We start from the raw sequence: 144,179 nt of genomic DNA on the forward strand, positions 1-144,179 counted from the left end.
TGTTTGCAAGGAGTCAGGACTTGCTGACTGAATAAATACAATGCCAGTGCTTTAATGGGTTTGGCCTATATTGAAATTAGAGTGCAATTATGGTGCCTAGCTCACTTAACCCTAGGAACACTGAGGTCTGAAAAGAGGCCCAGAAACATCTTAAATTCAGCTGAGACTAACGTTTCAAGTATTTCATCACTGAGTGATTAACAGTTTCATGGCTATAAGAGAATATTTCACAGCCTGACAGTACCAGGATTTGGTATTACAGCATTACGGAAAACTTTTATTTGCTGACCAGCACTGTGGCACAAAATTTCTCATGTTAGTGTAATCACAACAGAGAATAAGTCCTGGGAAAGTGGTTTGTTTGATTGTTGTTCCAGGCTGTATTGTTTGTTCTGTCTAATAATCTATGACTCTATTCAGTAATGATTTGTTTCAATTTGGTGGAATCCCTGTAAACAAATTTCAGCTTAATTTCATAACTGGAATTTAGTAAGCAACAAAGAAAAGCCTTTTATGTTTTTTTCCTAGTGATACTCTGAACCGTACCATTTGGTGTTCTGAGTACAGTAGCAAAATCCAGAAAACAGGATCCAGTCACCATAATATCTTGCCAGCAGCCAGATCTGTGTTTTGCTGATGAACTCGAGGCAAGCTGCTTCACTGGAGACTGTTTCCTAAGGGCTTCAGCTGATTAGTTTTAGATAATTCTTAGCTTGAACAAATACTTTCTACACGTGAATTGTAACAGCTGGAAGTTCATCCAAACTCCCAAGTACCTTCTTCATCCCATGCTGGGGCAAGTCTAGTGACCTGCAGCTCCTTCTGAGCTTTTTCTGATCTCAAACTCTGTCTTGGGGGAAAATGAAACACTAGCTGCTATTTATGCTAGGTAATTAGCAAGTAGGTAATAACCAGCTGGAAATTCACCATCTGTTTCACTGTTGGTGATGGAAAACGGCGTGTGTTACTTCAGCAGAAGATTTTCATTTTTTTCCTGGAGAACTGTAGAACGTCCCTAACATCCAAGTATTTAGTGTCTTCCATTTTTTCCCAGTTCACAAACAGACAATTATCACAGATTCTTGGATCCAGATGAAAGGAAACTCCGCCTTTAATTTCCTCCACTGCAGCTGTCTTGTGCTGAAGGCATCTGCCGTACCTAATGGATGAGTTCTTGCTCTGGGAGCACTATCAGTTTAGTGCAAACCCCACTGAAGTTTCTGCCAAACATTGCAGAGATCACACTTACTGATCCTTAAAGTTTGACAGCCTGCCCCTTTCTGCTCCACTTCATCTCTCCTTAGCCTTTTGTGTGAAACCCAGGAGATTCACAGACTTTGTGGAACTAGGGTGGAGTTCACCATGGCTGCTGACAGCTGCACTTTGAGATGCAGATACTGGTGTATTAAAAGAAAGCATTCCCGTTCTGCACACTGGTATCCTACCAAGGAGGATAGTGGCTACAGATAAACATCCCAGTGGCTACAGATAAATCAGAATAGAACCCCATTTTATACAGGCCACCAAGAGCCAGCTGTTCTTCGACTGAGCTGAGAGGTGGTTTTTCTCCCCCATCGAGTACTGGCTGAGTGCAGTACTAGTTCCTCCACTAAACTGGATAGACACTCAGTTTTCCGACGTGCAAAGCAGTGGTAGAAAGCAGCAGAAAAGTTTTCTCAGCAGTGAGTTGCAGGCTGTCCACTTGTACAGGGTGGGCCAAGGTGGCTCAGGATCCCATGTGGCACTTCTGTGTGCCTGGATTTATTGTCCCTTGGCCCTGAAGCCATTACAACAAGAGCTAGTGTTATGACAGCGCATTCATGTTTCAGAACATCATCCTGAAAGTAGCATCGTCTAAATGTGTATTACAGTATCACGGAATTTTTCAGAGTTGGAAGGGACCTCTAGAGATCATCTAGTCCAACTCCCCTGCTAAAGCAGGGTTGCCTAGAGCACATTACTCAGGACTGCATCCAGGCGGGTCTTGAAAATCTCCAGAGAAGTGGACTTCACAACCTGCTTGGGCAGCCTGTTCCTGGAGATCTGACTGATGTATTTGCTGTGACGGTTACCCTATGCTTCATTATAGACTGCCACTAGAAAACAATGGTCACAATTGCTTATTTTTTTTCTAAAATCTAGGCAAGAAGTTGTGAATATATGGCAAATGCGCTGTAAGGTAACTCAAGAAATGCAAGTAAAAATAAAAAATCCAGTGGTTCAAAATGTAAGTGTAGGGAAAACTGTAATAAATCAGACATTACCTGTGAAACCGTGGTGGGAATTATTTTCCTGCAGATCCCATTCTCTAATCCCAGGAAAAGGGCAGGGAAGATACCAGGATTTCCCCCATGAAAAAGAAAAAAAATAAAGCAAAAAATGCAAACAGTTAACTGAGATCAACGGATTTCTGAAATGAATATTCATTTTTAATAGTCTTGAACCACCACCATGCTACACAGACCACGTCTAAAGAAAGACATCAGGCTTCCTCGGAGGATCAGGCACACTATTAGCTCTACAATGGGGGAAAGTTGCACAGACTCCTCAAAGACTGTCTTTTGGCACCCACTCTGGGGTTTTAAATGCATAAAACCAGCAGGGCTAATAATGAAACTAATGAGGCTTAAGGCTCATACTGTTCACAATGCAAAAATGCCCAAAGCATAGTCAGTAATGGAAAGCTGAAACAAACTCACCATAGGGCCAAATTGCACATTTTTCATAGGGAGAGTAACGTAATTAAACTCACTCACATGCAGGACATTATTCACATGCCATTTTTACACTCAGGCTAGAGGTCCGCATATTCTACCACCAATAGAAATGGTGATATGCAAGACCAATGCTCATGTTTGGCTTGTGTTATGAAAACAGATTAGACGATCCCTGCTTAGATTCATTTTTACAGACAGAAGACTATGATCTGTATTTATCAGACTATAGAATTTCAGAAAAGGTGATATTCCAGGAACATGGATAAAGGGAATTATATTGGTGTAAAAGAAGATGGAATTCAGCTTGCCATTTCTGGACATTTTGCAAAGCTTAGCACCACAGGAATATACTCTCATACTGTATCTCTTAATGTAAGTACTTCATGTATGGATGGATATATATATGTATGTATGTATATATATACACATATATATGTACACATACATGTATGTATGTAAGTGTGTGCGCTTAAGGTAAGGCTGAGAGATGTTTCCTGAGCCAAAGAAAAGTTGTAAAAATTGTGTTACGTAAACCGATGGCAAAAGCATTCACTACGTGAGTCATATTTTGTACAGTTGGTACTTAGAAAGCCAGCACTGTTTTGGCTTCTTTTCTTGTTCTGGGGCTGGATCAGATTTCTACTTGACATAGCAATACACTTCCAGTGACTGACTTTGACAGGGATACGGCATGAGCAATTCAGTTGCTATCTGATGGAAGAGGGCTTGGAGCTGCGTAGGCCCTATTTTTAATGCTTTTGGGGCTAGGCTGGAGTAAAGAAGGACGCTCATCCACACACTGCCTTAATGACTCATCGTTATAAACAAGGTTTGAAAGATATTGAAAGTCTCATGAAGCATCTGTAGGAAGCTGACAGTGTAAGGAGAGAGTTTCACCCATGTAACTGTTAGATCTAAGCCAACCTCGTGCTCAGAGCAGGACTAAATCTGACGTTAGACTATGTTGTTCAGGGCTGTGCCCAGTCATGACTTGAAAAATCTCCAAGAGTGGAGGGTCCACAGCCTCTTTGAACAACCTATTCCAGTGCTTCACAACGCTCATAGGGATTTCCTTTTTCTTTATAGTCAACCAGTATTTCTCGTGCTGTAGCCTGAGACCATTGCCTCCCCTCCTTTCCCTGTGCGCCTCTTCTCTGACTCCCCATTAGTCACTGAAGACAACTAGATCTCCCCTTAGCCTCCCCTTCTCCATATTGAACAAATCCAGGTCTCTTAACTTCTCCTTGTATGCATTTGTGCCAGACCCTAATCTTAGTGGATCTGGGCTAACTCTCTGCAGTTTGTCCATCTCTCTCTTGTACTGGGAGCCCAAAACTTTACACAGTTTTCCCAGTTTAACCTCGCTAGTGCTGAAACACTAAAATTTAATCAACCACCCAGATGATATAAAGGCAGAGTCAATTGCCATGTGAATCCAATATCGGGTTGAAGGTGTAAGAGCGCTCTCAGTTTCCAGTAGTGAGGCAGCATGATAAGTTTCTGAAAATCTAGTTAAGTAAGAAGTCTGAGTTCGCACAAGAGAGGTCAACATCCAAATAATATAAAAGACAAATTTTTGTGACAGAAACTCTTGTTTCTCTATTGACAGCATGTGCTAAGCTATTTTTTGTTCCTTGCAAGACAACTATTTCATACCGTCGTGATTTTGAACAAAATGCTATTTAAAATTTAGATGTCAGCTTGACTGGAAAAAAATGACCCAGAAGTCACTAAAAGGAAAAAGCTGTGATGGATTATTTTTTTTCAGTCTTGGCTACAATTATGATTCTCTTTTTAAAGTCTGTATAACTTGCAAAAGGCACACAGGGGGCATGTAGGTGATTTCAAGAGAGGAACTCAAATTTTATGCAGCAACCTCTATTTTTCAGTGTAACTCCCTAGATGATTATTAAGGTATGAGCAATCGCATGTTGTAAACCTCCCTGACGTACTTCTAGTCTTTCAGTCCCTGGCATAATAGGTACTATTATGACATGGAAATATGCCAGTGCGCTCACCCTTGATAAGCACACGGTCAGTTGACCTAAAATAAAGTGGCTATGCAAAGTGAAGATTTACCTTTTCAAGTAGTGATCCTTTCTCAAATATAGGCACAAATGTTGATAAAATCTTTACAAAAATAACTGTCTTCCATAACTTTAAAAGGACAAGTCAACCATTTAATTGGGAAAAAACCAAAAGTTATTCCAACACCTACTCAGCGTTCCACTCTTATCCAGTTCTCGCTAAGGTAATGCTGACATTGATTTTGATTTGACTGTTCAATAGGACACTGTTGCCACTAAGCCTGCCTTAAAACATACGCATGTTCTGCAGTGCTGCTTTGGAATATTTCGCAGTGCCGTATCAACACAAAACTGAGCTCCTCACTTATGAACACAGCTGCAATCTCCATGCTCTCCAGAGAGAATAAGTCAACCCAAGGGAGAAAGATATGTGATAGGACTGCAGCACCTCTTTGAGGTTTGTTTTTTCCTGCCCTGTTCCAGAAGATTATTGTCACAGGAAATGGAGCAGTCTCTGCAGTCAGAAAGATACGGAGACACCATTATGACTGGCTGGTAAAGGGAAGAACTCTTGATATACAGAGGTCAGCCATAGCCAAACCCTTCTAACCTCCTTATTTTTGTAATAGTCCTAAATAGAAGGGCATTTCAGTCAGCGATACTGTCGCCTCTCTATCACAATAAAAAATGAAGTAAACATGAGAAAGAAATAATCCTTGGCATGTTTGCAATATATTTTGGAAGGTCCTATAAGGTTAAGAACATTATCTGGAAAGCCAGCTGCCCTCCTTACTCCTCCCTGTTCTCGGTAAGTCCCTTAGTCAAATGGAAGACTGGTTGAACCTTGTTTCACTGACGTTTTGAATTTTATCTGCTGGTTCTTATCTCTACTGCCACGCAAAATATGTACATGAGAACCCTAATTTCTGCACGTTAGCAGCAAAAAGATTAAAAGAAGAAACACGTCTTTCATTCAGCTGTTCTCTACAAGCAGAAGAACTAAATGCTAATGAATGGGTACAGTCCAGAATATTGGAAAAGAATATCCATACAGCACGTGCACCTTCCTTCAACAGACTTAAAGACCTTGTTGCTGCTGCATCTTTCCCAGCGTACAGGGTGCAGGATATCTTCTCTATCAGTTAATATTACATGTCCAGTAACAGGTTGCCGCTCTTATTACTGCTGCTGTGTCTTACAACCCAACTAATACGTGCAGTTGTACCATGGTGGGCACTTCATACAGACAGGGAATTGTCTGCCTCAGAGAACTTCCACTCTGTACCAACCAAACCGGTTAACGAAGGCCAGAGGGTAAACAATACAGAAGGAATTGAAGACCCCTGTGAAAGGCTGGATGAAGCTGGCTCTCCTTGCAGGATCATGACTCCGCTGGAAAGTTCTCCTCCTCTCCCCTGCTTCAACATACATTTTACGACCAAATGGTGAATTCAGGCAGGGGCTCCTGAATGCCAAAGGGCATCTGGAGCTCACAGTGAGGAAGAGCTCAGATCTCTCGGTTCAGCAGGCACGCTGCCATGGCCTCTTCCCTCACAGCCACAGGCTGTCAGCAGGCCCATGCACTCACCAGTGGTGGGGTGATTCCGATTGTTTGTGGAGCTCAGCTTTGGCCACAAGAGCAAACAGAAGCTGGCGTGTTTGTGTATACCCCTCCCACTTGTACCTGATGTGTCTGACTTTTCTTTCTTATCAGCTGAATAATAAAATTAATAGGATAATTGATTTTTCCTTTAATAATGAATGCAAGTAATATAAGCATATGGTCATGTTTTTACTTAATGTTAATTGTTAAGCATTTAGGATCATCATCCCCTTTGCTTACTTGACACAGCAGCACAGTTTGATACTCTTACAGGCGTGAAATAATCTAGATTCATGGAAAAATAGAAATGTTATTCAGAACACATACACTGGGATCAGTGAAACTTGCAGCTGAACAGGAAATGTAATATCTAATTTCTGGTGTGTAACATGAGGCATAACATTATGTTAAGGACTGTAACAGTCCATTACAGTCAGTGCATGACAGGACTTCTAATGTTATGCTTTAAGCAAGAAAGCCATAATTTCCAAAGCTTTTCAAATGATCCAGAGCTTAAAACTACCTTAGATCCCAGAAATGCAGGATTTTATGAAGCATCTGTGGAAGAAGGCATTTTATGTTTCGCAACGGCATTGATAAAGCCACTAGCCTGACAGATATAAGCATTACCACTATTCTTAACAATACCATACCTAACATCATACAGACTACAAAATACTCAACCACACGTTAAAAACAAAAGCCTCTTTATGCTGACAAACCTACAGTTGAAACAGTCAAGTGGGATAAGTTCAGTATTTCACTACTGAGAGAAATGATGGTGCATATAGCGTTATTGACAACTGCACTGTTTTGGGAAAGGATTTGGCATTCCAAAACTTTTAAAGACCATATTGTATTTAGTGGAAGTGCTTCTTCTGTGCTGGCAGATATTGTGTTTCTTGTAGAGACAGGCAAATATTTGGAGACTGTCTATTATTTGGAGGGAGGATATCCTCTTAACCAGATATCCTAGTATTTATAAGCAAAAATATTACAAAAATGTAATTTCTGTGGGAAATGTTGCTGCTCCGATGTCATTATTAAAATCTTCACTGTTAAAAGGGCAGTCAGACACAGGGTTTTGGTTGCAGCTTGTTGTAAAGGTTTGGTTGCATAAATCGCATGCAGCTTTTGTTACTGATATCACTGCCATTAAAATCTGATGCAGTCCCACCTCCTTAAAAATGTGCATTTTAAAAATTCTTATGAATTTTACCAACATGGAAGAATTAATATTTTACCCTGTTATGTTTGCAGTCACCTCTCAGTTACAGTATCAGATTTTCTCCTGGTAGTTAAGAAATTTTGTTGGCAAGTTTAGAGGCACAGTGGAAGTGATGGGAATCGTCATGTTAATGAAACTCAGGTTTAATAATTAAATCCTGGTAACCAGAGGGGAAGGTATAATTTTTAAAAATTCCTTCAAGGCCTGTAGTTATGTATTTGCTGTGCAGTTTAAACCCATTACAAATCCTCTGAAGTTAATTTTTCAAAGTTTTTACCCTACATTGCATAACAACTTGCGCACCATGAAGTACAGGTCTATGTACTACCCTCACATTTATGGTAGCATGGAACATACTGACGTTCAACGGGGCTTCTACATGTTTCTCACTCACACTGCAACAAGTTACTGCTGTCTTATGCTGAAACCTTTGGCATGCTTCACTTAATGGCAAATTGCCTGGCAGCTGTGAGATGCTATTTCTTTACATTTTAAGTCAAGTAGCACTTATCCGTGCACAAAGGGCAGTGCTGGTAGTATTGAACAGAGGAAAGAAGAGAGAAGGAGTCATTTGTTAATTCTACAAGCTTTTTCTGCAACTAAATAAATTATTCTCTGTGAACGAGTTCATAGCTCTGAGCACATGAGGTCCTACATTATATAACGGCATATTATCCATTCTGCTGGATCAATAACACTGGACAGTGGGTGGTCTATTATGTGATTTTTTCCTTCTTTTGGTCAGGTCAGTTAGTTTGGCAACCATTTGAATTATATTTAATTAAAGCCAATTTAACAATGACCATTTTTCCTAACACCTTTTACCATTAGCAGAAATATTCCATTTGCTAGAAAAGTTTCTTAGGTGGGAAAAAGCCATTATTCTTTAACTTTCTTTCTGCCCTGAGTAGATCCCTTACATAGAAACTCCAGCCATGTTGCCCAGTAGGCTCGAGTTCGTGACTTCTTGAATGTTGTGTAATTACAGAGGATCATTAATACCTACAACTGCATTGTTGTAGTTGCTCGTATGTTAGGCAGTTTTCATTTGCAGACCCTGGTGTAGAGGATTGGAGCTTAAGAACAGGGTTGTAACAAAGCATATGTTACATATAACATATAAATGTAAATGTCTCCTTCCTCCTCCACTCAGCTCTACGTGCGAATCCAGTGCAAAATAACAGTAGCTCACTCTTACTTGGATGCAAGCTCAGGGAAAAATATATAAAAAGTGTTCTAAATTTGCAAGTCTTGCTCATGTCAGTGGGAGAATTAAGTAAGAAAGCAAATGTTTTTGAAAATGCCAGGAGAAAGTTAAATTACAGAGGGATTTAAGGTATTGGACTTAATAGTTCTGTTAGAAGGAATGACCTGCTTTGAACCTCAGGATGGAATGTGTGCACGTGTGTGCATATGCTACATCTAGTGTGGGCTAGCGAGATATAAAGCATATTTAACATCTTATGTCACTATATTTACATTTTTTGCAAGACTGCTGCTCATCTGTTCCTTCTGACGGGTTAGGTTACCTCCGTGCCACTGCACATGTATGATAACGCAGTCTACTGGGGCTAGTCTGTATAATTTTATCACACTGAGGCCAAAAAACCTATCCTGCCCTAACACACAAACATTTTATTTATAGGCCAGCAGGAGAGAAGCCTTCCCATTCCTTATCTTTTATAACACTCCACATAATGTGATATCAGACAGTGGACAAAATGAACTTAATTTCAGCTCCATGGATAACCTGGGGTATGACCGCTTAAATATAAAAGCAGAGCAGACACAAACAGTGGGACATTGTAAGAGGGGAACAAACTGTCCTGCTAACGTCTCTAAAACAGCTGTTTCTCTCTTGAGACAGAATAAGTTACCACTTTGGTTACTGCTATTTCATCAGGCAGGAGCGTGCAGTACAAATGACCTGAAACATGCAGGGGGTCACACATCCTTACAAAAATATGCGGTGTCCTTATAGTGAGGGAAAGGAAAAGTATCAGGCTCATAATTTCCACATTTCTATATCTGCTTCATCTAAGCAGCAAACGTAGATGAGCCAAATAGCCAGAAATTCATTTTAATTTTACACTTTAGTTATGCTACCAAAATGTGTAGACTCATTTCCACTGCCATGGAGCACTGAGAGCTGCAGACAGCTGGTACCAAACAGAGGGCTTTTTGGCCTGTAGTGCTCCTCACCCCTGTCTCGCAGAGAAAACCCAGAATTGCCACCATATTGCCCCAAAACTGGGCATCTGCTGAGAAGAGGAGGTCAAGATGCTACTCTAATACCTGCTCTAATCCTTGTTGAAGCAAAATAAAAAGCCCTATTGACTTCACTTGATTTTTGACTCAGACCCTCCTGCAGACAGCCTGTAGTAAAAGTCTTGAGACTGTTTAGTTGTTTTTGCTGGATGAACCACTCTGGTGTTTCCTGTGTCGCACCTGTAGGCCTGTCTGCATGAAAAGGGGTGGTCTGAGCCTCCAAGATGTACCACTTTATAATTCCTATCTTTGTCCCAGAGGCAACACCTTAATCTTGGGGTAGTGGAGACCTCACACAGGTTGTGCTCTCCTATACTAGACATGGGACTATATCCTAAAAATAATATTAAAAGAAAAACCCAAAACAAAACCAAAATCAACTCAGAAGCAAGTAAAAATATAATTAAGAACTGGCACATTCTTGCTGTGTTTCAACATGAAATAGCATAGGTTTTGGTTTAGATAAAACATCCATGTCAGTGTGTTAGCTAAATCATGTCCTTGGCTGCTTAAATGAAAGAAAAAAAAAATCCTTTTTTAAAGGCTTTTGGCTTTGTTTTTTTGGAAGGTGGTATAATGTTGCCTAAATCAATGTTCTGTCTCCATGCATAGCCGTTGCACACACTTTACAGAGATTCAGCATTAATATTTCTAGAAGCTTTAAAAGACTGTCTCAGGAGTTTAGAAATGACAGATAAAAGGAAAGTTTTCAAGGCTGTTTACTGTTTTGCAGGACTCAATTCTTTTACGCCATGCATTTTTTACTTATCAAAAACATACTTGACATCGCCACAGAAAAAGTGATGACTGAAAACTATATTTTGCCATTCAGGTTTAGTGGATATTCATAGTTTGTAAGTCATCACTGTGAGTTCAGATGCATATTTGCTCTCTCACCACCTTGCATCACTGGTATTTTATTGGGGATCTTTGTGAAAGTCCTCACGCTCAGAGACAGCATCCCATTCCTGGAGAAGGACTGTAAGGTCACCTTGGGCTATAGGGTCACACAGTGGTTGTGCAGATCACAGCATTCAGCAGCAGCAGCTGCTCCTGTAGCGTAAAATACGTATTCTAGCAAACAAAAAATGCCAGTCACTGGTATATGTGATGAGCACCAATTCACGTGCAAACGGATGTAGCAGATAAAGGACCTAGAGGAGATGCCCGAAGAAGAACCACCAAGCAGACAAGCATGCATAGGAAAGTGCGAAATTGTCTTTCATATACCCGTCAATAATGGTATGTACTCCATGGAATAAAATATCCTGGGAAGTGATAAAACACACAGTTTAATGTTGTTGCTAAAGCAAACAAGTTGCTCTGAGAAATGTGTGTTTCTCATTCATACTTTAAAAGTTTCTCTTTTAAATGGATAATGAACAAAGACTAATTTGCTGAGCTCTTACATAACACTGCAATATTTTAATTTGCACGTTTTCTGCCTTTACAGTATCAAAAGTGCTACCCATTTTTGCATGTATTTTTTCTTGAGTAGTTTATTACTCAACACTACAAATGAGTCATTTCTTTTCAGACTACATTACAGAAGACAGTGAGGAACAAAAGATAAAATTGCCACGAGAAGGTGTTCTGCCCAGCAAAGGAGCTGCTGTTTCTTCACCTAAAATCTCATCGTAGGCATTAAAATGTCACCGTAAAGGGTCTCTTAGCCCTTCACTAGCAGAACGGAGCAGTGTGCCCAAAAAATCTGTGAACTGCTCCCTGTCTGGAACAGGCAGAGAAGAGGTATACCTAGAAAGTGAGATGTCTCTGGCAATACATTACTAGACTGAGATCACTTTCCTGCAGGAAGCTGAACCGTACCGATATGTTCTTCTGCCACGCACTTCAAACCCGGTCCTACAGCATCTTGCGTTTGTGAGGTGTTAAGAACCGCAGTGTATAGTCCAAAAAATCACAGTGTTAAATATAAACGCAGGTATAACTGCTCTGAGGTCGGCATAGCTCAAGGCAAACCTTAAAAACAAGCCTAGACAGCATGGGCCTGCTGGGTCGTCAAGCCTAGCACAGGAGCACAGTCTTCAGGACGAAAACCCTTGCAGAAAGCCCAATGCGCTGGTGGCCCAGGCACTTATGGCTCTCTGTGAGCTTAAAGCCAGCCTGGACAACTGCAGTTTGCATTCCCTGGATATGCCAAGACAAAGTTCAATGCAATGATCCCATCCCTGGAAGTTTTTAAGGCCAGGCTGGACGGGGCTCTGAGCAACCTGATCTAGTGGGAGGTGTCCCTGCCCACGGCAGGGGGATTGGAACTAGATGACCTTTAAGGTCCCTTCCAACCCTAACAATTCTGATAAACTAGGCCTGCTGTCCCAGAAATTCAACAGCATGGCACACACAACAAAAAACACCAAACACCACAACTTCATAATCATGTATAACAAGTTACAGTATTTGATGTCTTAACAGATTAGCAGCTCCTACTGCTTGTTCTCTGCTTACTGTTGGAGTCTCGTCTGATCTAATTGGCATTTGCAATAGCAACAACAGAGTCAGAGTCTGAACTCCAGGGATCTGTGTTAATAAAACAGGATTAGGATCTTTATGGACCTCAGTCAAAAGCTGGGGATTACAACTTCGTATATAAACAGCATGCACAGATGAACTGTTCAAAAGCAAAATTTCTGTTGGTAATTTCTTTTAGCAATGGGAAAAAAAAGAGAAGAAAATTGCATGACATACATGTCAAGCTGTCTGCAAGCAGAATGTTTCGCTCAGGCACTACCATCCAAGTTGTGCAGATGCTTCATTAAAAATGTAGAAAAAGAAATATAAATATTTTGTACAGGTTTTAACTGCCAGAGTTTATCAGCTAGACTTTCTCCTCAGGGGTGGGCGCTCCCAGGGGATGAGCCCCAGCCCCCTGCTCAACACACAGGCTCTAAGGTTGAGCGAGCAGGACATGAGTCACCCCTTTCCCCGCACCATGCTACCAACGATAAGCTCTTTGAGGTCACTTAGCTAGATCATGTATCCTCTTGCATACAGGAAAAGAAAGGGAACTGATGCCCAGTTCAGAAACATCAAATCCAGCTGAAAGCAGTGGGAGTTCAGGGCTGGGCTCGGAGGGGAGTTTTGAAGAGTCTCCTTTGAGGTGAAAAGGGTTTTTAGCCAGAATTGTATGCCTGTGGGCTGAAAAAGGGTTCAGAAAGATCCTCTACAGCTCTCAACATGCCTAAACTCAGCAGCGTTAATCTTTTGGCCTGCATGTTCCTCGCTGACTTCTGCAAGGGCAAATAACGTGCTTTCTGCTGACCCCCGGCAACACCCGACCCGTGCTGGGGTTTAGGGTTTCTCTCTGGATCTTGTTCTGTGTAATTTGTCTTTGGTAATGCAGATAAAGCCGGAAACAGTATCCAGAAATACTGCAGCTAGTGATTTGGGGATTCTCCAATTTGAGGCGTGAAATTCAGTGATCAGTGATCACAGGCTGAGCATTTATCATCAAGAATTGCTTTTGAAAACTTGACTTGCTCTTTTTTTTCCTCCCTTTATGACTCATGCTCAGTCCTGTCTTCCTTTGCTAATATTAAAAAAAAAAAACAACCCAGATCACCATGAAAAAATCTGAAATGATCCTAAAGGATATTCTTTTCATAGCTTCCCACTGTTAATACACATTGTAGCAGATAAATTATAAAAAGCTTTCACTTGCCAGCATGCTCCAAACTAAGTGTACAAAAAATGGCCCCTGTCTTGATGTTAATTTCTAAAAATTAACTACAATCAGTTGTGCTCACATTAAGACAAGATAGAAACATGAGTTTCTCTGATGCTCTCTGCCCAGAAGAACAGTGAAAGTTTGTCTGAACACAGAGCTCCGTCTCTGAGCAACTCAATGGGTCAGAAGAAGGCAGAAAGTAACTATTCTAAAAATATGTATTTACGTGTTCTTAAAAAAAAACGCAAACCAAAACCAAGATGGCCTTTTCTATCAGCATTGAAAAAATACGTGGGAAAGAACTAATTTTTCCCTCGATCCTCATTAAATGCCGTTAGTGGTTGCTGCACTTACAGAAAAAGGTTTCTTCTCTGTATAAGGAGAAGTCGTGTGTGGGAAGCAGCGATAAGGCCTGAGGTGCTTCTTTCTGAGTGCTTTTGCAAGTAGCTCAGTGGAGCTCACAAATGCCCCTTTAAACTATTTTGGCTTTGAAGAATCAGCAGGAGAATCTTAAAATCAGAAAACAAAGTATTTACAGCTACTGGGACGAATCTTTTTGAATGAGGGATTGGAAGCACATGACCACATGGAATTTTCAATTGCATTAAAAATACAATATTTATGTAACTGTCCTTCCTGCCATTTTTTTAGACCTCCAGTATTGTTTCAGAGAAATAGTCCTGCACAATGCAGAGTAACCCATCACAGGACCCTGTTCCCATAGATCTGAAATTTCTTAGTTTAATCTTCACCTAAACAAATATTCCCTTAAATAAAATAGAATAATATTCTCAGTGGCATGTGCTGAGTGTTTCCAGTCACTTGGAAGAGTAAACAGGGCCCCCCTGCCTGTTCCTGCTTCCTTTGACTCCTGCTTCCTTTCCCATGTGCTTTATTTCTCTAACTGTTTGACCTGTGCCTGGGCCTTGTAGGTTCCATCTTCCCTTCTCAGCTCTCTCAGCACCGCAGCACTGCGCGGCTAATGAGCCACGGAAACGAGCTTTGCCACCTTTATTGGGAAACTTTTCCACTCTGTGGGAAATGATTCCATGTGGGTGTCAGAGAGGCACTGGACCCTCTCTATACAACAACACATTGTTTCTCTTATCTTGACCTTTCTGCCTCTTCTTTAATTCCCTACATTTTTTTCTGAACTACTGGATTCTTGGATAGTTTTACTGCTTGCTACAGAATATGCCTGAATTGAGATTTGGGTTTTTTAACTGATGTATGCTGAGGAAAGAAATGTTTATTTTAGTCAGGATATAACATAGTCTAAAAGAAAAACGTCCCTTTTGATTCACACACCTCAAGCTCCTAAATCCAGGCATCACTTCTGAAAGCAATTTTTCAAGAAGGAATCAATTTAGAAGATGGGAGTTCAGAAAATTCTCAGCTTGATTGCTGCTTAGACGGTGTGTAAAGTAAGTATGTGAGAAGACAACACAATGCCACACTTAGAGGAATTGTTCTACTTTGATGCTATATCCAGCTGACACCTGTTTTGGTGTCACTGATGTCACATCAGAATATCAGCTATGTTTCTCTTTTCCCTTCTCCCACTTGTTTACCAAAACAGTATGATGTTCAGTGGTCACTACCCTACTTTGAATAAATTCTCTCTATTGCACACATCTGCCAGGGGTTTATGGTGAATATTAAACAGTTGAACATTAAATGAATGTTAAATATTGAATGGTGAGTATTAAACAGGTGAATATTAAACAGTTGAAGAATGATGCATGAAGAAATGTCCTTTTGATGATAACTAATCATAACAAAATGGCAAAAATCACAAATAGTATTGACTCCTTTGTATTGAATACACATTATGAAAAAGGTTTTCAGTAATGAAAAAGCCTTTTTGCAATATTTTGTGATTTTAAACATGTATGGGCCATGATACCAACTACTCTGAGACATAGCATAGTTTACAAACTCTGCCCTACATCATACAACAAACTGTTTAAGGAGAACACACTGATTTTTGCTCTGAGTTTATTTAATGGGGCAGAAAGCCTACTGGTTGGAGCCACATTTTAGTAGCTTCTGTTATGACATGTAACAAATTCTTTTGACTTGTGAACTCCTACATTTTTCTGATCTAGATGCAGATCCACACAACAGTGTTACTACCAGAACTGTTTGCATACCTGCTGTAGTATATGGGAACTTGCTTTTAAAGACCTCCTAAGGAACGGTCCACAGAACTCAGGGATTTCTGGAGAGTAGGCTGAAAATCCCTATTCTACAATATTTTCTTTTGGGTATTCCCTCCTCTCCTAAGTGAGTTGTACTTCACAAACACAGGGTATGATTATTTCAAGACTGAAATAGAAACGAACACCTAGAATGGGGAAGACCTAAAAGGTCAAAACGGCAATAAAGCCTACCAAGTTGATCAGAAAGTAAGAGGTTACGGCCCTCCACGTACAGAATGAATACCCAGTCCTGAATTGCAGGATTCACAGCAAAGGTTGAATTTATCTAGCCTAATTATGTCAAGAATAAGAAGAAATTGCTGTGGACAGAGATATCTAGGCTTCCCAGAAACCTGGAGAGACTTGTATTTGATCAGAAAGTCTCTATTTGAAACCGGAACTAATGCTTCTTGCTCTTTAGGCATGGGACACTGACTCACATTTATAGAGTACCCGGGATCAGCATGGGACACCATGTTAACATTAACAATGGGTAGTTAATATGAGACTGGGAAATCCTCTTTATAACCAGTAGCTGTAACTCCCTGATTGGTGTCTGTCTAAGCAAAATCCATGGCAAAAGAAAGTCCTACACAAAAGTTTGTAACTACCTTTGGATTGGACTTCATCGGCAGAAAAGCAAAGAAGAAAGATCTTTCCTTTGAAAATTGCAGTTGGCCACATGCAACACCTAAGGACATGATTACCTTCTCATCTGTTGTCATGTCAGCTAATTATTGGTGCAAATAAGATCAGGATAAGAAAAGAGGTGCTTAGTTTTGCAATAATAGCGTGCTGCTAAGAGAGTTTCACAGGCGAATTGTGGGTAAAGAAGGAAGGGACCCCATGGTGTGCTTCTTTTAAGATCTCAGTGAATGAGATCTTAGTGAGGGTGCTTGTTTCTCTCAACAAATCGCTTCTTGTTTTGGTGGTCTGCAAGGAGCTAATGAAGAGCAATTTAAGGCATGCTTGATGATGCCATAGGTCTTGTTTAATAATACACAGGTGCTTGTTTAAAGGCTGAGGATAACAGAAATGTTTAACTAAGCACACGAACCTAAGTAACGGTTCTGAAACTAAATGCAAACATGAATCCATTTTGGCATGTTCCTAGATAACCACCCACCTCTGCACACATCTAATATTAACCATTTCAGTTTCTTAAAAGGTACAGTTATTGATCTCAATTCACAACACTGCAAAGAAGCAAATGCACTAAGTGGAATAAATACTAGCAGGGAGACATGGACTCTGAACATTCTGCCTGCCTTTTCCAAGTAGTGGAGAAAGGCATTACAATCTGTTCTGACCATACAGTGCCCAAATAGCCAAATAGCTTGTGGAATGCCCAGTAAAATCTTTTGGCTTTACAGTACATTAATTTAGGAACTTTAAAAAAAGGTCTTTAAGGGTCTCCAAAGTTATAGCACAGCTAATTCACTTCATCAGTCATCACTGAGAAATACGGTGGTCAGCGAGGACCATCAGCGAAGCAGGGATGAAAGCCTCTGCGTTATGGAGAGGAAGCAAAAGACCCCTCTGAGGGCTGATAGCATCAGTTAGGTAGAGGAGTCACTTCCTGAGTGGAAACTGAAATCAGATATAATTCTAACAATATCCACCAGGAAATCACAAAAATCTCCAGGATTCATCAGTTTCCCAGAAGATGTAGATGTTTCTCTAAATCTCAAAAGTTAATGCACATGGTATTTGTTTTCAGCAAATTCAACAAGGAGCGTGACAAAGATCCTGTTGTTGTCTCCAAACTTACTCATGTGTCTTTATAAGTTTCTACCTGATGACCCATTTATATAACTGCGTCCCAAGTTATTTCCTCTGCCGTCTCTGCACCAACAATATCTAATCTGACTTCGCTTCCTATGATTCTTATCCAGCGCTGCATTTAAATGTCAACATCCAGTCCAAAAATCAAAGTAAAACAAAACCAACCTATATTACCTAATATTTTTATGAATTGTTATAATGTCAATAGCTGTGAATATAAATCTGTCTATGATGTCTCCCTTTCTAAGACATTTTATTCTCTGCTGCTCACATCAAATTTTTGGTCATTAGTGTAGCTATGGCTGTTCCTACTTATCCAGCTTTTCCACTCTTTTCCTCCCTCCCACCTAGACTGTCAAATACTCTTTCTCCTGATCCTTGCTACTGCCTCTTTATCTACTTAGATGCCAACCAGGGAATATTGTGCTACTAAAGAAATTATTTGTAGATCTTGAATGAATGACCATATCACTTCAAGCATCTCAGAGACTCCACTGTACTCAGAATGATCACCGTCTTACAAGATCAGGTAGAAACTGTCAAATGCCAATACCTGGTGTTCGTACCACCGCTGTTGTTTCACATAGTCCTAACTTGTCTAATATCTAAATTAATTTCTTGTCCATTTCATTCAATGCTGTTATATCAGAAAATTGTCGGTACAATCATCACAGCTCCTCCCAATCCTATGCACGATTTTTGTTCTCATGAACTATCGTAGAAGTAGTATGACAATAGTATGCTCTGGTGAAGCAAGGCACATAATGATACCTATGGTCCCACACCAAAATATTATTTCTGTTTACTTATTGTTGATAAGCGAACAGTAAATGTGGGAGGGGAGACACTTACTTAGGAGGCTACCTTATGGTAATGAGTCACTCTGTAAATCAGTACACTTAGGACTAGCTACTTAGAAACAGTGCTTTCCACCTTGTAAATATTTGCCAGTGTTCATTGTAGGGCAAACGCATCTTAAGCTAAGGATCATATTAGCAATCTGCACACCAACTTGAGAGCTGCACTTAATTTGCACAGTAGGGAAAAAGGTGCAGCAGTGTCTGCCTCAAGAGGATGATGCTGAAGTGGAAAGCATACTGAATTTAGCCAAATAAGTTAACCAGTTGGTCTCTTTAAACATTCACTGTAAACAATGGAGAGAGTCCTCCAGAAGGCGATCCAAGGGATGTAAATTAAGTTCCCGGTGTAGGTCCCATTCAGAAGAGGCCCCAGCTCTTCATCTGCTCTTCAGGGACTCCCTGGTTTGCCTAGCCAAAGATGGAGGGTATTAGTATGTCCCCTCACCTCAGCTGCCTTCTCCCCTCCCTCCACTATGTCAGTAGCTGCCATTGACAGGGTTCAAGCCTCGGGCATCATCCCGCATGTCATTAAAGACCCCAAAATGCTGACAACACTGTGTTTCCCTGTAAAGCTTTGTTTGCCCTCTGAGCTCCGTTTTGACTGTTAATAGAGGTGATTTCAAATAATTTCCAAGTCAAAAGGTAGACCTTTTCCAAGACCACAAGGTATAGAAACTCTTCTGAGGCCTTGGGATGAATTTTTGTCTTCTGATATTAGCCGCCTTCTGGTACAATGTGTTCCATACTTTTTCACAGAAACATTGATACTTCCTGAGTGAACTTTTATTTCCTCTAATACAAGCTGTTTATTAATTGTAATAAACGTGAGTTGTTCTCATCAGACCTCGCTGATGGTATATGCAGTAGTCACAGAGTTCACTGATCCATAAGTGACCACAGGTGTAATGACCCCAATTGCCGGCACATCAGTGTGCTCAAACACACAAAGACCGGATTTGCATCCAAATGGGTGTTTGGAAGAATGCTTTATGGGCCATAATGAAGCTGTATTGTTGTGTAACCACTGCTAATATGCTTTTGTAATTGGTTTTGAAACCGTATTTGAGAATTTCAGAATCAATTAGGTGTCAGAATGAAAAACCTTTAGGAAGGTGCAATTCACATCTGATGTCTAATTTAAAGTCTCCAAAGAAAAAGTGAAGCACTTGTCAGTCCCTTCTAACAGATCTTTGCACAAGGTATTGCTTTTTAGGTTTGGGACAGACTTATATATTGCTCTTTTTACATGAAAGCACTGATTTTAATATAAATCTGAGGTTGTGATTTTCATAAGCTCATCTCATTTTTGTTTTAAATTTGAAATTGGGAAAGTATTACAAAGTTGAATCTTCCTCTATTTAGTAAGGTAATACTTCTGAATGTCAGTTCTGAAACTCTACCCTCTGGAAGCCTTTCCACATGGTAATTATCCTGTTATTAAAAATTTTTGCAAGTCTGCAGTTCTGGCGGCAGAAACACCAATCGTGTAGGTATACACGGCTTTTATGCATCTGAGTTTCTCCTTTGCATTCGGGAGAGCTGCTTTTGTAGCTAAGGTTGCACCTGGGCATAATATGGATGACGGTAAATGTCAGTGAATGATAGACACTTCCTACATTTGAAAACTAAAAACTTGAGCTGTAGAGAGTTTCTTAACTGTTATCTTCTGTGTATCTATCAAATGTCTGATGAGCACAAATGGAAATTTCCTAGACAAAACCAGAGTTAAGTCCTGGATCTGTTAAATTCAATGCAGCTCGACTGCAACAATAATTTCGTGAAAAGTGGCTCAGGCTTATCCCCCCATCATTTTTACTTGAAGCAGCACTACGAAATCCACCAAAATGATTTTAAGCAAACTGATTTAGATTGTACTGCCCCATGCTCAGCAGTGAAATTTGCTTTCATGTAAAATTTCTTGTGTCCTTTGAAAGTTTACTGTTACTTAATTGTACTTTTATTACAAAATGCATCCTAAGATTTATCAAGTTGTCACCAGTTTTCACAGAAATATTAGGAAACTTCATGAGTAACAGGCTTGAGACACTAAAGGAGATCACGTAGGGGTTAAGGAAAGCACCGATTGCATTTGAATTCAGCCCAGTAAAGCACTTAGGCAAATGAAAACTGCCATTATCATCATCAGAGCTGTAGATTTTGCTAAAGAGAGCAATATTTACATATTCATGTAGATCACAGTCCAAGACCTTATTCATTTATACCGGACATTAGGATTGCATGAGCATGTCTAACTTTTTAAAGTTTGCATATTATCATATAAATGAGTTGCGTTTCAGCAGTCTGAAGAAGTGAAGTATACCAATATGAGTGATAAGGCTGAGTGGAGGCTGAGTACAGCCTGCCCTCTTTTACAGGCGATTCACTGTCTCCAACGTGAGTTGGGCTGTTGGTACCCAGAGCGTTGCTCCGATATGTTCCTTCCTGCAACTGCCCAAGCTACCTGCATAGACTCTCTCTGTGTGTGTGTCTGTGCTTGTATTTTTATCACAAACATCGGGCTGTAAATTCAGCCAGATTTAATGAGAAAACATTATATTCTTTGGCGGGGTCTAAAATGAAATTAATCTAGCCCCTGGAACAGTACTTAAAGGGTGCTTTTCTATGGGCTTGTTTAATGAACAGCTGCTTCCTATGAAGGGAAGGGTAGATCTTTTTACATTTTGCAAAGGAAATTTAGGATTAATTAAAGCAATTAATCTGCACGGTAATAGTACCTTTTGGAATTTTCCACATCCCTACAAGTTTGTAAGTCAGCTTTTGTGCTCCCAAACACGTGCTCTCTCTCTCCTTTCCTTGTCATTGGTTTCAAAGTGAAAGCTGAGTGAATTCTTACCGCTCACTCTGCAAGTAAAGTAAAGTAAAGATACACAAAAGAATAAGTTGAGCAAATCATATTAACAGAAATGGTCTTGCATAAAATGATAACGTCTTACTCTCTGAGTCATATTATAGTCACTCTGGTGAGTTAAAGTTATCAAAGTAATAGTTTAATGCCTGTAGAGCTGAAGGGACATTTCCTTTCATTTAAATATGTCAGACAGGTCCTTGTGAAAAGCAAAGCCTGGCTACCTTTTGAGTTGATTAAACAGGCCCTAAGGCTTGCATCTACTTTAAATTTAATTGTTCTTTTGGAATAATGCTATTTTTAATAAATCACATTCAATAATTATGAAAGACTAATACATTTGGGGTTTTTTTAATTGCCCCAATAAGTCTGATTGGAGCAGTTGTTACTGTGATAGTTACTTTTTTTATATATACATATATATTTATACTACATTTGCTTTCTTGCATTTTGTCACTCTTAACTCTTACTGATAGTTTGGTTAGAAAGCCTCCCGTGTGTCCATTTTAAAAGGACTATGCCAAACGGAGACGATTACCTCTAGAAAAGCAGGGAAAGCAACATGATCTTCCCTAAGAGTGAAGACTTTTCTGGCAGCTCATGCCTTAGTCAAGTAGATGTTAATCCCGCTGAGTAAAAAGTCTGTAGATAGTGTTTTGCCATTATAATGTCTAACCGCCCTTTCCACCTTTAAAATCTACACAACCACGTGATGCTCCTTCCCTTGAAATGAATGTTCCAACATCAGCCACATAATGTCCTTAGATATTTTAAATAGCAAATGTGATAATTTACATTAATTCTGCTGAGACTAAAATTAAATAGGTTTGGTTTTCAAATCTAACGGGTGCCATTTGGACATATTGGAATGGAGCAGAATGGGGACTTTGGATGGAACAGAATGGAGACAGAGCACCACAGGCTTCTGGCCATAGGGAGGCAAAGGGTTTTATCAAAATCATGCTTCAGGCCATAAAGAGAAAACAAATACTATTACAATCCCTTCACTGCAGCTTTCTACTCCTCTTCTATGATCCTGTGATTCTCTCAGGGATGCGGGTGGAAGAGGGGAACTGCGCAGTGCTCACATTGTGTGACCACATGGTCAAAGGCATCACCACTCAGTGTTTAACGAGAAAAATTGTAGTTCCTCAGTCTTCCTGTAAAACATCATTTGCAGCCCCTGCAGACTTGAGCAGCGGGGTTGGCTCCATCTCCTGGGCGGGTTGCACAGGCTCTTTTGGAGCTAGAAACTCTCCTGGGGGAACGCTGACAAGGCAAGTGCAGAATGGAGAATAGCTGCAAATCTAACTGTTTTTTACAGGACCTTGCTAGAGGATGGGCTTTTTTTTTTAGGGAGATCATCTTGCTTCTCTGGACTCAGCAGTACCAGCCCTTTGCCTCACTACTACCAAAAAAAAAAAAGTGAATTGGTCAAAACATCAGTATGACTGTAACAGCAAACAGGTTTGATCTGATTTGTGTTCTGGCCCCAAAGTGATACTGTCCTTGGGCCCTCAAATACGTGATTAATTTTCAGAAGTGCTCTTAAAGACCCACTAATATTGTTTTTTTTTAAAAAAAAAACGCTTCTATTTGTAGAAAGCTCAGGTCTCTCCACAGGTAAGTGGTTATCCTTATCAGTCCACCACCTACACAGTCCTCTAGATAAACAACGCTAAACTGAAAGGGGCGTCAGGGAGAATGCTCCCTGTTTCAAAGGACTTTCTGTTTTCTTCTCTTCTTCTTTCTATTGTTCTGCCTGATTTTTGCTGTTCTCTGTAATGGCATTTCCTTAAGGTCAATCTATTGTTATTTGGGAGTGTGATTGAGATATCAGGCTGAGTCACGCAATATTTGCCAACTCCACACCTTTCAGCATTCTGCTGCCCAGAGTGGAGGTAAAATCGCTGTTTGTCACTACTACTGCTTCCTAAGTAAAAGCTGCTTTTTAAAGAAAATTCGTAAGAAAAGGAGTTCAAAAAAGAAAATTACTTTTTAATGCATTTTCTTAGGGTTTTCATAAGCTTGCAATGAAATTTGAAGCTGTCCAGGACCAGCAACATTCACAAATAATGCCTTAGTAACACATGCACGTGAGCCTAAAAGAGAGAAACAGGAGAAGGAATTCAACAAAGAAGCATATTTTAAATCCACTGAGGATGCCATTTAAGAATCAATAAGAAAAAAGTCTGCCTAAAAATTGTGATATATTAGTGAAAATATGGTTTTCATTTCACAGACAGAATTTTACACTCACCACTTGCAAAAAAGAAAAAGTCTACATAAAGGCTACTGTGTGTGAAACATAACTAACGTGAGCCATAATGTAAGACACTAACCTTAATTTTCTTGCAGCAATCTTGTACTTCAAATTATTTTGCATTTGCCTTCAACAGTTTTCAACAACTGCATAAAACATCTGTATTGCAGCCAAAACACTCAAAAGGGGTGTCCTGAGACAGTTGTATGTGTGGTGAGGTACTTGTTACTCCTAAATTTCCTCACTTGGCTGTCATTAAGAAACTATTAGAAACAAAATATGTTATACTTCTGATATGGGGCAATGCTGTAGAGCTTCTACTGAACAAACTAAAGCTTTGGCTAGATACATAGGCATGTGTTTACATTTGCCACCTTAGCTCTACAAAGCAAACTTTGATAACTAAATCCAAACAGAATGTTATTTGTCTTTTTTCTTCCTTCCAGATTTGCCCTTGCAGTCATTGCTCAACATTTTCCCTCCCTGGCGTATTACATTATGTGTCTGGGCTGCAGTTTTCCGGGCTGTCCACACCTTGCTATTTTAGGGGAGATTTGTCAGCGCTTGGAGTGCTGCTTGCTCTCCCCTTTGCTGGGCAGGGGAGCAGCAGGAGTAACTCTACCTAAAAAGTAACCGCTTTCAAACTAGAATGAATTCTGATATCATGAGAGGAAAAATACTGACCTAACACTTCAGTCTACAGCTCTGTCATGTTGCGACTTTGTTAAATCTGAGACAAATTATTTCAAAACATGTAGGTTCAGGCTATCTGCATTTATAGGAATCAGCCTGTATAGGCTATATATGAATAGCCTAGCAGGCTATTCCTATAAAAATAATTACAATAATAACTAATGATTCACCTAAAAGGTCATGTTGGCCCATCTTGAGTGACTTATCGCACAATGTAGCTGTAGGTTTCACATAATACTTCCCACCTTGAATTAAATAGCTTGAAGTTGGGCTGTAGCTTCCAATTGAAATACAACATACCTTTCAGAAAAATATATAGGGTTCTCCAGCTCACGGTAAATTCACCACGAGCCTCAGGAGTCTCTCCCTGTTAGGTATTAACTAGCTTAATCAGCTACAGTACATTTCCAGTTTTGCCATTTTTCAGCTTTGTTGGCCTAGGCCAGTGAATTTTGCCATGTCAGGTGAAACAGTGATCAAGGATTTTCTTCTCTAAGGACCAAGTATGGAACTCACCCAGCCTCCCCCAATCTTTGTTCTCTAAAAGTTGGACTTCTAACTTATTTCAGTTGTATAGCCTCCTTTGATAGCTTGTGAAAAGACATGCACACCTGATTAGTCTTAGACACCTAAACTAGGGCTGGATAAAGAGAAAGAGGCCGTTGCAGGACTCTTCCCCCTCTGTTAACTATGGAGAAAATGCGGGAAGTTGAATTGGAGGCCACGGTTCAGGCCACTAAAATTACAGGAGGTGAATAGCCCAAGTGGTAATGAGTCAGAGTCATCTCCTTCTCTTTGAAAAGCTGTACCATCTTGATTTCCTTATTCACTCACTGTGTGCCCATTTCCTAAATCATAGCCAGTTCTTGTGGGGTTTCTCTGAATCAGGTTTCGCCCTTGAAGCCCACTATGAAACGCAACCTCTCAAGCAACAGCAGAGTTTTCTTTCCTACAAGGAGAGCTCTCCTCTCCACTAGATTTAGATAAAAGTGTCCAGTGAGGTGCCTTATACAATTGCTTCCCTTTAATTGATTTATTTCCTTTCATATTAGTTGTTTCAATGACTTCTGTCTACCATATCTGTCTCATTGCTCCTGATGATCCCTGTAGACTACGGGGTTTTGCTCTCAACAACACTAGTTTTGTATGAAGTTATGCTGAAGAAATCTATTCTGTTAACAGAGTGGAAGTTCTGCCCTAAACCAGGGAAGATTAGGAAGAATAATTCTGTTTTCCTGGACAGAATAATCTTTCCACAACAGAAAACTAAATTCAGCATTTGGCCTTCCACATATAGCTCAAAAATAGCTTTGACAATATCTTTAGATTTCACCAGCTAAGCAATACTTCGAAGGAGGACTTCTCAGGATGTGGCGAAGGTGACCACACAGTGGCATCTTGCTTCAGTAAGTACCAAAGCATGAGCATTTGCTTACTGAATATACTATGATGCCCTTGAAACTTGAGGATCTTTAAAATCCCATTGTTCTTTGTATAAGTATAAACTTTTAAAAGACAGTGATGAAATTTTACCTTGGGAAATTAAACTCCCTATAGAATTTCTGCCTGATGAAAGAATCTTCGCTGTCCCATCCTAAACCATTGTGCATTGTTGGATGTTGATTAAAAGTTGCCAGGTTCCTTATCTCTAAGCAGGTGCATTTCAGTGGTGATGTAGTATGTGTGTGAGGGTAAGTAAAACATTTGGGAATTCTTCTGTGTGACTTGCTAGGTTTTTGTTGTAGCAACATCAGTTTGTAGCATTTGTGAAGCTTCTGGGGTTTGTTAATAAAAGAACACAGACATAAGAATGGAAAGAACTGATGAGAGAAGTAAAATAAAACTAGCACTTGTACAATGATTGGAGACCAATTACTTTTAATTTTTTAATTTCTTTTCATTTTTTTTCTCTTTTCTGTGTTCTATTAAATAAATCTATTCGGTTAGCTCCATATAATCTGTGTGAAAGAGTTGCTTATCTGTATACAATTACACATTCACTTGCCCCCCCATCCCATACAAATATACTTGTTACCCTAAAACAGGTATGTAATGGTGCTATGCCTATTTGTACTGTATGAAATTTTAACCTATTTTACCTGCCTCCTTTTAAGATACTAAATCTTAAAAAAAGTGTATGAAATATCTACAGTAGAGTAAATAATGTAAACAAACTGCTGTGAATATTCATTATAATCATGAAGATTTTTTTTTTTGCCAGTTGCCACCACTTTCATGTGTTTTTCCAACAGTTGTGTTCTACTAAGAATAAAAAGCTACGGAAGATGAATTTTACGGATTCCTGCTGGGACAATTCACACTGGAGTAGATGTGTTAACATTCAATACTGTACTCTGCAAGAAAGTCCAGTGACTGCATTAGGAATATTCATGATATGAGATATAAAACATCATCGTTGTCAAGATAGCTCCCTAATTTGGCACTCTCAAATAAATAAGGAGAATGAATTATAAAGCCCTTGCTTTTTGCAATTATTCAAAAAGAAATGTGATGATGAACAAGTTTGTTCAAGACCTGTTTTTTAAATCTGCATCGACTTTTACCCACATCAATAACTTTCTGTCAGGGAAAGTAGATGTTTCACAGACTGGATCAAATGCTGGTTAATAAGTTATTTGAGAACCAATCTGTATTTATCCAGGTTCTGCCTGTTAATACACTTTGTAGGTTATTTCCGCTTTTAATTCCTCTACATTTCTCTGTGGGTTTATCATTGAGTATTCCAAAAGCAGAGTGGTAAAATGCTCAAGTTGAAAAACAAAACAGACTGGAAAAAGAAAAATGCAATAGATCTGGAAAGCTCATTTGAAATGTATGAGGGATTTGAATTTGAATATCTGAATTTGCCAGTCCACAAAGGAAGAAAGTAGGAGGCTGCGAATGAAGAAGTTTCCTGTGGTTCTTCCTTTATAACAAGCCACAAAGGAAGGAACTCTGTACTCAAGCAGGCTTTGTAAAGCTGTTCAGTCTGTGCCTACATCAAGACTGCTGTCAGGATGGGGATGCAGCTCAGGAAAGCTTTCTGGGCTTTAACCTGCCTGGCTCTTACATCTGTTCACACACCCACAGCGTAAGGACCCGGTTCACTGGCCTGCAGCTTCAAGAAAACAGAAAGGTTTCGGTAAACTGCATCTTCAAATAAAAGGATCTTTTCTCATAGGATGCAGAGTTTGACAGTCTCTTTCAGTATTTGCTACTGGAGGTAACTCTATATAACTATATATAATGCATCCAAGACAGTTTTGCATAAACCAGGGGTTCTCCATTTCCATAACATGTATCACATCCAAACAGAGGGACTCCTTTTTAGTCTCAAATACCACATTCAGTCTTACAGGCAAATAACAATTCCACAATAGCATTTTTTTCACGAGGAGTTTTGATACCTTTTCACAATAATAACCTAAACCCCAGGCAATAATACCTAGAACAAGACAATCCAAAGAACAGTTTCCTACAGAACACAGAGGTGCTGACTGCTGTGTGAATTGGTCACAGTCTGTGGACCATGAATCATTACATCCTTCATAAAAATAGACCTTGGAAACCTACATATCTGAATACAATTGATATGTGCAAATATGGACTGTATGTAGGGTCAGAAGGCAAAAGGAAACAGAAAGATTTCAGAAAGAATGATTGAGTTCAAGGAAGTTTTGTGACTCAGGGAGTGGGATGCTGGTTTACTCAAAAGCATGTGTCCGCTTCTATGACAGTCATAGACCAGGGAGAGCACTGTTTTTTGAAAGACATGAAAGTAGGTTTTCAGGCATTTGGGCCCTAAGAGTTGTCTTGACATAAAAAACTGGGAAAATAAACCCACTTACTAGAACTGTGAAGTGACTTTAGGGAGGAGCTAGGGAACTGGAGAGAAAGATTAACTCCCTGGAACAGTCAAGCTTGAGCTAGATGCTGAAATAAATAAGTATGAAAGCAACAGTTTGCAGCTAGAAAACCCTACTCGGTCTCTTTGGTGCTACTCCAGAAAAAATGCATAGAAACCTGTCTGAGAAGGTAGGTTGCCTTTGTCATGTCTCAGTGGTAAAATTTAAAAAGCAGACAATGCTGGCTCTTAGATGATGAGCATAAAAAGCAGGGATGGAAGGATGTGTGCCCACCCAACGCCTCTTTTTACTGTGAAATGGTGACTATCATATCGTTCCTCAGGTTGCTTTAACTTCTAAGGGATAAACTGACCTAGTAGAGGGCAAAAGGAAATCAATATAGTTCATGACTGAGAACATCTTTCTTTTTTTTTTTTTTTGTAGGAAATAAAGAAGTAAGCAGCATACTTTTGAATTTGGAACAAATGCAAGTTTAGTGAACTGATACGTGGAAGGCTGGTGACATTCATGCTTTATGCAGTGTATTAATTCAGAGGAAACCACTAGCAGCCTGAGGCCGGAATAGGTGCTTGTAACTCAAGTAAATTAATTAATTAAATTAACAAATGATGAGGCTACAACAATAGAGAGGAAATGAAGGCATGATTATGAGGGTCAACATAGCATTGGCTAAGATAAAGCACAACACAGATGGCTTTTCAGAGATGGCAGGCTGAAGGGTTGCTGATATGGAAGATGCAGACAACAAATCAGAAGTGGATTTAACAGTAGAGCCATAGTGCTTTTCCCTGGCCTTGAACTTTCTTCTCTTAAGCAACCAAAATTTGGCACAGATTTTTAACAGCACTCATAGGTACCTGTTACATTTCTTAATGCTTCTATTAAAAGAATGCTTCTACTACATCTATCAAAATGTTTATCTTTTTGCACTTTTGCATAATTATGTCTGTCCCATCAGAAAAATTTCTGGGCCACCAGGTGCTGTCACAGCTAGTGACAGCAACTCCGATTAGGATCCACTAGTTACTGAAGTTAATGAAGGGTACCTGCAAATCAAGTAGTATCATTGGTTTGTTTAGGGTATTTTTTTTAAAGCTCTGTAAGGACGATTGAATTCTCCTGTTAAAAGAGCAATGCAGTTGAAAACTAAGCATTACAGGAAAATGCACTGTTGGCAATATTGGAGATTTAAAGTACTGCATTCAAATTATTAATTTGCTAAAGGAGTTTACATCTCATTCCGTCTTGTTTTCACGGAAGACTTCAAAACAAGTTTTCAACAAGCTGAGCTGTAAGGTCAGCCTTGTATCATATGATGTGGGGACAGAAAATCATGAGCTTGAAAAAGGGAAGAACAGAGCTGCTGCACAATTAACCATTTCCTCTTTTATATGTTGTGCATACATCTGAATAATGACTGGCTCTTAATTCCACTGCTTCCCATGGAAAGCTAACACTAAATTTAGAAGACAACTTTTCTGCATCAGGTTTGTTCCTGGCTTCTATCACATTTACTAAATTTTCATATATCTATCTGTGCCTTAGGAGACCTACTCACCTTTACAAAAGTGTATTTTTGAAAATAAGCCTTAAGAACCTTCCAAACTCAGGGGCAGAAAAGAGGGGAAAATCAGAACTAAGACAGGGTATGTGCTGGAGGGAAGAGGGAGTCCTCTGGGAGACCATAACTTTCTCTTCATTTTACCAACATGTAGATTCATGCTGGTAATCCACATGGCTGCTGAATCATAGCTTGATTTTACAAGTAACCTGTAGGTCTTGCAAATGAAAATGCAACGGTGTGAAATCATTGTGTGGGCCCATAAGACCTGAAAGAACCACGTGCATTTCAAATCTTCTGGTCCTGGAGGTGAGCAGCACAGAACCAGCTGATAAAAGCAACGCCATCCAAAATATCATCACTTTTGCGTCTGTGGAGACAGTGGTGGGGGTATGATGTACTGGGGGCTGGAATGGTAAATTTTCCACCTGTTCAATGTTAAGTCAATAAATCAAGGAGCCGGGAAGTTTTCCCATGTTCATTTTGGGGGACAGTAAGTGAAGCTTGTCTTCATAACATGTGAATGATTCATATTTTAGTTATTTTAACCATGCTCAAAATCTTACTTGCCTCTTCCCAATACAACTAGTGTTCTAGAGTTTCGTACCGTAAGTCAGAAGTTTTTGTGATTTATGAAGCGTAGCAACAAGTGTGGAATGGATGTGCTGTGACACCTTCAGAAGATAATTGGTCACCTCTGACCACAGCAGACCCTGCCTGGTGATTAAATTAACCCTCCCGGTACTCTCATCTCTTTTTGTCCTGTGCCCACCAATGCTAGAGGCTGTGAAAAGCCTCTAGCTTTTTTTGCTGTCTGTTTGCTGTCTTTAGGGAATTCCGTGGATTTCGTACCTGATTCAGACATCTATGTTGCACCACTGATGATGCTAATTTACAGGTCGCTAATACTGATGGCTATCAGTGTATCTACTGATCACATGTGTCTGCAGACTGAGAAAACATCTTCACAAGATGGACAGAAGCAGTTTTCCATTTCCAGCAGTGTGACTCCGTCCTGAATATATGGGATTTTTGCTTCGCAGTTCAGCTTCTGTGCTGCTTGCTGCATCTGAAGGCAGTAACACCTGTCAGAAGTCAGTAAGAAATCTCCCAGCAACTTTAAGAGCAAAGAGAGAAGGTGCCGAACTACCACGTGTCACTGTCCCAATTCAGGGTTAAGAAACACAGTCAAAAAGAGACAACTACCCTTGCCCATTTCATGTTGTGTGCAGAAAGGATTTTTGTCTCCTTAGCTCTTAATCTAGTTCTTGTCGCTGCCGCCTTTTACTGAAAAAAACCAAACCACAAATATATATCAGATTTAGCAATACTTATTTATCTTACATATACTATAATACTTATATATATCTTATATATATAATACTTACATATATATAATACTTATATAACATAGAATATTTACATATATATCAGACTTAGCAATAAATGGACAGATGAAAAAAGTGTCATCTATAGCTGCCCATTTATCAGCATCTTTATCATTTTGAGATACGGAGATGAAAAGCTTAAAAAAAAGCAACGCATTTCAACTCCGCCGTTCCTGGGATTATTCTCTCTGTGTGTACTTCTCTGCCTTGCAGGGTAAACACATAAAGCAATGCATTGACGAGAAGCGCTCCCAGCAAAAGAGAATTTACAAATCTTCAAACGATGTTGAACGCGAGTGGGCAGACCGTGACAAAATGTTCACACTTCTTCATCAAATCTAACTAGCTTACAACTACATATTTATGCTATAAACTGTGAAGTGGAGTTCCTCTGTGGGAGATCAACCCAAATGAAATGACAGGAAGCAAAAAGACAACTGCTTTTGCAGGTGTGGGATAGGACAGGATTTGCTGGTTCACAATTCTGTTTATTTAATTGGAAAAGTCTTTTAAGAATGCATTTCCATCATTTCAATGGAATTTAAATCAAATAAATTCCATTATTTAAGTGGAATACTAATTTACTCTGAGAATCAGTTGCATTTATTCTGGAAATGCAATCAGTGAAATAATGTCTTTAATCTTTGCTGTTTTTGAAATGGAATAATAATTCTGCCTGTCTCAGTTACAGGTTGTGAGGCTGAAACTGTACCCGTGCATATTCCACAGTGGTGGGTACTAGTTCAGGAATGATGTATTTTACGATCTTTAGACAGAAGTACCTTCAGAAGAAGTGTTTTGTTGTTGTTGGGGTTTTTTGTTTTGGTTTGGTTTTTTGGTTTTTTGTTTTTTAAGTAGCAGTACCATTGCTTCTTGTGCTGATAATAAACTAATCTAGGGTCACAGTAGTGCAAAACTTTCAAGATTTCCCAGTACAGCAGGTTTGTTACCTCAAAATGCAAAGCATAGATATTTTACTTGTAAATCACTGTCTAAAATTTCCATAGAGATAATCTACCAAGACATCCCAATAGCATTTACTGTGTGGTTTTGCAGTAGTCATGCAGAAAAATGCTGTTTGAAAATATAGTTATTGATTGTTATGATACAATACTGTGTAGACTGTCAGTATGATAAATTTAAAATATTTTTGACAAGATAAATTTGAAATTCAAGAAGTGATTTTGAACACGGATTTGTCAGCATAATGGATCAGACAGAAATTTATTCATTCACTTGTGTTATAGCACCCTTGGCTGGCTTTCAGTTTCTTAGAAGGCTTAGAAGTGCTTAGAAGCACTTGTTAGGCTATACCAGTTTTGGGCCCCCAAGACAGGAAAGACATTGATAAACTGGAGCAGTTGAGCAGAGGGTCCCCAAGGTGTTCAGGGCTGGAACACTTGCCCTGTGAGGAGAGGCTGCAGGAGCTGGGCTTATTCAACCTGGAGAAGAGATGGCTTGGGTGGGGGCTCACAGCAGACCCCAACACCTACAGGGAAGGGACTGAGGAGTTGGAGTCGGGGTCTTCACACTACTGTATGGTAGGAGGAGATGAGACCATTGGCAGAAGTTGAAAGAAGACAGGTTTAGACTGGAGATAAGGAGACCTTTCACCCTGGGGACAGCTGGGCAGGGGTGCAGGTTGTCCAGGGAGGCCATGCTGGCTCCATCCTTGGAAGTTTCCAAGCCCTGACAGGGCACAGCCCTGAGCAGCCTGGTCTGAGCTCAGAACTGGTCCTACCTGAGCAGGAGGCTGTTCTGGTGACCTCCTGACCTCCCTTCCCACCTGGGTTGTCCTGTGATCCTGTGTTGGCAACTGTCAGAAGGGGACTGGCCACTCATATAGACATGCATGGCAATCAGCCAAACCACAAGATCCTATATCTTACTGTTCCTAGGAGAGCCCAAGTGAAATTTTAACATCACCTAGGTCAAGAGCAGAATTCCTAGTGATTTTTGACAGGATAGCACCCATCGTGTTTTGTCTTTGAATTTGGAGAAGGAATACCGGAGTTTTGCCATCAGCTTCAGAGAGGTAATGTCACACCAGAGGAATAAAGGTGTCCAGCCCTGCGCTGACCAGGGAGCCTGGGCCAGCTGGAATCTGCACTCAACTTTTAGCTAAGTACATGAAATTAGGTGTATTGAATCCAGGTATGAGAGTTAAAACAACATTGAATATTTGGGTTTGGTTTCAGTTGTTTTTGTTTTTTTTTCTTCACGTGTACCTAATTTGAGGTTGGGCACAGCTCACTTTTCCTGGTAAGCAAATATGTATGATTGATAAATAGTTTTCAAAGTTAAGCATGTACAGTGTGTACATAAATATATTTGCCTAAAGTGCATGGTTGCCAGACAGTGAATACAACTGATCTAATTTTAACTGCTGACACACAGTTAGACATGATCTTGTGTCTGTAAAGAACTCCAGTCAGTGTTCACGCAGATTAAATTCAGAGCTTCTTGCATTTCTGTAGGCATGTAATACACGTATATGTGAGACTTGGATGTGTGCCTGAAGTTTCCTCTGCTTCTCACTTAGAGAAAGTTAAAGTGCAATGTATTTGAGATCCAAACACTGACATTACCTACACTATTTATTACTTTATAACACTAACTGAAACAATTCTGAGTTTGTCATCCTGCCCAGTCCCTGATGTGCTGATATTTACCAGACTCCGTCACCCCCTGCACTTCTGTCCTCGGTCTCTCAGAACATGACTTTTTTCTGGGAAGGCTAATTAAAAGGCAAAGGCATTAGATCAATGAAACACAAGGAAAATTGCTGTAAACACGTTGAAAATGGTAAGTCTGCCTATTGGCATTTTAACCTTTGGGGAACTGCTCTGGGTAAGACCTTCTTTCTTAAGTTTCTCACCTCAGCTGGATCAGTTTCTGTATTTGCCCAGTTAGAGGTGCGTGTCTTTTGCTACTCTTTTTTCAATTAAGTAATTTGATTTAAATGTTGTTATACCAGAATGATTGACATACAAATTTGTCCTTTAATAAAAACCTGTTGCAGTGATGAAACATTTATTACATGTCATTGTATTATGTTATGAACTGCTTATGCAAAGATCTCCAAGAAACTTCACATTGACTAGGCAAAAATCTATGCTCTGATGAGGGCTACAGAAATACTTGGGGGTACATAGTTAAGAGAACCCTCTTTTTGACAAACATGCACTGTAAAACTTCTTAATTCTTGGAACTCTGAGAAGAGCTGCCTTTTTATCATCTTAGACACAGCTTTATTTAACGTTAGGTGTAATGAGAAGTTTCAGTATCAAAACTGCCGTTTAAGAAGGTAAATCTTCATTTTGAATGGCAGTGACAAACATTAATTTAAAATACACCATGTTCTAGTTAGAAAAAAAGAAAAAGACAAACAAAAATCCAAGAAAAAACATCTACTTTTCAAGATGTCTCCGTAATTAAAGCTAATTTTACTTTCTGGTGTCTATCTTACTATAACTGGATCTTTAGTCCCACGCTGCTGTTTACAGTCCTTGTCTGCCCTTTGTTCTGCCAACAGTTTTTTCAGGGAAAATTACAGGACTGGCGTGCTTATAGTTCCTCCTGAATAAAGACCAATTCCCGCCTAGAAAAGATATATCTGGCTAAACAGCTATCGAGTGGTGAGGGTTTGGCGTGCTTCATCTGCGTTGTTGGCTCAGATCTACTTTCTCTTCTATCCACAGGGCACTCCCACAAAGGAGGCAAAAAGAGGGGAATATATTTACAGTTCTTTCACCACTCCAAAGAAAGTTCATCAAGATGCTACCAGAAGTTAAAAATAAATGAAAATATATAGGCATTTCCAAAAGCATACAATGAATATTATTTTAAACACCACAACGTGGATTTTTTCACTGCAGTAATGTTTCTCCTACATGCAGGCGCAGAGTTTCAGTATTTGAATTCTCTTCTGTGCTTCTTTTCAAGGATTGAAGAAGTTGCAGATATGGGTGAGAACGGAACTCTACTTAAAAGGATCTAAAGTACCCACTGGTTTCAATGGGATTTGAATTCGGGCCTTAGTGCTGGTATCTGGACTCCCAGAGAATTTCCAGAGGTAACTGGAATGGTCACCACAGCCAGAAAGCTGCCACCTGCCTACCTAGAGTGTTTTGACTTCTTTCATTACAAATTACAGTGAGATACTCATTCTGAGGGTCTGTGGCATCGCGTTCTTCAATAATGAAGTCCAAGTTTGCACTTGCAGAGGCAGCACAAAACGAACACTGTGCAACTTAGCAGTGAGTCCCAGCTGGAGACCGAAAGGGCTGAGGAGCCTGGGTGGGATGGCTGAAAGGGGCCAGGGGCAGTCCCCAGTCCCGGGTCTATCTAACGCGCGCAGCCCTGCCATGGCGCGGTGCCAAGGAGGTTTCTGTAATCACCTGTCATGATGCCACTTCTGGATGGGTGCAAATTTGAGCCTGGGAAACGTAAACTTCGTCGTCATAACGATTAAGCGAAGACGAAGCTTTCCCTGGTAAGTGTGTGCCTCAGATAAACAGTATATGACTTGCATGTGCGTGTTGCCTCAGCTGCTGGAACTGGCTGCTAAATGGCACCATTGCCAACTAAAAAATTGCACAAAATTTTGTAAACTATTTTTATGCTGTGTCCTTTAGCAGTAAAGCTTTATTTTGTGTTTGTTTTTTTTGTTTGTTTGTATTTCTTTAAAATTGCAGTCTGCAGAGACTCGCGCTTGTAGTTTATTCCTCAGGCCATGAGGAATAAACCCTTTTTTTCCATTAAAGAATTTGCGGTCATTTTCCTTTACAGGTTCTGGGTTGTATTTTCAACTGAAACACATTTTGTTCTGAGAGATAGGACAGGTCACTCAAGGTAACATCACAGAGTCGCCTTACCAGGGGAGAAAAACAGCCTGTCTGACATTTAGAGTCTTCTGTTCCTCTGTGGCCTGTGGTACAGATGTGGCCGGTGCAGTGATTTCATACTTTTTCAGGTCAGGAGGGTTAGATTATTACTCAAATCTAAAGCAATGAAGTACAAATTTACCAATTCCTACTTTGCTGAAGTTTAATTTGAGTGGGAAGATGGTGAATATACCCAGAATGTGCATTGCTCGACATGCTCTGGCTTCAGTTCTCACCCACAAGGTCCATGAATCACAGGCGGTTGCAAAAACTGTTGCAGGGAACAAGTTAACTTTAAATAAATAGTGTCCTTTTTTAAGGGCTTTGCTGAACCGAAGCCAGGAGTATTAGCTGCAGGATATTAATAGGAAGCAAAATATAGATAGATAGATAGATTAGAATAAATAACTCTTTTTCTGTGTTATATTACTTCATGAGGCATTTGTCATCAAAGTTAAACAGGTCATGGGGAGAGGGCAGTGCTGAATCTTGGCCTGTAAATGCCATTTATTACAACACTGATGAGGGAAAAGGCAAACAATTGAGTTTCTTCTCCTAGCGTCTGTTGAAAAAGGTCCTCTTTGTGCTCTTATTGGTTATTTTTAATGGCACAGAGATGCTTCTTACTGAGAGCCACACAAGTTTTCACAGGCGCTAATCTAACACAGTGGTACAAAGCCAAGTGATAGCTTTATATCCCTACAATTTCCATTTGCAAAACCAAATGACAAAGTAGTTCAGAAGCAATTTGCAGACAAGGAACTGTGTCAGAAAGAAAGGAGCTATTCCATGGAAAGGCTTGCGGGAATACTGTAGTTTCCAAGAGCCTGTTTTCTGCCACAGTCCACAAGAGGATGTATGTACAATGAGCCAGGTCACCTGCAACGCTCCGGATTCAGCCGTGTCTGTTTTCAGTCGCAAAAGGAAGATGTTTCCCTCCTGATTACCACAGTGCTCTACAAACAAAAGGCAGTGTCTGGGAATCTCTGCTAAAGAATGGTCTTCATTATACATGAAAATTGATTTAAAATGTTGACTTTTATGCTGCTCCATCTCAGACTAGATCTGAGGCCAGACTGATATGCAAAAATAGACAAGTGTTTTGAAAGAACGTCATTTTACTGATTAATATCCAGATCTCGAATTTATGCCTCACCATTTTGCTTGTAATTTCCAGGATAAAAGAGAACAATCAAAGCTCTAATCATGCCAGATACTGATCATTCTCCAGGGGTGCACGCACCTTCTCTTCGGACGACAGTTACTGAATTTGCTGTTGTGATTTTTGTCTGCTTCATTTGGGAGCCTGTAGGAGTGGACTATTCTTTTAGGAAGAAGTCAAACAAAACTCTGAGTTTATAGCTGAGTCAAATAAACTGTGTCGTCTTCTTCATTGACTTTCAGTGATACTAACTTTTATTTATGCCCAGTGCGTAATGGTGTCAACACATCCTAGGCTTCCCTCCACTAAGTTGGCAGAGGGTAATCAATACAACAAATTGTTTCTATAACCCTGATTTTTTCTCAAGAGGAACTGCTCCGTCTGTACTTGGATAAACACAAAAGTAAACTCTCACACAACTGAATTTTAACAGAAACAGTGAAATGTAACCATATCAACTTAGTAGGGTTATTTAGCCCCAGTCTCATTTTATAAGTTAAATACCTGTATAAAATATAGAAAAACGTATTTATTTTGTCACCTAGAGACGAAATCATTCTAACAGAGAGATTGCAGTCTTTGGATTGTGGAAAAGAGGCAACGAAAGGGGAGAACATTTTGTACAGTGAAAAGTATCCAGAGTGTCTCTGACATTTGAGATGGAAATATGTTACAGAGAGCTTTGCATCACAGAAGGGCTGCAGAAGCTGTCTCTGGTACCACCATCCCTTGGGGTATCTTGCATATTCAAAGCACCGGCCAGGATGTTAATACTGGTTTCCCAGTTGCCATGATTTATGTGCATCTTTGTCTTCATTGCCCTTCTCCCTTAGGTTCCAAGAGACCAGAGCTGCAGCCAGCAAGGTACTGGTGACAGAGGTTGGAGGCATGGCAGTTACTTGCTGGAGCAAAGTAAGAAATGTGATGGTTTTTCTGTTAATTTTTCAGCCTATAAGAAGGGGGTTACCCTTCTTGATAGAAATCACCAGTGGAAAGGAAAAATAAAGGGTCTACCTTGATGTCCAGAAGGAAGTGGGGTTTGTCACCATCCAAAATGCAAGCCAGTATGGAGGGCAGTGCCATGATTTCTGCTAACAGAGATTGAAGGGGGGAGTTACAGGAATTGCTATGTGTATCACACAGAGGCACATGTCCCTGCTGCCCCTCCAGGGTGAAAAAGCCTCTGACATATTCACACCCAGCAAGGGTGACCTTAGCAGGCAGCTCCTAGAACAGCATGGCTTGCTTTTACCTAGCAGTCCTCTTCCATCCAAACTCTGCCAATGCTATCCCTGTTCTTCTTTGCATTTGTAGTATCAAGAGTAATCATTATAATCACCACGATTTCGCTATCTTCTTTCTAGCTTCTGTTATTCTTCTATTTACTGTCTACTTTTCTGTTTTCTACTCTTATTTTTCATCTCTTCCTCAGGCATATCAAAAAGAAACAGTGCAGAGGTGCTGACAGAGGTGGCAAAACTTTAAAGAATGCTTTACGAGCAAAGGAGAGACATGCAGGTTTGTCGGTGGACGCTTTGACCTGCAGTCCTGTACACATCAACTGCGTTACAGGCTTGTAGATGACCTACTGTGACGGAATCAGGGAAGATCATAGGGTTGTTCTAATACAATATCCACATGTCCAGGAGTACATCTGTGTGTGCACAGGAGCTCTGAGAGAAGGCTCGGCAGTGAATAATGTAGGAGGACAATAAGAAACAATAAATAATCTGGACTAGAGGGTTCTCTGGATGAGGTCTGTGGCACAACTGCCAAGCACCAACAGCTGCTGTGCTGTCCTGGATGCAAACTGTAGCTGCCTTTTCACCTAAAAATTAAATTAATCTTCAGCGTGGAGCATTGTGTTATCTTTTAACTATAATGAAAGTTTAGGTACCTACTGGATGTGTGAACAGCAACGTGTAGAGGTTTTAGTCTCAAGCTGAACCCCTTCTTCTCTAATTCTCTGAATACATGGCAGAAGAAATTCAGAACTCCTAAATTTACAGCACAAAATCACACAGACATGTGAACAGGATTATTACTGTTTTACCCCTAAACAGGATTACAAAGAAAATTCGGAGCACAGAATGCAAAATTAGTGACCTTCTAAAAAGTACAAGGAACCAAAGTAACCTTGTTTAAAGTCATTGGCACTCAAATAGCTCACTAATGCCAGGGTCTAACTGCGCCTGGCTGTTCGCTTTATATACACCTACGTTGCTCAAAGACAATTTGCAAACAGTATGACAGAATGGAGGATTGCCTACTCTTGAAGTGCTCTATTATTAATGAACTCATGGTGGCTCTGCGCTGCATTTCAGGATAGGAGGAGAGGAATACCATGTGCAAGTGAAACTGTAGGCTTGTTTGAGTAAGCAGCATGTAATTATCCAGACTGGAAGGTGGCCAGTGCACTAAAGCCGACACTCTAACACTAACCTTGCAGCATTCAGTACCCGGCATATTTGCAAACGGTGTGCTGCAGTTCATTTTCCAAGGTTCAGCACTAGACAGGAATATATTCTCTATTATATTCTGATGGCATCACGTCCTCCTCCCGATTATAGTCCCACAATCTACTTTTGCTGCCTCGATCTAATTCTGATACCTTTAATTTTTCTCTATTAGGGAAATGGAAGAATGAGAACAGTAGCTTATTTCTTCCTTTCCAGCAGCCTGGATACATTTAAGTGGCAATGGAAAATTACTCCCCAGAGTCTTCTTGCAGGTCCAGACAACACAGGTCTTAAAATGGTGAGAGTCATGCACGTCAGGATGAAGGTCATGCACGTCAGGATGAGGGTCATGCACATCACGAGCACTTCACAAACAAAGACGCTCTCCACTGTGTCCCAGGGAGCACAAGATCTTTGAAATCCCAACCATTAGCAAGCCTGCCAAACTTTGCTTATTTTTCATTTATCTGGTAAACTGCCGTCAAAAGCGATGTTCTCTCTTTCCTCATTCCTCAGACAATATCAAATGACTAAAGAAGGAAGCTTGACAAGTCACCACATGGAATAACTGGGAGGGAGAGGTCATTTGGTTTGTGCTGGGGTGGGAGCAGGAGCCAGTTCAGCTGTGGGGTTTGTTTTGGAATGATGTGAAATAGGTGGGAGGTGCAGAGATTTGTCGAGACAAAGGTTGGTACCCGCAAGGAAGAGCCTCTATAGGCGTGTTGGCAGAACTCAGTTTACAAGAGCAAAATCCTGTATGAAGCATGTCTTACGAACTTTGCCATCTGGGATTCAGGCAAGGGTGCCTAGTTCAATGGAAATATGCTTCCCGATATTGCGTCAGCTTTTGGAATTGGAACAAAACAATGGGTCTTTTAATAATCAAAATATTTCTATTGTGAACTACTTAGTTACTCAGCTTTGCATTTTCCCATAATGACAAGGCTTTGGGCCCTGCTGATTACATTTTCCAGAGGGAGAGAACAAATTTCACACAGTTTTTAATCTTATGCATGTGGGAGGGGGGAGTGAGCCCGCTGCTGGCTGGCTCCGAGCCAGAGGATCCAGCGCCTAAATAGAAAGTAAAATTGCAAAAAGCGAGATCTAACAACAGAGAGGAACACGGACCCCATTGTTCTTCTGAGCACATTTCTACAGCAGGTAGAACACAGTAATGCCTCATGATTTAGACCTGTGGCACGGAATGACGGCTCATTTTGTTGTTTGTATTTAGCTAAATCTGATGGACACCCCATAATTTTGTGTCAGGCAAAGTGTAATGCTGCTTGCTTTTTTTTTTGTTGGGTTTTTTTTTTTTTTTTGAGAGCAAGAGAACTGGCTCTTCAGAATAGTAATTTTTCCTGATTAAGACTTTTCCTGGGAATTTTCACAAAGTTGTGCTTTGGACACTTTTTTCATGCATCATTGAAATTGTTGACATCTTTACTGATCTTAGCCAAGCAGTAGGATAATTTATTTCATGAGTGTTAGCGAGGAGGCTCTCTAGAAAGTACCTGAACATTTTCGACAACTAACCATCCCAGAGCTGTCTGCAGATGTTTATTTAACTAACTACTCCACCACTGAGCTTTTGTCTTGCCCTATTTACAAATGTCAGCGTTGACTTCAAGAGAAACAGATTGAACAGCAAAGATTTTTATTATCATTGCTTCTGCTGTAGGACCTTCTAAGCATTCATATTCCACTGCTTCTACTGCCAAAGCACTTTTGTACTAACTCTTCTACACCTGAGGCCTTTGTGAAAAAGTGTGAATTAAATGTTCCACTCACATTCTTGGTGACAGCAAGGGCTCATATTTTCTGCATCTCTGCGCTCTTTATCTTTCCTCAAAGTGCACCTTGTTCACCCCTACATTTTTTCTCTATTAAACTAACTGTTTGGAAACCTGTAACAGAAGGAAGTGTTGGGTGAACTTCTGTTGCGGTAATTTGACCTAGATGGCTAGAGATTTCCATTCAAAGGCATAATTGTAATAGTATAATAATGAGAATATAAGTGAATGTATCTGCTTAGCATTAGTCAATGTGGTAGCTTGTTAGTGCATTGATCTGAGCACTGTTAAAACTAGAAATTATCAGTTTTTTTTTTCTTTCTAAGGTTCAGTCTTACACGTAATGTTTCTACTTTGAACTTTATGAGTTTCTCTACAGCTAGATAAACATACTCATAGTATATCCCTGACATTTGAAGTCTCTGTCAGGAACTGTCTTTTGAGGTGAACAGGTTCAACTTTCTAAAATCTCCATAGAGTTGAAGGGCTGCTGCTTTAAAACACACTTTTCTGTCTTCTCCTACCCTAAAAAGCACTTACAATCTCTCATATAACTGCTCAGAATTTAATTGCATATCAATATATTACACATTACATGAAATATTATTATGCATTTATATCCTGATCAAAATGGACACTATACAAATAACATTTGAGACATTATTTCAAATGGCCACGAGAGAACCATAAATAAAACAGATGGCAAGGGCTAAATAAAATGAATGGTAGTCAAAACGGTATTAAGTTCTTTGCAAACAGGACAATAGTTTTGATTAACGTCAGCAGGAATTACAGAGATAATGGGAAGGTCTACAGAGCTCTGAAATGGTTTTTGATGTTCCAGTCTGAAATGATCTGCTGTGACAGAAACAGATCTTGTCACCATTTAGTCAGATCAGCTTTCTAGACTGACTTCAGCTGCTGTGTTTCCCTCTATGGACAGCACAGGCCATGGTGAAAATTAGAATATGAAAATTCAAAGCTTATTGAAAATTCCTTTTTGCTGCTTCCTTTTTATTGGTTATGGCAGTGACAGTTAATAACAATAGCGAAATATGGGAGACTTGCACTTGCTTAGCAACCAGCAGCTCTGAAAAGAGATAAAAGGATTTTGTAGGCTATTGCAAAGAAAAGCAAAAGTTAAGAGGTGGTTAGTTTGGCGATAATACACTGAACATTACAAAGCATACAAATGCTGGTACGGGATACAATTTTATTTCATAAAATGGAGTTTTTCTTCATCTAACCCAGCATCTGTGTATTAAGACTACTCAAATTGAATTTCTCATGGACCTTTTAAATTTCCTATAAAGCGGGGTGACCTCCTTAGTAGGAAGGAACATATGGGCAGCGTGACACAGTTCCTCAGACATCAGAACAGGATTTGCTTACCAGGGAGGATCTCAGCTGTGCCTGGGTATGACGTGGAACAATTACATAGTGGGAACATATTGCAGAGGCAGATCTACTAATTCAGTCATCAAAATTATGAGCAAAATATTTACAGTTAAATTAAGATCAGAAGTGTGAAACAAATGAACCCCTGCTGAATTAGTTTTCCAAAGTACAGAGTAGGTTGACAGTGTTTGAGTTCTCAAGGTCAAAATATGAGACTTATATCTGAAATGTTGTGCCTTTCTCTTGTTTACCTCATAATAAAAAGTGAACTATAACCCATCCCTTTTATGCTTTTCCCTCCTTCCCTTTGGTCAAGGGCAAGGGGAATTATAACCCTAACAAAACTACATAAAGAAAATAGCACAGGGCAAACTTGATCCTTTAGCTACAGCTGTTGAACTCATTAGTTCCGTGGGACTAGCGAGACCCAGCAGAACAAAGAATTTGTCTCAGGGGATTTAACTGAAGGCTCTGAGAAGGTCTGATCCAGCTCTCAGAGGAATCAACGTGAACTTTTCCAGTGATTTCAGAGAAAACTGGATCAGATCCAACAGTCAGAGAATTCTGAGTTACAGCTAAAATTTACCCCATTTAGTCTTATGTGCTATTTCAGCTCCCTCTCCAGTCAAAAAACTGTCAGAGTAAATGAGAAATTGCAGAACAAAGCCTGATTTAATAGTGCTTGATCCGTGTTTTCCCAGAGCTCCTCCTGTACACCCTATTATCCCAAAAGACACAAAACTAAACAAATCAATACATGAAGTTCACTACACACAGAGTTTTTTATTATAAATACAAACCAGCTCCTAATGGGGACATTAGAGATACGGGGAAATACATTTGTATTTTAAAATCTGGTTTTAACGTGCAAATAATTTTATTGGAAATAATTACTACTGTAAGTTGAAAACAAAATTGTCAAAAATATTGCAGAAATTTGGGCCCCGAATTTTATGGATATTGATTTAATGGAACTAGTTGGAAATCAGTGTTTTGGAAAGACAAACATCTGGCAAAGACCTTTTGTTCCTTTTTAGTTACCTAATTTCAGCTACTCCAAATGAAGAAAGGCAATGGTATATAAAAGCTATTCCAATAAACGTCACAAATATCACAGCGTTAGTTCTGTATTGTGGGTATGCAATTCCTCTCCCTCAACCCTACAGGCATTTTCTTTCACATTTTCTGTTCTAACAGTATAAATGACCTGTCCTTCAAATATCTTTTTAAAAGAAATATTAGTACTGGCAGCCAGTATGTTGTAGATGGAGCTTGGCAGAGCAGAAGTATCTTGCTTAAAAAAGTACCTGCCCTGGAGTGTTTAACAAGAATGCCAAACCCTAAACTAGGTCAGCCTTGTAACTCTGAGCAGTCTTCTCGTGACAAGAGCAATGTAAACACCGCGCTAAGTTTTTCTGTGCAGTTATCACCCTCATGCTTGCCATATGTCTCTTGGCCTGTTTTTATAATTTCATTTTTTGCTATCGTTTTGTACCCAAAGCTTTTATTCATGGACACCGAAAAATGAGGAGGAACTCAGAGTTGGCAGCTGTGTCCACTCTGGCCACAACAGGCAGAGGTGCAGGAGGGTTGTTCTCTAGGTCACAGCCGGGAAAACTCATCCAAAAAGCCATGTCACTTCCATTCAAGAACTTCACCCCAAACGTCCGGATTCCTTACAGGTTTTCTTCCTTTATAGTGAATGTTATTTACTTTAAAACAGCCCGGAGGAATACAAATGCTTTAAGAGGCTCAGCGCACTCCCTGGTGGTGGAGATGGCTGTTGGGTGACAGCAGCCTGGTGAATGGCTGAGCTCAACACAAGAATCAAATGTTGGGGCTGGAAGAGAGACTGACAGATAACGTTTCCTTCCCTTTCCCTCCATGGGATATTTCCATTCTGGAAAATAGAATATGTCCATTTTTTTGGGACAAAGTCACTAAGGAACAATTAAAGTGTTCCAATTTTATCAGGCTATGTACGGCAATCTTAGCCAGATATTTAAGCAGGATTCAGATGTGGCATTGCAGTGGCAAGGGCAAGCAACTTTGTTGAATGGACATAAAAAGCAACAAAGTTAGAAACAAGGAAGGATGCTTCATTTTAAGGAAGAGAGTGGGAAAACAATTACCTCTTAGAGTGGCAAGTATTTTTCGTTCAAGTGTGTATATCTCGAATAAACAGTTTGTTGTCATGTGCCCCAATGTGCTCTTTAAAATGTCTCTTATGATCAGGTGTACTACATTACAACACATATTTGGGGATGTTTATTTGTTTTTTTCATCCGTACAATTGACATTTGTTCAAAATGGACACAGACAATTAATACTAAGTAGGTTCCTGCAATATATTCAATTATGTTTGTACTAAAAATATTTTAAAGAGAAAAATATTAATTTGCCCTGATCACAGCTGATTTTAACAAATGTCAACCGAATTAATTTAAGAAGGTAAAGTAATGTCTAGATGGAACCTACATTTCATTGGCCATTGGAACATTGCGCTCTGTAATTCTGCCGTCCTGAGCGGATTTTCATTTGCTATCAACAATTGACTTTTCGTCTATGAAACAGAATACACCACCATAGCACATCTGGTAATGACATTGATGAAAAAAATAAACTGGAGATAAGCTTGAAAGTAAATACAGTTATTATTTAACGAGCAACCTCCCATTACTACCATTACTAACCTTCTTAGTACGTAGTTTAATTATGTCACTGGAATGCATGCTTAACGTTACCCATAACAGTTAATGAGCTGATTCTTCCAAAGTCACCTGCCCCTATTAACCAGTAATCTAATCAGGCTAACCCCTACGTTTCAGGGAATAACCAATAAAGAAGGCGGCAGGTAGTCGTGAACTCTGCAGCCCGACTTCGACACTCATTAATATTAGACTTGTGAATTAGCAGACCACCTGCCAGTACAAATTTAATCTAGATCAGGCATAAATCCATAATCACATTTCTGTCAAAATAACCAGAGCATGCAATATGGTGTTTTGTCACCTGTTTGTTGGCTGTATAGGGATAAACAGTACTAATCAGGTATAAAGTCTGACAGAATGAAATTAAGCTTTTACTTTTTTGTCTGTGTTATTATTTTAAGTCACACTTGAACCAGGAGAATGAGTTTATTCCAGTTCAGTTCTTTATGCACGTGGCCGTTCTGTTTTTCACCCCATAGGCCACCAAAGTAAGTGTTGCCCCAGAAGGTATGAGATTAAATTGTCTAGGTTTAGTTAGTAAGGACAGAGAAGGCATTGGGAAGGATATTTCGTGCCTCACTCAGTTTATGCTGCCGCACGTGACAAAACGAGCAGACGTCAAAATAATTCTAAGTGGAAACCCAAAACCAGTGTGGAGAATTCTGCCCAGCAAGCCCGGCCAGTGCGTTTCTCTGACGTGTGGGTGGTGGCAAGGCAACAAAACGGTGTCTGTAGCAGCTTACCAGTCTGAGGGTGTGATCACTGTGTGGGACGTTTTCATTTCTGTGATGGCGAATTGCAGTGCATCAATTACAACCAAAGGATTCCATCAGAAAACAGAACCGAAGGTCAGGAAAGCAAATCCCAAGTACGGTGGGGAGAAGCTGGCTGCCCTCTCACGTAAAGAGTTCTCATGCAGGTATTCTTCAATCCAAACATGTGCCATTTGAGTGATCACTTATTTCAATGGGGACTCAGCCGTTTTACAGGTAGGCAGGGTGTGCAATTTCGTATTCAGTAACTGCACAGATTGGGAAGGCAGATATATTTAAATTTCGAATTGTAGTTTTCTGTTTAAAAAGCAGGCAGAGAATGACCCAAAACCTGCAAGCTGTGCATTGCTACTTTTTTTTTTTTAAAGTTACTGGAATTAGGGGCAAAGTTTACAAGACAAAATAAGCAGTCAAACCTGTTCCTAGAAAGAACGAACTGTGTTTCCTCATTTTTGCATTCTTTGTGCAGTACTCTAGAAACTTGTCTGTAATGGATGTACAATCCATGGTTCAAACATCCCCTCAAACACTTTTCAGAAGGCAGATTGCTGTCAGCTATTTTATAGTAACTTCTTTGAATATATACGTTGATATATTTCTACCAGTTTCCTGGGGTTATTCATATTAGCTGTTGTTCAAATTGTAGTTTAGTCCTGACAATACATTGCAGTTTGCACTGGTTTATTCCCTGATGTGACATTCCTGTCACTCAATGACCGTCCAGGAGAAATAAAATATACCGAGGTGAAAACAGACTGGAAATGAAGCCGAGCGCCAGAGAAACAGAAATGCACGGATGAGGAAAGTGATTTTCAATGCAATCTTCCACCAAGCTGTAAATCTTTTAGACATTTGGGATTTTTATTTTTAAATGTGACAAGCAATGAAATACTCTCCACTTAAAAGAAAAGAAAAGCAGGTGTTCTTTATTGTGAGGTTGCTTCTAATCCAAAAGAAAGACCACCTTACCATTACAAGATCTGCCACCGCCTCTTTTCTCCTTGTGTAAGTGGAGAAACACAAATTTAGATGATCTACTAATAAAACACAAGGCTTGTGACCCTGCTCTTAATCTCAGACTTACATTACTGTTTCTGATATGGATATCATGGGTGTGCTTCAGATGGCAATTATCTCAAAAGTATTTCTTTTGTCATATTTTAATGTGAGGCAGAGTTTTAGCTTTTTCCGGGCTCTTTTCAGTTTATTCCCCTCACACGCTTTCAAAATGTGGTAGATAAAAGCAAATGTGATTTTCAAGTGAAGAACTAGGCCTCACCAATGTCAAACAGACTGCAGTAATTTTCCCCCAGATATAACACACAACACTTATTAATTAACTAAGAGCTAAAATTGGCCTTTGTTGTCGGTTTGTCTTGAAAATCACAATATTGTTGGCTGAAGTTCAATTTGAGGAGCACAAAGGATTAGTCTTATATGTTTTGTTCTTGACATCCATAGTGCTTGCTGCTTAGCATTACACTTTCCCCTGAGAGCTTGTAAGTTTGTCATTTAGTAGTTTGTTGCAGGCTCTTCCCTGGAGCACCTTTTATTTTGGTTTTGTTTTTTTTTTTTAAATAGGTAGTATACTTGTCCTTCGTGTTCTGTGCTGTTGCCCTTCAGCGTTAGTGCTACAGGCACTGTGGTGACTAGTTCCTGAAGTATTTTAGCATGAAGCTCATTAGTTGCTGCTCATTTGTGTATATTTTGCTATTAATTTTTCGTAAGTTTTTAGTTTAGTTTTTAGTAAGTCAACTTGGGACGAAACCAAGGAAACACAATAACCTTTATTTAAAACTTACTTCTTTTGACTCCAAAGTGATAGAAACAGCTTTAGTCATTTTATGAACAACATCGGGCAATACCTTAATCATTTTCAGAATACATCTGGTGAATGTGGGGACTTACTATGTAGCGGTCAAGCAAGGCCCACCACAAGGAGTGTAAACAAAGAAGGAGTGTAAAGAAAGAAGGAGAAAGAGTGCACTGTTTACAAAAACCGCAAGTCGGGAATTAGGTAATTCAAAGTTTTAATTATCTTAAGCTATGTCTGTAGTAACTTAAGTAAACTAAGCGTTGTGGGGAACAAACCTGGGCACTTGATTTTGTGTACTGTATTTTGGCATGTTTTAGCCAGTCCAGTTTATACTCTCCCAGAGTACTTCACACAGTCATAGAATCATAGAATACCAGGTTGGAAGGGACCTCAAGGATCAGCTGGTCCAACCTTTCTTGGCAAAAGCGTGGTCTAGACAAGATGGCCCAGCACCCTGTCCAGCTGAATCTTAAAAGTGTCCAACGCTGGGGAATCCACCACTTCCCTGGGGAGATTATTCCAATGGCTGACTGTTCTCATTGTGAAAAATTGCCCATTTGTGTCCAATTGGAATCTCCCCAGGAGTAACCTGTACCCATTACCCCTCATCTTTTCCATGTGAGTCCTTGTAAAAAGAGAGTCTCCGTCTTCTCTGTAGCCAACCTTTAAATACTGGAACATGGTGATAGGGTCTCCTCTAAGTCTTCTTTTCTCCAGGCCGAACAAACCCAGTTCTCTCAGTCTTTCCTTATATGGCAGGCTTCCCAGCCCTTCTCTGCACCCTCTCCAGCCGGTCCACATCTTTTTTGCATAGTGGGGACCAAAACTGAACGCAGTATTCCAGGTGTGGCCTGACAAGCACTGAGTAGAGTGGGATAATGACTTATTTATCTCTGATGATGATGCCCTTATTGATGCCACCATTCACCCCGTTGCCTTTCTTTGCTGCTGCAGCACACTGTTCACTCATGTTGAGCTTGCCTACCAGGACCCTCAGCTCCCTTTCTACAGAGCTGCTCGCCTGCCGGGATAGATCCCAGGCTGTGCTGCATTCCTGGATTATGTTTACCCAAGTGCAAGACTTTACACTTGTCCTTGTTTAACTTCATAAGATTCTTATTAGCCCACTCTTCCAGCCTATCCAGGTCTTCCTGCAGGGTGGCTCTCCCTTCCGAAGTGTCCACTTCCACACTCAGTTTCGTCTCATTAGCAAACTTCATCAGGGTACACTTGATCCCATCATCCAGAACACTTATGAAGATTCTGAACAGTGTTGGGCCCAGTATCGATCCATGGGGGACCCCACTTGTGACTGGTTGCCAGTTTGAAAAGGAGCTATTTACCACCACCCTCTGGGTGTGGCCTGTCAGCCAGTTCCACACCCACTACACCAACCACTTTCTTAGACCACAATGCATCAATTTCTCTAGGAGGAGGCTGTGGGGAACTGGATCAAAAGCCTTGGAGAAACCCAGGTAAACAATGCCCACCTCTCACCCCACATCAACCGAGCAGGTTACTTTGTTGTAGAAGGTGATCAGATTTGTCAAGCATGATTTTCCGTTGGTGAGTCCATGCTGGCTTTTCCCAATCACGTGCTTCATTTGACTTGTGATAGCCCCCAGGACGATTTGTTCCATAACTTTCCCAGGGACTGAAGTAAGACTGATGGGCCAACAATTTCCTGGATCTTCCTTTAAGCCCTCCTTGTAGATGGGGATGATGTTAGCCTTCAGTCTTCTGGGGTGTCCCCTGATCTCCATGAGTTCTCAAAGATTACGGAGAGCAGCCTTGCAACGATGTCGGCCAGCTCTCTTGACATCCTCTGGTGGATAACATCAGGGCCCATCGATTTGTAGGGGTCAAGCTCCTGTAATAGCTCACATACCAACTCTTGCTTCACTGACAGTGGGTCTGTGTTTGCATCAACCTGGATTTTTGTTCTTCTGGTGATGGTTCAGGGATTAGCATAATCCAAAAGCATTTTTGGTTGGCAATTGGCACGGAGCTACGCTACTTGTTAGCTAAGAGTATGGCTGTAGCTATTCTATGCCTGTGCTAAATAACAATCAAATGCATCCTTAGTTTGTTGTAATAATGTTCCTATGTTATACCAAGAAGTTAAGACATGGATTCAAACTTCTCCAAAGTTCTGTTTAGATTTGTGGAGTTTTGCTGCATTTTAATTTATTAATATACTTGAGGACACATTGTCCAACCAGCTAGCTAAACCCACATCAAAGAACCACGGAGCCTCCAAAGTTTGTGTATATATGTAACGTGCAAATACACACGGAGAGACACATATATACACAGAAAGTACAAATAAAACTTGTTTAAGGCAAAACATCCAATGTGTGTTTTTTGGAGAGCTTGCTATGTGTATCTGGCAATATTTTTCACCAACGATGACTTTTGTTCAACAAAATTCCTTTAAACTTGGCTGTGAAAGGAAGCATAATGAAACTTTGATGGCACCTGGACCAATATAGCAACAGCGAAAATCCTTCAGGATTTTGGTGACAGTAGGAGAGAACAAGGACACTGAAACTGCAAGTAAATTTGACAGATTTGTCTTCTGTAGTGGGTTTCTAGCACAAAAACATAGCAAATGTTGAGGGAAAGTGCAAGCAAAAAATGATGTTGTGATCAAGCTCTGCTCTAAAATAATCAAAAATACAAAAAGATTTGTAAATGGTATGTTTCTCAGTCAAAAACTTATTAAACATATTCCAATATTTTTTTGTTAAGTATCTGAGTGACTACACACTGTTTCAAACCACAGGAGCTTAGGTTGTCTCCAGTGACAGTTCTTTCTGTGAGTACGTTAATTAAAAAAAAAAAAAAAGGGCTAATTTTTTTTCTCAGTACGGTTAAAGGGTGATTACTATTGAAATGATTTTTTTTGATGTATTTTAAATGTCACCAGTTTGCCATCCCCATACACATCAGAGGTATTTTCAAGCATCACTGGTGTCCCAGGGTTCTGTGCGCTGTGTATGCCCCCGGTGAATATTCACTTTAAGAGTTGCAGACTTCCTGGCTGGTAGGCAAGTGGGCAGATATCCTACACACACACAAGAGACCAGTCAGCACCGAGACAGAAAGGAGGCCTCAAACACTTGATCTCAAACAATTAGAGGAACAGTAGTAGCTGAAAGCATAGAATTAGGCTCTTTGAATTAAAGGGTAGCATTTCTAGTGAGAGATACAATTCCAGCTTTAGATTGGTGAGATGTTATTCTCGTTTCAAAACGGACTACATTCAGAATTTAATTAAAGCGTATGGGGCTCCACATTGGTTTAACTGATTGCAGGATCAATGGTACTGTTTGCATGAGTCTCTGGAATCCAAGCAAAATTTACATTAAATTATTGAATCAGAAATGAGTGTGTGTCAAACAAAACCCTGACTAGACAAACTAAGTTGTCTAAGTAGTTGGCCTATTTGAACAATTCTCAATTTGCTCTTTCTGTCTATGTTGCTACTGGCCTAATGTAAGCTTTGGTGTAGAACAATACTGAAAGAACTGATCTTTTTAGGTTTTATAGCCTAAGACTTTTTTTTGTGTGTGTCTGTAGGCATCTTTTACTTCAATTATGACGGGGGAGTAGCCACAATTCCTCTTGACTCCAAAGCACGAAGCAAAGTCAGGTCTGGGGGATTTCTAACAAAAAATCCTAAAAAGGCATTTACAATAACATCCTTCAGAGTATATGAGATATTTGGAAGAAAAATAACAGATATTCCATGAGATTCTCATGATCCCAATCTCATGATCCCCTATATCACAATCAAAATCACCATGATCGCAGAGAAATTTTCTTATAGTTACCCTTGCAGGGAGAGAATGCAATGGAAACTGGTTTGTTTGCTCTTATATTTTCTACATTTTAGCAATAAAACTAATAGAAATACTTATATCAGAATGCGTAAGATACGGGTGGCTGCTCCTCAGAATGGAAAATTACAGATAGTGCAATTGATGCTCATTGTGTTGCCAGCAAGTGAAGAGTTACTGAATTCTGCTAAAATGCCCTGAAATGGGAAACTCATACACTGGCTAAATCCTAAGTATTCCCAAAGGGAAGATTTTTTTTTTAAAAAAAGGAATTCAAAGGTCTGTAAAATTAGGTCTAATTTGCCTATATAATAAATATTCTGAAACCAGGTTGAAAAAGTTAAATATAATGTGGTCACCAAAAGGAGAAGAACGACCCACTAGGCTGTAATAATACGTGATCTGTTGTGGTTTTCTGTCAAAATGCTCTCAGTAAATGCAACAGCAGAACTAGCATCTCCTTTATGATTTATACGGATTTTTGTTAATCTGTATTGAGTTATTAAAATTTAAGACACAATATAATTAATAGCAACAATAATAATAGTGCTTAGTTGCAATGTGATGATTTTTTCCAGAGCAGATTGCCTGGTGTTTAATTGAAGTAACCGCCATAGTAAATGGGCTCAGTAGAACTATCTTAGAGTAAAATCTTATTCTGATGTAGATTACTGTCAAATTAAATCATGATCAGCAATCCTTAGAAAACAAACAATAAATTGTATTGCTTCTTTCAACCAAGTTTTAATTCTTCAAATGCAAGAGGCAAGTGGTACAGAAATAGCTTTATTAATCAATAAACTGTGTTTAAAGGACAGTTCCAAATCCTAATAACTGATTGCCCCAAATTGTACTGCTATTCTTCCTCTGTGGACAGCAATGTAACTGCTCTGGATCTATACCCTGTGAGTGCCAAAAAGCATTTGTCCCACTGACTACAATATTAGTTTCCTTATAACAGCAAAGACCAAACATTATGCCTACCAGCCCTGAGCTATCAGAGAATCATAGAATGGTTTGGGTTGGAAGGGACCTTTAAAAACCATCTAGTTCCAACCCCCTGCCACGGGCAGGGACACCTCCCACTAGATTAGGTTGCTCAGAGCTCATCCAACCTGACCTCGAACGCTTCCTTGAACACTGCCTTTAACTCCAGGAGCTTATTTAGGTCTACATTTAATAATTTCTGCCTTAATGCCACAAAAGAAGTTTCTTTTCTCCTTTCTTGACAGGGCACTCATACATTTTTAAACATATATTTTTAAAAGGTTGCGCTCATTCTAGAATGTTATCCAAAGCCCAATATTAAGCAAAAAAGAGCTCCCCGTAGGTTGGAATCAGTCTCTATTATTATCAGTGCTTTCTTTGACGAACAAGATGAAACGATGGAAAAGAAGGAGGGCCTCCATAGCTAAAATGCCAGTCTGAGTCTAACGAAATATAATTTCAATACTCTGATCTCCACCAATCCTTTTCTAAATGCTTGGATATTGCTGTCTGACAGTACTTTCCTACCTCACAGGAGTATTATGAAGGTAATTACATTAAAAGCATTGATCCATAGGGCATCATGCGATATATTTTAGATAATTAAGGTTTACATTATATTAATAACAAACTAATATTGGTATGTCTGGTTTGAATAAATACCCAAAGAATGAATACACAGTTTACATCTGTTAAGCTAGTGAGATTTGTATACTTAAGCCAGTTTAAGATATTGCTGATCCTTTTTTTGTCTGATTGGATCTTGAATACTATGATAATAGATCATCTCACCACGCATCACATTTTACTTCCACAGAAATGCAGACGAGGGACAAACAACAATAAAAATGACTGGGAAATAATTACGCCCAGGGTACTTTATGCCAAAGGATTTATTTATACATCTGCCACTGTTTCTAATCTATCTTCAGGCCACATATTCCTTCAGAAAGAAATAAAGGGCAGCATTTGGCCATCTGGGTTTCCTTCAGATGCATTACTCAGATTATCAACTATACCACTGGGCACCATAATTCCTGATGAGCAGAGCCGTCATCTGAACAAGCAGAGTCACCAAAAAGCACTTGTGCCCTGAGACCCCAAGATAGACCACAGTCCTTCCTTTTAGTTTATTTCATAATAAGATGTAAGTTTCTTAAATTCTACTGTGGCTGTAATACCTAGTCCTGGTGCATTAATGATCTCAGAGCATATTTCTTTTTATCTTCATTTGTGTATAGGATTAGAGAGGTGAAACAACAGTCATCCATGGCGTAGCTAGAGCCAGATTGCAAAGTATCCAAAAGATCAGCTATTGCTCTACCTAGTAAGCTGATGCATTTTTCATTGATTATGGAAATTGTTATATTTAATTTGTATTTGTGTAAGAAATCTGTATTCCTTTTCTGTGGATAAAAATGCATTTTTAGCTAGCATCATGTATTTCCTAATTGCCCATTTGAGCTGTTCCCAAGCACAATGACATGTTGTGAAATAAGAAAACCCTATCTACCATGATAGATTTGGCCCCTCGCTACAAGAGGGACATTGAGGTGTTGGAGCGTGTCCAGAGAAGGGCTACAAAGCTGGTGAGGGGTCTGGAGGACAAACCTTATGAGGAATGACTGAGGGAGCTGGGGTTGTTCAGCCTGGAGAAGAGGAGGCTGAGGGGAGACCTTATCACCCTCTACAACTACCTGAAAGGAGGTTGTAGAGAGATGGGGGCTGACCTCTTCTCCCTGGTGACAAGTGATAGGACGAGAGGAAACGGGTTCAAGTTATGTCAGGGGAGGTTTAGATTAGATATTAGGAAACATTTTTTCACTGAAAGGGTTATTAAACATTGGAATAGGCTGCCCAGGGAGGTGGTGGATTCACCATCCCTGGAGGTGTTTAAAAAAAGGGTAGATGGGGCACTTAGGGACATGGTTTAGAAGTGGCTTTTGTCAGGGTAGGCTAAAGGTTGGACTCGATGATCTTAAAGGTCCCTTCCAGCCTCATCAATTCTATGATTCTATGATTGTATGATTCTATGAATATCTGATAGCAAATATTTAGTTAATTAGCAAAACAAAAATCCCTGTGCTTATTTTAAATATGATGTAATTCTGCTTCCTGTACACAGAATGTAAGTGAAAAAACCGCGAAGTCTCTGGAAACTGTTAAGACCAAGTAAAATGTCAGCAGTGGTTACCTTGGGAATTGGTTCCTCAAATGCATGGAAAAAAGTATGGGCAGGAGGCACATTTGATAAGTTACATTATTCTAGCCTACAAATAAAAATCTAAAGCTTATTAACAAAACTTATTCTGCTACCTCCTGTTGTTGGCCATGTCCAGTGACTGCTCGCATGGCTAACTAGTGTCTTGTATTAGCAACAAATCACAAAATTACTATTCTTTTCCATCCATCCTAACAATCAAACTGCAAATTTTTGAGATACCTGTTATAATTCAAAACTAATTGTCATGACTGTCCCCTCTAACAATCCTTATATTCTTCTGTTTTATTGAAATGAACAGTTGCTAATCAAGTCAACAAAGACTGGATAATTTCATATATTCAATAACAGATATTACTAGTAATGAAACTCTGAGTATTGAAACGTTTTGATGCATTTCAGAATATTTAGTGTTGTTTTAGGGACTGAGAGTGATGATACAGTCAAGCACAGAAGTAAATTTTAAACACGAATATTCTTTATCCTTGTGCAGATATCTTGATCCACAGCCACCAACTACTTAAGGAAGTAGTGGATTTTCTGCAGACCAGGGTGGATGTGTTTGCTACGTGCTTAAAGTCTCTACTTCTCTCTCTGACAGCTATTGGCAGATTAAGGCTAAAGACAGACTACTGTTTTGTAGCTAGGTGCACAGACTGCAGACAAACCCTGCTTTCCCCAGCTTCTTTGTTTCTCTCTCTGATGGAGGCCATTGTACCAATGCTCAGCTGGCTGAAGGACTATGTGTGTGTGTCCCAGCTCACTTCAGACAATAACAGATAGGTTTAACCTGGTGACAATGGTGAATAAGACCTTAATTTTTTTACCTGAAGAACCTATGAGACATTATACGAGCCCTTCAAGGCTCAGGAAAACAGGAACATCGTTCATAGCAAAAACACCAGCTGGAAAAGGTATGACCTTGCTCTGGCGACCTCACATCCCAAAGAGGAGAGCAGCTGCCTCAACGCTGGCTGGCCAAACTTATCCAACTTGCCTTCTGCCTCTCTGATTTTTGCCTTGCAAGAAAAGGAGGAACCGATTGCCAAAGCAGCTCCTGCTGATATCTTGCCTGGCCTTAATAGTTTCTAGGAACCATTTTGTCTTTTCCACATGTGTTCAGTTAGTTACCTTGCAATGCTAAATACATTGGCGAATATACATATGGATGAACACTTTGGGAACACCTATACTAGCAAAAGTCTTACAAATGTAATAGCAATCGCCAGGACTGGCTGTCATTACTCTCAGAGCACACAGAGAGGATTATGCCTGGGAGGTTCTCAAACAGCAGGTGCTTCCCAATATGGCCTATGAACAAGTTAACCTGTAGGTAAACCAGAATATGGATTTTCACCATGTTTACTCTTTTGTATGAATGTTTTTACCACGGCTAAACCAATTCAGGTCGCACAGCACCTGTTCTCTGTGTTACTCAGGGAGTAGCCTTGGAGACCTGCCATGCTAATGTCATCCCAGAGGGAGCAGCACTCATGGGCCTGCAGAGCCGTTTGCTTGAGTCCGCTTGAACTCAGTGTGATGAAATATTAAAAAGCTGATCTGAGGGACATTGGGATTTACTGTGTCCAAAGAGAAAAACCCAGGCACAGAGAAAACAGCATGTGCTGCATTGTAATTTTGGGATTTTTCTCCTGCCCTTAAGCCAAATAAAATGTAGTTATCTACTTGCAACATGCATTTTGGGGTCATTATCTTCAGATTTCAACCCCTATTCAGAATTCCCAACAGACAAGAGTTTGCAATTAGGGTTGCGCCATCTTCTTCACACTCACAGGAAAATCTTTGCGTATATATCACCTTCCTGTAGTAAAAATACACAATATTGTCAATAACAATACCACAGGGCACAATTCAGTTGGCCAAAGATACTTTATTAGTAAAGAACCCTGGGGTTTCTCACCTGGTCTTCAGCTGTTGTTCCAGAAGGGCATGTGTCTTCTGAAGACCTTGTGTGATCCAACTAGTACTGTTGATGTCTCAAATGCCCTAAGGCACCTCAGCTGGCACAGGAATAATCAGTCTTCAATTATTGCTATAAAAACCCATTATTGATCTTCTGTCAAAATATGAGACACCGCTGATCAATCTGTAGGTAAACAGCCTTTCACAAGTCATCTAAGGGCAAAGGATTTTATGAACAGCTGGTCCTCCTGTGAGGAGTATGTCAGGCCCTCATTTATAGTCTTAAACTTGTGAGGCTTCTCCTTCATTTTTCTGCATTCGCCTAAAACAAACCTTGCCATCTACTGTTTACTGCTAAAGACAGTTAACTGCAGTGTGAAGGTTCTGCATAGCTGCATTTCACTCCAAAACAAGTGACATATGTTGTGTGTGTTACACCATGATCCAGAAATTGTGATTTAGCTTGACAAAGCTGGAATATCTGCCTGTGGATACAATTTTTTTTATTTTTTTGGGGGGGAAATCACATTTAAAGGCAGCTAGTAATCTATAATTTCCATGCCGTTGACTGAAATTTTCCAGAAATAACAGAGAGGTAAGGCACTTAACATAAGTACTGCAGTAAAAGTGCAGAGAGATGACAATGTAATAAAGAAATCAATTCCTCAAAACAAACAAAAACCCACAAAGCATTCAGAGTGGATTTTAATTATGTCCCATTTTCATAACCACATCGAATTGATGTATTTCTAATATAGATTCTTACCTTACTACTAAGCCCCTAGATTCTTGTTTTAACAGCAATTTTTAGTAATTAAATAAAATCCCAAGTATTTCACTGCCTAAAGTAGGCAGTAATATGTGAATGTTGGAGTCTAGGCTTTGTTATCATTTACGTTGGTTTGTAAGGCTTAACATTTTCATTTTAAAATGATCACATAGAAAAGAACAGTCCTTAACATATGATTTTGATGGGATGACGGAAACATCTGAGAAACAATATTCCATCAACACCTAGAGCGATGCCTTTGTAATGAAAATGTGTACTGTCCTACCATCCACTGCTCCACTGGTAACTACCACCGCAGAGCTTGCTCTCTCACTGAGCCCCGTGGACTCCCCAGTGCCCTGGGAGAGCGCATTTGGTCACGGTGCAGGTGACCTCCTTAACATCCAGCCCAAAGGGACAGTGTTTATTGGCTCTGCACTAGCTCCTACAATCATCAGTCCAGGGGCTGTGGAAAACTCAGCACTCTGAGTAATCCATTTGTGCCATTTACAGTTCAAATCAATGAGCCAGCACTGAATTTCTTTCTGTGTTTTCCCATCCCCCTCTCCTCTGCTCAGTCCCTCCCCACGAGCAGCTCCGGGGTTTTGCTCTCGGCAGCAAGTGACACACAGCTGACAGCAACACTCTCACTCAGCTTTTCTGATCCCAGGCGTTTCAGCTCCTCAGCACATTTGTAATCCAGCCTCTGAGCTCTCAGGAGACATGTTTGGCCTCACTGTCTACTCTTGGCTTTCTGTAGACCTCAGCCCTTTCTTCTGGATGTTCAAATACTTTTCATGGGAGAGTACTCCCTGGCATCTGCCAGCTCTATTCTTCTCACAACCTGTTCTTGCATGATTTAGGACTGTAATCCCATTCCAATAAGGTAAAAATGACATTATTTACTGTTGACAGTACTGCAGCAGCAGTACCTGACAGGAATCACCAAGAACCTCCTGGCTAAACGTGACTATTGCCTTACCTGCAGTGTACTTGCTTTCTTGTCAGGAGTCTGAGCTTACAAACATGGAAAAACAAGGAAAGATTTCAGAGAAGAATCCACAGCAATCCTACAAGCAGCAAACTGACAACTCTTCTACATGTCTTTTCTCCATAATTTGTCTCTTTGCAAGGCAAATTATTTGTGACAAAAAAGGATTTCCTATACGAGCTTGTAAGGAGTCATTCACACCCACAATGTTGTACTAGTCATTCAACATACACGGTATTCTGAATAGTAAGGAAAATAGAGTCAAACTGAAAATCACTGCTCTCCAGATTACAAGGAGCTTGGTCATAATCACACCCTCCTTCTCATGTTGGTATATGACCCGGCTAGGCAGGAGAAGGGTCTCCAGGCTGAGGCTGAGAACATCTGCTCCAAACAAAACAAATCTATCTATAGCCAGCACATCACAGCTTCCCTCAGGGCAAGTCAGACACAAGTCTTTTTTTGTCAACTGACCTAAAACAGTCCTTTCAAGCACAACACCTGGGTGTTAGCTCTGAAGCCCTGTCTTTGCTCTGGGGAGAATGGCCTAGTGGACTTGCTGAGAAATTAGAGTCAACTGTAGGAATCTCAAACCCATACAAAGGGACTGGGTTTGAGAGAGGACCCTAAGTCTTATCTTCCTTTGCTTCTAGGACTTTGCTTCGATCTTTTTCAGGTCGTTGGCAAGAGAAAGTTGCCCACTTCTGATCGCTCTGTGGTGACTCACAAAAGAGAATGTGGCCTGTTTATTCCACTTATCATGGGCTGATAATCACATTGCAAAGTCATAACTAGCAGTAATGATTAAAGTCTCAGCAGCCATACATAAGGCTGAAATGGCTGCTGTACACTATCCTGCTGTGTCAAGGTTAGACCTTGCTGTTGTCCCCGTTCCATAGACAGAACTCACCAGGACTGCTAATCAACATGGTTCATAGGCCCTATCTGCCCACACAATTTCTCTTTAATCCCTTATTCCAGGACTGACAGACTTAATAGCTGTTTTTAAAAATGGAGGGAACACGTAGAAAGACCTATTTTCTAGCATGCATTACATATAAAAATACCAGTGTCAGCTGGCAGGCAACCTTTCCTTTCAAACATACAGCTTTGCAAGCTAAACCCCAGCTGGGATGAAAGGCAACTTTACATAAAGGCAGTGCTACTCTGCCTGTCATTCTCTCCACTCTCAAATTAGTAAGGGCTGTTCACCACCTTGTATAGATCTTCCAGAAAGATAGACAGATAGACAAGAAGGAAGGAAGGAAGGAAGGAAGGAAGGAAGGAAGGAAGGAAGGAAGGAAGGAAGGAAGGAAGGAAGGAAGGAAGGAAGGAAGGAAGGGCATTCTTCATGCTCCTCATGCCATCTTCCTTCCTTCCTTCCTTCCTTCCTTCCTTCCTTCCTTCCTTTCTTTCTTTCTTTCTTTCTTTCTTTCTTTCTTTCTTTCTTTCTTTTTCTTTCTTTCTTTCTTTCTTTCTTTCTTTCTTTCTTTCTTTCTTTCTTTCTTTCTTTCTTTCTTTCTTTCTTTCTTTCTTTCTTTCTTTCTTTCTTTCTTTCTTTCTTTCTTTCTTTCTTTCTTTCTTTCTTTTCTTTTCTTTTTCTTTCTTTCTTTCTTTCTTTCTTTCTTTCTTTCTTTCTTTCTTTCTTTCTTTCTTTCTTTCTTTCTTTCTTTCTTTCTTTCTTTCTTTCTTTCTTTCTTTCTTTCTTTCTTTCTTTCTTTCTTTCTTTCTTTCTTTCTTTCTTTCTTTCTTTCTTTCTTTCTTTCTTTCTTTCTTTCTTTCTTTCTTTCTTTCTTTCTTTCTTTCTTTCTTTCTTTCTTTCTTTCTTTCTTTCTTTCTTTCCTTCTAGAGCCCAGCTTCTGGAATTCATTTATTTGGTAATTATTTTATATGATGTGTTAAACAATTCAAGGAATTAACCTAAGTTGCTCTCCCTAGTTCAAATTTCTATCTGATCCTATGATCAAAAAACTTGTGATCAGTTTAGTCCAGAAGGGCTGTTATTCTGCCTACTCCTTACCAAGTATGTCTTCATTGTTTTCTCATTTGGAGTCCTCCATTTGGAGTGTTTGATCTCTGTTGTTTTCAAGTAAAGTCTTGAATTTTCACCATGGAGAATTTGTCCTAGTTTGTGTAAAATTAGGAACTTTAACATGAAGGCATCCATTATCAGAAGCTATTTGATGACTAAAAAATGTACATTTAATTCAATAATCAAGCTCTAGTCGGTGAGAGGAGAACAATGTTCCCTCAGCAAATGTAGCACAGAGGGGTTTGCTGTTCTCTGCTTTTTTGCCTAAATATTTTCAGCTCAGAGGTAAAGCTTTACATAAATCTTGTAAAGAAAAAAACCTTTGAAGGATGTGAATTTCTATCCTGCTAAGCACAGAAAGCGCAGATGAGTCACTGCAAAGCTTTTCCAAACTTATCTGAACACGTCTGATGTGGGATTTGGGTTGCGACTGCCTAGGCACAAGTGCACTCAAAGCATGTCCTGGAGTTTCTGGTTGCAATCTAGTTGGAAGGATCTTAGAGCAACTTTCCTTGGGGCTGCCTAGCGTTCTGTCAGGCAGAAACAAGCACATAGATTTGCAAACATTAAAAAAGAAGCCACTGAAAGCCGAGCCACTTCAAACGCTCAGTGTTTTGTGGTTTGGCTCATTTGTATTGCTAGTGAAGAATCATGAAAATATCAGAGCGTACAGCTTCCAGCTCAGCTGCAAAACTTGCCCGTGACACAGTGGGAAAGAGGTTGGGAGTTTTTGGCCCTGTTTGTCTGCACCTTGGCTGCTCCCCCCGGGAAAGTGATGCTTCAGTGCCGCCTCCTGGCTTCCTCCTCCACAGGGATGGGTCATCCCAGCAAGATACGGTGCCACTGCTACCTTGTGTTTGCTCTGTGGTATTGAACAACTGTTCCCCTTTTTAAAACCATAGACACAGAACTCTGAACATGGGTTTGTGACTAGAGATAGGGCTTAGATTTGATGAACAGCTGTGGCATGGTTAATTCTTCGGCTCACTGCAGTGCACTTGGTGTCCCTGGATGGGGTCAGGCCCCCGGGAGACCTGCTTTGAGACAGTCAGCAGGGCAAGTGCAAGCCCATGTCCTCAGCCTTCCCTTCTTTCCAGCTACAGCCCCTTCCCCTGGGGCTGCCAGCAGGCACCTCCATCCACTCAGGACTGATCCTTCTGCTAAGAGTAGCCATCTGCAAAGGCCACAGGAGAAGGGAGATGTACAACCAGCCACCTCTTGCACTAAAATGTAGGATGTCACCTCGCACAATCATACCGAAGTGTCATAACAAAGCCGCAGTACTAGCAATGAATGGGGACAGGCAGCCAGAACAACCACTCCCTGTTCTCTTCTTAGACATGGCCAAGACACAATAACCACCCCCCACTCTCTTCTTAGATGTAGTCAAAGGCAGAGAGCCATACTTGTGTTTATGGCATCTCCTCTCAGACCCCACAGATCTTCCAAGTTTAGCTGAAACTGCAACGGCGCACAGCACCTGGCACAGACCCTCCTAGCCTGCAGTAGCGTAGGGTTGAATAGCTCCATCTTGGGATGCTGTGCTGGGAATGAGGAAGGAGAGGGACACATGTGAGTTTTAACCTTCAAGAAACAGCACAAGTAACTCAGCACAACGATCTGCTTCAGCCCTATAAAACTTTCCTTTCCTAAACTGGAACTGAATGAAGACCTCTGAGTCTTTCAAACTGTGTGAGGCTTTGCCCCGCTGGGCTTCCGCTCCCGTATTGAGCTCCGGGTACCAGGCAGGGCAACTCAAACTACTCAAACTCCCCAAACTCCCGGAACAAATCCAACAAATACTGAATATTTCAGAAAAAAACAAAAAGGAAAAAAGGTCAGATGTGATGTTATTCAGACTAAAGGGAACTTGCTAAATTTTGAACCGTTTGTGTCTGTGGTGTTATTATGTGTATTATAACCCACTATTTTTAAATGAACATGAAACACAGTCACTCTTTGGCAATGTCTGCTGGGAAGATGAGTTTGAGAAAAACTGCTGCCACAAGCATTTTTAGGGATTTAATTGCCTGCTCTGGCAGCCAATCCAAAGTCTTGATTTAATTTCTTGCACTTTGTCAAGGTTATAATTAGCTTTAAACTTGTGATGAAGACCTGCAAAGCTGAGGTAAGCAAGTTGTTTGTGGCTGGGACCACAGTTTTGCTGGGTAACCCATCCCAAATCCTCCCAAGGACCTCGCCTATACAGTGACTTAATGTAATTTTCCATGTGATAATAATAAATTACAAAGGCCTAGCACCAATTAGTCACTAAAAAGCCTAGGTTTTCCATTTCCATTTGCTACTTAACAGAGTCCTTCTAACATTCAGTGCAGCTACAGCTTGATTTTACATCCCAGAATGTTAAAAACTGTCCTTCATCTCCTTTCCTAATCACCAGCATTTGTAATGTGCCTGTCTGCCCCCAAACTCCGTGCATACACTGTATTTTGAAGCTGTGAATTTCTGTACAACTCATTTCCTGCAGACTCAGTCAGACTCTGGGACGTGAAACTTGTTTAAAACTGAAGTGGATGTGTTTTATGTCAATATGTTTACACATCAAACAAAACTGACATGTTACCTTACTTGGGAAAATATATTCCAACTCAGTTTACCAGGGAAATGTCACAGGTAAATATCACAGCATAACCTCTACACAAATGTACTTTTTTCCTTCAGTGACATGTTTGAGATTGAGCATTCTTTTGGGAAAAAGTATTTCTGGACATGCTTGATATCTAGAAATGATGCTTCTTGTCAAATAGTAATAATTTATTTCTGCTATTCAGTTATACATTTCTCTTGCAATGGGAGGCACACTAGAATGGACTTCTCTGTGGTACCATCAGAAAAAAAAAATCAGTTTGCAGAGTTTACCATGACTATTAAAAAAGTACTTTTTAAGTATAACAAAGAGCTGTATAATGATATTAGCAACTCAAAAATGTTATTGAAGATATTAAAAAGACCTAAATAATTTTTTTCTCTGCTTTCCTTCTGATTTTGGTGTCTTTTTGTTGTTTGATTACTTTACCACCATTTTAAAATGCCACCTGTATCAGAGACCTTTCTCCAGGCAACATTAAGGACGTCTTTCTGCCACCCTAATCACAATAATTTCTATCCCTGAAACAATGTGTTAGGATTATTCATGGAGCTCCAGGGTGAAAAATAGGAATAAAAAAATATCAAAACTCTTCTGACTTCTCTTTGTGTTAACCCTGCTGTTTCTAAACACCGTGAGTGAGGAATCTTGTTTTATATCATGTCATACGAAAGAGAGGAGGCTGAGCAGAATGCTGTCTTGGGACTTACGTGCTCCTGTCAGTTTATGTCACAACATTACATTTATTTTAATGAGGGGGTGTTCCAGTTCATGTCTGCCTCTAATAACTAGATTAAAAAAAATGGAAAAAGACATGAAAGCCAGCAAATTCTAAAGCATTACACATTTAATAGCTAATGAGACCATTCTATGAAATAAAAAAAGATAATCTATTAAATCAGAAAAGATAAACACAGTTTAAAAAAATAATAATGAAAAAATAATCTTCATTAGTTATAAATCAAGCCATGTTGCTTAAAAGTGGACAGAAGTGTTTATTTCTTCTCAGAGTTTCCCTAAAGAATTTCCTCCAAAGTTTCTGGTGCTGGTTGCTAGCACAGAAGACACATAAACAGGCCAACCACAGAAGAACAAAATGGTTCGGGTTGGAAGGGACGTTAAAGATCATCTTGATCCAACCCCCCTGCCATGGGCAGGGACACCTCCCACTAGACCAGGCTGCTCAAAGCCCCATCCAGCCTGGCCTTGAACACCTCCAGAGATGGGGCTTCCCCAACTTCTCTGGGCAACCTGTGCCAGTGCCTCACCACCCTCACAGTAAAGAATTTCTTCCTTATACCTAATCTAAATCTCCCCTCTTTCAGTTTAAAACCCTTACCCCATGTCCTATCATTACACTCCCTGATAAAGGGTCCCTCCCCATCTCTCCTGTAGGCCCCCTTTAGGTACTGGAAGGCTGCTATAAGGTCTCCCCAGCGCCTTCTCTTCTCCAGGCTGAACAACTCCAACTCTCTCAGCCTGTCCTCATAGCAGAGGTGCTCCAGCCCTCTGATCATCTTCGCGGCCCTCCTCTGGACCAAATAACATGCTCTAGGATGGTAACTTCCCTGTGAGAATAGCATGAAGAAATTTCAATACACTAGCTATATTGTTAAGGGAAAAGACAGTTTTAGCTGCTGAACAATACAGTCCTGGAGTTTACCCTCTCATCCAAGCAGTGTGTACAACCGTTGTTTGAGCAGAGAGTACTGTGCGATGCCATGCAGCATCTGTTATATTCTATCATGTCCCTACAGTGTTTGCAATTCTTGACTTATAATGTCTCCTTCTGTTCTCCTGAAGCAGGGACCGAAGGGGAAGACAGCTGCCCGCTACTGTCTTTTAACCCAAACGCACTCAAAGGGGTTACATAGATGCCTTCACTTCCATCTGACAAAAAAGAAAGGGACATCTGTTTCCTTGGGGACTGTATTTATCCCCAGATAAGAACTGACAAAGAAAAGCTTTTTTTCTTCTGTTAGACTTTGTTGTTAGACTACATAACAGAGTGAAAAACAGAACAAAAGCATGAGGAAAAGGACATTGCTCCAGGTTAGCCTTTGTACTGAATTTAGAGGATAAAAAAATTAACTCGCAATTTGCTGCAAGAATGCTGCTACATAACAATTTTAAAATAAATACCACATACTGCAAATTACAGCTGGTTGTACCATTGAAAAAAAGATACTGCTTTGAATTCAGATAAAGGATACAGAAAAATAATTTCCACTCAGTCCTCTATTGACTTTTGCTTCATTCTATACTTGATAATTTATTTTCCCCTCAGCAATATTATTCTCTTCACAGACAAAGTAATTTGCTCTTCACCTGGGCAAATATGGTTGCGTTCATATGTATTCACTCATGAGTTTTTGTATTGTTAAATGAGCTATTCAACACTTTTCAAACAACTCAACACGCTTTCTTTATTAAAATATTTTTTTTAATATTTGCTTTATAAATCTGTCAAATGTACACCATTTGCTTATGGAAAAACTGTGAGGGACTTTAGTATAAACAAGCCATGTGACTCCAATCTTTTATTCTTCATTTTCATCTCTCTCCTTAATAATTTTGCATCAAAGTGCTAATAACATCTTGTTGTTGTTCATCATGAACTCAAATACCACATAATCCTCTTTCCACCTAATCCCATTGCTTGTTCTTTTAAAAAAGAATATTTACATTATATGGTGCCTTTTAACCTGTCAAATCATTCTTCTGTTCTGCTGCTAACTTCTGTAAACTGTCAGCTGTATGTACTTCTAGAAGAGTATGAAGCATCATGTGATATGTGTGTCTCTCATAACCACCCGAAGAGAACTAGATGCGTGGGTATATCAGAGGTAGAACTATACTTGTTACCCAGCTCTACTAACGTAGCACTGTTAGCACTGTTGTCTGAATTTGTCCTCTATTTAATCTCCCCAACTCTTATCCAAGTCTCAAATCAGATCCAAAGACTTTAGGTTAAGCTAAGAAGAAACCCCAACCTTTTCTTCTACGCACAGCATTTCCACCCAACACTGCCCACACTTTCTTAGTGTAAGACTTAGAAGAGGTATAATTCACTCCCAGGAAAAAAATTCCTACATATAAAAAAGGCATTACTCTAGTCTGAGATTTTATATTTCTGGAAATCTAGAAAGAAGCCAGTGTCCTGGAGTCCACTCCATTCAATTCAAACTCATTTGCACACCAGGTCCTGTTAAAGCTTTTCTTGGGCTTCATCATGATTTCATAAATTCTTCTGTGCTTCCTATTTCCTAAAAAAAGGCAGCAAGAGTCTTGGCATAGCTAGTAGCCATGGTATAGCTGAATAAGACAAAAAGGATTTCCTGGTCTTAGCCACTTGTACAGCAATAAAACTACGCAGTGTGAGGACACCATGGTTCACATGGCCATCGTGCACTCTCTGCACTTCATTGACTACCAAGAGCCTTCATTTGTTTAGCAGTGAAAGTGGGGACAGAAAGAGACACCATTTGTTTCTGAGCATGAAGCAATTATCAGTGTTCGTGCTCAAGTCCAGCACTGAGCGTGTGCTTTACCTCCCTGTTACTCTGCAGTACAGCAGGGTCAATAACTCACCCTCCTTCAACGTATTTCGCTGATTTTGGCTGCACGCACTCCATTCTGGTAGGTGCACCACAGCTTGAGATACAGACCTCCGTAGCACTGCGTTCTGCAAGACATGGGACAAATGGAGGTTGGTGCTATCAAGAAAAGAACAATTTATTTTTCTTCCAGAATGGCTAATGGACTCTCTCAAGGAAATTTACAGCTGCTCCGTTCATGCTGTTTCACCCTTAGGAAGGATTCAGCTGCAGCTTGAACTTTAAAATTGCACAGACCCATTTAGGTTCAATTCGTTAATAAAGCAAGGCTTTGGTGGAAACATTTTCTTTGAAGTTTCCAGTGATTTCTACATTTGAGTTTCCAGTAACTGTGAAATTTATGTGGCAGACATGCACAGTCTATCAAGATATTCAGTTTGGTAAAAAAAATCCAAACTAATAACTGTGTTGTGTTTCCTACTTGCTGCATGACCTCTATGGTTCTCACAGGCACATTACTTTCTCTACCTCTTATCTGAAGGAAATAAAAATAGATCTAGTCTCTCATAAAACTTCCTAGGCATGAATCAGTGCAGAGCCTCCTCCAAAGTCTATCCAGGATGACATAAAAGATCCACGGTGTATGTCACCTCCATCTGCAGAGACACAGATATGACAGCTTTGGTAGAAAGCCAAGACAGCTACTCACATAGCAAAACCTGGCAATTCCATTGTTTCATTCTTTTCTCTCTTCTTTTATTCAACCCCCATCTTTCACTGTGTCTTGTGGTTCTTGTGGTTATTAACTGCTTAGATTGGATATCACTACTTCTTTACTACATTTGTACAACGGATTCTTCTGTAAAAGAAAATGTTTGGAATGTGTTAGTCTTTTCTAACAAGGAAGCGCGGGAACAAGATGTACAATAACAGCCCGAGCCACCGGAAAGTACAAATGCTGCCTTCAGAAAGTGCAACTGTTTTACTATCCACGTCACCTGTCATTTGGGACACCACACAACTTAGGGAAAATTTTCTTGAGGCAATCTCCGAGTCACTTTGATTTCAAATAAGAAATATGTTGCGTGCATAGGGATTTCCTTCCTATCAGACCACCATTAGGAGATGTCTCTGTCATGTCTTATTCTGAAGATTTGGCTTAGGTGTCCCTTGTAAGTGAACTGACACATGAGTATTCACAGCTCTTAATGGATGCAAGCCCCACCAGCGATCTTCTGAAATACATTTCTAAGACTGGCTCTCGGGAGTAGAGCTCTATGGGGTGGTAGGGACCAAGGCATAGCATGGCATTCATTGTCTGGGAGAACTGCCCAGTTCCCTGCTATCGCCCGTCTCCAGCCGATCCATGTATCAGCAGTGTTGGCAGGAGGTTGCCTGTTCTCTGTTTGGAAATAACACGCACCCCAGGGCAACATCAGCTGGGAGCTGCGGCACCCCCCGCCGAGCACTCACAGAACAAGGCAGCGAGGACGGGAGCTGGCTGGGGGAGAAGCCTGCTCTCCTCCAAATGACAGATAAAGAAGTCCTTGGGCGTTGCACTGAATGGTGGTGGGGGGGTTCTTTTCTTTTTTTGTTTCTATTTTTAATCTGGCAAAGAATAGTTAACAGAAAATTGGTTCTGTAGCTCAGGCACACATGGAACATTATGGAGAGTTCAGGCACTGAAAAATTCCAAGTAGAAATGAGTAGGACCGTTTTTAAGATGGCAGAAATACATATTTACACTATATAGAATTTAATCGGTGGTTTAATGAGTCATAAATTTTCCACATTTTTCATGACAGTTGACCTTTGTTCTTTCCCTTGTTCTAATTTTGCATCTTTCAATTCTTTGTTTGTGAAGCAAGATGTTTTTTGCCATGGGTTAAAGTTATTTCTCCAGATTCCCTTGACATTTACCTGCTCCACACATCTTGAAAACTTTAGATCACTGCTTTCTGCTCTCTAAGACTTTTTATCTCTGCCTGCTGGCTTTTAAGAGACCCATCAACTACTGTAGCGTTAATGATTGCCACTAGAGGTGACACGTATTTTACACTCACCTCGGGTTTTTTTGGACATTACTAATCTACTTCTTTTAATTTTGTTTTTAATTCACTGTCCTTTACCTAGCACAGGATTTTGCCTCTACTTTTTCTCACACATTTTCTCTGGAGCTGAGGTTTGCTTTGGCTAGTTTCGCGCCATTACAGGTATAACCGCATGTAAGTGTAGTTATTCCAGCATCTGATAGTGACAACAGAAAGGGCCATGACACAATCACTTCTGATTCTCACATCAACTAGAATGTATTTTTCACTTCCATATGAAATTACTACTTTATTACCTTCTCTTTTATATACTTCATAGGTATCCTTTTGGGAATGCTACTAACCCATCCATTACAACCACCAATACCCGGAGAGGGACTGGCTTGCTTTGGGGTGGTTGGGGTCCTTTACCCCTGATCCTCTCCCAGTAATTCCCTTCTCCAGGTCAGGTGAGGCTCTGCTCCGATATCACTGCCATTTGCGGATGGGCTCATAATCGTACACTGGCACCAATTTCAGGTTACCTAAGGAAGAAAAACCGTAAATTTTGCTGGCTAAATTACTTTGCACAGGCAGGTGAGCCATCCATGCAGAACAGATAACAGACTGCAAGAAAGGGATGGGGCAGAGAGCTGGGGGAAGGGAGTACTATTGTAGTTGCTCTACAAGCTGCCCTTCCTTGGGAATGTGAGACTCAGTTCTTCCACTGTTTTGGTTCCAGGAGCCACAGTTGTGCTTCTTTGTTATACCTCCATTTACTATTGCCCTTCCTAGTTTTGGCACTGCAGTCATCTATTACCAAACTGATGTCCTACTTTGTAGTACTTCAGTAAACATTTGTAGGCAGTTGTGGAACTGACTTTGACAATGATCTGTTAAATGTTTGGCAGCCCATAAGCGATTATTCTGCTTTGAAAGGCATAATTAATACAGCTCGAAATGTGTGGGAGCAGTCTCACCTTCCTGAATATATTATGACATCATATTTTCATGTTAAAACTTTTTCTATCAGTTTCTGCCTATCAGTGTTGCTTCCATCAAGTATTTCCCAACAGGTCACAAGCAAAATAAGTAATTACCTTTTCATGTTACTCCAGTGTCCTTTCTAATTCTCCTCCTTTGAAATCTTTCCTTTCACCACAGTTTACAGTCTTTTCACTGTTTTTTTTTCATCACATGACGATCTTCCAGTGAAGCCCTGAAGTCTGGTTACATAAAATAAACAAGTCATTTAATACAAAAGAAGTCTCACAATATCTATGAGTCTGTACCACTCTCTGTAAACAGAGTTTTCCTCCGCTTCATATCCTCATTTTCATGTATTTGCCTTGTATAGGCTTTTAGGGTCCCAATCCTGATCTGAAAGAACACATACAGTCTGAGTCAAATCAGTGAGGTCTCATCCTTATTATTTAATTATACATACAGATATTTATGGAATTTGTGAACTGAAGAGAAGATTTTCTGTTTGGTTTTGTATTTATTTTTCCAAAGAGCTATGAAAATGTATGGCATTGTGTAATAACAGATAGACAGGTAGGTAGGTAGGTAGGTAGGTAGGTAGGTAGGAAGGTAGGTAGGTAGGTAGGTAGGTAGATAGATAGATAGATAGATAGATAGATAGATAGATAGATAGATAGATAAAAACCTCTGGCAATATAAGGTTCACATGTCCAGAGAAAGCACCTTATGTAGGTTTCTTCTGGAGGTCAGTGACGAGTGGTGTTCCCCAGGGGTCAGTACTGGGTCCAGTCCTCTTCAATATATTCATCAATGACCTGGACGAGGGGATAGAGTGCACCCTCAGCAAGTTTGCTGATGACACAAAGCTGGGAGGGGGTGGCTGACACACTGGAAGGCTGTGCCGCCATACAGAGAGACCTGGACAGGCTGGAGATCTGGGAAAAGAGGAATCTTATGAAATTCAACAAGGGCAAGTGTAGGGTGCTGCACCTGGGGAGGAATAACCCCGTGCACCAGTACAGGTTGGGGGCTGACCTGCTGGAGAGCAGCTCTGTGGAAAGAGACCTGGGAGTCCTGGTGGACAACAGGATGACCATGAGCCAGCAACATGCCCTCATGGCCAAAAAAGCCAATGGCATCCTGGGGTGCATCAAGAAGAGTGTGGCCAGCAGGTCAAGGGAGGTCATCCTCCCCCTCTACTCTGCCTTGGTGAGGCCCCACCTGGAGTACTGTGTCTAGTTCTGGGCTCCCTGGTTCAAGAGGGACAGGGAACTGCTGGATAGGGTGCAGCAAAGGGCTACCAAGATGATTAGGGGACTGGAACACCTCTCTTATGAAGAAAGGCTGAAGGATTTGGGTCTCTTCAGTCTGGAAAAAAGACGACTGAGGGGGGACCTTATCAACACTTATAAATACTTAAAGGGTGGGTGCCAGGAGGATGGGGCCAGGCTCTTTTCAGTGGTGCCCGGGGACAGGACAAGAGGTAATGGGCACGAATTTGAGCATAGGAAGTTCCACCTAAACATGAGGAGGAACTTCTTTACTTGGAGGGTGGCAGAGCACTGGAACAGGCTGCCCAGAGAGGTGGTGGAGTCTCCAACTCTGGAGACATTCAGAACCTGCCTGGACATCTTCCTGTGCAACCTGCTGTACCTACAGACCCTGCTCTGGCAGGGGGTTGGACTAGATGATCTCCAGCGGTCCCTTCCAACCCTATGATTCTATGATTCTTTGGTCACGGGAAATAAGAAATGGAAGATCTTGGGAACTACAAACCAGCTTGCAAATATTTCTACTGAGAATCTGATCCAGAAAATTTATCTTTGCCCAACTGGCTGCCTAGTTGATATGACATTATGTTCTTATATAGGAAATAGCAGTTCATGACTTAACTTCGGAATACATTAGTATTCTAATACTAATAAGCCTGTTCTCAAACAGGTGCAGCTCCATAATTTGAGAAGTCAGAATCAAGCTCAGTATACTGTATTCAGTGTACCAAATTATTTAAAGTCTTTTTCTCACTTGTACAGAATTCTGACATTCACATATACTTCAGCCCTTTGGGTTGAAAGACAGTTTTCAAATACTAAATTCAACAGAATATCACACTTCTGCTATGCATATTTGACAGGATTAGATCTTTCCCAAGAGAAAAACAAAACCGAACAAATATCCCTGAATCCCTCAGACTGACATTTTCACTAGACATATTCTTCTGCTTAACGTGCATACTTTCAACATCATGCTTCAGCCATAAAAGAAGTGTGGTCTCCCAAAAAGTTAAGCTACTGAACTTTTATGTAAACAAAAGTTTGTGATTTCTTTTAAATAACATAAAAGTACTCATTTACTAAACAGAAACAATTTGCTTTGAATTTGCATAAATGGTAACCAGAGCTGCTGTTTTATTTATTTTTTAGATTATTTATTGTTACAAATTTTTAGAAAAAATAAAAGATAAATGAAGATAAAACATACTGAAATAAATCTGATAAAGATTGTGTGGTATGTGCAACTGAATAGACAAAGTATTGGTCTCTGGTCAAAACATATTTCATTAAATTTGAAAGCTAAACATTTCAGAGAGTCCACACCACTTGATGCTTTTAAAGTATTATAATTTGGTTTTCTTTCACATATTAGATTTTTTCCAATTGTTTTTATACGAATAAAACACAAAGTTTCACACATGCACAAACACACTATGGGGCTGGTTTTGTTCATTCTGCTTCAATAGGAAGCTACAAGAAGACATATCTAGGAGTGATTGGGCCAGATTACCTTACCCTTTCATATAAAGAATATTTGTGTTGGACAGACACTTACAGATTTGTTTTATATGCAATATTTCATCTCTATAATGCACATACTGAGAATGGTAACCATTGTAAAATGAGTGTTCAGCATGTCAGGATGTGTCAACTCTTCTGATTGATGGCCTCTCAGGCTGTGATACTGGGACCGTCATCTAAGATACTAAGGTTGGTACAATTATCATGAGATTTGTTAAGGCTTCTTAGTGTAAGAGAGGTCTGAAAACTTGGATAATCTTTGACTGGCTAACTAACAGTAGTTGCTCCTATGCCAGGCCTGACTTTTAGAAAGAAGAGAATATGAAGGCTCTGAGGTGCAGCCAGAGGACTGCATCAATGTCACTCAGTGATGCCCTAATAGTCAAACTTTGAGATCAGTGAATTTTACAGATGATTATGGCCTGAAAGCAGAGCCCCAGAGCAGTTAATTGCTGAAATTAGCATTCTTTGGAATACGTCCTCCCTGTTGACATTCCTGTTGGCATTATGGGGCAAGTGGGGTTCCCCCAGATCATTTAGTTATTCATACCACCTAAGCCTGAGAAAATATTACAGAATTGTACCTGTCAGGTATTTTAAATCCAATGTACTTCACTGTTTTCTGACAGAGCTACTATTTCATGTCTTGGATGCATGACTGCTTCTTTAGTCACATAAAGTTGGTGCCCACTTTTCAAGGCAACGGAAATTTCATCAGCCTGCAAATGTTTCTTCACCACAAAACATGCAGAGACAAGTTCTTGAGATATATAGATATCTAACTTTGGGTTTAGCCACAGAAATCATGATATCTAAGGTAGCTCTAGAGATTCTGGGTAGAGGCGAATTGCTTAGCATCTAGAAATGACAATGCTGCCAATTCCTTTAATTTTTTCTTATGATGTGTCTTCTTCTATATGTCTATTTCCCATTGTATTTTCCCTCCTTTTCTCTATTAGGGGTGCAGTTCGTTGCCCATTTGAGAGAAATCATGTTGTGACTTTCACGTCTGCAGTTACTGGCAGAAGGTATGAAGGGTACCCACACAGCAGCCTGGTCAGCAGAGGCATTAGCTATATACATACTACACACATTCTAGTAAACTAAAGAGGAAGAGGGGATGGTCTTTGCTTCTGGCAAAGGGACACAGCATGGCTTCTGTCTGTGCAGCTAAACCTTCATCCTCCTCAAAACACATTGGTCTCATCCATACCATCTGCTATGATTAATCCCTGCCTTGCAATAACCCCCCAGTTATACCTAGACCTTTTCAGTGAATTGATTAAAGCTAGGATTGCCCTAATACTACTGCCTCAGAAAAGTTTCATGGAAACCTCATGGCTCTGACTGGTTTCTTTTATTTAAAAAAAATAAAATTGTAATTTTGTACTGTTGAAGAACTCAATTCAAGAATGAAAATTTATTTCAGGGGCAGTCAAAACACTTAGTTTCTTCTCCCCCCTTCCTCCCCTCCCTTCTCCTTCTTGATATTTAAAAGACCTAATTCCCACATGCTTGTCCCTATCATAGTGTTTGGGAAATGAATGAGAAACGACAGGTAGCTGAATGGCATTTTTGAAAACCCTACTTTACTTTGGAGAATTTGTTAACCTAAAGTTTCACAAAGCTACTTAGAATTCCGATTATCACCTTGCTTCCCTCTTAGATACAATTCTTTAATAATGATAGAGCTTTATGCAAAGAGCTTTCCCTCCAAGGTTGTAACTAGTAATGAAGGATAAATGTCTACACCACCACTCCTGTACTGGAGATTATTCACTTCACTTCTTTGCTCTGCTTTCTACCACCTCTAGCTCTGCATCCCTGTTTTTAAAGAAGAAAAGCAGTAAGATACAGAGCAAAAGAGTAATTTACAATAGAGTAGGAAGCATGTGGCAGTGGTAAAAATATAGAGGTCTAAATAGAGAAGAAAGATAAGGATGAAAAGATCATACAGTGCAATAACAGCAAAGAATTAAGTTTGTTCTTCAATATGAAGCAAGGTTTTCAAGACTGACAAAATATGGGACAGTAACAACCAACTACTAATTTCATAATATCTGAAGTTCTTTGCCTTATTAAATTGTTCAGCTAACTGAAAAATAGAACTAAAGAACACACTTTGCAGAAGACCTTACCCTAACAGATTGCAAGTAAAACACAAAGACAAAATATTTTGCAGATTGTGACAAAGATTTTCCTGAATCATTTACAGATGTTCATCTCTCTGGCCAGTTTTAAGTCTACAAAGTTTAACATGAAAATGCCATGCCTTGCTTTTTTTTTTTTTTTGTAGTAACAAGAGCCTTAATTCATGAAACTTCCTGAAGCACTGTGCTAAAAGAGTGCAGGAGAGCTCCAAAGCCTGTACAATAGCTCAGGAAGGTGACTGGAGATTGCAGAAGAATGTATAAATCAGTGTACTGTGTCAGGGTGAATGTTACATATTGGCTTTGGGTCCCATGCTCATTCTTTTTCTGTCTGTGCTTGCCTCCACCCACTCGGTTCACCCCCTGTCCATTCCTGTTCCCAAACCCAGGCTTATCGCAACTGAGATCTGATCAATGCCTCTTCCCTGTCAGTCAAAACTATCCTTAGTCTTGTCCTTATCCTAAAGTCAACAGGTCTGCTGAACTCTACTGCTGTCTGCTACCAGCCCATATCTACCCTGCCATCTGCTTTATACTAATGTAATCCTCCAAAAAAAATCCAACAACAATCCCTTTGCAAATTCCTCTTCTATTGCTCATGTGATCGCTAATCCGAAATACAGGAATGTTCCTGCTGTTAGTCAAACCTTGGTACTGTTTGAAGGGGCTTCAGTTCTGACCTGCCAGCAAGGCTAGTCCTGACTGGGCATAACTAGAAATGTGTGTTACAAAGGAGTCAGCTCCCTGGAAAATGATAGTTATACGATAACAGGACTTGAGTAAAGTCATGGAGGGGAGGGGAGGCTTTGTACATGGAGAACTTCTGAAGGAACACAAATTAACTTTAGGCTACCTGCTTCTGTAGAAAATTGAGCATTGCTCTTTAGACACGTGTGAAATGAAAGCCTAAATATATTGTATTGTTAGAAGTTACTGAAGTGGTTGGGTGTGATTGGTGAATGCTTCTCTCACCACTGTGTTTTGAGGAGCTCCTGAGGTCCTTTACAAAAGCAGAAAGCTCTCTCTTATAGCCCTTACAGCATTACTCTGACCAAAAACTGTAAAGATGCTCTGCAACAAGGTCAGAACTCAACTCCATCCATAGCAATATGACAGCTAGAGTGACAAACATGATTTACGGCATCAAGTCTTCCATCACCCTCCACGACACATTTCTTCCTGCTATTCCCTAAAAGCTTCCACTGCCTCTGCCCCCTCTTTGAAGGGGCTCTAATCTTAATCACATTTTTGGTTCCATCTTATTTCTGTTCATCTCATTCAAAAAACTCAGTTCAAGTGTTATCTTTATGCTGCTTACGCTGAGATTGACTTCTTTACTCCGGATCTGTATTCTCATGTGCCAAGTAAAAATGTTATGCGATTTTTTCCTGACATCTTCTCATGCTTTTGAAAGCAATTCAGAAGGCAGTAAGAAAAGGTGCAATTTCATTGCATTTGATTGCCATTTATAACAGTCTACATATCTTCTGTGACCGGGGATTGTGCATTTTGTCCATCGTGTCATCCCACAGCATCCCCAACTTCAGCCTTGGCACAGTTCCAGAATTGCTCTCGTTCCTTTAAGAGCTTGAGGAAGCTGAGGAGGGCAGGCAGGCAGCAGGCAAGGGTGTTGATTAGATAAAATCAGTGCATACCTGAACCTGAGGCCTTCTTTAAATATCTCATACAATGCAGCAGCCATTCCTTTCTAAAAGATAGCTCATGTTCAACCTGTACGGGTTTGTATGAGATATAAACTATCCTGTCCTTTCACTGGAGAATAATGTAGCTGAATGTATATTTAAGTTTAAATAGTAAAATACATTCTTAATTTTCTAGTCTGTTATGTTTTATAGTTTAAAATAACTGATGATACCCACAATAGCAGGAGCTAGCAATCTTATTTCAGAAAAATACAAGTTACAGACCTTCTCTGGCTTGGTAGCCTGCATTTAAAATGCCGTATTTAAGCTTTTATCTCTGCTATGCTTATCTTTATTAATATTAAATTAATAATATATATTAATATTAATATACATTGACATTCAAATATTTTTCTCTATTATTAGTATGCTCTTCCTTTTGCTGAAAAATGTAATTTGTTCAATGATTTCAACAGAAACTGAGCTGCTTGTCAGTTAGCAAATTCATTACAAATGGCTAGCTATCCTCACTTTATTCTTAAAAAAGTAATGCAGAAGCAAACCTGGCTGAAGGAGAAGTACCGGAAGGGCCCTTTTAATACAGCTTTCTGTTTTGTTGAAGAGCATAAGTATAACTTCTTATTTTTTTCTGCTAGATGCTTGCATTTACAGACCACGTGTTTCTCAGCACTTTCAAACCTCACAATTTGACTGCCTGCCTTATCACTCTAGCACCGACTCCTTCCTGCTGCACCACTGCGCTGAACCTTGACCTGGAGAGATTAGCTCAGCCTAGAGAAAGGGGTAAAGGGTAGTTTGATCTTTCAACCTGATCTAATCTTTTCTTCTGAGACTTTCAGTGGGATTACCAGAAAATGTAGAGTCTGATGGTACATTGGTAATTTTTCTGTATTTTAGACTTGTTCTTTCCTCCAACAAAAGAGTATTTGAATGATAGCTTCTGGAATGTGAAACAGTATTATTGGATCGTAACTGATGATATGGTACTAGAAGATAATCAGCCGTTGTTGAAGTTAAAACATTTGTTAAACTGATGTCAAAACTACAAGGGCACTACTGTACATTCTAAACATATACAGTCAAAAGATGCCAGCATGACGGAGGACTTCAAATTGAACACAAAATCAAGTAATAATGCATCAAAACTGCTTGAAAAGAATTGTGCAGATCAATAAAAGACCCTTTATTTCTCTGCCTTATATCTAACATTGTCATGCATTCAGATACAAGTTATTCCCTTCTGGCTACAATGGCACATACTTTGATGTTAGCACATAGTGCATGACAGGATCGTACTTAGCGCAGCAGTGCCAAATACTGTGGTGTAACGCTTTTGCCCAAAACTGCACAAAACTGTAACAGAACAGCACAAAAGTAAGTTAATTCTAGAACAGCAGGATCTGAGACTCTTTGGATTCTAATTGTCTGGAAGAAAGATAAATCAAACTTTGCAGTTCTGAATGACTTTATTTAAATAAACAGGGTGGATCCTATCTACATGCACTTACATAAGTGTGGATATACTTACTTTATTTCGAGAGAAATAGAACCAAACCCTGACTGATGGAGCATAAGCAAAAGTGTATGTAGTTTTCTCACTTTGCTGAAATATCAGATTTGAAGTTTTCCAGATTTTATTCACCAAAAGGGTAGGTTTACTCCCTTTTTTTCATTTTCTACTAGGCTTACAAATATGCAAAAACTAGGTTTTATTCCTCAAGAGGAACACAGAGGCCAATAGGTTTTACAGTCATGCAGGAAATCAGCAGCAGAGCCTAAGGCAATGCCTACAAGATTTAATCCCATGGATGTTGCACTAACCGGCAGCCCCCATGTTTGAACCATGATCTCATTTCTGTGCAGCTTCCTAAACAGCGAGAACACAAGATGCTCCCAAGCTCATCTGTACTGCAATGCTTATTTATCTTTTCTGGAGATCCTCAAACTGACGTAGCCTTCTCCTAAACCTGACAGAATATTATTCAGCGCTTTCCTGCCCTGATACCTGCACACATATTTCACCTCTGCACTCACTGCTGTTCAACCATTCTCATCTAATTATTCACTCAGTTCTGTAGGTTGGGACTCTCAACAGGTTTGAAAGCTACTAAGCACCGAACACATCCCTTTGGCCACTTGCCCTTTTAAAATCCAAGTTGTGAACCGATTATCTCAGTTTGACCTTGATAAAATCCATGCAGCTGTAAGCCACAGCACCAGATAATGGAGATGAATATCTCCCAGGTGCTCAGGCGACTTCTCACATGCCATAAACAGACAACACTCTTTATCACGTATATTAATCTACATTTAATTTTATCTAACAGTTTAATTGTGAATCAACAAAACACACATTTCTAGGAGGTGTTTGGGCCTTTAAGTATTTGCCAATTAATTACAAACTGCATGTACCATATTGTGCTCCGAATTCAAACATCTGCTCTCTGTTCTAGATGTTCTGGAAATCATGTATTTTTAGTTTGCATTTTCACCCACCTAAGCAAAAGCAATGCCATGCTGGGACTGACACGCTTCCCAGATTTGGGCATTCAGCTTGCTGTCGGGACAAACATACATACATCCTCAATAGCTACATGTGGGAGCTGAAACATTCATCAGACACAAACTTTCCTGTGATGAGACTCTGAACCAGCTGACTTGGCAAAGCTCATTGTTAAGTTTCCTCTCCACAAATAAAACATTTTGCATTTTACCTTAGCTGACAGTATTGTCCAGTGGCTAGATGTGAATAGTTGTTATAATAAACCATTATTTCTGCAGAGACTGTTTGAAGTTTATCTCATAGGGAACACCAGAATAGAGGGCTGCATGTGCTTTGTTTTACTGAAGCTTTTAAGTTGCTCAGTGAACCGTGATCTTTAAAGAAGCTTGACTTTGATAGCTTTATGTCCTATTGGATTTTCATCAAAACCAGTGCAAGGATCCCAGCACTGTTTAAATAGCTGCATTAATGAATTATAAGCAACATGAGATGACATGGCTGTGTGTCCCACCATTTTTTCCTTCTCTTCTTCAAATCTTCATTCCTTCTCCTGAAGCCCATCTGCAACTCCAAAGCCTTTGGTTAGGGAAGGGAACTCCAAAAGGATACCCCAATGTCACATTCCCTCATATTCACCCCCATCGTCAGCCTCTGGCCAACAGTGATACCAGTTTGTACTTGCAGTTGCAAAATTTACTACCGTAGTTTTTTTGCAAGCTGTGAATTTCTTAAAAGCAACTGGACTTTCAATGTGCTAAATTTGCCAGAAGGCAGTAGAATAAGAGGATTCTGGACCCACCTTGGTGTCTGACTGGACTTGTCACGTTTTTTCATTCATTTATCTATAAAGGTATGTAAAGGTTGGAATTGGTATAACATGGGTGGGGGTGGGAGGAGGGTGTAAATCTCCATAGAACTTTTTTTGATATGCAGGGTTAAGAACAAAAAACATGAACCATTAAAGACAGAAGGATGTGTCTGAATATGAAAACAGATTGTGGCAAATAAGGCTTTGGGTTTTTTTTTATCTTATGTGTGTTGTTTAGTGCATAGAAGGAAACTTGCAAAGATCATTACACTCATCACAGTAAGTTCTCTGACAAGCATCTGCGGCTTTGTGAAACAGACTGTTTTTCACTGATGAGAATCTGCTGCTCTGATTCATCGTCATGTAAAGGGCTCCATCCTGTTTAAATACATTTATTATCAACAGTACGGCCCTAAGATGGAGTTCTGTAGTGCCTAGAAGCTGATACTGCAGGGTTCAGACAGGGATTTCCACTCTTTCCAGCTGCCAAAGGGAGCAGGAAACTGGATGCTGGAACATGGATTCTCTAGTGTTCAGCAAAAGGGAAATTAGCACACCCAGCCACAACTGATGTGTTTTCTTTGTCATTCCAGACGGTAGCTTTTCATTTTAGCTCTGGGTTTATCAATATCAGAGAGGACTTCCAACAGATGCCCTCTAAGAAGCTTGTTCTCAAAAAGTGTCAATGAGCAAAACTATACTGAACGAGTATTTCCAAAATACTGAGCCCTTAGAGTCCTTTCTAGAATAATCTAATACGGAGTCTTTCCACCCTTTTTGTCGAGTTGCAACAGCTGCAAATTTCAATATACTATAGAGCTGCCGTAGACTCAGTTATCAATTAACCTACCCATTGCTTGCTCTATCACTCTTTTCACTAAACCAAGTTTACTTTGGATACATTTATTAAACAAAATCATCTCAGGTGCAAACGCTCCAGACACAGAGAGAGTTAATCACACCAGTGTTAGCCAGGGAGAGGGAAGAGATTTGAGAGTATGTGTTAAAGAGTGAAAAGTTAGTTAGAACAAGGTTCTAAATTAAAACACAAACCCAAAGACAAATGACAAATTCAGAAGAACAAAAGTAACTAGTTTGACTACATTACTGCAAGCACAGGTCACCTTCTAATCTTTCTATCACTTGGCTAACCTGTGTGACTTTCTCTCTAATGGAATATTAATCTGGTTTAGTTGTAATTAGCAAAACCAGTCATCACTTAAATAACAAACATGTAAGATAACTCTCAAAAAGGTTTGCATTTGGCTTTCTAATTACTTCAATGAACTTGCACAGCTCTCCTTAATAGAGGCTGTAACTATTATTCAACATGGTTTTAAAGAAAACATTAACAGGCAACACATGCACGCCATCAACCATGTGCACTCTCACAGGTACAGCCTGAAGGTCACTTGGAACATCACGTATGGTTTTTTAACCCATATCTCAAAGGGCTTGTAGCTCGCTGGCTGTCCTAGCAGCGGAGCTAGCTGGGGCCATGCTTTGCTCCCATCTTCTCCGGTGTGCCTCATGGTGAAAGCAGGCAGCATTGCCCAGACAAATCTGATGATTGCTAGACACCAAATACACACCTAGATGATTTTCTAAATTGCAAGAGTCCAGCACAGGCTCTCTGCCTTTTTTTTTTCCCCTCTTTTTTTTTTCCTACTTTTTTTTTCTTTTTCAGTTTTCCCTAGTGAAATCGTACCAAACGCTCTCCCAGCAATGACGAGATTTTTCATGGCTTAAAATAATTATGCACTAATCTCTGGAGCCTAATATATATTATTTAATAGTACCTTCTTACTTGCCTTCTGGCCACAATATGTCTACAGTGACCCCTCATCAAATGTCAGAGTGCTGTAGACATTAATTCTAACACCAAAATTCTTGCGCATTACATAACCTCCATTATTCTCAGCAGTGCCCCATGAAATTAACTGCCTGGATAATTGCAATATTGCATGGAGTCATTAAAGTTCAGTTTAAATCAATTCAATAAATGCACACACAGTTTCACTGGGAGAAGTGGAATATCAGTCCAAGACCTGGAGTGTCTGAAGAAGTTGTCAACCAGTCCAATGCCTTGTGTCCAGTAAAAATTAATTTTGTCACTTTGAACACTAATGCTTACCAAGAGCCTCGGAATATTAAAATACAGATTGCCTGCCATGCTTCAGATATATTCCTGCAAACACGCTCTTCAATACTGCAGTCCAGAAGGTACTGAACAGCGTCTTACCCCACTTTATGTATCTTTCAGTATGTAGATACCAGACAGATATAAGCAATGGTCAGTCCCACTAATATTTTTTGTTACACATATTAAAAATTCAGAAGGTGCTAGATCATTGCCAGAATTCTGCTGCTTAAAAATAAAGATCAATGGCGGGAATCACAAGTAGGAAGACAGGGAGGAAGGGAGGAAGGAAGGAAGGACTGTAGAGTGGGTCAGAATAGAATAATTTCTGTGTTTAGTCTTCCTATTGGCAAGTCATTACAGATGACTAGAAATATTTCTACAAAAGAAAATTTCATTTAAAATGTCCCCACATCAAGTATGAGAGACTTTGCTCAAATATATTTACTAGCTTATAGGTGATGGATTTTAGTAATGGAAAAAAGAGGATAAACTCTTTTGGCACATGCATCTTTTAATCATATGTGTTTGGAAACATTTGAATCCACCACCTTGAAGCACGACTCATGGCACACAACAAGTGTGTGCAATGAGGGAGGCTCAGTTCCTGTTCCAAAGTCCATGACTTCGGCCCATGTACACTGAAGATGTAGGAGTGCTGTAAGAGCAGCTCATAAATTCTCATAAAAGTTTATTACACACTCTGTTTTGGCTACAGAGAACTTTGGCAAACTGGGGGCAGTAATCAACTTCTCCTTGGGCCATGTTGTACTTACACATCTATTCATCTCACTTTTCCCTCCTCTCTCTCTGGAAATACTCCAATAAGTGTAATGAAAGATGTTCAGCAATTTTAAGAGTGATAAGTTATTCTTATCTGATGTGAAGACACAAAGAATTAACTCAAGATACTTTCTCAGCTACGAAGAGAGAAAAGCTGAAACATAAAAGATGATGGTAAATACAAAACATTCATACAATGCTATAAATTTGCATGATGCTTTTTGCAGAGAGATGACACACCACAGCTTTGCAGTGGGATCAGGAAGGGCTGGGGTGGGCAGCAGCACGTGCAGCTGGGTGCTAGCACTGACAGAGAAACTCAGGCTGACAAACATTAAGACTTACCATATCAAAGTGCAAAAGGCTTCAGGAGTACAGCGATCTCCAGTCTGCTGCACTGTAGTCCTTCTCAAAACCTCTCCTTACAGCAGGAAGAACTATAGCTAAATCTGCAAAAAGAAAACAAACATATCCTATTTTATACTCAGTGTTCCTAAGAATAGGTCAAAGTCCCGCAAAACCTGAGATCCATAACAATGTAACTTTGAGAAAACTGAACTTAACTTATATTTTGTCTAGGTTTAAGGAGGGATGCTGGTGACATCTGATTCTAGGTAAGTAAAACTCACACAGAGAAATTAACTGAGACGTAGTCTGTAGGGACAGATAATTACTATTTCTGTGATATATTAGATTTGGCCACATTTACAGAACCAGAAGACCTGCCATTTAATCATCTTGAAGTCACATAGTTTTACAGTTTTAATTGAAATTATGTGCAAAAACAACTTTTCTCAAAGAAAGTTTGCTCTTAACACTTTTAAAATAACTTGTGGTAACACAAAGTAAACCTTCAAGAATAAAAGTTATACTGTTAATACAGATTGGCTTAATAGAATAATGCTATCATTTTCTCTTATTCTATCATTTTCTGTTATTCTATTAGAAGACAACAGATTGTTATGACTACATTAGCAAAGAATGTTTTGAAGTGAGATGCCTTTCTTTTAGTCAATTGATGTAATTGGGAGAAAAATCCGACCAAGCAAACAGGCACTTTTCAGGCAAAACTGCAACCTTCAGTTTAGCACAGATTGAAAAAAAACCTGCACTGAGTTTAACTAGGTTACATTAATGAGCTAGACAATCTGAAAGAGAAGATGATGACGTCTGTAGAGGACAGGGGAGTTTAAGAAGAGATCAGAGGGAGAAGGAGAAAGAGAGAAAAATAATGATTCTCAGTGTTTGCAGGCAGACAGGGGATGGGAAGGCTAAGATGTACCATAAAAGCAATAGCCCTCTTCTGTGACTTTGAATCCCATCAGAATAACGATTTTCTTATTCCTTGATTCATCTCTGGAAGGTGTTTCATGCCTCCCTTCAGGACCAGAAGCAGTTTAGAGAACGCGTTTTGTGAAAAACACAAGATTTTATGTCACAGTATTTATAAAACATTAGTTATCTCAACTTTTCCTACTGGAAAAAAGCCTGATCAAAGTTTTCTTTTCCCTCTGGAAGCAATGCTAATATAGAACGCAATTTCCAAAAGTAGCTTGTGAGAGAGACAGTCCTAGATGACCCGAGGAGAAAAGGATAGGAGTCATATTTAGCTACTGCTTCTTGAGTCATGGGGAAGTCACAGCAGAAGTGTGACAGTGATAACAATCTGACTGTGCAGGGAAGGACAGAGTGGTACCTCTCTCAGTAGTTTTGCAAGTTCCATTCAGGAAATCCCTACTCTTTGAGATGAAACATCATCACTCACTAAAGGACAAAGTTAGTTTTCCGACATAGTGCCGGACATCCTATATGAAGATATCCTGTGGAAGCAGGATGAGCCTGGAAGAAACGGAGTGAAGACTGAGTCTCTTTGACTTCACCTTGGAGTCACCCTTTACAAAACATTACAGTTCCGAAAATGTTTCTAACGGGTTACATGGGAACAATCAGTGCTTCACAGCATAGTATTTAGGGAACGATCTAATTAACCTGCATGTAATGGAGAATATTTCTTCTGGCATAAGAGTAAGCATTTAGAAACCAATGCTACTTACATTTACCTTCACAAGGAGCATATTTTTAACAAGCATTTAAACCCTGACACAAAAACATAAAATAGAACATATTTAAATACAAGTTACTTACGCACAACAACTGAATTAATCTGAAAACATGGCATTCCTGACTTCCTAAAAATAAAAACTGACATTTAATTCCACACACCCCCCCGCAATTTTTTTCCCCCGGGAGATTGTTATAGACTCAACATCTCCACACACTGCTAATTAGAACTAGGAACAAAATGTACCTTTCTTTGACTTTTCCTCAGAAAATACATCACACTAAACTGTTTTCAAATAGTTAATAACATGTCACTATTATTCTTTACATTGCATAAATACTTGTTCTGCTATCCTGTATTTTAAAGTGGTATTGGAGGTCACAGCACTGGTAACAAACAAACATCAGCAGGTTTCCTGTAGGGAACTACTGCCGTACAAATTGTTTAATGAAAGCAGATGAATTGGATATTTTATTTGTGCTTTGGAGAACTTTTTTTTGGCTTCTATTTGTGTAGAAATTTTTCTTGTGAGGGGAAAAAAACATCCTGAAATAAAGCTTTTGTCTTCTCTTCAGTCCTCAGTCTCCCATGATGGTGCTAATTTGAAAGTAAAGTACAGAAGATTTTTCTTCTAAACCCCCTGTTTGTCAAGTATTTTCATAGGTATATTAGCACTCATTTATTACAAGCAATGCACTTTTATAATTTTTTTTTTTTTTTACATCGTTTCTGCACTGAGAAGTAGCCAAGTAAAGTGGCTGAAAAGTGCCATCTACTGCCTCCAGGAGAAATAGCTGAATCTGAGCAGTCACACCATAACTGGAAGAGCAAGAGAAGTTCTGGCATGGTCCTTGTCAGGCCACTACAAGAAAGATTAGGAACTTGGGAGGGGACAACAGCACTTTCTCCCTTAATTTTTGTGCTATATCAGTCCCACAGGTTTTCACTTGTAGCGGCAATAAGATGCTTTCCACTTGGGGAAATGCACTTCAGCAGCACTGACCTTTTTCATACAGCTCCTCATCTGGTACATCATGACTATGGCTTTAAAACCCACTACTGCATATAGTTAGCTCTATTTTGTATCTACATACCTACCTACGTATTGGTATACATACATAGTTTGTCCACTATGTTGATTTTTTGGCCTTGGCATACTGGAAATAATTTCATATGCACTTCCTTAGCAGCACAGCTGAATTTAAGTCAGTTGTCAGACATAAAAATTATGGACATGAAACTGGTTTCTACATCTATTCCTCATTCCTTTTGCTCTAAAACTCCTTACCTCTAATGACCTTTTCAGACCGCATTTCTACACAGCAGACAAAAACCTTAGCGTGTATCCACATGAACTTCAGAGCAGTTACCCTGGTAGGGCCATCCCAGTTCACTCAGAGACTACCTCAAGCTGCGGTTGGTTTTGTTGTTCTATTTCTGCTACTGTACCGACCTCCTAAATCTGCATAAACCCACTTTTCCTTCTTATTCCAGGAAGAACTGGTATGTCCTAAGATAGAAGTTGTATTGCATGCAGATTTTGTGAAGGCTGTGTGGCAGGACACTAAACCACTGCAGTTATAAGAGTCTTTCCCAGCTCCTTGAAAGCTGGAGGACTTTCCAATTCCTAAGGATCATAATGAGAAGAGGGGGAAGCAAAAGAAGAAACAGAAGAAAGGTTGCTTTGTGCAGCATCACTGCAGCACCTGACGAAGGAACCTGAAGACTCCAAATTAGATATGAAATTGTTGAAACAGACCTAAACCCACCAAATTTGTGTACTTGTGTTTTGTCAGTGTTTGATTTTTAGCCACTTTAAAAATATATCGAGTCTCAGAGATATGGTTGACAACCAGTTGCTAACAGGAACATATTTATCATGGGACATAAAGGTCAGAAGAGAACTGACCGTATGGAACAACTTAATGAAAAATTTTGGCTTTTATATGCAGACAATTATCAACTACTGCTTAGATCTTGCTCCAAAATTTGGTGGCATTCCAAAGTAGTGGATTACATTTCTTACAAGAGCATATGTATATTCAGTTGGAAGAAGCATGGGACGGCCCACATAATAAAACTTGAAAGTCTTGAATATGCTGGGCAGGCGGTTCCAAAAAAATACATCATTTTTTCGCTTCACCCCACCATATGCCATTTTATATACTTCATACACTGCGTACTTTCTTGAAAATGTGCCCAATACAGAAACTAAAATAATGACGTTTTCCAAATTATCTGTGGTATTTGTGCATCCCAGCTGAATTCATAGAATCATAGAATCATTTAGGTTGGAAAAGACCCTTGGGATCGTCGAGTCCAACCATCAACTCCACTCTACAAAGTTCTCCCTTACACCATATCCCTTAACACCACATCTAAACGAGTCTTAAACACATACAGGGATGGTGACTCCACCACCTCCCTGGGCAGCCTATTCCAGTGTCTGACCACTCTTTCTGTAAAGAATTTTTTCCTAATGTCCAGCCTAAACCTACCCTGCTGCAGCTTGAACCCATTTCCTCTTGTCCTATCACTAATTACCTGTGAGAAGAGACCAGCACCAACCTCTCTACAATGGCCTTTCAAGTAGTTGTAGAGAGTGATGAGGTGTCCCCTCAACCTCCTCTTCCTCACACTAAACAGTCCCAGCTCCTTCAATTGCTCCTCATAAGGTTTATTCTCCAGGCCCTTCACCAGCTTCGTTGCCCTCCTCTGCACTCGCTCCAGCACCTCGATATCTCTCTCATATTGAGGTGCCCAGAACTGGACACAATACTCAAGGTGTGGCCTCACCAGTGCTGAGTACAGGGGGACAATTCAAGTGAGAGTTCACATCCTGTAAAAGATAAAGCTACTTAGACTGCATATGGTGTGACAAATTCTTTTTGTCATGGTAGAGGGACTTGAGGCATCACTGTCAGTTCAGCTTTTTTTCCCCACAGTGGCTGAAGTGAACAGGATCTACCTCATTTTGGAACAAGGTGCTCAGTCATTTACTGCCTTACTGACGATGCTGACTGGGAGAGACTTGCAAGGAAGTCACTTGAAATATGAAGGGAAATGAGACTTTATAAAAAATTAATTTTACCTTTTTTTTTAACAAATGCCATCCCTCACTGTTGAGGGAAGGAATATTCAGTTTGCTTTCCACAATGCTGCAATGGGTTGATCTGGACTCACACAACTCCAGGGCTGGGAACAACTGTGTCACAGCAGACAGAAAGAATAAATGCATTGTTATACCTTGGAGAACAGTATACTTCATGTCTGTCTGTCTGTCTTCTATTTATAGGCCTAGCTTTTATAAGATTAAAATTCATCTATGAGAGGCTACATGTTCCCTTTATTCAAGGGCAAAGAGAATAGAGAAAAGTTCACTTACAAAAATATCTGCTCTAAATCTCCAATAGGCACCTTCAAATGTTGCCTACCAACAAAGATACAGATTACATATCCCACGGCAGTGATCATTTTGAAAACCTGGGACAATTCTACATGTCTAAAAAATGTCATTTGCAGATGGACTGATGCAACCAGTGCCATTGTCATTCCATTCTCATAGTGAAAAGCATACAGCCCTTTCTCAGGTCTTTTCTCCTGGTATCTCAAAGTCTTTACAGGCTGCTTGAATCCTACAGCCTTTCAGAATGATTACAGAGGTAATTAGGAGCTCTATGTTTATTTGTTTTCAGGCAAGTTCTTCTCATGCATGTGTCTAACCTCCTCAGTAAAATGAAGAAATTAAACTGAAAAAAAAGAAGGAAACACACACAAAAAACTACTGCATACCCCACATCCGGGATACAGGATCTCACTGCTTTTCAACAGCTAACAAAACACGAGAAATAAAAATCAGACAGAAGTCCTTAGTATCATCCCTTGACATCTACCAAAAGTCAGGAAGAAATGACTACAGCTGAAAACTAGATCCCAAAGTCAGAAATTCATCTGATCAACGCTGGTTATTTCTACTGCCTACACCTGGCACTGAAGTAATTCTCTGGAAAAGTTTGGGTGACAGCCTCCATTCAGTCAAGCTCAAAGCCACAGACCTTTTACATATTCTTGCTTTCTGCCTTATACACTATTGAGGTACACACATTGGTCTTTTTGCGTTATTCTTCCCTCTGCATCCCCCAGGAATCAGGTAAAAAACACGTAAGTGAAAGAGAACATCAGTGATTGAGGAAAATTTGTATGAAATTACTGTAGAAGTGGTCTCATAGAAAACAAGATGTTCTTCCAACAACTCTGATGAAAAAGGAGAGGCAAAACTATCTTCATCGTGTTTCTAAAAAGCTGCTGAATAGTTTTGCACCACATGTTCCTCTTTAGTAGAAAAAAGTATCTTCCAAGCTCTTCTAACACATAACGCCCTACCCCCAGAGAAATCTGCTTCTGCTTTCAAAAAAATAAGTACCGAACTGAAATGTCATATTGCAAAGTTACTGAGAACTATTTTAAACATCCCATTTGAAAAGCAGTGCAGCATTTGTTGAGTCCATGTTCAACATAAAATGAAATCTGTGGAAAGCATATTTCGGTAGTCACACAAAAAACTCTAGGCCTTCCTCCTGAGAAGGCAGAAATACAAGCGGAAAGTTTTCAAGCATTCATGGAAGGTCAATTTTTTTAACAAGAATGCCACCATTGGCTCTCATGGTCTCAAGAATGGAAGAGTAATAGGACCACTTAGGGGTCCACTCTGAGTCTCTGGCAACCAAAACAGTTGCACAACAACGTGGTGTTATCAAGAAGCAGCTGTCAATCTGAACATTGACTCTTGTCAATCAGAGATGCAATGTCCTGAGAAGTTCAGCCATGTCACAATGAAAGCAGCAAAGCCTCAGGCAGCCTTGAGCGTCTGCAAGGAAGAAGGGACAAAAAATGGAAGATCAAGAGAATGGCAGCAAACAAATATGAACAGAAAAAAAAAACCTGAAGAAAAAACAAATCAAAACTAGCAATGTGATTAGTCCTACCCTTTCCTACCCACGTCTGAATCTAACACGTCACCTTTTGATATCTATTTCCTTTTATAGATACACATACAAGAAAGTAAGTGGTCCATCATATTCTTGATTATATCCCATGGTAGGTGATGCACCACAAATCTATCCAGTTTCTAACCAACTTCAGCTCTGAGATTCCATTTCTCCCCTGGCTTTGGTGATGCGTCATAGTAACCCTGGCTACGAGGCAGCTATTGATTTGAAATACAAATACAGTGTGAGAGAATTTCACCGCACAACAGGGTTATTGTGACTGAACTGAACAGCCCCTGTTTCAGTAGCAAATGCAGAACCCACATCTCTGATCACTTTGTTAGATGTTTTGCACTGTACTGATTTCTTCTTGTATTTTTCCATGAACTTACAACTAAAATGTAAAATCCAGAATGTACGTGCAACATACTTTTCTATCAGTGTGGCACAAACATAGTACTACAAAAGTGTACCACCAGAATGATTTCTTTTTCCATTGCCAACAAAAAAAGAATGGTATAAAAATCACAAGACTAACAAAACAAAAAAATTTTGCAACCAATGCCACCACTGCAGTTGTCCAACATGGACACAACTTCTTAGCACCATCCATGTTCTACAACTTAGCTCATCCCATCTACCACCATCCTAACTAATGCCCAGGTATTTTTCTCCAAGATTTTTATTACTTCATTTTAACTTCATTGTAATAAAAGCTCTCACTGCTAGCGAGACTGTGCTGCTGATTAAAAAAGATTTGTTCAGATGAATTATTTCTTTGGAACAAGAAATTGCCTGGACAAAAAGCTATTTTGCAGCACGCCTGCAATTTTAAAAATATTATTCAATATTGCTATTTAATGAGGTTTCAACACTTTTTTAATAGCACGGTTTGCGGAATAGTCTATTCATTGCAAACTTCATGTAGAAGTAGTGATACCATATAGTCGTTTGTATTTCAATGGAGTGGAGGGAGGATGCAAAATCATGTTCAGTCAAAACAAAAGCATTCTGCCTAAGTCTGAATAGCGAGCAAAGATGCAGAGCCTCAGCGAGGCATGCCCATGGCAGCCTGCGTCTCCCCCTGCCCTCGAGCCCTTCCAGGCATGGGCAGCTTTCCCCTGTGTGCTCCTCGCAGTCCTCTCTGTCTGGCTGCTTGCAAACACAGATGCAGGCTGGCTGCCTTTGCCAGCCGTCCACAGGCGGCAGCAGTAATGCCAATAGCTGTGGAGCAGCATCCAGGAGGATTTGTGCATATTCACCCCTATGTGGTGCCTTCCTCCTTACGTTGGTTGCACTTTCTTCTTGTATCAACGAGACTTGGTACTGAGGGGAATTAAATTTTCATTAATTTTCTGTTCATGATATTGTTTGGACATAATTTTTCATTAAATTGTACAGATGACAATATAGTCACTGATATAGCATATCAAAGCAATCACAATATTAAACAAAACCATGTCATACTCTTCCTCACACCTCATTGCCCATGTTTTTTTGTCCAAAAGATGTTCAAAAGCTGATATGAACCCCTTCAAATGTCTGCGAATTCTTCCAAAATTAATTTTGTAATTTGAAGATCAATTCTGGATTGAACTGTGCACACACAGCTGACTTCAAAAACGTACATTCAAGGTCTTTTTTACGGAAGTGAGAAAGGTAAAAGTAACTATTTATCAAGGAACCAACCCAAATGTTGGTTAATTCTCAGCCAAGTGACTGCACTATCTATCAGGCTATACAGTCAGCCTCTGTCACCAATAACAAGAAGTACTTTTTATTGGATCCTGAGGAATAAAATGCTGTTAGGCCAGTTACCTGAAAGGGGTGGTCCCAAGGAGGCTCCACTCTGCTGGAAGTGTATCCTCCATAGCAGAGCACAGGGCTGGGGAGGTAAATTCTTAAATTTACCCCAGCACAAACACACAGAGCTCTTTCATAGTCAGGTTCTCCAAACTAGGAGCAATTCACACTTTAGGAATAGTGAATATCAGTCAGGAATTTCACATCCATCAAAAACGGTAGATATATTTCTGAGTGAGTCCTGGTCTTAACAAGTGAATATTTTGAATTATTATTGCAATCATTTTCTCTTTTATTAAAATTTAATTTCTTATGGTGCGTGATTGTATTAGTACGTATGAATGAGAAAATTGTGTAAATTTATGTTATTGTGAAATTCTAATATTTTGATATGACATACTGGACATCCCTGTGACTGTTAAAGAAGGTGCTGCTTTTCTGCTGTTGAAAAAATGGGGACACAGGTTTCACATATTTGTATTTGCATGATAAGGACTTTATATTACATATGTAAAATACATATAATATGGGAATACGTTTAATTTGCTATGTTACTAAGTACATTATAATTAATGGAAATTACACATTAAAATGTTAATGCAACATGCTAAAACTTCAATTACTTGCTTACAAATCACCTTTTTTTTTTTTAATGTAATGAAACATAAAACCGCAGGAAAAATTTACATTCCCACCTCTTCCCATTTTATGGGATCCCTTCAATGTGCTTCTTTGCCTAGGAATGTGAAGTCAGAACTGGAAGATGTATTTTTATAGAATAAAATTTGTTCGCAGCAGATGCGTTAGCAAGTCTTGGAATAAATTACATTTAAACGCACGACACTTCCAGTTGAACAAAAAAAGAGATGTGGCACTACACACTAACCACAAGCATCTGGCTGGACTTCTATAGGAGGGGATGTTCAGACCTGCAAATTCTCAGCCTTTCTCTTCCCTCACCGCATATTTTATGTTTTAGAGTCACTAAATTAATTTGGTTTGAATGGACTCCCCGGGATCTTTTTCCTGCCCTTCCCACAGCAACAAATCTTTGTGCTAACTTTGTACCCAGAGGTATGATCACAGTTTCTAGGCCAGGTAAGAGGAGAGGAGCAGAGGAGAGGAATCCAGCGTTACCAATATCCAAACCCCACTGGTATTTTGGAAATCTTTAGTCAGTTTGGATCTGAACAGGAGAAATGTAAACAAGCTTAGGCTTAAAAAATACTCTTTGACTCTCTTTAATACTGTAAAAACCTATTTTTCTTGCTACAGCCAAATAATGTTTCCTATCAATGAAAGGCTGCTGAGAAGGCCTTATACTTTTATACAAACTTACTGAAACACAAAGTGTTTTCTGAGGAAAAATTCAAAGTTGCGGTAATGTTTCCATAATGGAAAAATACAGTCTACTATGTTCAGAGCAGTATGGGAAATAGCAGCAGCAAGAAATGGGAACTGGGATTATGCCAAATTATTTGGCTGCAGTAACATGAGTATGCCCTAAAGCCTACTCTGTGAATGAAGGACATTTATCACACTTATGTAAATATGATGTAGGAGGTAAAAGAATTTTGATAAAATTATTTTTAGCAAAACAATTTGGACATGGATCTTGATTTTTATGTGCATGTGCGAACTGACAATGTCCAGGTGCAGACTTCAGTAGTTCTGCACATCTGTGCCCTCTGCTTTGAGCCATAAATTGTAACACTGAGCCTTCAGGTACAATTGCCAAACCTGCTGCCTTCACTGGGGGCCTTACTCTAATGAAAATGATCCGTTTATACTTTGAACTGCATGATCAGGCAAGCAATGACATACAAACCATTTTGGGAGATATGAATTAACATGCAAGATTAAATGGTAAATTAAAAAGTCTGACAGATAACAGAATATATTCAAAATAATTTGTATATTCAAAATTCAGTCAAGAATTTTATCATCAGTCATCACAGTTTCAAAGGTGTTTACTCTAAACTACATTAATAATGGAAAGCAACAAATATTAAATATATTCTCTGCCTATCTCTAGGCATCATTTTGCAAAGCCAGACCTCACAGGAGAGCATGAGCTGCAACATCATGCTGTAGACAGGAAAATCCCGCAAGCATCCTGGTGAGGAGCTCGTATTCTGCAGTGCAGCTGGGCTTCCATTCTAGAACTTTTTCGGAAGCTCCAGTTCTGATTCAAGTAACTGGGTTGGTTCCAAAATGGCATATATACAGTGGAGTGTGAGAACCCTCTCTGAGGGCTTTGTAATTCACAAACTTACAAGCCTTTTTAATACACACTGCAAATACATTTGTGTTTTGAACTTTTCTCCATCTCAAAGTGATACTCTGACTTGCTTGTATTCCTTGCTTGTCTCAGGTGCAGTTTTTAAACTATTTTTCCAAATATTCAAAATATCTGAAGTACTTCATGTTTTACAGAGCTGGGATCACTAGTATGCTGCACAGCAACATGTTCAGTACCTTTTATCTCAATTTTCTTGGAAGAGCAAGTAATACTTACATAATTTAGTTTGTGCACCAGTATTTTGAAGTACCAGACAGTAACTGGAATCAGTGTATCATGAATCCTAAATAGCTTATTAATTCACTAGTTGGACTAAAGATAACATAATTATTTTATTAACATGTCTACTTTCTCTTCACATATTTGTTATGAGTTAGTTATCAGCTATTAATAATCTGAAATGAGGATAACATATTAAAAATGTGTATAAGCTCACGTCTCTAAACCCGTCTACTGTGCCCATAAAAAGAATCCCACTGAACTGTGATAAAAAAACTTTTGGATTCACATGTGAGGAAATTATTTTGAAAAGTTACTTGAAAGATCTACCATCACTATGCCCTTCATATTAAAGTAATCACAACGAAAACCATGTCTTCTATAAATGCAAGTATCTGTAGCAGTTAGATAGATTATGTAAAACGGCTTATAATAAAGAAAATTAGTAATTAATAATATTTAGCAAAGGTGATTGTGAATCTTTGTTGATTAAATTTTGCAAACTGCTACGTCCACTAATGAGGCCACAAGCTGATTTAGTAGAATTGGTCCTTTGTATTCAGTCGAGTGATATATCCCTCTTTGTATTTCAGGGACAAAAGAGAAGTGTCATCAGGGAGCTGTCTGCCTGCACACACAAACACACTCTATAGAAACTGCCATGTTATTGGAAGCGTGGAGGAATGTAACTAGGAAAACACAGGAAACTCAAGCCAAGATTTGAGATAGCTAAATTCAATTATCAGACATTTTCATTCAGATTTGAGAGTGGTATTTCAAAAGCCATTGTTTCATTACTGCCTGTTAAAAGCCCCTATGGCATTCTTTATGATTATTAGTGAAACAGAAATTAAATGGCAACTGACCCATATAGTGTTCACTGGAGTCACATGTTTCAGAGACCTAGATACTGCATCTGCATCACTGTGTGATGAACGGCACGTACATTCCCAATTAGGATCTGCTTTGGAGTGCCAGTATAGATGAATGAAGGAAATTTGATGAAACTTCTTAAACTGATGCCACACTAAGAATGAATGTTCTTGTTTTCTGTTTTAAACTATATATGATTTGTTTGTAAGCTTCTGTTCAATAAAAACAAATTATGATATCTCAGTAATGTTTAATAGAAATAAATTAATTAACACAGAAGCCCAGAAGATTCAAAATGCCTCTTAAAAGAAGGCATAGGAAGACATAAGACATAGGAAGACATAGGAAATATAACATCGCTGTTAAGCAGGTGTACACTGACTATCTCAAATATCGAAAAAACATAGTCATGCACTCTTTAACATGCAAAAGAAACAGCAACATCCTAATGCCAGACAACATAAATCTGCTAACAGCATTATGCAGGAAGAACATTGTTTCTTAGGCAGACTATTCTGAGTTACTGTTTGTCAAAAAATACTTCAGGGCCACCCATAGCTTTTAACACAAAGCCAAACTCGTGGCAAATTGTCAACGATCTCAACTACTTCCTCTGTTTTCAGCAGCAACCTATACACTGCTAGCACTAATTTCCTGATGTTCTGGTTTAGACAGCAATCTGCCCTTTCCCAGCAATCTAGAAAACAGGAAGTAGTAGTCTGCTGCTCGAACATGCGCAGAAATTGAATTGTTAGTTATAATCCTTTCTAATATCTTTAACTGGTTGAGTGCATTAAAGACACCCAAGGGTTATTGCTGTTCTACAGGTATTTCTGCCTAAATATATGCTGCCACATAATCTATGTCGTAAGTATTAATTTCATTTAAGCTTTCCAAATTATCTTTTTTTTGTATAAGACATGAGGTTATAACTTCATCATTTCTTAACACTCTCTAATAAATCACATTTGAAAGCGTTCTGTGACAAGCATTTGAGAAGCACTTGGTATTTTTTCTTCTCCTTTATCAGAAAAGTGGTATCACATCACCCATGGATCAAGCACAAACACAGCGGACCTGGAAGAATTAGTCTCCAGCTATCGGTTTCTAGCTGTAACAGTAGGTCAAAACTCTGCATGGTTGCTTTATATAACAAAATGCATAAAAGTCATGTTTCCTAATAAGCTCCTGCACAGCTTGCAGAACCGGTGCCTGCACAGCTCCAGTCTCAACATTATTTTCCCAATACCATTCCTTTGCAGGGTCATGTTTTTCACCAGCAGAGAAATGTTCGCTACTGCTTCTCCACACACAACCTAGCAAACTCTTCTTGAAAGCACTTCCCTGCTTCCAGAGATGCCCTTTTCTGTATCCAGAGATGTCTTTTTCTGTGAAGTTCAGTTCCACAGTGCCACTGCAGAACGAACCACAGGCTAAGCCTTTCCTAAAGGTTTCCTCGCCACTACAGAAAAGGAACAGGTAGGAACCAAATTCTGATATGTGTTAGCGAAGGGCCCACCAGCAGCTTGAAAAGCAGTTGAACACCGGTCAGGCATAAGGCACTTCCATTAAAACTTTGTGAAGACCCTATTTAAAGTCTCTCTGCACGAAAGCCCAATATTGCTATTGTTCAGCAGGATGTAACATTTTTTTCTGTTAGGCTAGATGAGGGAGATGAAAGTTGGACCTCCCTACACCAGACAAGCTTCAGTGAAGACTGTCTTCCTTTGTTACCATCAAACTTTCCAAAATGAAGTGAACCTAAAATATAACAGCATCTTTAGGCAGACAAATGAGAGTCCAGCCCTTGAATTTTCATTCATAGAGGCTTGTCCAAATAAAAACCCTCTGTCTGCAGTCACTTTCTTATGAACAACGTAATTTAAGATGATTTCAGGAGCAGAAAATTAAATCATTCACAGTGGATAGGTCTTCTAATAACAAGACACTTTTATCTCACAGACAGCAGTGTTGTCAGTACTTGGGCATAATTAGGACTAGAAATTGGTAATTTTGCTGTAAAGCAGCTGACAGAACAATAGAGACTATTTAAAATAGACTTCAGTTAAAATCTTTACTGTTTACTTGAAAACTTCCACATAGCTACGTGACATGTTGCTCTGCTAAATATTAACATGCACAGAGTCTAAGGTAAGTCTTGTTTTATAACCAGTCACTTCCCCTTTGGATTTTGGATCCATAGTTATTCATATCCCCATAGCTGACTGGTGGTGGAAGCAAATTTATCTTCTGCGATTTTGGAAAATGTATCCACCTAATGGAATCTTTAATGCAAAACACAATCCTACCTTAACTTAAATTGTAGAGGAGGGTACTGTGGGAAGCTAGCATTTTTAGTAAAATAACTGAGTACCATAAAAAGCCCATAGGAACGCGAACAAAACATAATAAGCAAAATACATTAATTGATAGGAAGGTCAAAGTTAAGATTAACATTTGAAAGTAAGAAACTCCAAAGCAACACTAAGCCAGACTACAGTCTACCATACAACTATATACTGTGTTTGTTATGAAATTTTTAAATTTCTGTTACCAGTTGTGATGCTTTATCATCCCACAAGCCTTTTAATTCATTTCATAAAAACTTCATTCTCATCAAGGCTCATTGAGTATAAATAATTTTCCTTTAAATGCCTTCCCTCATCATGGTTCCAAAGGTATTGATTGCATAGCATCCCACAAGCTTATCTTGTAAGTGGTTCATAGGCTATTTAGAAATATTCATGCATCACACACTGGTATATGACTTTTTTTTGCACCATAAAGTCACTGCAGAAGGCACAATGTGGCAAATAGTTACTTAAAAAAAGTCCCAGGTCACTCACAGCCTCTTGGGACCAAGGAAACTATTATATTGAAAGAACACAGGGTCATTGTTGACCTAAACCTGGATCTGCACAGATGACCTTTCACATCCTTTTTATTGTCATTCACACAAGTTTCTGGACAGTGCCTCCTGAAGAGTTTCCTGAGCTCCTCACACAGAGAGAGACTGGTCTAACAATAAAATTATATCATCTGTATTACTCCTACTTCCTAGCTTTTGTCTTGCTTTATCTTCTGATCAGCTATAACCAAAAAAGAACAGTAATCACCTATTTGTCCTTTCCTATTTCTTTTTCCTTGCCAGATATTTACTGTCTTTTAACTCACTATTGTATATAAATAAAACAAAAAGGGATACTTGTTATGTTTGGAAGCAAAGTGTGGAGCGTGGTAGCAAGTTTAGGTGAAATAAAAGAAACCACAAAGAATAACTGCATGACTTGGCATTTCATCTTTGCTTTAGAGCTGCTTCCACTGGAGAAGTTACTCTAGATAATACACCGACCAAGTCAAAATTTGTCTAAAAACAATCAGAAGGATGCATTGATAAAGAACATCAAAGACTGTGTTAGGGAGGCACAGGCCTTCATCCAAGCTCCATGTCAAAATTCAGCAAAATTCATGAAATACTGGAAGCCCTGGAACAGATCATATGATAGTGCCTGGACCAGTACTCAATTGATGTTTGTATGTCCCAGGAACCATGTTATTTTCATGTCATCAGGGTGAATACATACACTGACCCAAAATATGAAATAAGCAGATTAGAGGTGTGCAACCAGTTTTCTTCAGATGTCTCCTTTTTTGTTCCACCTGGAAATTTTGTCTGAGCAGAAAAAAGGAGGACTTAATTTGTTGGGAAAGCCAGACACTGCAGATTGGAACAGTTACTCTGAGGGCGCTACAAAATTACCGAAAGACTTAGATGAAGAGACATTTCTAGACCTTTGTTGATTCTGTATCCCAGGCTCAGATTTCTCTGGACTCATTGAGCATCTGTCACTTGTATATGAGCACTGAGTCTGACACGTGTAGAATGTGTCAGATTCTGCTGGCAGTTTATGTGCAGTTTGTCTGACGTATACAAGATCTGCAGGATCCCCTCTCCATGTCCCACACGGTATGTGTACTTACATTTCCATCCAGTGTCTTCTGAAAGAGGCCAGAGTGAGTGAGCAGAGACATATTAAAGAAGATGAAATGTGGAGAGGTTGTCGTGTAGAAAAACTCATGTAAGGCAGCAAAACTTTTGACTTTATAAAAGGCAAAGGTAATATGAGAAAATATTAACAGTACTCCATTCTCTTGAAAAGCACTGATCTCTGATCCTTCTTCAAATTGCACTAATGGACATACTAGCCTGGGAGACGAATCTGGCCATTTGGCCATTTACTGACATTTCTTTTGTAGTTCTTATTTATCTACTAGCCTGGCATCCAAAGGTATGCAAAACGTATTTTGTGGATGGTTAAACTGATTTCATATAAATTACATGAATTTTAGTATTTCATTATCTTCCTCAGTGAATAACACTTCAACACTTAGAGAAACTAGTATTTATTTTGTATTTTTAACCACGTACATCATAGGATGTGACAGTCATAGAATGTGTTGGTACACGGTCATTGTGTACCCATATATCGTAGGATTTTGATATTTGTAAATTGTCAGTTCTGTTGCTGCAATAACAAATAAAGCCAAATATTTTAAGAAATCATGAAGCAACACCTTCTTGAAGTTTTTGCTGTAAGTTGCAGTCATGACATCACAGAATCCTTTAGGTTGGAACAGACTTCTGGAGACTATCTATTCTGAAAGCCTGCTTAAGGCAGAGCTAACCCTGACATTAGATCAAGTTGCTCCAGCTGAGTTTTTAAAATCTCCAAGGATAGTGTTAGAGGGGAACTGGGTGGGGTAACCACAAAAACAGAGCCACGCGTCTCATATAATCCAAAAGTTATTAACATTCCTTTTAACAGGATGGATGTAGCAGCTGAGCAATGATTTCTGTTCCAAGATTTCTATTGTACAGCACACACTCACATCACGCACTCACAAATCAGCTCCCAGCTCCACTGGGTCAGTCAGCATAGACCTGCACCACGAACTGGGGGGACAGGCTGGAACAGGAGTGCTCTGACCACTCAGTGTGCGAGGTCCTGGCTGCCAGCTTGGCCCTAACACGTAACTGTTCTACCTCAGGCTCTGCCTTTTACATGTCCGGACATCCTTTCATGGTGTTTCCCTCTCTTCCCAGCCACTAGGGACTATTTGTCTTAATTATTTATTGCTTTCTAAATTAAATCACAAACATAAGCTGTCAATAGCCTTGCTAATCACACAACCCCAGGCCAATCTCTTTGACATTCTCCTTATCTAAGACAAATTACTGATTGTCCCCAGGGATTCTGTTACCCTCTGGTCTCTCTTGGGCCCTGACGGGATGCACCCGCGAGTGCTGAGAGAGCTGGCAGATGTTATCGCTAGACCACTCTCCATCGTCTTTGAAAAGTCATGGGGAACAGGAGAGGTGCCTGAGGAGTGGAGGAAGGCTAACATCACTCCAATCTTCAAAAAAGGCAAGAAGGAGGACCCAGGGAACTACAGGCCGGTTAGTCTCACCTCTGTCCCTGGGAAGGTAACGGAGGGACTCGTTCTGGATGTCGTCTCCAAACACATAGAGGAACAGGAAGTTATTGGAAGTGGTCAGCATGGATTTACCAAGGGCAAATCATGCCTGACCAATCTGATAGCTTTCTATGATGTTATAACGGGTTGGCTGGATGAGGGGAGAGCCGTAGATGTCATCTACCTTGACCTTAGCAAGGCTTTTGACACTGTCTCCCATAACATCCTCATTAGGAAGCTGAGGAAGTATGGGCTAGATGAGGTGACAGTGAGGTGGATCAAGAGCTGGCTGACTGACAGAACTCAGAGGGTTGTGAACAGCGGCACAGAGTCCAGTTGGAGGCCTGTAACGAGTTGTGTCCCTCAGGGGTCAATACTTGGTCCAATTTTGTTCAATATATTCATTAATGACCTAGATGAGGGGACAGAGTGTATCCTCAGCAAGTTTGCTGATGATACCAAGCTGGGAGGAGTGGCCGACACTCCAGAGGGCCGTGCTGCCATCCAGCGTGACCTGGACAGGCTGGAGAGCTGGGCAGAGAAGACCCTAATGAGGTTCAACAAAAGCAAGTGTAGGGTCCTGCACCTGGGAAGGAAGAATGCCAAGCACCAGTATATGTTAGGGGCGGACATGCTGGGAAGCAGCTCTGAGGAGAAGGACCTGGGGGTCCTGGTAGACAACAAATTATCCATGAGCCAGCAGTGTACCCTTGTCGCCAAGAAGGCCAATGGCATCCTGGGCTGCATAGGGAAGACTGTGGCCAGTAGGTCGAGGGAGGTCATTCTCCCCCTCTACTCTGCACTGGTGAGGCCACAACTGGAGTACTGTGTCCAGTTTTGGGCCCCCCAGTTCAAGAGGGACAGGGAACTACTGGAGCGAGTCCAGCGTAGGGCAACCAAGATAATTATGGGACTGGAGCATCTCCCTTATGAGGAAAGGCTGAAAGAGCTGGGACTCTTTAGCCTGGAGAAGAGAAGGTTGAGGGGGGACCTGATTAATGTTTACAAGTATCTAAAGGGTGGGTTTAAGGAGGACGGAGCCAGGCTCTTTTCAATGGTTCCCAGCGACAGGACAAGGGTCAATGGGCACAAGCTAGAACATAGGAAGTTCCATTCAAATACACGGAAAAACTTCTTTACAGTGAGGGTGGCAGAGCACTGGAACAGGCTGCCCAGGGAGGTTGTGGAGTCCCCTTCTCTGGAGATTTTCAAGACCCGCCTGGATGCAGCCCTGAGGGATGTGCTTTAGGTAATCCTGCTCTAGCAGGGGAGTTGGACTAGATGATCTCTAGAGGTCCCTTCCAACTCTGAAGATTCCGTGATTCCGTGATTCCGTGATTCCTGCCCCCAAAATGTTACAAAAAGTGTGAAGGGAGCAGCAGTTGCATAACAAGGTCCATCTGTATTTCTTTGTTTCCCAGGCCATACTGGATTAACCTAGTCAGAGCTGGCCAGATGCAGTCAAGTTCTCATTTGCTTTTGCAGTGCTTTTGGTTATACTTGTAAATTGCTGATTTTTTTTTTTCTCTTTATATCCAGGCAGAATTTCTCTCACTGTAATTTGTAGCTCTTTCTCCTGTCTTTTATTGTGCACCTCTGAAAAGGTGAAAAGAGTCTGGTTTTGTTCTGTCTATAAATTCCCATTAGATTGCTGAAGACAGCAAATAGATTCCCCTTACTATGTTGGGCTTCTCTGCTGACTGATGTACAGTTTGTTTGAAAAGAAAAGACAGTAAGAGGAAATAATCCAAGGCACTACAAAAAAGCATTCTGCATTCTCCAGAGATAAAATGGTAATTTGTCTACATAGCAAAATTTGAAATTAGAAAAATATATGAAAAAGAAAACTTGAATTTAGGGTTTAGGTTTCTTTTGACTTCTTTATTGTTCATCTTAAATGTAGTTGCTTTGTACATTCATGAGAATGCCAAATTCTCAGAACTCTATGAGAGGCCTTCAAGAAACTTTTCAAGAATAAGAAAGAGTATGGTTATTCTCAAATGTATGAATTCCGTTGAACCCACCTAAAAGTCATATAATACATGAGAAGAGGGCATATACAGCCTTTATACAAACATTTCCAGTAAAGATTGACTAAGAGGCAATTTCATTTTAGCAGATGCTCTAGTGCAACGAGCTGAAATTTCAATAGAACACATTATTAACCCAGAAACATCTGCCTGAAACAGTCAGTGAGAGCCAGAAACGTAGAATACTACAACCTTTGTGTTTTTCATATGTTTTCAAAGTTTACTGTTTAAGGGAACTTACTTAGGTTGCTAATGCCTGTCTGCAATGATGATGGTATAATACGCAACTGGTTCCAGGTGAGATGCCTTATATATACACCAAATATGAGAATTGTTCCCATGCGACCTCATCAAGCTCTTTGGCTTTCTACAAAGCATTTTCTCCCATTGTAAAAAAATGGTTCCTAATAGTTACTTACTATACTGTGGCACTGTGCGAAATAAATAATTAAAGTTCATTTACTAGTTTTGAAAACACACATTGCTATTAAGTGCTAAGTATATTATCATCATTTTCAGCCCCTTAGGGCTGAAGTAAAGCCCATCTCTGTATAAATTTATAGGCAAAATGCCCTAATATTTCCCCATCCCTGTCATTAAACCATAAGGTTGACAGCAAGAAATAATACAGTTTTCTTCTGCTTGAGTTAATGAAGTCAATTTTATGTGCCAAGTCAACCTGGAAAGACAGCTCTGTAGGCAAGTCACAACAAGGCACAAGATTTCCATAAAAAGATTATGGAGTAAGATGCTTCACTAGAGAAGTTTCACATTGGATCAGAAGTGTTATACCTAAGCAGTTACGTCTTGAATCAACATGTTTGGTAGCTACAATAAAGTAAAGCGATAACATTATATATCTTTTATGAACTTCTGCTGTAATATACGATTAAGTGTGTGGACAATGATTAAGACCATTATTATCTGGAGACAGTTAGTGAAACAAACTAATCCTAAATACATTTAAATTAATCTGAAATACCATCTATTCAACTTTTGGAAACAGAAAGATGACATTTCAGAGAATTATTTTTATCTCTCCAGGAACAGGCCTTACTAGCTCTCCAGCAGTGCCGGAATCTGAGTATGCAAAATTTTTGTAATGCCCCTTCCGCAGGGGATAACGTCAGACTGTTTGTCTGTAACTTGTAATCTGAAGCAAGGCATATAGTTTTTTATTTAATTTAGATTTTATAGATTAAATCATTATCAATTCTAATAACAGTTATTTCCTTCTTTTATTTCAGGCTGTAAGTAGCCTAAAGTGGGGTTCATTTCACTCATACAGTGAACTGAAACTTCAGTTTGTATGCTGCTTGTCTAAGTGACAAAGAAAAGATACCCCAAAGAAAAATCTACATTCAGAAGGCAGAAAAAACCGTTTAAGATCCTAATTGAATTCACTTTAAATAAACATAATCTAGTGTAAATGATGAGGTAATCATTGTTTGCTGAAAAAAAAATTATACCACACATGCAGGATCACAAAAATGCTCGTACAGGTTTCCACATGTTTCTCACCTTTGATTACAATTGAATATATTAAAAAAAAATATCCCAAATCTCCAAATCATGTAAAAATTTTGCGGACTCAATTGGGGAGTATTGTCCTGCTGAGTTGGGTATCTTCTTAGTTTACTATGCCTTGGAACCTGACATTAGAGCATACCCACAAGACAATACAAGGAGGATGAACAACTGTTTATATGAAGCAGTAAAAGCAAAGTAGCTTTGATGACATGGAGTTTTGTTGCAGCTGAAGCCCATGCTGCTCGTGCTCTGCTGAAGGTATTTGGTAGCTAAGCTAGCTCATTTATGTCTACATGAACTGTAACACAGTTCTGGAATGGAGAAGCAGAGATGATAACATTAATTTATCTGGTGAATATTGCAATTGGCCAAAAGTCAAATTTTGGAGCCTGAATATTCTCCAAATACTTGAGACAATAAATGTCTTGAGACAACAAAAGTGTATAATAGCATCATAAAAACAGTCTTATCAGAAGGTTACCATTTATAAAATCCAGAACTTCGCTTTGGAGTTCACTTAATCATGCCTTAATCCTTCTTAGCTCAGACACAGGCACAGCATTTACTTAAATTCTGCTGCGCTTCAAGAGAAATATGAAGCAACTGGAGATAATCCAAAGAATAGCAAAAAGAATGATCAGGGGTCTAAAAAACATTTATTGTAATAATATATAAATAATCACATAGCAATAATAGTAATATTTATTCTACATGTCTATACTGGATAAGATAAACTAGCAATAAATTCAAATTGCGGTAAGGAAAATTCATATTAGACATTAAAACAAGCTTTCTATGGACTGTGCAACCATGGTCAGTGGAACACAGCAGCAAACTGCTTATGAAGTTTTTAGGAATAAGGCAGACAAATATCTGTCAGAAGTCAGAAGTATTTGATCCTACCACAGACAGGGAAGGGTCCAAATGATCTTTCCAGGTTCCTTCAAGCTCTGAAGCTACTTTACCAACTAGGGCTTGATTAAACCAAAACTAGACATTCAATTTCAAACAATTTTTATAAATATCTAACGTTTTAATCAAAGTTGATTCTTTGCATTGTCGAGCACCTTGTAAATATTCTATAGATTTGATGAAAAGGTGAAATATTATAAATTAGCCTATATGGTACCATGCATTTATTTCAGATATTTTTCTGACACTGCTCAAGCTAGAGTGTTTTGGAATGTTTTTTGTTAATTCAGCATGTTTTATGTGTGGTGCAACTGGATGAAGTATACACGATGCAACTGAAGCCTCAGGTCTCTGCTCTGGTAACCAAACATAATTTTGGCCTAAGAGACTGATCAACATAAAAGTCTAACATACAGAAAGATAGACAAGGGAAGAACAGGCAAGGAAAGCAACTGCGGGGCCGGAGTTTCAGTTGCATTCATTAAAGCCATTGGTTTAAATCTTAGAGCTCAAATAACAATTAAACTTGCTCTCTTTCCTTGTCTAGATACTTACATGTTTCGGTCACGCTTTAAAAGCTGTAATTCAAAAAGACAGAAGTGCTTTATTTCATAATACTTTTTAAAAAAAGTGTGTAAAGCCACCATTAATTAGACAAACTGGAGACTAAAAGCACTCATATCAAAAGTGCTTATAAGAGAACTCTATATTTTTGCAGATATTCCTTTAGCAGTCAGAGCACAGCACAAAACCAGTCTAGTTTTAAGATCTGAACACATTTCATTTCATGCAAAGGCCCTAATTTTTGCTACTGAAAAAGCTTATACACAAGTCCACTCATCATCTATGGCTGTACCACCAATAAGCCATACTCTGCCCAAAGAAAATGTTGACTTGATAATCAGTATGCTAAAAGGGAAACCAGTAGATACATTGATTTGCAGAGGACAGTCAAGATTAGGCATACCTGAGGTTAGATGCTTTTTTGTTCTCCACAACTAAGCTGTGCTTATCCCCTTTGAAAAGTTAACTTTCCCATAAAAAGTTAAAATTGTAAAAAAAAAATCAGAACTGAAATTTTATAATAACAACTAAAGATGTCACATAAGAAACTTGCTGGTATTTTCATTAACTGAGGCCAATTTCTACCTCTTTACAGAGAGGAGGAGAATGTGACTCTATCTCCAGAGCCAGAAGGATAAGAACAGAATGAGAACTGTAGAAATGAACCATTCTTTCCTCCGAGCTAGTCCTGCAGGACTTGTACAGAGTCCCTCTACAGAAGTACTTTATGTATGTATTTGTGTGTGTGTTTGTATACAGATGTCAGTTCATGGAAAGCATGCCTGACCTCTGTACAATGACTGTGCTGCTATTATAACAGGAGTTCTCGTTTCAGGAGATGATTCAGCTAATTCTCAAACACAAAGCATTCATATGACAAGTAACATTTCTTCTCATCTCATTTTTTTGGTTTTTCCCCTTAGTGGCACTTCTGGCATTAATATAAGTGATATGAAATGCTGCCAATTGAATATAGTCTTTCTATGTTTTACTCAGTAGTTTGTATTTTGATTTGATTGATGAGGCAGATGTAGCCATAAAATCATACAAAAAATTTCCAGAAAAGGCCACTAATTTGAGGTCACTCTGTCCCAGACACCCAGGCATATTTTCCAGACACAAGTGGAAATCAGGACACCAGTCTCACCAATGTAATTTGGCAATCAGTTGCACTACACCCTCCTTTAGCCTAGGAACCATCTTCCATGGATCAGATTTTCAAGGACATTTAGTATTTATAGCTCGTGTACCTAGAGACAAACTAGGTTTATGAAATGGAAAAATGAGTAACCATTTTGGAAAATTTGGGTTGTATATACATTAGAGATGTAAAGTATTTCATGGATTATCCAGTTCACCTTCCCCAAAGTTTTGATTCTCTGCCCTTCGTTAGGGCATCAGGAATAGGCATCTGAAATCATTTTGAAATAGTTGTATAGTCTATGTTTTTCTAAAGAACAGGTTAGAAACGAATGTGTTTCTTCCCCCCAGATTCCTACAACCTCCTTTCAATTTGCAATTTTAAATCCTTGCCTTTACATTAAATAGCTCAATTTTTAATTGTTTAATAAAAAGATAATATATTCAACTCATAAAGTTCAAATTCATTATTTTAATGTGTAAATAACCAGGTCCAAATAATTGACTGCTAACATTCAGCGAACAGACTCAATGACTTCAGAGGGATTACTTAAAATGTTTATTTGTAACTTCAATGTAAATAAATTCTGTGTTTTAATTGCGAAGCAAAATTATGAAATTATGGAGTAACTAATTTAAGTATATATTTACGGTAAAACTTTTTTTATGAAAAGGTGTGTTTTTATTCTAATTAATATCATGCTTGCCTGCACAATTTTAATTGTACATTCCTTGACAGTTGGCATTCATAAAAACTTGTAAGAGAAAAACTTAGCTTTTAAAGAGTCTGATCTAAAATGTCAGCCCTGCAGAAAAATCTACCCAGAATTTTAGTCCAAGCACAAAGAAATATTTTTATAGTTAAGGATATCCTGTCAACTTGCCTTCCGAGTTACGGCTAATGTTGGGAATTTCAAACTGAATCTGAGTTAAGAAGTCAACAAACTGGCAGGGAGGCCAATCTGCATTATTATTGTCCATGGAGACTCACTTAAAAATGAACAAGACTAATGTCTTTGGCAGCTATAAGCAGACACTACACAAGCTAGCCAAAGCGGGACAAATGCCCTTTATTTAAGAGCCTTTTAAACCAATTATAAGCTCGCTCAGATATAACATAACCATTGCAGGAATAGAATGACAGCTCTGCAGAATCCTCACCGGCATTAATGCATAGCATCATGAATTAGAAGAAAACCAGTGAACAGAAGCCTGCCAGAGAATATGAACTGCGCAGAAAAGTACTGAAGCAACATGTACTTTAGGAGATTTATTTGCTTCGCAGGAGAAGGGAAGGAAGAGGAAGGGAAACATGAATTTTTTTAAAAAACAAAGTAAAAATTACAATCATTTGAAAACTAATCCTGGTAATTTCTAGCACAGTGTCTGGTTCATAGTCATTAATATTTTAAAGTAATTGAGAAGTAATCTTGTGAATATCCCTTGGAAATTCTCTGGGTCATAATCAAATTGAATTCCTTAACTCAAAAATCTTGTAGCAAAAGTAATGTACCTAATCAATATATCATTTAGCAAACTATGCTGAAAAATTTCATATTTTCCGTGAATTTAATTTTAAATTCAAGACAATAACCAGCTGCTGTTCAGCAGCACCTTTTTGTTACACTTGTTTCACACTTACTCACTCTATGTGACTCTTTGGGAATCAGTAGATTTATCTGAAATTGCAGTAGCAGAGGGTGTAGAGAAGTGTAAGTTAAAGCAATTTTTCCTGTGAGAAGGCCAACCTAACTTTTTTCCGGTAAATTATCTTCTCTATAATTGGAGTTCTTTCCATATCTAATCATGTGTTCACACATGCACCAACTGGAGTGAAAAGAGTGTATGTACAGTACCAGCTTAAACCTTCGCTGTATTTTGCTTTTGTTCATAATATCAAAGGCAAGGAACTGTAAATGTAATTTGCTCGAGATAATATATAGATTATACAGAGATTAGGGAATTAACCAGGCATTTAATCGTATTATTTTTAAGCAAGTTCTTTACCTGTCTTCTATGACTGTTTGCATAAAATCATCACATTTTGTTATACAGTTTAAAGTCTCAGTTTGGCGAATCTGCTTTTATTTATGCAGACAGGAATATGCTGGTTATTCATCTCGTGGAACAGATCCTTTACTCTCAAAGTATTTTAAGATTTTCATACATTTTTATTACAAATTACTGTTGTGACAATATCAGCTACTTTACTCATTTAAGTAAGAAAATGATGATGTTTAGATAGAGACAAGAAAATGATGATATTTAGAAAGAGACAAGTTTCATAGTTTCTTTCTCTACTTGAAGTCAGACAAAACTCTGACCTGTTTGCTGCCATTCATCCTGTCGATAAGGTGGTGAAAAGTTTGATAACTCGTTATACCTCGTTTTCTGATGCACTGGGTCTGGGACTAAGAGGGTCAGAGATGCAAAACTTCTGGACATTTCATTCAATCTTCCTGGCACTGGAGCCACAGAAATCCCCGTTTGTACTTCTTAATGCTAAATCAGATCCTAACTGCCCTAGTAACGGGGTAAACAAATTTTTGTACTGTCTCTCCCACCTGTCCCATGGATCCCTCTACATATGGATAATCAGGCCCTGGAATTAAAGAAGGTTTAGCATCTACTTTTCAGTAAAGGAGGCGGCACCAGAATATTTACTGCATTTGCATTACTATTACTATTAAATAGTTTTGCTTTTTTTGAACACAATATATGACTCTTCACTGTCCTGAAATAACTTCTCCCATGATTCACGTGCTCATTTGTGTTGGTAGGAAAATGTGGTATTAAGAACTTTTATCCGTAATAGTACTGGCACGTCTAGTGTTTAAGTCCTTACGATGGTGTGCTCTGGCAGCTCAGTCACCCATTGTACTCAGAGTGCTGACGTACACTTTTGTTTAACCAGGAATGAATAAAGGGACTCAAAGAACTCTACATCCAGATTTCAAAAATACACAGTACTTGTTTAAAACCAACTCTGCCATTTTACTGAAGACTGAGATTAATTTATGAATGAGATTCCAGCGTGACAGAAAGAGAGAAATCTATCAAAAAAAAAAGCTTACACAGCTAGTAAGGGACTTAATAAAATATAACAGAATATGATTTCTATGTGCTCTCTTTCTAAATTTAGGATTTATTTTATCAGCCTTTCTGGTAGCAGTCCTAAGCTGTCTTTATTGTATCTGATGGTTATTTATTTTCAAATCTTTTTATATAATTAAGTAAACAATATTTTAATTCTGCTACCTGTGGAGGAAATAAAGTAAACAAATGCATTATCAGACTAAATTCCTTCCTTGGTGTGAATCTATGCCTGATATATTTATATAATTTTATAAATTAATTCTTGCCATTACTTTAACCAATTGCTCTTTCAAAAAACATCAGACACCGAACAAATGCAAGACTGAAAAATAACAGTCATTTCATAAACCATCAGAATAGCAAACGTTCAGATATTACTTTCTAGGTCTAAAGCCAAAGAACTGGGATAACAGAAGAGGAGCAAATCAAGCTGTGATCTGAAATGTACAGTTTAAAATGTAAAATAAATAAATAAATAAATACTATTGAGCACTGAACAAAAATTAAAAATGTATCACCTTGACATTTTCTTGTGAAAGAATAGTCATCTTTCTTTTGAAAATATAGTCCTGTAGAAAAGATTAATTAATGTTTTGATAAAGAATCATTATTCATGCAGATATCAAGAGAAGGATCTCTTTGCCATAAATGCCATACCTTGAAACATTCTAAACCTTACCACTAATATTTATTGAATCAAAAATCTTGAGAAGATAGGCTTCTGAATTTATTTTTAAATTTCAGTATCACTATCTTTTAAAGTTATCTACCTTGAAAGAAATTTTTGAACAAAATGCAAAGAAACAATTGCAAAAACTTGCATTGAGGTAAAATGACATTTTGCAGAACTGTAACCACACAAATATATATGTAACAAATGAGCTTGAATTTGCCAAAAAAAAAAAGAAATGTAAGTACTAAGTTGTTATCTGCACTGTTATCTGCACTATGTTACTTTTTCTATCAGTTATATATTATTCATGAAGATGAGCATAAAACAGAACTAAAATTAATACTCATACATTTGAATAACCCTTAAGAGGTATCAGAGCTAGCAAAATGCTTATCAGAAATTGAAAATAAATATTCAAATCTAATAAAAGGATATTGCAAAGATTTAAATGCCCCATTTACAACATATACAGATTTAGCTCAGAAAGTCCTTGCATATTTAAAGTTCCTGGCACAGTGGTTCAGTGAGTTGCCAGCATTTTAAGAAGGATACTATTGCTCCATCTAGTGAAAAATCTGTAACACATCAGGCTTCAAGTCTGAAGCTGAACAACGTTCTTTTTGAATCTACCCGATTCATAAAGCCAAAAAAATTATATTCATCCTCGTGTCAAATCCTGTTCATCCCTCTGTTAAAAGAGAGTTCCGATTTTGCAGTACATCACAGGTTTAAGACTGTATTCACAATCTTTTAAGGTAGAAGCCATAAATGGAAAATTGAACTGTAATAAAGATTACAAGAAATACAATGTAGGAGATGTTCTCCATCCCAAATGACTGAAGTCATTCCAGTGTCCATCCCACCCCTGGTTGCTTCCTCTTGCAATAAAATCCCCTATGATCACTACTGCTCATCTAGTTTTCCTACCTTATTCTCACGGTTGTTCTTGAGAATTTCTAATGACCTTTGCATCCTTTGGTAGAATCCTTCTTCCTTTTCAAACCCTGTTCAAGTTTTCCTCACAATTTTTAGTAAAAGCCTCTCTTAATGTCCTCTTCATATCAATTTTCTTAAATTGTGCTTTTTGATTTTCAGCAATACACGTTCATGTCATCTTCACTTACTAAGCAGTAGGAAAGTCAACAGAGCTAAAAATACTAGAAAACCATTCCCTCCAGAAAGATGGTTTGTTTTTTTCTCTTCCCCAGGTGTTCCATTTCCAGTCAGGTCAGGAAGTGGAAAAAATAGCTCCATGGCTCGTTGATTTTCAAATTTATTTTTGTGTTCTCTGTTCTACATTGGATACTGAAATGAAAAAATCCCAACACATTAATTCCAGACCCTATCTTGTATCTCCTATTAATGCAGTCTTTTTGGCTTTCACATGTTAAATCACAGCCCTTTTCAGCCCATGGGAAGAGACTCATCTTGAATCTATGCACATTATTTCTACATGATGCACTGTATGTTGTCCATTGGTACGCAATGTTTGTAGAATGTAAAGTAACATAAAATGCTGTGAAAACTGGTGCAACAGCCTAGGTTTCATGAGGGAAGAAGTAATAGGAGGTCTCTTTTAATTGTCTGGAATATATAGGTGCTCTTTCCCATTAAATAATTATTTAACAAGGACCTAAAGTAGTAGGAACATGTAGGTTTGAAACCAAGTTTAAAGTGACAGCATAATATAAGACAGCCAAAAGTAAGAATTTAATGCTTCTAATTTTATTCTCTTTCATTCTGAATCTGAATATTTAATAGGTTTCACACTTGCAGCTTTTCTCTCAAGTCATAATCAGATCCATATTATAATTTGAGTTTTTATCCTGCTTTCTGGAATCCATTTTCAAGAATATGAATTAAGACAGGTGGTGGTAGCAGCTAGCAAAAGGAAAGCAACAAATCATAATAACAATAAGAATGTTCTGCATTTAGTAAATTCCTTATATCGATGTTTAAAACTGAAGGAGCTCAGAAACACCAAAGACTATTATGTCACTAAAAGTAACTATATATTTGTTCAATGTTTAAACTTGAATTTTGATGATACATGTTAATGCTTTATCTGAAACAAGATTTTTTTGATATAATGTATTAAATTATATCCAGAAGTTAATATCTTGCAACTCTACCCTTCAAGGAACTACCATTTCAAAGTACAGTAAAATCTATTTTTCTAATTCCATTTGTCTCCCAATGAGGTTTGTAATTATCTACCATAGAAAGCTACCATACCACAGCTAGCAAACGTCTGGTATGATACACGGGGTAACACCAGTACACCCACAGTCATGTTCATTGCTTCAGAGTGCTAAACTGCTATGTTTATAGAGCAAGAAATAAAAGGTTCTTCTCCAATCTATAATCAACTTAATGTCATGTTAACAGAATGATACTTTTTCCAGTCATGTACATCTTCTGGCTGTTTTTTAAGTGGATAAAGTTGACAGTCAAAAAGAAATATTAATGGCAAATTGGTCTATCAGCAAAGAAAAAAGCTGTAAGAATTTGTATCTGTGTTAAAAATCATCAGGGAGATAAGGAAACCATTCCAATTATGGTCCTCAGAGTGGGGGAGTTGGTACAGCAGAAAACTGTGACTGTGGAGAAATAATGGACCGTTTGTGCTTCACATTGAGTATTTTGCACTTCATATTTCAAAGTTTTGTCATCCTGTTTTTGTTTTCAGGATTTATCACGGATAAAAGCTTCATGATACCCGAAGGAATCTGGAGATACTACCTGTTAATTGTGAATTTTGTGACAGTTAATGAATAACAGATCCATGAAGAAAAGGGTGTTCACCTGCATAAAAACTTCTCAGGAAGTGGACTAAAAATTAAAATAACAGAAAAAAGACCTGACACAGTGCAGAGAAAATGGCCTTAAAGATAAACACAGTATCCTAATTCTTGCCATCCTTATTGGCATTAGCCAGAAATTGAGTCCTGAGCAGAAGGGTGCACAGTTCATGTGAATGTCAGCCCCCAAAAGTACAAGTTATTCACAGCAAAGTAGCCCAATTTTACAGGTAAATGTATAAATTTTGTAAAGTTCCAGTTTTAACTTCTGAAAGCATTTCAGAGCTTTGTTAATTCTCTCAAATCTGCTTTTCTCTAGCTTTGCATCTACTGATAATGATTTTCTCCTGGCTTCTCTCCACAGACTTACCACTTTAAGTCTCTGATAAAATCCTTCTTATTACACTGGCATGTAATTCCTTGAACAAAGACCAAAAAACTAAAAGGCTTGCTGACCTACAAAGCTGCTAGATTATCTTTTGAAGGCAAGGGAGGGGAAAAAGGAACCTCTTTGATATTTTATACCACGATGTCTGTGATGTTTGTGAACATCAAAATATCAAAATAACACTTCTAACAAGGAACAAGCGTAAAAGACATATTTTATGTAAATTCAATCAAAAGCTAATCGAGTGATAGGACAGTTGGAGGTGTGTAATTGCTGTGAAGACTCTCAGCAAAGACAGTGTAAATTGGCTGGGGGGCGGGTTAGCACCGGGTGTGCCTGCTAGGAACATTTTTGGTGGCACAAGAGGGCTCAGCTATCAATAAGATCTGCATGGGAATGCATATTTATCATGCTTTAAAAATAGCTAGAAAGCATGGTAGCTGGATTATGTCTATACAGGTATAGCCTATCATCATTCTTAATTTTCCTATATTTTATGAAAATGCAATATATATTATTTATTTCATATATTTTAATTTTTAAGCAGCTAAAGGTATCACTGCATTTAGGCTGTTTCTTCACGGCTGAGAGCAGTTTGTCAAAGCTCAGACACTGGGACAAACATCATTGTGTTAGCTGTAGTTCAGCTACACTTCTGCTACTCGTGCTAGCATACTTCTAGCTACTTAGAATGCTAGGGTCCATCGGGTATCTAATTGTGTTTGATATTCATTTTACAAGAACTGCAAGTACTCAACACCTCAGAAAGCTGAATCTCAGTTTGCATATTGCAATCAGAATTGTCCTACTATTATTTCAGAAAATTAAGGATTTCAACAGATCATATTTTGGAAGGATTTTTAGGAATGGGTCACAACTGTAAGAAATTTACAGCAGAATATTCCAAAATTTACGAAGTTTAAGGAGTTTTGATGTAGTTGGCTTTCAAAGCCAGTGCAAAGATATGTAAGAAAAAAACCCACTGGAAACACTGCATTCCAAAAGTCTCCAGGACAGTTTAGATACTATAAAGTTGCATTAGAAAATTAAAATAGTTTTAATTCGAATAGTGCACAGCTCATAATGTTTTTTGCCTATGTGATCTAAATAAAAATATATATTTTTTTTTGGGGGGGGGGTGCAGCTGAAAGAATGGGTTATGTTTTTCAAAACACTTCTGATTTATAAGTAAGGGAGGTGCACTTTCCACTGAAATTATAGGAAGCATAGAGCAAGTGGTAGGTCAAAAATCTCCCACATCCAAACAAAAAGAGTCAATATATACAGAGATGAAGAAAGTTGTTTCACCCACACATTGAAGCAGCGCTATATACTGATAGCAGTGAATCTGGCATACATAACACTAATGATATGTGTAAGCCACTGCACTGTCAAGACTTGAGTGAATTTTGTTTCTAGACAAGCAAAACCACAATTTAAGCAGAGATCTGCCTGGCTAAAGCTGTTATAAATAGGCTTCTAAATGAGATTCCAAGATAAAAAAAATAGCATCTTTAAGTACTTGTAATGAAAAAAGAGTAACTTTGAATTCATGTGATTTAGTCAACATTCAACTGATATAACACCACTTACTCACTTTTCTGCTGATTCTTTGTCATTTGTTCTTCAGTACTAACCTCGTGGCTAGGAGCTGTCAACACTGTTAAAAAAAGAAAAAAAAAAAAGAGGAAGCTCAGAGAAAATCTGTGCATACAGCAGAAATGCAGTTAAAATGGAAATATTTTGTTTGTCACTTACAAGAAAATAATCAGTATATGTAGTTTTTATTATTAACTTTAGATTAGCTGAAAACACATAAAAAAAAGCCAGAACTTTTTTCATATTTCTTTCTGAGTTTCTTTCTTTCAGTGGAGGTGAAAAGAACTGAAGAAAGGGGGTTTACAGCAGTGCTATGATGACCTCTTGTGGTTAAATAATAGATGCATTTTGTTTCGCAGTTTCTCAAAAATTGTCAGTATCAAAGGTTAAATTCTGCTCTTAGATCTGAAGTTTCATTTTGCTAATTCTGCTTAACCTGAATTAACTTCTCCTCCCAAACATGCTACCAGTATTTGTTTAGCTCACTGCTAAAACATTTTTTTAAAAATATCTCAACCTTCGCACTCCACAAACTTAACAGATAAGAGTACCGTCTCTTCTCACATGGTGATTTCTTAAAGCCAATTCACAGCCCTATATAAATAAGTTCATCAATATAAAGCACTATGTATTTTTTATTAAAACCTTACCCACTACAAAATGTTAAAGAAATTATATAGTATTAGCCACTCATTAGAAGAAATTAAAACAGATACTGAACTTGCTCTTTCATATATTTTTTTTATAAAAACTCAGTGCATTAGTTAAATAGATGCATTGTGTCTAAATAGCTGCTGCTAAAGCTGTCTTTTTTCATCATTTCTTCTTGTAACAAAAAGTCAGAGAACCGAGCATTTCCTGATGTTACTGAATGCAGCCTATTAACCTGGATCATACCCTCTGAGACCTTGTCCCCTAACAGATAAAATCACTCAAGACTTTAGCCTGATTTTGCTATTTCCTGAACTCGTTCAACAATACACAGATTTCATGAAACTTTGCTGAGTGGCAATACTTCAAGCGATGGTCCTGACAGTATTTATGGATCTCGTGGTAGCACTTTCCCACTGGAGGATCCCCAGTGGTGGTATTTGCACCTGCCAGGCAGTATTCACATGACCCCAAACCTTGCTAAATTTAGGACCTATTGCAAAGCCATTTCTGCACTGGCTCTGCTGCTTGAAGCTTTGGAAGCTCGTCGGCAGCATAACCTTGGACTGCTACCAGCTGGACACGTGCCACCTTCTGATACGCTGTGATTGCAGCTGGGGGAGGCCTGAATTCAGCTGCTGCGAGACATTACTTGTTTATGTAATACACACTTTAGAGATGAGGGGGTTAAAACCAAACATTGCTCTTAGTGTACACAATAATGTGTTCCTTGTGTTATTACTTCTCCTTGTTTCATATCAGAAGCTGTCGAGCGAAACATGTTAGAACAATGATGATGACAACAAAAAAAGTAGGTTTAAATTAAAATGTGGTTATCTTCATGTGTCAATATGGAAGCACGGACAGTTTTGGAAACATCATCAACAAACTTCTGACAACTTCTTGCACGAGGAGGTTCTGAGCACTGCTGGTGTGCAGACTTGGGAGACAAAACCAAATTGTTTGTGTGGGGGAGGGAGCGGTTTTATTTCTATTGTCTAACAGGCCTAATCTGTCTCATTCTTCTTTAGTTGGGTTAACTCTGCAATGCTAAGAACTGATTGACTTAAAACTGTAAGCCTAATTTACAAGGAGCAAACTTTAACACTCTAGGCACCATTTGAGCTCTCAACTAACTAGAGTTTGCATATCTCAGCATGTGATTTTTTAAATGTCTAAATGCTGTCATTGTTTTCCCTGCAGTTGTTTACAGGTGTAGTAATAACCAGCCTGAGACAATTTTAATTTGACCCTCGAGGTAGTATTACTCCCTTGGCTGAGTCTGGCCTGCCAGGTGGCTTGTGGCCACCTCTTGTCTGTTGGAGGCTCCTGGCCAGCCAGCCAAGAAGCCAGCTAGCTAGTGACCTTCTTCCCAGAGGAGGTAGCGGGTGGCTGCTTGGGCAGCAAACACACAGGCACCTCGTGCCTTGTTGTATGGCCTGCAAAGCCTCGCTGTGCCAGGAGCAAGGTGGTACAGACAGGAATCACCTGGCAAGTACCAAGCTGTCATCAGTCTCTCAGCTCCCAGGACAGGGGAAAAAGGCTCATACTCAGAGCCTTGCTCCTGTGGCTGCCGACTCACAGCTCTCACTGCAGTCACATTTCAGCACAATGGATCAATAGAAAAGCCAAGCCACATGTCTTCAGCTGACATAATACACCAAACGTGTTCAAAGTACTGAAAACTGAGTCTAAGTGTTGAGACATGGATGGCAGACAGCTGTTGTAGGTGTTAACCCTCCAACCATACACCAGTCTTCAGACACCTTGTTGCAGCGTTCCCGAGCTCCAGTTAACTACATATCTAAATATCATGTAGTTTGCTGTAAGACTTTCCCTGCCAGCAAAGCCTGCAGACATGTATTACATACGCTAGTGAATTTAGGGAGAAAAAGGACTTTTTGTATTGATTACAGAAGCGTAGCCACTTTGAACTGTCAGCTTTGGGGCACCTAAATCTGAAAGGCAGCAGACTTAACAGTTCAGTATAAAAGTCACTGATAGATTTATCAGTTTTGAGTTTAAGTTGAATCAAAACCAGGAATTCTAAAAAGGCTCTAAATTTGCATTATTGAAATGAGGATTCCTATTTTTATAATCTTTATTTTGTAAGAGAAAAAATGTGAGTTATTTTCACATCTTAGTGATTACAACCAGAGTATTTTGATTTGAACTTGGACAAACAATAGTTTTGAGGTAAGTTCTGGATACTCACTCTAAAGGCTAATGAAACCCTTCAAAGATCTTTCACGAATATGTGTTTATTGATAGAGATGAGCAGCAGCAAATTTCCAGCAATCAAATATGTTAAATAACAAAAGGTATACAGAAACAATGAAAAACCATCGAAGTTCCTTGAATAGGCGACGCTTTACTGCAGCCCACCATTTTAGTGCAGAAATATTTTTTCAGTAGGTATTAAAAAATGACTTCTTGTTTATAATACATTTAAGAAATGCAAAAATGCTATCAGGCTTTGTAATATGTTTTCTCATTCTCCAATCAGTACAGAATGCTCTTGTAAGCAATGGTTAAATCTTAGACTTCCTTTTTGGCTTCTCTTTCAACAATAATAGGTTCATTTTCTGGCTCTGACAGGATGGAGTTGGATTTGCTGGCTGTCTGTTGTGTAAGCATCAACTGTACTGGAACTACACTAGGAGCAAGTAACAGGAAGAAACCAGTTGGTAAAACACAATCATAGGCTGGCAGGAAATCAGTGACTATTTGTCACTCCGTCCAAAGAGGAGGAAAACAGTGAGTGGCAGATATTCAGTACCATCAAGTATCCAGCAGAGAGATTAAATCTCCTTTTCTCCATGCCAGGATACTCAGAGTTTTACTTCAATGTGGACCATGGCTACTTGGAAGGTCTGGTCCGAGGGTTCAAAGCCGGGATCTTGACAAGTGCGGACTACGTCAATTTAGCACAGTGCGAGACACTAGAAGGTAAGTCTGCTGGTTTATTTTCTTTAGGAAGAAATACTGTTGCTTAGACCTTTGAAGAAGGCAAGGTAAAAGACTGAAGAATTGAGAGCTTATCTTAAAAAACAGAGATAACCTTGATGTCCTTGGAAGAACTGTTCCCATATTTAAGTTAATAGCTTTCCATAGAAATCACCCTAGGATTGGACAGACTGTGATTTGCAAAGCAATCCAAGTGATGGGATTTTCTAGTTAACTGATAAGGTTTGGAAACCTCATCCATAGAGTTCCTATGGAGATTGGTAACCTTCTCACAGATTTTAACCACACTATAGAACTGTTCAAGTATAGAAGTTTCATATCATTTCAGCTGGATAAAATAGTTCCCAAAATCTTATTAAAAGCTTACCAGTTGGCTCTGAGTTTCTCTATAGAAGATAGAATTTTAGTACTTTATTACTTCATGAGTTTTAGGGCAGTGGGGGACATTCTGCTTACCAGGAAGAGAAAAGTAGACTTCACAAAGATAAAACTGATAAAACTGAACTATTCTCAAGCTTAAAAAAAAAAAGAAAAAGCTTTTTTCAAGGTGACTTTGCCACAGTAATAAAGAGAACACACACTAGTTTCCAAAACAGCTTTCTGTGGCCAAGACTGGTCACAGCCTGATGAAGACAGACTTGTACAAAGAATCATATGACATATCTCTAGACACTTGGCAGGAAAAAAATGTGACAGAAAAAAACCACCTTTCTAAAGGAACATAAAGTTTCTTTCCCCCAGTCCAAAATAAAAGCTGTGATTGGACACTGAAATAATTTCTATAACATGCAGTATGTTAGACTAATTTGAAAAAGGAACAAGGAGAAATAATAAGTTCACTCTGTTTTAAGCATTGGTTGCTTTGTATATGCAGTAATGGATTTGGGAGAATAAGAAGTGCAGAACCTGATGATTACCATATGCAACAGAATTTTGAGGCTCTCTAAACTATTAATATAATAACAACAAAAGTCTGAGAAGGCTGCTTGCCATTCATCTTGCAAATTAAAACAACTCCATTTAAATAGATACATGCAGGTATTTACCTGTCAGCAGGATAAAGTTCCTCTCATTGTTAAAGAAGAGATTGTCAGCACAGTCAATGGGATCTAGAGACTATTCAGCTGGTCAAGTGCATGTACCTACTCCAGCTGATGAGCTGGAGAGCTGTATCTGCTCTCCATTTGATAGAATGGCAGTTTAGACACACACAACACATGTGGACACTTACTCAGAGGACTGAAATCTATTTCTTGTCTCAGCTGGACAAAATCAACGGTTTCTGTAGGCTATTTGTACCAGCAGTTGTGATCTACGCAACTTAAAGACTCTACAGACACTCTTGATATTGTATTAATTGTTTTAGTCAAAAAGTCCTGCTCTGTGAATATACAGACTTCAGAAGAAGCTAATAGAGCTTCAAACATCGATAAAAGACACAAAGGACAGAATGATGGAATTATTAAACCTTGCTCCTACTCCGCTTGACTCTGCAGAGGAGGTCAAATAATGATGTCATCAAAGGCTCCATGAAAAAAACAAACACCCCATAAAATCCTGGTTACTTCTGAGTAAGATGAAGATATACATGTTTAAATATTTTTAAAAACATACAAGGAAAAAGGATTTTCTCATCCTTCCCAGAAAAATACTCGCTCATGTTAAGTTTAGTTAAGAAAAACTATCTAAATTTTAAGTTATGCTACAAGAATTTTTTTTGCAACGAGGAAGTAGTTTTCAAACATTTCTGAGATATATAAACCTTCAACATTATTAAGAGCAGGCAATGGATGGATAGATCACAATAGAGAGATAAAATGCTTTTCTAAGTAACATTTATAGTAGAAAGAACAATGACTTTTTTATTTTTGAACCTTCTTCTTTCTAATGTTCATTCAATTTTAGAATGCAAATTATTTCAGCAACAGAAGCAGCAGCCTTCATCAACCCGCCTACAAGCACATCTCTGCTACCCACTATCACTTCCCGTTTTTCTCTGTTCAGCTACATCTCTTTCTCCATTGTAACTTTTTCAGCTTCTTTTAGACAGCTAATAATTCCCACCAGTTATCTACCAAATGTATTTTTTATAATGAAAATATGAGAAGTATTGAATTTGTACATGAAACTAAATACATTTATCTCTCTGCACATATAGGATGCTGTAATATTGAACTTGCACCACAAGTGTACCATGCACCAAACCCACAGATCCTTATCACTAAAATAAAAAATGGAGCTTTATGCATACATTGTATTTTGTTTCCAATTTAAAGATTCAGCATGTGGATTTGTACTGTAGTACTATTGTGCTTGTCCAATACTGCCTTCAGTTTGCGTCTTCACATTAAAAGGTAATAAATTTACCCCATTCTGCATTCTGTGGCATAGCACCAGACCACAGAAACTGGCCTAAGTTAAAAATATTATAAATATGCTAAAACAAACAGGCAGAAACAAAATCAAACCCACCCCAAGTAACCCATAAATAGAATCAAAAAGATCTTTTAATTTCAAAGTGGTTTTGATATCTCTAGAGGGGAAACCATAAAGTCAGTACAGAAGAACCACAAGAAAAACTGTAGGTTAGTGCTTTACATCTGCTTGATAATCACAGAGTAAGTATAACAGTAAGAGGGAAAGAAAAAAAAGAGGATGCTAATTGACTTACGATACCACTGTGTCCTCTCAGTTCAGGGCCACACAGAGAGAAGAGGCCTTCAATTTAACTTAGACATCCTTTGGGTCTTGTTTGAATTATTATAATTTCCATGGAGCTACCTTGTGGGCTGCAACACTGGCTGAAACCTCTGCAATATGGCTTGCTACTAGTTTGGCCCTACGGCATCATCTTTTTCAGGGGAATGAGATCCACAGAGGAACCCAGCTCACAGTGTTTGAAGTAGAATGGTGGGGGAGGTGTGTAAAATTCAGCATTTTATTCTTTCCCCAATTCCTTGTCTGATGGAAACGCTACTGCTCTCTAGAAGAAAGCCTGTGTCACAGAAGGACAAGCAGCCCAGCTCTGCTCCCACCAACATCACTGAAATCAGTTCACGTAACTTGCCAGAGCCAGGACAGGCCAGCACGCTGTGACTGAAATAACAGTGTAACTGAAAGCTGGGGGTAGTTGGCTATCAAAGTGAGGAGTCAGACAAGACTCCATGTGCTTGATGCCAAGAGACCAGGCTAACGCTTTGTTCAAGTTCTCGCAGCAATACTCCTTCTTTCTTACCAGCATCATTCCTGTCTAAACTGGATTCTTCTTAAACTAGTCTCCTTCTGTGCATTAATTCCCTTTAGAATACCATTGTGTTTAGTTGCTGTTCAATTGTGAGTAAAATCATGTGATTTAAAATCACATTATATAAAGTCATACATTTCCTACATATGATTTTCCTGCATATAATTGTATGAGGAAATACACTATGCAGACAGATGGTAATAATACTGACAGTTGAAATAAAGGAATTTTCATTCCTGGGGATCTTGTGGACATGCTGAAAAGCACAGGGTCTTGTGTAGGTCTCCAGGAGCCCCTGAGAAAAAGAGCAGCCACCATCACTAAAAAGTTTTGGTGAACAGGAATATCTGAGGCCCCCGTAATGCTCAGTCAGCTACTCTTGCCAGGTCATGAGGTCATGTTACTAGTGCAAGTGTCTGACTGTGTTAGTCCCCCGGTCTTATTTATGCCAACGGCCATGAGGAGATCATTTAAGACCAGCAGAGCAGTCTCTGAGCTGCACTGAATTCTGTCATTTCATAATCTGAAAAGGAATTGAGGAAAGCTGGAATTCAGGTCCCTGCATGTAATGAGGTAGTATTATCTAATCCCACCATATGCCAAGTATTTTTACCTTTGCAATAAAAAGAGAAAGTAAAAATGATCAATTTTCACAGGAAATGTACATGTGATATGAAAATATCAGTGATTTTTTAAAATGTCCATCTTACATATTTAGACTTATTTATGTACATAATTCTGCATTTTTATTTATCTCTAAATCTTTCTTAACTTTCTTTCTTTCTTGAATTAAGTGGTTTTCCTTTTTCATATTTGGATTCTCTTTCTTCTTCCTACATGCAAACCTGTACAGAAATCATGACTATTTCCTAGAATCTGACTCTGACTATTGAAAGACCAATTACCTTTGCCTACTTTTGTCAACAGTTTTGTGATCACCTATGTAATTTTAAGAAGCAATTAGTTTACACTGATAGCATAAGTTCAGTCTATTGCAGGAAGATCTAGAGAAATGCTAACAGTTCCAGAAAGCGAGCTGAGTAAGGATGTCCTATGTTTGTTGATGTAATTGCTAAAATGAGCTCAAGTGGCAGCTAAACTGCACAGAAAACTCTGAAGGTTACCTCCCTCAGTAAGCTGGAGTGCTAGATGTAGGAGTTTGAATTTGCAATGTGCCAGTTCTTTTGCTTTAAGTCTCAGTGTAGGCAATCTTATTGCATGCTAAGAAAGTATACACAAGGGGAATTAGGAAAGAGTAGCTGCTATACTGATAAATGCACACCTTGCTAACTGCATATTAATTTCCCTTATAGGTACACCTTTTTTCCAGTCAGTGGGAGTGCTGCTGTCCTTTTCCCTAAATATCACTTCAGATTCTGTCTGGATATCTAATCATTATGAATGCCCAAACCACATAATATTATCCCAATCTATAATTTACAGTAGTTTTAATATAGCATTTGAACATAATTATGCAATATAGCATAATAATAGCAGGGGCTTTTCTAAAAGGAAATGTCAAACTGCTTTGAACACTAAGAATTGATTCAAATCCTTGCTTTTGCCTCATGGTGGAAAACGGCTAGCAGAGGAAATTTATCAAATGAATTCTTCGCTATTACAAAAGCTGCTTTCAACTTTGTTGTCTTACCAACTTATTTTCCCCAGTTATCAGGGTTGGGAGCTCAGACAGAATATGTCACGATAACCCAAGTTTCTGGAACAGCTTCTTAGGGTCTGGTAGTAGCAGCCATCAATCAGACAAAGCCAGATCAGAAATGCTGAGAGAGTAACTGTGCCCTTTGAAGTGCTCCACTGCAGAAGCCTTTTGGAGCCCAGAATCTGAGCCAGGCAAGATACGTTCTCTCCTCTTCTTCAGGCAACCTAATAACATAAGTTTATAGTGTTACCTGAGATTAAAATGTTTCATATGAAAATTTAAGATCTTAACAAAGTTAAAGGATGATTCCTATTGATACGTAACTGTCCACAGGAATACAGAAGACAAAACAACTGACCTATTATAGTGGTGCAAGACTGGTACACTGAATAAATCAGAAAAATCCAAACATTGAACAAACCTTATTGGGAAGGGGCTCAGCACTTACATACTCAGTGCAGTAATTAGCACTCTGCCTGCTGTGGCTGGAAACTAAAGTTGCCAGTGAAACTTCTGACAAAGGTGTAAATTATTTGTGCTTTCCTGTGGGATGCAGTAAGCCTTACTGGTAGAAGGCAGCACAAATTAGCAATAATTATGCGTTTACTTTGCGTTAAATCTATGTCAAAACCTTTTCAACAGAGTATGATCAGGCCCTTAATATGAAAATATAATGTTAGAAATTAACAGTTTAAAAGTTTTTTGATTTGGTTTTTAGACAATATAACAACAATTTATTTTCATGACCTTCCTTGAATGTAATTTCAGATCTCAAGTTACATCTACAGACTACAGACTATGGCAACTTCTTGGCTAATGAAACCGGCCCTCTCACTATTTCCACCATCGATGATAAACTGAAAGCAAAACTACTCACGGAATTTCATTACTTTAGAAACCATGCTTTTGAACCACTTGCCACTTTTCTGAATTTTATCACGTAAGTAATGTTTCCGCAGAGCTTACCACATAGACTCAAAGCAAAAGCACAGCTGCAAGTTAAAACAACATAAATTCTTCGTACCTGAATTTCTATTAAGTTTCAAAAATAGCAAAATTACTTTTATACTGCAACATTTACATACTTTATTTGCTAATGTAAGTTCTGAATATATATATATGAAGAGCTGTTGTCTTTGCAACTACTTATTTTAAAGAACATAAGCAGATGTTTTTTCTGTGGAGAGTGGCAGGAGGAGTGGTAGAGATTGAGAAAAGTAGTTACAATTTTCAAATATCATTTTAGTCAAAGAACTTGCAAAACTGAAGTTTGTGAGGGTGACTCATGCAAGATTAGCAATTTCATGATGTACAGGGCAGTGATTTAATTCCTAGGCATGTGGCAAGTTCTAGACTGTTTTTAAAGGGGGAAAGACAACACATCATACACCTACCATACTTTTTATACCATTTGAACATTAGAAACAGAAAAACTTGTGTATAGCAAGATACTTAGACCCAAGTGGCTTTCTAAAAAGTACAAGTGCTCTTTGATGCCAGATGAAGAGAAAGTTCTGATCTCAATACAGTTATAGAATCATGGAATCACAGAATTGCCTAGGTCGGAAGGGACCTTTCAGACCATCAAGTCCAACCATCAACCTAACTCTGGCAAAAACCATCACTAAACTATATCTCTAAGCACTATGTCTACCCATCTTTTAAATACCTCCAGGGATGGTGATTCAAACGCTTCCCTGGGCAGCCTGTTCCAATGCTTAATAACCCTTTCCGTGTAAAAATTTTTCCTAATATCCAGTCTAAACAGATAAAACATGTAAATGAAAGGCTGAACGCTAAGAACAGGGATCTGCTTTATAAGAGTACAACAACATGGATTAGAGAAATATCAGCAGGATATTTTACCTAACTCCCCTTGATCTTATCTTTTTAATATATTATAACAAGAACACTGGACTGTTCAGCTTACTTTTAAGGAGTATTTTTATCATAACAGCAAAATAAAGTATAATTTTTCTTTTTTTTTTTGGGGGGGGGGGGCAGTCAAGTGTAGCTGACCAGTTTTAGGTGAATATATCAACAGGTTTTTAAAGACTGCCCTAGGACAGCTGTGACCTGAGCATACAATGTTTACCTTCTGCTTCAGAGAAAAGAAAATGAAAATATGAAAATTATGGCAGCTCCTTTTTCACACTGATTGACATGCATGTGTACACGTGTATGCATAATCTCTGCACTCTGTTGTTTTTTAATAATGGAGACACTAGTTTAAGATATTTAACACAATTATTAAATCATTGAACTGCATTTCACCGGGTCCCTGCGCCCCCTCCCAGATTTTGTGTGAGGTCATATTAATCCCTATATGTCTTTAGCTGTGTTCTCAATCAACAATGCAAGCTGAAGACTGGCATCCTTGTTATAAGCATCCCAAGGGAATAGCTTTCACATTTCCAAGTCACTAACAGAACTCTTATCAGCCTCTCTGACAGCAAAACTAGTAAGAAGCTGATAGAAAACTTATACTGAAAAGAAAACTTTTATCAATAAAGAAGAAATCAGTGAGAACTTGTTCTTAGTTTCCTCACGGGAGGATGTTGAAAGCTGAGTGAGAAGAAAGCCCTAAGATCAGTCCATCCACACGAACTCTGCAATTTTAGTGCCAAGATTCCCACTTATTTCTTCTCTGTCCAGATGGCCTATATGAGGTAACAAAATCCCAAACTAAAGAAGGTGCTAGCTCAGGTTATTTACTTTTTGATGCCACTCATTGTCACGTGTTATAGTGAATCTACATTTCACAGCTGTTATGCTTATTATATTCATGTTTCGGTTTCCTCTTCTTTAAAAGTGCTTCTTTTCCATACCAGTCGTGTGGTTTAAAACTAGTACTGTGTTACCTGCTTGCTATTCAAAAACTTCTGTTTGTTTCTGCTGAGACATCGATACAGAGTGAACATACAAACCTTCTAGTACTGTGGTTGTTTCTGACTTTAGTATTATTACTAATTTTCAAAAGTCTTGGGTTTGTATTTTTTCAAAGGAAAATTCTTTAGAAAGATAAATTTCTTTTTCTTTCAAATACAGATACAGCTATATGATTGACAACGTAATTCTCTTAATAACTGGCACATTACATCAGCGGCCCATAGCTGAACTTGTTCCCAAGTGCCATCCACTGGGGAGCTTTGAGCAAATGGAAGCGGTCAGCATTGCCTCAAACCCCACTGAGCTGTTCAACGCAATTTTGGTTGACACACCATTAGGTAGGAACACTAAATTATTTCTTATTTGCTTCTTGAAACTACTCATCCCGTATTCTTAAGAACATCTCAGATGGAGTAGCATGTTTTCCATGTGCTTTGGTAACACAAAACATGAAGTGTGGACCAAGCTCTTCTGAAGTGGCGTTCAGGACATTTTCAAGTAACATTGATTAACAGCTTCTATATCAACCTTGGGTAGCAGACACAAAGAAAACGTGCTACTCAAGAAGTGTCATGGATATCTTTTATATCCAAAGTAGCCACTGATTCAGAGCATCTAGATTTTTGTTTCAACATCTGCATCTATAATTAAAAAATATAAGATGAAGTCTTGCCTATCCCTCACTAAGGATCGAGAAGCAGACAGTGACTAATAAATATTAGATGTTGTGGTAGAATCTACATTCCCTCTTGGGATTTGGGCGTGATTCAAACACAAAGAAAATCCCTATTTTGAAGAACTAAATCTAAAAGCAAAATGCAGTGAGGGCTGGGAATGTCACATTCTGAAATTGGGATGAAACTCTGCTCAATGTGTTACAGCTGCCAACACGAACAAAAACTAACAGGCTGTGGGGCGGTGATGGGAAGGGTCCTGAGAATAAGATGGAACTGGATGGATTTGAACATATATGAAACTACTGTGTGCCCTCATCTTGAGTACTGTGAATGGATTTGGGTTCTGCTTCTCAAGAAGTGGTGGTGGATTGGCCCCAGACAGAAACCAAACTCCCACCCAGCCACTCGGTCACCACCCGCCCCCAGCCCAAGGAGGGAGAAAACAGGGGGAAAAAGGAGCTCATGGGTTGAGATCACCTACGACGTACTGTTGCAGGCAAAACAGACTCAACTTGGGGAAAATTAACGTGATTTATTGTTGATTAATACATATGTAAATTATTCCTGACCCAGGCATTAGGAAACAAACAAGAAAGAAGCACTTACACGCCTAGGGAAAACACCTTGTCTTCCCACTTTGCCACTCCTTCGCTCCAGGCTCCTCTCCTTTGCCCCTTGTTTATCACCACAGGCTATGCTCGGTCCCTCCGGAGAGGCAATGAGCGGCACAAGGAGCAGGGGGAAGTTTACAGTCTGTATGTGGCGGTTTCTCTCTGCCCCTCCTTCTGCCTCACACTTACCCTCTGCTCCGGCGTGGGCTCTCCATGGGCTGCAGTTCCTCTCAGGAGTCTCTGCTCCAGCTCCACAGGCAGCAGGGAGTACCTGCTCCAGAGCTACGGAGCGACTCCTCCTTCTTCTCCAACCTTGGTGTTCCCTCTCCTGTTTCTCAAAATTTTCTTCCCTCCTCCTGTCCACATCCTGTGGGTTTTGCCCTTTCTTCAATACGTTTTCCCAGAGGCACCACCAGCTCGGCTGAGGAGCTCGGCTGTGCCCTGCAGTGCGTCTGTTCGAACCGGCTGGAACCGGCTGTGTCCGGCACGGGGCAGCCCCAGCCTCTCCTCACGGAGGCCGCCCCACAGGCCCCGCTGCTGGTGCCTGGGCACGGACACCCCGAACAGTGAAATCAGAGAAGATACGGAGCAGGACAGCTAAAACGAACAAGGGGATAGTGCTGCCGTGTGCGGACGGATTAAAATGGCTGGACCCCAGTTTGGAGAGGACAAGGCCGAAGGGAGACATGGACAATGTTTGCAAAGTCCTGAGGGCAGCAGTTTGTCCACAGTGAGCTACGAACTGTTGCTTACCAAATTCTTTAGAGTACCAAATCCCAGTAGAAAAATAGTTTTAAAGCAGGTAAAATAAAGCACTCTTTTTACACAGCTGGTAGTAAATTGCTGGAATTAATTTTTATTTTTTTGCTACACAAGTTTGTAAAAGCAGAGAGCAGTATCAGATCTTTAAAAAGATGGGACAAATTTACGGGCAAGGGATCTACAAACAGATATTAAAGGGAACTGTCAGGGCTACACCCTCTGATGTTCTTCATCCAAAATCTGGATGCTGGAAGAGTAGGAAGGGAGAAGACCACAAAACACGGTCAGCCTCACGTGCTGTCTCTAGGTACCACCTTCCATTGCCATCGCTTGAAACAACACTCTCTGTCATGCAGCCCTGGCACAGCTTAGGAACAGTGAGGGACTGGCACACTTTAGTCGGTTATGAATACAGTTTTTTCAAGCAGTCCAGCTGCTCAAATGAACTTCATCCTCTGCCCCCCTGTTCAAAAGCTTGCTCTTTAGCCAGTTCTGCGGAGGACCTGGAAGCACAGATGGTCAAGGTCAAAGCTTGTGCCCCTTACTAATTGCAACCTGTTGCCTTTCCCCCACTACAGACATAACCAAAGAGGAAGAAGAGAAAGAGGAAAGAGGATTTTCTTTAACAATTGCAGAATACCTGCATGATTTAAGACAAAAATTGTCTTTCATGTTTCTCACTAGAAAATCTCCCTAATGCCCGGACCATATACTTCAGAGAAGATTAGGGCTTTCATTAGCATTTCCTATCTGATTTTCTCTGGAGATGTGGACTCTGGCTGAGGCACTGATTGATTCCCCTCACAGCGGATTCTCATTAAAAAGGAGGGAGTAGGAGGATAAGGGGAAAACCAAGAGATTTTCTCTTCCTCTCTGTTATATCATTCTTTCTTGTACAACAGAAACCTCAGATGCTTGCTTACACAGTGGTGAATGGCAATAGACAAGAGTTGCATATTATCAGCATGTAGACTTATACTGCAATATAATAAACTCTGCTTTCAGCTGCTTTCTTTCAAGACTGCTTGTCTGAAAATGACCTGGATGAAATGAACATTGAAATAATGCGCAACAAGCTGTACAAGGCAAGTTCTTGCAATGTACGATAACAGTTGGGGTTTTTCAAAGTGTCTCAGAAAAGGAGGTCAGTATCATTAACCCTGTTTTATGGATGGGGAAACAGAAGCATGGTGAGATAAAGCAAGCTGTCTAAGGTCACCTGGATGATGACAAGTCCCGGAATCAAATCCAGCTCCTTTCATTTCTACTCCACTGTTTGGAGAGTTTTCAAATTTTAGGTCTGCATCCAAATTCTAATTTAATATCTCATTAATGAAAATGCTTTAGATGTCAGGCTAATATCCAGATTAATTTGTTTATGAATAACTCAGTTATCCACCAAATGCCACGGAACTGTTAGCTCCTAAGTGAGCCTAGACAGGTTTTTGGCTAACATTTATTTTTATTTCTAAAAGGTAGATCTGCTTTGAAAAGGTCTAATTGCCTTGAGTCTATTTTTACTTAAGGGTCTTGTATTATTTTCTTCCTTTTTAAATTGCTACAGCACGCTGCTGTAAGGATATGCATCTAACACGTGCCTTGCATTTTCAAAACCCTTTCCAAATATTGGCACACAGGTCAATACTCTTAGGATGGTCTTTTAAAAAGGCTATACATATTTCATTCTGTTAATGGTTCCTCCTGGCACATTCTCTCCAAATTCTTTGTTATCTTTCTTCCACAGTGGATGCCCCAGACTGCAGGAAGTATTCTTACAGCGATATGATTGCACTAGGGGGAAAGAAAAAAAATTCTTCTGTTTGCCCTAGAAATGATATTTATAAATTCCCAAGACAATATTTGATTCTTAAATATTCTGCTACTTTCTCTCATTCAAAACAACATCAGTTATGCCCAGTATTTTAATTCTTTCACAGTACTACTAAACTAGACATTTTTTTCCATTTGATAACATAGAGATTTGATTCTTATATCCTCTGTGGATGACCATACATTTACACTTATTAAAACAATCTTTTTTTCCTCTCACTCTTCTAAATATCAGGGGATCATTCTGCAAAGACTTCTAAATTATTAATATATCCTCTCTCCTCTGCTTCAGCTGTCAATGTGATCAATTATGTTTCAGCTCTACTATCAGATAGCACTATACAGAACCTAATGCATAATCCCATGCAGCAGAACCCCCTTGAGATGTCGCTACTTAAAATTCACTTAATTGCATAGTTAGTGACAGCTTCTTTAAACAAGATTGTGTGAAGTTGTAGCAAATGCATTTTGATAACATAAATCTTCCCTAAGACAGTGTTTTGGGGGATGGAGAGGCAGGGATAACAGCATCCCTGACATATTTAGGGTCCTTCCTGCACAGGTATTTTGAAATGGTTGCAGAGGCCAGAATCCTTAATAGACCAGAGGGCTCTGCAGACCAGTATTACAGAAGCTTTGTCTGCTGTTCTGTCCTAATCCAGGGTTTAGGGTAGAGCAGGAGGGATTAATTTTTGTATCCTCATAGTGCAGGCCCAACAGCCGTGGCATATTCCCAAATCCCCTCCTCCACGCTATAAATGCAGAGTTTTCTTCAGCCATCTGCTTATTATGCAGTGGAAGCTCAGTGGAGCTCAAGAAATTTCTTCTTTAGAGAGCAAAGAAAACATAATATTTGTCCTATAACAGTTTTTGATAATTTTGGTAATAACAAAACATTTGCATTTTAATATTTCAACTTTCAATCTAGCAAAATAATTAAGCACATACTTGAATTTAAATTCATTTGTAGAATTATAATAATGGGATATATAATAATGGAAGCATTTAAAAATGAGGTTCATGACTGTGTGCTATGCTGATCCAGCTCTCAAGTAGCATTTCTTCTTCTTCTTTCATGTAGTCTTATCTTGAGGCATTTTATAAGTTTTGTGAAAAACAAGGTGGTACTACAGCAGAAATAATGAGACCTATTCTTGAGGTAAGAAAAATTCAGTCTTTGTACATGAAAATTCTCGATTGTTTTTCCTGTTCCTTCTCTCTCCATTTGCAAAGTTAACTGTCAAATGTTTGCGTCTCCTCTGAATAATAATTGGTTTTTTAAGATGTAATGAAGACTTTATTCTAGGTGACTTTTACCTCTTGAATAGAGAAGCAGCTAGTCCATTATCAGGGAGGAGTTAGCCTCAGTTAATATTTTTCTGTAACAGAGATCAGAGCAGAATAAATGGTTCACTAATCTCAAACTGTTGTCCCTTATCAAAGTGGACTGTTTTTACACCTCCTAGCTCCAAATTAAATTTGGGATAGCTAAGGTCTGGCATTACTGTATTTTTACTAATCAATAATCTTTAAGCTTCACGGCACTATTATGTTTGTTTACTCTGCTATTAAAATTAATGGTTGAAGTTAGAGCTGAGTAACCTTTGGAACTAGTGTCATACAGAAAAGTCCAACATTCCATGTTTTATTTTTGTGTCAACTGAGAAAAATTTAATATTTATTTTTTCCATGACATACAAAATTCCTAACGTCCTCCTCCCCAAAGCACACCTGCAGCATAGTGAATGATATTTTTCTATCTGTTATTGTAATAAAAGATGCAGAAATTTCTAAAACTGAGTTCTCAGCTTTCAGGCCCCGTTTTTTTTCATGCATCTTATCACAATTCCTTGCAGAATTTGAGAGTCAGGTCACCCATTGGCTTCCAGGAGTCTTTTTTTTTCTGGATAACCGAAACTTACACCCTGGAAACTGAACAAAATTCACTGAGCTCTGATGACATCAGAGTTTGCATTACAGGGGAGAGACAATAACCCTGGGAGCTCACCCCTGAAGAAAGAATGAGTCTAAATTACATCTTATGAAACAGTGTCCTAAAAGGGAATGCAATTTCATATTTTATTTAACCAGGTCATAATGTTTCACTTTATGTTCTAAAGAAAATATTCTTAATCAAGTTAAATTGATGAGAAATTAAGCATTTTGACTATTCTTTTGTGAAAAATAAAAATCAAGAGATCGACTGGCAGAGGGAAAGACATTTCCCACAGTTGATTCAGATTTTTCAGAAAGTTCACTTTTAGCTAGAAATTCATGCTGAGAGCAGATTACTTACAACATTAGTTTAAGCATGTTGTAAAACTCTCTTTATACCAGTGGTAGCAGTTTGGTCTATGATAAGCTGCTTTTAAATCCCTACCTAATGTCAACCAGCTATGAGAATAAACTTTTCTGTAGAAGATTTTCTTTTTTATAACATTTTAATAATCTGAAGACACACATAGAGCAGATAGATTGCTAATGGCTGAATTCACGAAAAGCCAAGGTTTAATTATTCAAAAGAATACTTGCTATTTATTCTGTAATCTTATATGTAAGACTACCATCCTGACCCTATCAGAATGAAGCTGAGGTATTTAGCTCCCCAACTCCTTGGCTATCAGTCACGGTGCCAACCTTCCACATTAAAATTACTGATGATTTCTCTTCCGCCATAGACAACAAACATTGCATGTTTAACCCTGAATGTGGCAAGGAAATGCAGGACTGCACTGCAGATAGTGCTGTACCTGTTAGTAGGGCCCCACGCTAATCCTCAAGTAGCAGACGTGCTACTTCAGTTTCCCATATGGGACCTAAAGCACTTAGGAGATGAGCATCCTGTGACTCCACCTCCACCTGCAGCAATCAAATGTCACAAGTCACCAAGTAACCGCCTCATGGCTTTAATCACTACGGAGAACCTCATGTGACAATAATTTGATGAATTGAGAGGTTTGTGTGGATGGAAGTGATCCTGCGAATTTTCTCAAACTGGGAGCTGCCAGAAGTAGGCCCCAAACCTGCTAGCATTGGTTGACATTGCATCTGAGCATGCTTTTTTCCCAACAAAATATTACAAATCTAACAGCTAGATTCTACATGGCTTTAACAAGTTATAAAAAACAAAGCATTTGTCCTTCCAAAACAGTTTCACTAGGGCTGATATGCCTGTTCATATTAATAAGGCAAGTGAAATTTGTCCCTGTTATTCATTAGCTAGAAATCTTTTCAAGTACACTTATTTTCTTCTCATTATTTCTCTATTGTTTACTCATTTTCCTTGCTCTGAAGTCAGTGCCAGAGGGCAGCTGGGTCCCTGTTACAGTGTGTTCCAGTACACAGGAGTAGGATCTATGAATAAGTGCTTAACTGCTAAAGTTGTAGAATTGTGTTGCAACCGCAGTCTTATTATTCAACAGAAAAGGGAACCTTTCTGCTTAAAACAGTTAAAAAAATCACAGCATAAGAAATTTTGCAAGCTGCGTAAATTGTGCCTATGTTGCATATGCTTCACTTGGAAGATTTTCCTGCATAATCCCTACAATTAGCAAGGGCTCTGCTTGTTCTTACAACGTGAAACAAGTAATAAAGGAAATAAGTAAAACTATAGTTAATTTAGATCTCAAGACAGAAGAATAGATTTAAATCAGACAGAATTGAGTAGGATCATTTTTATTTACCATCACATTTTTAATTCACACTCGAAGAAAGGCAAGTGAAATTTTGCCTTGTACAAAAGAATAACCTGAGATCTAGACATGAGAATGACTTTCAGTCTATTGCTGCAGGGGACATACAGATACTACAGGCATCTAAACCTGGCAGAAGAAATAAAGCCTTTGATTCTATTCGTTAAAAATTAACTGTTATTTGAAACACTTGAAAACTTTAACTTGGCAAGTAAACAGCCCTCTCCACCTTATTAAATTATCGTTTTAATATGTGCATTCAGAAGCTATTTTTTTCCCCAGAATTTCCATTCAGCCTGAACAGCACTCTTACTTACATCAGAATAGTACTATTGATTCTTAGTCCTTTCCTGTATTATTATTATTATTTATAAGAGTATTATTTCATAACTTCAGATGGGGGTGTGAGGAGATTTTTTGTTGTCAACATCTGAGTAACTAAATAGGGAAATGAGGAAGTAGCAGAGACGATATTTTCAGTACAAAAATCACAGAATAAAAGCTGTGTTTGCAAAACTGTTTGATTTTCTAGTTAAAATTTAACAAGTATTTGCAAATGAGGATTTACAATTTTAAAAATGTTATGTTTCTAATGCTCTGAAGTCCACTTTTTTTTTTTAGGTTTCCATTGTTTAGCTTACTGAAAAAAAACATATCCCCACCTTAATTTAGAATGAGATCTCTAATAATACCTCTTTATTCTTTGTTTTGCATATTAAGTTTGAGGCAGACAGACGTGCCTTTATCATCACCATTAATTCATTTGGCACTGAGCTGAGTAAAGATGACCGAGAGAAGCTGTATCCAACCTGTGGAAAACTGTATCCAGAAGGCTTACACCTGTTGGCCAGTGCAGATGACTACGAGCAAGTGAAGTGTGTTGCAGATTACTATGCAGTATGTAATCTAATTTCTTAAAGCAAAAAGACAAAATACAAATACTTAACATCTCTTGATGTCAGCAAAATTTTAAAGAGTATTCACATAAGTTAAAAGCATTTTTGAGAGAGAAAAAAATCAGCGAAGATACAAAAGATCCCGTAATGATACATATGGAATCAAAGGCCTTTGATAGGAAGACATATTATTACCTTAGTGTGACACAAAGTTCCTCTTACAGTGATGTTTAAATAAGACCAAATCACGTTCTTGTAAACAAAACTCTTCCTACTTCATTAACCCTCCCCAAATTGAGTTTCACTTCACAGCTGCTGCCTCTAAGACTTTGGAGCAAAAGCGTAAGTCATTTTAAAATGAGCTGACCAAACAATTTGTGTCACAGATCAGTACAAACCTGATTTATTGCTAGTGTACCATAAAAATGCCCTTCTGAAGTTTTCTCTAAATCACTGATTGAATCAAAGAAGTAGATGAAGTTGTTAATATTAATGCGACTAGTGCTGTAATAAAGATGAATCAATACGCAACACAAGCTCTATGAGCTAACTGTGGTACTCTGACTATCTATAATATTTAAGCTACCTCCAAGTAGGTACACGAAAAAAAATGTTGCCTGGTGTACTGCTTTTTCCACAGAAGAAACAAAGCTGGAGGTGCACATCTGTTCCTGCATGTAAGCAGAATGTTAGAAGCATGTGTCACCATGTCCATGTGGTACAGAGCAAGTCTATTCATGTGATGGTGGGATATTTAGATGACTTTGGGAACCATTGTACTAGGCCTATACTGCACTGCTACTTTATAGGAAAAACAAAACAAATACACAGAGAAACAAATTACACAGAAATGTAACGCATAAGAAATGAAGTAAAATATATCTGTGTAGAATATTGCAGGATGACATATCAGACTAATGGATTTAGAGACAATATTAACGCAGATAAAGCAAATCCAGCTGACTACTGGAAATAAAATGAGCAGCCACTGAGGATCAGAGTTCAGGGTTTTGGCTCCATTTACAGCTCTGTCTCCGATGGATACTATTTGTACAAGAAGTTCAGTGCTCTCTGTCCAAAGGAGTGAAAGGTCACATGTCATTCTACAATAAATCTCTTTTAGTCCCTTCAGTAATTTACTTTAAGTTGTAGGAAATGACGGCAAGAAATACAAGAACAAATGTGGTTTTTCTTTCTTTTGATGACTATATGCTTTTAACTTTTGATTTATGTAAAACGGTAATCTATACATGAGTTCTTCTATACAGAAGGATTACTTAACATAGACTAATTAATAAAGTAATCTAAGGTATCTGTGCCGCACAGAATGCAAAAGTACCTTATTTCCATCGGGTCGTTGTCTATGCTTTCAGGAATACAAAGCTGTGTTTGAAGGTGTAGGGACTGGCACTGGAGAAAAGACACTGGAAGATGCTTTTTTTGAACATGAGGTGAGAGCTTCTAACCTTAAAATATCAAAATGAAAGTTACCCACCTGGAATAATATTTAAAGTAAGAATGAAGTACTAGGCTTTTGATTCTACTATACTGCATCATTCAGCTTTGTATTCAAGAACACAGTATTTCTACATCTGTCAACATTTGGCTGAATTAAAATAGAAGGATTTACCTTTAAAAAAAAAAATAAAAATCCCTGGACATTCTTCTGAAGACTAGTTATAGAACTGTCAACCCTAATAGCCTACCCAAAATCCATCTAATTTAAACCGCTTAATGAAATTTCTTTTGAATAGTCTGCTGAAGAATATATTTCACCACTGTCCTTTACTTACCTGTAATGCTGCTGTACTCTATTGCTAAAATTAATCCACAAATGACATTTCAATTATATTTATACTCAAGAGTAAAAATATAATAAAGAGTAGAAAGAGTATAATACAGTAATGGTCGCAAAGTTACGTAGAAATCTTGACCATAAAAGCTACCATATAAAAATCACATTTGCCTTATTTAATATTTTATTCTAACACTTGTTTCATCTTTTGCATAGGTAAAGCTGAATGTTCTTGCATTTAACAACCAGTTTCACTTTGGAGTATTTTATGCCTATGTGAAGTTAAAAGAACAAGAGTGCAGGAATATTGTATGGATTGCCGAATGCATTTCTCAGAGACACAGAACCAAAATTAACAACTACATCCCAATTTTCTAAATATGAGAATTTATAACCCTGTAATACCTGAAAAGATGCATTATTTCATAGAAAGGAAGAAAAATCTTATTTCAATGTTAACTCTTATCAAATGTTTTAAATTGTATTAATGAACCTCCTTATATGCAGGAGTATAAGAAAAAGTAATGTAATTAGACATACGAGTACTTTATAAGGAAATATTAATGGGCTTATTCAGAGTTTTTTTGGTAGATTTGTTCCTCACTGTGCCCATTTTAATTTAAGTGATCAATAAAAACTCCCTGTAATGTCTTACGTGTCTATTCTTTCTCTTTTGTGGAAGCAACCTTTCTATCAATGACATTTGAAAAGCTTAATTTTGAATTAACAGTTGTCTCAAAGGGCCAACTAAACCTCTACATCTATCTTACACTTATGGTCTTTTCTTGGCATACAAGATTGTATGAAGGAATTAATACTGAAATAAGAGAGAAACTTTTGGGTTACTCTGAGATTCCCTTTAAGGAATCTCAAGAGGGAGCTTCCTGAACCTAACTGTGACACCTCTCTACGGTTAAATGTAAGTAACTTCATTTTCATGAAAATGTTTTCACTTATTCCTTTATGGTCACATGAGGAGCACCGTAAGCATCAAAAAACGTGTGTCTGATCTACTCCACAGCAACACAAAGATATCCTCCCAGCACACCACAGACACTGTCTTCATGCATGCACTAGGGAAGATTATGAAACATGAATGAAAATACCAGCCAAGTCTGTATCAGTTTTACATCAGACACAAACAACACCAGCTCTGAGCTATTTGAGAACCTGGCTAAGATGAGTAACTACAAATAGAGTCAACAGTTGAAGCCAGATTGGAGCAGGACAAGATTAATTCTGCCGAAGAAAAAGGAAGGACTCTGAAAGCCGTATCAATATTCTGCCTTCCTACTCCATTCAAAATACTTGCCCTCTTATCTTTGAAACAGGACATACCTCGATTTTCTGCATCACTCCTTAGTTTCAGGCTGCACAACAGCAAATCTCAATCTTCAGCTGATTACGCCTTCAGTAACACAATACAGAAATAAAATCCATTTCCTGCTGAGTAGGCAGAAAAATAAAATATATCTGATGTCAACACCTCAGAGTTATGGAAAACATTCAGGCACCATGGTTTTAAGAACTGAGTTATAACATATCTCTCTATATAATATATACAACTGCATATGCATACATACATAAAAAATAGAAAACATTAACATTTTTATAGCTAAAACCACAGTTCCTAAATTGTAAATGTAACCAAACAGTTATATCCCAGAGCATCTTGCACTAATATAATAGAGAATTGAGAAGATTTTAAATATTTTGTTTTATTGTGAATCACAGAGAACCTTACATTGTTACTAGAAAAAAAAATACTTTCAGAGTTTCCTTTAGAAATAATTTAGTAGGAATTTAGAAAAATTGACTAAAAAGAAATAAGTGTAAGGAGAAAATAATACAAATCTTATCTCTATATTGAGGCTTCTTTGCTTAGTAGATCTAGTAATTCAGAAACAAAAAAAAAAGAAAAAAGAAACGGAACTGTAAGATTTGTGGATTGCAATTTCATTTTGGCACGTGTAGCTGCTTCTTTGCATTGCTTTTACTACCTTGTATTTTTTAATTTGTATTTCCCAGTCTAATCTGTGACCAACGCTTTCCAGTTCACACCTGTATCACCAACTGTATCACAAACTATACCACAAACTGCAGTGAAGAAAGTAATAGGGCTATATTCTCTTAAGTTTTCATTTTTCTATTTTTTTTAGTAATTGCATTAAAAAAAAAATAATGTTGCGAGCAGAAGAGTAACAAAGTCAACTGGTCTGCAACACAGAAACTGACTTCACACAACTTAGCACAGTGCATGAATACTTTTTCTGTACCTCCTGACTTGAACAAAACACATCAGCTGGCTTTCTGCCAAGAATTTTCTGTAGTGATTTGAAGGGGAAAGAATCTGCTCTCCACCCGAAATCATTCTGTGCCAGGGAAGATATGCAGCTGCTATTGCTACAGCCTGTGGATACAGACTGTATCCATAGATATGAGCAGAAACGGCAGCTCACACGATTGTGTTGTCAGCAGAACTGGCCTTTAGGCTACAGAAAGGGCAGCATCAGTGTTGATTGATGCTTTTTTTCAAAACAGCTTTCTTGATATTTGCTAAGTAAGGACAGGATGTACTAGGCGTTGATTATATTCAATTTAAGAATAAGCAAGAGAAGCAACAGACTAAGAAAGGAATTATGACTTTAAAGTTATAAGTCCTCACACACCTAACTTTTTCTATAAATAATATAATTTACATCATTCTCTTGTTATTAAATTAGTCTTCATGCTGGTGTGTGTGTGTATATATATATATATACACACACACAAATATATATATATAAATAATTAGCACTTCAACAAGTCTATTTAAGACCACAACAGCAGATCCATAGTATGTAAATGGAGGGATAGCTGGCCATCATTTGGATTTACATCAGAATTATAAAGCATGAAGACTACTATAATGGTTTAAACAAGAGATACGACAAAGCCCAATGATGTGATAGACAACTGGATTGTTTTACCAAAGAGTGTGGAGAAATGCTGTAATATAAAGCACAGAAAAAAGACATAATAAATGGCAATAATATCTTCCAGGCAGTTAAAACAGTTTACATGGCACAAAAACTCATCTCAAACACACAGAAATTCATTCAATATATTGGGATATCTCCCAAATGACAAAGATAAAATAAGAAATGGGATTCAAGAAACAGCAGGACAAACCTCTCAAAGAACCCAGGTAAAAGTTTTCATATCAATGACGCACAGTGAGAAACATTTGACTATCCATATTTATTGGGACTTTCCATTAAAAAAAAATAATTCCAACTCACATAACTCAGCTGGCAGTATTAATGCAAACATTCCAGATGTGGAGCACAGTCACTGACAATCCCATTTTAGCGTGCAAGCCAGAAAAATGAACGCCCTATTTTCTATTAGTTTGAAGCTTCTCCAGGAGTAAAAAGCAGAAAAACTAATTGCTCTGAAAGCATACAATAGATAACTGCAATAAATACAAGCCTAATGACATGTGCCATTCTTATTGCATAACTCATCTGTTAATATGAAACTTTAAAGTTCTGCATCTCTTGGAAGATAAAGGCCCGAAGCCTGTATCTTTTAAGTCTTTTTAGGAGGTGATTATTGCAGAATTTCTGTTTAAAATATTTTTTACTCCATCTTTCCAATTATTGCCTGCCATCAAATGACATTCCCAGCGGTGGCTCTCACCCTCCGGCACGGTGTAATCTGTTGTCACCAGCCTTTTAAAAAACTTGGTGAAATCTTTTTTTGCTATCTTAATACTGACATGTAGGAGTGATGTTTAAGAGGAAAGTATCACATAAAACAGTATAGGTTATTTATTATCAAGAAAATACTAACAAGTTGAAACTAATTGTTATATTTTTGAAACAGATTAAAATGGTAATTTCCACCAAAGGACCTTATAACTTTGTCATACGTGCCCTTTTTCCCACTCAGCCCAAACTGCTACATATTTTAAGGGGGCCTACAAGAAAGTTGGTGAGGGACTTTTTAGGATGTTGGGTAATGGTAGGACTAGAGGGAATGGATTAAAACTAGAGATGGGTTGATTCAGACTGGATGTTAGGAAGAAGTTCTTCACCATGACGGTGGTGAGGCACTGGAACAGGTTGCCCAGAGAAATTGTGGATGCCCCATCCCTGGAAGTGTTCAAGGCCAGGCTGGATGGGGCTTTGAGCAACCTGATCTAGTGGGAGGTGTCCCTGCCCATGGCAGGGGGGTTGGAACTAGATGATCTTTAAGGTCCCTTCCAACCCAAACCATTCTATGATTCTATGATTCTACGTTCACCTCTGTCAGCTTCGGGACAGTCAGTGAAACTCTCACTGAGTTCTGTCGCACAGGCACAGGGATACAGGCAACTTGGCAATGCTTTTCAGCATTACTTAACAAAAATATAACCTATGGAAGTTTATTATGTGTTCTAACTTGCTACTTCTAACATGTAACAGCAACTCAAACTGAGTTTGAAAAGGAGCAGGTAGAAGTTCCAAGGTCCTTGATAAGGGCCATATTTTCTTGTTTTCCAATCTAGAAAAACTAAATATTCTTATCCCGTTAGTATTACATTGAAAACGTATATACTGTTTTTTTTTTGTGCTGTATTGTTCTCTTAAACTTCTGTTTTGTAATATGCACATGCACGTACACACACACACACACGTGCATCAACTACAAAATTTTCTACGGAGTCACACATTGGCTAGAAATCCAGAGAGCCAACGCTGGGTAAATCAATCTAGAACGAATTAGAAGATGTTACTTCACAACACTTTTTTTCCAGTGAAAATGTAAAGAAAAATTAAAACATCTGAAAGAGTCATAATAAAATCCATTAAAGTCAAATAAAGCAAAGGAAACTCATTTTGCATTTTCAACTAAACTGATTTAGATCATTCTCCTCGTACCATACAGCACAAGAGGCAACAAGACCACTCAAATAACTACAGGCCTGATCTAAACTCATAAAAATTCTGTATACCTATAACAATACTTCAGTCAAGTTCAGCCGATCCCTCTACCAGTGTTGTTTACAACCTCCGACTGTATTAACCGAAAAACCCAAACAAGCTTGAGTATGGTGGAGTTTGGGGACAAAAAGTGCCCTTTATCTGGACAAACCAAGAAACAAAGATGAGGAGGCCACATATTCTTTGCCCTTAGGAAGGGAATTTTTAAAATTCAAAAAGTTGACATTATTCTTTTAAAAAGTCTCCCCCCTAGACCAGAGCTTCCACAGAAATGGCTTAATGATATATATATATTAGCAAAAGACAGGAATGAACCATAGCATCATAGAATCATAGAATCATTTGGGTTGGAAAAGACCCTTGGGATCATCGAGTCCAACCATCAACTCCACTCTACAGAGTTCTCCCTTACACCATATCCCTTAACACCACATCTAAACGACTCTTAAAGCACTTTCAGGGATGGTGACTCCACCACCTCCCTGGGCAGCCTATTCCAGTCTCTGACCACTCTTTCTGTGAAGAATTTTTTCCTAGAATCATTTCCTAAAACTATCATAACTGTTAAAAAACCAAAGTGTTTTATCTATCATCTGTTACATGAAGAGGGAGTACTAACACTGTTACAAATGTGCAGAAACCAAAGGAGCCAAAATAAAACAGATGAAGTTTATTTATGGCAAATATTATGACTTTTGTAGATGTATGAAAACCACAAACAAATTTCAAATGACTCTAAACAATATGTTATAAAATCGTTTTATGGCACAAAAAATTAACAAATGGTTTAAGAAAAGCATATAAGTACAGACAGTAAAAACTACTGTAGGTGATAGCCCACTGATCTGATCTGATGGAAAAGAATGACAATGCTCCTACTGAATTCAGTAGGAGCAGGGTTAGAAGCTCCGGGGTGAGTAAGTTGCTGTGTTCACATGTGCTGTATACACAAGGTTTATGAGAAAAACCTGAGCCTGTCCTTCGAGCTGCCCGGTGTGGCAGACTGCGGTACAGTGTCCTGCAGCAGCCAGGACGCTGAGAATTGTTGTGCTGGGTAATTAACCAGCACGGTCACTGTGCCCAGCACAGGTCACAAAGCACTGAGCAGCTGACTGAAAAAGATAACATTTTCTTAGAACCCTTAGATGCATTAGTGTTGATGGCTGATGCTATCAGTGTCTTTGAGCACATTTCTTTAACACTCTTCATTGGCAGAAGACAATAACTGAGAAGTCTGCCAACCTTATCATCACTGCTTCTCTCGCTGGTCTTCATGATCTACAATTGGAGCACTTCTGAGTTGGTGCATTTCAGTTCGGTTCAGAGGTTTGACCATCTGGCTAATTAAACAGCTCTATTCAATTTAGCATATTTGGAGGCAGCTGCATGAACCCTCCTCATTTTCCTCAGTATAGGCATGTGGAAACCAACCAGTGAAAGCCACTGAAACCAGTGAAAGCCACTGCTATTAAAGCATGCTAGTAAAAGTGACTGCATAAAATCATGTCATGAATTACATATCAAAGCCTTATTTCTGTCATCCTAATGCAAAGAGTCTGTCATTTAAAGGTGTGAGCTTTAATGTTTTTCTCCTAAAAAGAGCAGTAACAGTTTACAACCTCCACTGTGCAACAGAGGCTGTCAGTCTAAAGGTAATAATAGAATCAAAGAATCGTAGAATGGTTTGGGTTGGAAGGGACCTTTAAAGGTCATCTAGTCCAACCCCCCTGTAATAATCGTATCAGTGTAGCTTTTTCCTCCTGTGGTTTTTAGATCAGTCCTTGCGATTGAATCATGACCAATAAGTTATAGTTTGCAGTTTATCTTTATCTCTCAGGACTTTATCCTTACCAAAGCACAAGCCAAGTTTTACATTAAAATAAACCCTTGCCAAAAGTATTAACTCAAGGATCAAAATGCCGGCCCTTCCAATCAGACCTACTCGTACTAATCACACGTGCACTAAATGCTATTTTATCAAAGTATCTCTCAGCAAATCAAATGTTTCACAAAGTCTTCAAGAGGTGTGGGCCAGACCTTGAACAAACATTCCATCCAGCTGTCCAGTCTTGTCCTTCAAGTGGGCATCTCCACATTTCTCGGAATTAACTCCAAAAAAAATCAAGTTACTAAAGCAGATTGCAACCATTCTTTAGAGAACCTGGAGTACTGTGAACTCTACAGCCCAGAACTGGATTTGAGACCTAGCAGTAAAACAGGATAACGAACAGAAAATCAAGAAACTAGAAAGTTCTTATAAGTATTAGTTAGCATGCAAGCAGCTGTA

The 144,179-nt window shown here is 38.9% G+C and overlaps 1 protein-coding gene and 2 long non-coding RNA genes across 4 annotated transcripts; 2 read left to right on the forward strand and 1 right to left on the reverse strand.

Annotated features, from left to right (window-relative positions):
* The first annotated feature begins 32,995 nt into the window (after nt 1–32,995).
* On the forward strand, nt 32,996–87,725 carry LOC141739661 (uncharacterized). 2 transcript variants are annotated; one of them, XR_012585768.1, is made up of 4 exons: nt 32,996–35,506; nt 37,893–37,971; nt 83,376–83,410; nt 86,353–87,725. It is a non-coding gene; the product is annotated as an uncharacterized LOC141739661 (long non-coding RNA). The 2 variants fall into 2 exon arrangements; XR_012585769.1 differs by lacking the exons at nt 83,376–83,410; nt 86,353–87,725 and adding an exon at nt 38,492–39,061 and having other exon boundaries at nt 32,996–33,816; nt 34,713–35,506.
* Nucleotides 87,726–87,781: 56 nt separating this feature from the next.
* On the reverse strand, nt 87,782–116,264 carry LOC141739662 (uncharacterized). The gene is made up of 3 exons (XR_012585770.1): nt 115,411–116,264; nt 115,250–115,312; nt 87,782–89,725 (listed from the first exon to the last, which is right to left on the reverse strand). It is a non-coding gene; the product is annotated as an uncharacterized LOC141739662 (long non-coding RNA).
* A 2,393-nt stretch (nt 116,265–118,657) lies between these two features.
* On the forward strand, nt 118,658–137,576 carry ATP6V0D2 (ATPase H+ transporting V0 subunit d2). Its single transcript, XM_074577377.1, has 8 exons — nt 118,658–118,851; nt 124,542–124,713; nt 126,822–127,000; nt 129,718–129,797; nt 131,624–131,701; nt 134,955–135,131; nt 136,504–136,581; nt 137,142–137,576. The coding sequence occupies exons 1-8, from the start codon at nt 118,722–118,724 to the stop codon at nt 137,301–137,303; spliced, it is 1,056 nt and encodes a 351-aa protein (XP_074433478.1). The 5' UTR covers nt 118,658–118,721; the 3' UTR covers nt 137,304–137,576.
* The last annotated feature ends 6,603 nt before the right edge of the window (nt 137,577–144,179 follow it).

Source organism: Larus michahellis, chromosome 2 (genome assembly GCF_964199755.1).
Source record: "Larus michahellis chromosome 2, bLarMic1.1, whole genome shotgun sequence".
Classification (NCBI taxonomy): domain Eukaryota; kingdom Metazoa; phylum Chordata; class Aves; order Charadriiformes; family Laridae; genus Larus; species Larus michahellis.

What these genes read in the sequence shown, in the direction of transcription:
- ATP6V0D2 (XM_074577377.1), top strand. Translation starts at nt 118,722, where the DNA reads ATGCCAGGATACTCAGAGTTTTACTTCAATGTGGACCATGGCTACTTG. An exon ending in ACAGTGCGAGACACTAGAAG is followed by an intron (nt 118,852 to 124,541) that starts GTAAGTCTGCTG and finishes ATGTAATTTCAG; the next exon opens with ATCTCAAGTTACATCTACAG. An exon ending in TAATGAGACCTATTCTTGAG is followed by an intron (nt 131,702 to 134,954) that starts GTAAGAAAAATT and finishes TTGCATATTAAG; the next exon opens with TTTGAGGCAGACAGACGTGC.